We start from the raw sequence: 144,179 nt of genomic DNA, 5'->3' as shown, positions 1-144,179 counted from the left end.
CTGAGATCATTGATTAAAAGAAGAGCCACAGAGATCAATAACATTTCAACGGAAATATTTCAAGGTGCATTTCTTTATTTCTTTCAGTGTGAGTGTGTGTGTGTGTGTGTGTGTGTGTGTGTGTGTGTGTGTGTGTGTGTGTGTGTGTGTGTGTGTGTGTGTGTGTGTATCCATCCCATTGAGTAATGGCATTGTATAGATCAGGCTATCACTCCTAAAACAGTCTTAATAAGCATTGCATTGTGTCTAGTCTTGTTTGGAAAATGGGATAAGTGTTTTTAGAGCATTCATGCTTACTATTCCATCTAGGTGATATAAGGAGTATTAGACCCAAATACTACTATATGTCTCTCTCTCTCTCTCTGCTGTTCACCATTAGTTTGGTGTTGATTTGATTTTGTGCGTCTGACTCGACTGTCAGTCAAACTCCAGACTAATTTAACTCATTGGACCTCAGGCAGGCTTGAAAGTAGCAGCATGAGCAAGAAAGTTTAGGAAAAGTATTTGTTTTATAAATTGTAAGTGTGCATGTGTGGGGTAAATGTGTGTAAATTAGAGTCAGCACAAGCACACAAGTGTGTACACGTAAATAGGAGATCTTTTTACAGGGCAGATCTGCTTTACAGTGAAATGATGCAATGTTTAAACAGTAAGCAAGAATGTGTGAGCGTGTATGCATGTGCGTATAATCATATACAGTGGGGGAAAAAAGTATTTAGTCAGTCACCAATTGTGCAAGTTCTCCCACTTAAAAAGATGATTAAAAAGATTTTTCCCCACTGTCTACTCATATAGTACCAAAATTCAAGCTTTTTTCCTGTCATGTGCTGAAGGTGCAATGATATTCTTGCTTGCATGTTGTTTCTAACAGACTTCAACAATATAACACAGCAGCAATACAAAGCAATACATGAAGGCTACAAAACAGGATTAAAATACACCCAAACATGTTTGACATGGCAACCATAGTCAATAAAGTCCAGCCACTTTGCTTATTCAGTTAGAATAGTATATGTAAATGAATGATAGAGCAATGCAGCACATTCTAGCAGTCCAACAACAGAAATCACCACTGTATTTGAAGTGCCTACTGCAGTTTGCAATATCGATACAAGTTAAAGTGAACAATTCACTCAAGTTTTGTATATTTTAGAACTAACAGGGTTTGACCAAAAAGCTTTACATTGTTTAATTTCTAACTTACATACAACAAGACAATAAATAGAAATGTACAGGTACATAAAGAAGCTATCTAGTCTGTAGAGCTGTGCTTCAGTACCTCCCACTCATCATAGTGTTTACTTGTTTTACTATCTCATTAGTCCTATATGTGTATGCGTATGTGTGTAGTTCCTATTTTGTTTGCACATTTGCAAAGTTTGCTTTTGGGGTCTGCATGTTTATTGTTCTCTGTAATTCTGAGCCATATCCTTGTGTACTCCTCACAGACTCCTATTGCTTTCTGCCTCATTGGTTCCCATTTCCTTGTTAATTTTTTCTTCATTTCTTAGTTTTCTACACTATAAAAAAGATGGTTCTTCAAGGGCTCTTTAGTAAAAGGAATGTTTCTAACCATGAGTTCTGTATAGAGGCTTTTCATGTTTGAATGGTTCTCTGCATGTTGAAATCGTTCTTCAGATTGATGTAGATCATGTTATATATGGTTCTGTACAGAGGTTTTTTGAAAATGGTTCTATATAGCACCAAAAAGTGTTCTGTTATTGTTATGACATCAAGCTTGCAACAATAGCAGAGCACTTTTTGGTGCTATATAGAACCATATGCAATACATTCTCCACCAGTCCTATCAAGCATTCCACTGTAAAGAACCATTTAAGCACAAAATGGTTCTATATAGAACTCATGGATACTAAAGAACCCTTGAAGAACCATCTTTTTTTTTAGATTTTCATACTTCCTTGTTTTCTTGTTTTTCAGTTCCTAGTTCCTTGCTTTCTTTTAATTCCATGTCTTCCAGCATTTCCTACTTCCTTGTTGTCCTTGCTTTCCAATTCCTACAAAATTTTTCCTCTGTGTTTGTCATTTTTTTTTATGGTTCCTCGTTAATGAAAATGAACTGTTTCTCAGATTTGAAAATTTTGGAATTACAGCCTGTGTTTTGACTCCCTCTATGAACCATGACTATGATGGCTGGAGTGATCCTGACCAAAGGACTATGCTTACATCCAGGCAGTGAGCTCCACAGTCATTAAGCCCTTCAAATCCCAGTCATATTATTTATTTATTAATCACAAAGGTTCATTAATATGCTGTAAAAATTACAGTAAGTTTCTGTACATTTGGACTTACAGTGGAACTGCACTTTATTGCCTCAGCTCTTTCTATCCAGCTAATAAACAGAGAAATTCTAAGACTGCTTTGAAAATGTGGACTGTAAAAAGCTTTATTTATAGTAGTGAAACAATTCATTAACAATACCTCTAATTTAATACATTTGAAATAGACTTGAATAAAAGCTTGATTAAAAAGTTTACACATATTTCATGCGGCAACAAGAGCCATCCTAGTTATAACATATTTCCCCCATTTTTATATATTTACATTGACTACAGATCATAGACTATAATAAGGTGATCAAACAGATATTGTATTTATGGTGCAGTATATGTAGACATTCTATACATGAGCTGTTAGCTGTACTGGGAAAGATAATAAAGATAAGCATTATTATTTTGATGATGGTGACTATAATGATGTTGTTCGGCATATGAGCTGTTGCTCCACTCTTAGTGGGTGAGCAGTAAAGACAGTAAAGATAAACGGTTAAGTGCTTATTGAACATAACGATCAGTCGTGTAAATGCTGAGTGGGTTAATGAAGCGGGAGAGAGAGAGAGAGAGAGGGGAGGGGTAGAAGGAGAGAGATGACAGTGTGTATGTAATATGACAAGCGGAGAATCTTTAATATGAATTACAGCGCTGTGTGTTTGCACTGCCTGCCTGCAATTTCCCATGCATATTTGATGAGAGCTCATGCTTTAATGATCAAGGTAATTTAGACACATTTCCAATCTCACCCCAACATGACTTGCTGATGCTCGGTGCATGATGCGTGGGGGAGGGCAGGGGTAGGGGTTTGGTTTTCCAGGTCTGTCCAACCTGTCAGCTGTAAATGACCTTACTGACCTTCATGTCCAAACCTCAGGTCAGAAATCATGCATTTGTTACACCCACCTACATGACAATAAAGTGTATTATTACAAGTTGGTAAGGGTGGTTGTAACATATATGTGAATAGAATGTGTTGTAATATTTTTTCTAAATATCTCTTGTTCTTTCTGTGTTAACTAGCCAGCTAATGCCAACATCTTTTTTACATGTTTTGTATTTTATAAACATCTAAAAGTTTAAACATACTGAATCTAGCATCTAAACATATTTAAATCTACAGTGCGTTCTTTATATTGTATGAAAATTAAGAATTAATATTCATATTCACATGGAGTGATTCCAAACTTTTGAATGGTACTGTTTTAAAGGTCAATCAGAATTCTACAGGTCCAGTCCTCAGTGGCCACAGCAGATTCTACATCAGATATCTAGGAGTGTAAAGCTGGAGCAGAGAAAATGGCAGTGCTGAAGCTGAAACTGGCTGAGGTCACTTCGTTTCTCTCTCCCTCTCCATCCTTGTCTGGCTGTCCCGGTTACCTTGACTATTTCCATCACCAGCTTATGGCAAATGATTGAGGAGACTCAAGCGTGAAGACAAATTGAAATATTAATCTCATACATACAATAAAGCCCCCACCATGTTTATTATCCTAATTATAATCCTTCGGTTCCTTTATCACAGAGACGGTGACAAATTAAGTGCCTTTGTCAGCTTAATTAATGAAAAGGGTGAGGACGTGAGAGAGACGGAGAAGGAGAAGACGAGAGAGAGAGAGAGAGCAAGAGAGAGAGAGAGAGAGAGAGAGAGAGAGAGAGAGAGAGAGAGAGAGAGAGGAATGAAGACAATTAAAGACAAACATTGAATTTAGCGGATGTCTTTTCTCTCTTTGCTGTAATGGAAAATAATTATAGCTCCTAACATGACAGTGTCAAAGGAATGAAGATGTCACACTCTCTCTTTCTCTCTCTCTCTTGCTGAAAGATCTTTGAAGCCTCTATCATTTAAGAGAGGAGGAGAGCATGATAATTGGTCACTGCAGAATTTTAATGCTGTTGATGGTGACTTGAAAAGATTAATAACTACAGCCTCTCCTCTCCTCTCCTCTCCTCTCCTCTCCTCTTGTCTCTTTTCCAATTCCCTTTCCTTTTTTTCCTGCTACAGGCTGTTCTTTCTCCCTGAAATGTACAGTGTGATAGGTGGAACTGTTCTGCGGAAGTACACCAGCCAATACTATTTCATATAAACAAAGTTTTGCTTTCACCATCTTCTCTCTGTCTGTCCCTCTCTCTCCCCCTCTCTCTGTCCCTCTCTCTCTCTCTCTCGCTCTCTCTCTCTCCAACAAAAGTTTAATTTCCTGTCTTGTCAGAAGCAGCCACAGTTAATTAAACCTTCGGTCCTGTTTAACACAGATTAATTATTAATCTTCCAATTTTAAGAGAATGGAATGCACTTTTATACTGGTTTCATTTCTCTTTCTGTCTTAACACACACACACACACACACACACACACACACACACACACACACACACACACACACACACACACACACACACATTCTCGCTCTCTCTCTCTCCTTCTGCTAGCACTGGAGTTCAAATATCTGTGTGACAGTGAGCACTTTCTAGGTTTTTTTCCTCTTTTCTTTATAAGAAAGCTAACAAGCTAAAGCAGGTCAGATTCATAATATCCCCTTATGAAGTGCCCGAGACCCTTCCCTTGTGAAATGATAAGGTTTTAATGTTTCATATTAATTAAATCAGTGTGGAGTGTACTGGATGGTGTATGAGTGGCTCTTTTTCTGTGATACTGAATATCTCTCCATCCTGAAGTGCTTTCAGTGTAGTGATCAGTCAGAGAGGAGCTCACTGTTTGAAGTGTTCACACACACACACCAGCTTACTGTAATGTTCACTGCTATTAGAAGAAACACTACTTTCACACACGTCATGGTGAATTATTATGCAGCTGTGGGGCATAGGCAGTTTCCTCTAACAGCTCGCTCTCTACTCAGCTCTGACTCCCACTTCTCCCTGCTCTCACACACATATCACCAAGATGGACTAGCCTTGCCTTTACAATGAGAGTGCTTATCAGCATAACCCTGTGAACAAATGCTGAAGAACTAATATGTGTCAAAACATTTCTTGCATGCTACAGTATGTGAAGAGAAAGAGAGAGGTAGACAGACAAATAAATACAGAGAGAGAGAGAGAGAGAGAGAGTGTGAGAGAGAGAAAGAGAGAGAGAGTGAGAGAGTGTGAGAGAGAGAGTGAGAGAGTGTGAGAGAGAGAGAGAGTGTGTGAGAGAGAGAAAGAGAGAGTGAGAGAGTGTGAGAGAGAGAGAGATAGAGAGAGAGAGAGAGAGAGAGAGAAAGAGAGAGAGAGCCTGCTGTCCTTTACATTGTGCAAACTTTTCATGATGAATGTAGAAACAGAAATTATTTAAAATTAACTGGCATATATCACAATTGTTTTCCATTGCTTCCTGTGTAGTTTCCATTTCAGAGATTAAAGATGGTCTTGTGACAGTGACAATACAGTTATGTGCAAATGTTTGGGCACCACTGGACAAACTACATGTTTTGTTGATCTTCAAAGTCAAAATAAGTTCACACATCATCTACAGAGAACACACCTCTGCACATTATAATGCATAACTTCTGTCTATTTCTATCTATCTATCACTTCTTTTACACATGATTGTTTCCAAGACCAGCTCTTTCACAGACCTCTCCTGGGTGTTGTGTGGTTTAGGTGATTTGTTTGGTTTTGATCCTTAAAAACACAAAGAACTTTGAGACTCTCAGATGAAACTTTTTAGGAACTGTGCACCCTTAAAAAAATAGGTCCTTCAAGGGTTCTTTCTTAAAGGGAATGGTTATATATAATCCATGAAAATTCAAAGTTTTCATGGAAAACACTAAATGCTGAATCAGAATCAGAATCAAGCTTTATTGGCCAGGTATGCTTACACATACAAGGAATTTGGTTTTGGTTTGGCAACAGAAATTATTCAGAAAGTCTGATTTGATGGAGAACCTCTTGTATTTCTTAAAGAACCTTTCTAAAATGGTTTGATATAACATGAAGTTGTTCCACTATTGTTATTAGTCAAAGACCCCCTTTTTAATACAACAGTGAAGGAAATGATTATGTTGTCCAGGGGTTTTTAATTAAAATTCAGTAAGGTCCAGTTAGAGAAAATGTCCTCAAGCAAAGATCCAGAACATCATAATGTCTAACCTCATGATTCAGTGCCATATACTGTAAACTGAAGTGGATGAGTAGTGTCACGTGTGATATTTACAACATATATGATTGGTCTGTGAGTTTCCTCGCCACTAAAGCTACCGTAAAAGCTAGAAAAGCTTTGCTGAATTGGACCACCCCGTCAAAATGAAACAATTCTCTATAGTTTATCAGTTATAGGTTCAGGTCCGCGTAAGACAGCGTCTGGGTCTGAACTCGAACTGCGTACCACCTATCAGTGACCTCTGATGTAGACATCAGTGACATTCCAGTGCATATATTCACTTGAAATGTACATGCAGTATGTCTTCTGACTTTGTACTTATAAATAGGAACAAAAACAGATGAAATGTATGGGAAAAGCATGTTCAGATAGCACAACTGAATAATATCAATACATTGTTGCAAAGTTGTTGTTGACGATTACAGCCCTGAGATGTCTATAGATATAATAAATGCTTTTTGCAGCACTGTGGTTTCAATTTGGCCTATTGCTCTTCTCAGCTTCTCGCTCAGGGTCGCAGGAGGGTGCTGGAGCCTAACCCAGCGGTCATCAGGCAGAAGGCAGGATACACCCTGGACAGGTTGCCAGTCCATCGCAGGGCAGACAGACACAGACAGTCACTCACACACAGGGGCAATTTAGCTTGTCCAATTGGCCTGGCTGCATGTCTTTGGACTGTGGGAAGAAACCCACACAGACATAGGGAGAACACGCAAACACAGAGAGGACAGGAATCGAACCCAGGCCCTCCTCGCTGTGAGGCGACAGCGCTACCCACCGCACCACTGTCCCGTGCAGTTTCAAAAGTGTCTAAATCCTTGTTTCTCCTCACTGTATACACAACTATTTTTCAAGAGTGTATCAAGAGTGTAGAAACTGTGTTGTTCCAGGGATAACTCTGATTTTGATAACCTCACTCTCTCTTTCTCTCACTCAGTACAGGTACTGAACTCAGTATAACCTGTGTGAAATTACTGCTCATGGAAAAACCCTTGAGCAGTAATTTCGCACAGGCTATATTGAGGTTTTCTCCAGGAAAAGAACAGGCTGGCCAAACATGTCCTAGGAGCTTTCACCTGTTCTTCACTCTTCACACCTTCAGCACCAGCAGAGCTGCATCAGAAAGTGTCCCATTAGACTTCAGACACACCAACACTATCCCATCACACTTCATATACCAACACTGCTTCTAATGGAGATGGAGCTGCATTAATAATTACTATTTCATTGCTGTCAGATGAAAATTATACAACTCAAGCATGGTATGTCTACAAGGGGAAGACTCTTATCTTTTAATCTAAGTTGACGCAAAGAGATTTTAAGTAATTTGAGCCATTACTATTCGTATTTTCATCAAAAACGTTTTGCACAATTTAAAGAACAGCTGGTGTTTCCAAATTATGCCAGAAAAGGAAAAGTAACATATAGATACAACATTTCATTCTATTTCCAAATCATAGAACATATGTTTAGCTCATCTGTTCTCTACAACACCATATGATACCACACTGGAATTATATAAGGCGCCCTGGGGACACTGGGACAGTCCAGTTCCTTTTCAGTGACATCCTTCAGAAATGAAATCCTTATCTTTCATGCCACAGACAGATAACTTCAGCAGTAACAGATCTTTAAGCTATTTACTTTTTCCTCCTCAGGGCTAATGCACATGGAATTAAACATTCAATATCCATTATGTTTCTGAATGTTAGGAAGACTTTTCACATGTCAGTGTAGTCTCAGATTTAATGACTTTATGGATTCATTAGGTTGCAGCAGTGGTTTAATCTAATCGAGAAATGTCATTATGGAGGTGTCAATTTTAGAAGCAAGATAAATCTGAAAGGCTGTAGTTAAATTAACAAGGTAAATTCAATGTAATTCTGCAGTGTGAGAAACAAATATATTTTTCAACCTTACTGCACTATATATAATCTATAAGACAGACAGGTCAATCAATAGATACACACATCAAATTATGTATGAAAACTGACATGAGACCGTCTCAAACAAACACAAATGATATTTTGTCCAGTGTGGGACAGTAAATAATAATAATAAAAAAAATCACATCAGAAAAATATGGAACATTGTTTCTGAATAACTACAGCATTACCACCTGTTAACGTCAATTTCATTAATATACTTATTTAAAACCAAAATACTGACATTTGAAAGTAGCCAAGAAAGCAAAAGAAAATTGAATTCTTACTTTTCATTTTAAAATTGGTGTGGACACATGGAACAAACAGACAACATCTACTTTGTCTTTGTTTACTAAGGGTGACTTAGTTGTAACACCGTGTAATAACTAACCCCGCAGTATGGAGGCTGTATTTGAGCACTTGCTGTAAGCCTATCATCTGTTTCAAAATGGTGCTACATTGATGGCATCAAGACGACGATTAAAACTTGGACATTGTGATTTACATAACTATAGTTATGTAAACTAAAAAAAAAGTGTTGAAAAAATGACTTACATTCTCGGAAAACACTCTTTGGCACAGATCTCTTTAAAACACTGGTGAATCGCACTGAATTTTGGCGGGAGACTGTTACGCTTGACTTTTGTCCAATAGTTCAGAGGACAGCAATAAAAGCGGTAGTTGATAGGCTGAGTCGTGTGTCAATCAAGCTGTTGACATGCGCACAAACGCCTCCTCAACATTGTTAACAATCTCAAATTTGAGAGCGCGCTGTTCGGTGAGGCTAGGCAGCCATAGCTAGTTTGGCCACGAAAAAGAGAAGATGCGGTTTCAGTAGCAGATGGACAGCAACATACTCTTGGTTAAGACCGTTGGATGGCGAAGCAGAGAGAGCTTTTTGCATTTTATGTAAAAGCAGTTTTTCTGTCGGGCATGGCGGAGAATATGATGTGAAGTGATGTGATGAGTCTCACAGAAAAAGAGCACAATAACAAGAAACATGCAAATCCATGCAATCGTTTTTCATTAAACCAAATGACCCCCAGCTTGATAAAATTTCTGCAGCAGAAGTGACGAGCATTTATTTTAGCTTATTTACCTTATTTGCACTGAAATAGTTCAACTTTGTACAGGCTAGGCCTAATATTTTGCACTGAAATTGTTAAAACGTTATATAGGCTAGGCCTAATATTTTGCACTGGAATTGTTAAAACGTTATATAGGCTAGGCCTAATATTTTGCACTGAAATTGTTAAAACGTTATATAGGCTAGGCTTAATATTTTGCACTGAAATTGTTAAAACGTTATATAGGCTAGGCCTAATATTTTGCACTGGAATTGTTAAAACGTTATATAGGCTAGGCCTAATATTTTGCACTGAAATTGTTAAAACGTTGTGTAGGCTAGGCTTAATATTTTGCACTGAAATTGTTAAAACGTTATATAGGCTAGGCCTAATATTTTGCACTGAAATTGTTAAAACGTTGAATAGGCTAGGCCTAATATTTTGCACTGAAATTGTTAAAACGTTGTGTAGGCTAGGCCTAATATTTTGCACTGAAATTGTTAAAACGTTGTATAGGCTAGGCCTAATGTTTTGCACTGAAATTGTTAAAACGTTGTATAGGCTAGGCCTAATATTTTGCACTGAAATTGTTAAAACGTTGTATAGGCTAGGCCTAAAGTTTTGCACTGAAATTGTTAAAACGTTGTATAGGCTAGGCCTAATATTTTGCACTGAAATTGTTAAAACGTTGTGTAGGCTAGGCCTAATATTTTGCACTGAAATTGTTAAAACGTTGTATAGGCTAGGCCTAATATTTTGCACTGAAATTGTTAAAACGTTGTGTAGGCTAGGCCTAATATTTTGCACTGAAATTGTTAAAACGTTGTATAGGCTAGGCCTAATATTTTGTTGAACTTAAATAGGCAAGGCCTGTTATTTTTTTGTGCCTTGTATTTTAGGTTGAATTTGATAAAAAAACTGAGACCATACTTTTAGTTGCATAATGCCTGGTCCTTTGGACAGTTGACTAATTTGATAGTCCTAATAAAGACAAGATGTTGCAAAATTAGTGTTTTGTCTTGTATCTGCCTATGTCTTAAACCGTAGCAACTTTGGGCTATCTTTTGGGTCAGGTAGTGTCTTTTGGTCGGTGGGGTTGAAAGGCAAGAATAAATGTTTCTTGGTAAATTAGATAGACATTATATCTTAAACTTGGTACTTGTCCCACATTTTGTCTGCCTGGACGTGGTCACCCTAATAACAACATAAAAAGTCTGTGTTAAATCGTGCTTCACATTAGGTTGTTCCCTGCATGCCCCTACACAGATCCAATCACTGATGTTATCAGTTTGATGGGAAACAAACTTTTGCCATTGCTTGTTCTCCACAACATGACAACAATGAGCCTTTCAGCGCAAAATATGGCCTCTGGACTGAGAAGCAGAATTTCTTTAATGGTTATTCAGAGCTTTCTTATAATAAAAGGTGTGACGACCCCTTTTGTGCCCTCTGCTAGCTGAACAGTGACAGGTAAGGCCAGTGGGTGGAGTTGGAGCTTTACTTGGCTACACCTGTGGGCAATTGGGAGAGGAGCTATAAGAAGGGCTTGAGAGTTGTGTTTAGGGCCACATGTTGAGAGGACATCTTGTCCTGTGGTCTCCCTCTCTTTGTGTCCTTTTCTCTCTCTCACTTTTTCATAGGACCTCCCTGGGAACTGAGAACACTGGTAGGTATCACAAGTTGGGGGTGCCAAAATTTTAAGCAGCATATATGTGATGTGACCGATGATGTCACGCAAACATGATTTTCCTTCTTACCTTAGATTTTTTCATTTCTATTGTCTAAATTCTAAATCATATCAAACAGAACATGTCAAAGTGCTTTAACTAGGAAAAAGAAACAGAAGGCAATATATAAACACAACTGGCGCATCCATACACATCCTCTCTCTACTCTCTCCTCCTGGACAAAGTTTATGCAAATTATCTGAGCAGCAACCAATCAGAATGTAGACGTGAGGCATAGTAAATGACTGTGCCACAGCCACAGTCACACAGAGAGATTTAACACTGGAACTGTTATAAAAACTGAACTTTATACTCTATGCTGTAGCAGAAGATTATATTCTATGCTGTGATCTGTGCTCTGCAAGACCATATAAGGAAAGATGTGCAGACATTAATGCTCTATGAGATCATGTAAAAAAAAAAAAAAAAGGATAAAAATATGTATGAGCATTAGAACGAGATGTGCGCACAAAACTAAGAAGAGCTGCACCAGTTCTCGGTAAACTGGATTTGTCGCTTCTCAAATTAATTACCGAGAACTGGTGCAGTTAACACTGAAGGAAACAGGACACTGCCTGCTCAGCTATAAGTATCTCGTTCATACGTCTGTTCTTGGAGCATTTGCATCTAGACTATGTTTTGTGTGTAACTGCTCCCTTGCTGCAAGAATAAAAGACTTCAAAGACAACCAGTGATCCCAGGCTGTTTTTTAAACAGAGAATTTTTCTTACAGGAACGCATACAGAGCTGGAGATAACAGTTGATTTAATGCATTACTATGTTTACTGACTCTTTTTAGGTCTAAAAACAGTGTTATGCTGCTTTGGGGCTCAGAACTGACCTAAAACTCTGCATAGACTTTTCCTCTTTGCACCTCAACCTGCATGAGTTTCAGGGATATGCCCCCCAAAACAGTGCAAGAATCAAGTTCTCAATGACTACAACTGAACAGCCTCGGCAAGATTTAGATTGTCTTCACACTTGTCCTGATAGTGGGGCGTCACAACTGCACTGCTACCATTTTAGCATCCGACATTAAGTTCATCTAGCAGTGCTGTGGCTGTTTGTAATGAGATAAAGTCATAAAAGATCCAGCAAAGGCAGTAAAGCACAATTTTTTCTGGATTACTTTTTTAATCTAAATTTTAAAGCACATAAACTGATATATGTGAGTGTTTTGAAATGATTTTTGTTTAAATTTGTTGCAGCAAACAAAAGCTAAAATCTAAATGGCTGAGATTTCCTGCTCCATTACTGATGGCCCTTCCCAAACAACACACTACCACACTAAGTAGTGTGTAACAATAGCACATATACCATTAATCAGCATCAGAATCAGAATCCTTTATTGATCCCAGAGGGAAATTGCAGTTGTTACAGTTGCAACCATTTATGTAAAAGAATAAACACTTTAATAATTTAAAACAAAGATAAAGAGAAATTTGCAATATGTACACAAGATTTAAGTTCTTATGAATACAGTAAAGTGGTGGTGACTGTGATAATAAATATTAAACATATAGAATAAAGCAGTTCAAATTATTGTCCCTCTGAGTTATTGCACAAAATTATTATTATTACACATCTGAACAGTACAGCTTGGTATTGAGTTTTGCACAGATGAACCACACGTTGTAAATAACACTGAGGGAGGATTTATAGAGTTTGATGGCCACAAGTAAGAATGACTTCCAGTGGAGCTCTGTGGTGCATTTCAATAGAATGGGTCTCACACTGAATGAGCTCCTGTGTCTCATCACTGTGTCGTAGAGTGGGTGGGAGCCATTGTCCATAATGGCCTGCAGCTTAGACAGTGTCCTCCTCTCCGGCACAGCCGTCAGTGAGTCCAGCTCCACACCCACAACATCACCGGCCTTGCGGATCAGTTTTTTGAGTCTGTTGGCATCTGCCACCCTCAGCCTGCTTCCCCAGCATGCAACAGCATAGAGGATAGCACTCGCCACCACAGACTCAGAAGATCCTGAGCATAGTCCGGCAGATGTTGAAGGACCTCAGGCGCCTCAGAAATAGAGACGACTTTGACCCTTCCTGTAGAGGGTGTCTGTGTTCTTAGCCCAGTCCAGTTTATTGTCAATATACACACCCAGCTACATCCAACTATTGCAGAGTCATCAGAAAACTTCTGAAGGTGGCAAGTCTCTGTGCAGTAGCTGAAGTCTGTGGTGTAGAGGGTGAAGAGGAAGGGAGAGAGGACAGTACCTTGTGGAACTCCAGTGTTGCTGACCACTCTGTCTGACACACAAGCTACAGGACTACATACTGTGGTCTGGCAGTCAGGTAGTCAACAATCCAGGTGCACTGGATTAGAAGTGCACTCTTTAATACAGTAAGTGAAGTAGAGAACTATGTGATTTGAGACATGATGTTAGATCAGTCAGTGAGACGTGTTCATCAGCTGCTCTGCTGTACTGGTTGTTAGCTGATCAGTAAACCCCTCCATGCTAAGGTTTATCGTATTTGTTGACTAATGATGCATTTATTGAGCTGGTGTTGGCTTTGTATTCGCCAACTTTCCTAATTTGTTCTATGTTTAAGGCACCTCAGTGTAACTGCAGCACAATTTAAGGTGGAATGGAAAATTCAAATAAGAAGCTGTTGAATAAGAAGCTGACTGAAGCTTCACACTTATGTATGTGTTTATTATAAGAGCTTTGGCAGCTTTGGTAGCTACTTTTATTAGAGAACTCCAGACCACCGATTTTAAAAGGACCAGAGACCAGTGTGGGCCAGTTCTGGGCTCAAAAAGAGCTTTCACACTTGCCCAAATGTACCAAACTCGCAGAGCAAGCAGACCTGGGTCCAGAAAAAGGCTCTAGTGTGAAGATGCCCTTAAAGTAGGGCTGGGTGATAAAATGATAGTGATAATTATCATGATCCTTTCCTTGACAGAGCGATAAGAAAGGTAAATAAACCATTCTCACACTTCCACGTTCTAGCAACAGCCCTGGTGAAGTTTTCTACTGCAAGAAAGCGACACTACTCTGCCGTTGGCAGGAGAGGGCGCACTTCCAAGTTTTATGACATGATTAGAAAGGGAGGGGCAATAATACTGTAGGAATGTTGATGAATGTGGATTTTGTATTTTGTATCTGAAAATGTGTTTGTATTGAAATAATATTCCTTAATAAAGTTTGCTATAAAAAGCAAAACGAGTCACCAAACATACTTTAGCAACGGCTGAAATGTGGAGTTATACATTAACTGTTTGAGTGGAGCGACCGGCGATCTGTTTTCCTGTAACCAAGTGTGAGTGATGAGATTGTCAACTCACCTCTTTCCTTATGTCCTGGCAAGCTTTAGCAGTGTTAAATCACATATGATCCTCTCAAATAAAGCGCTGTTACATCTCTCAAAAAGTCATATTTAAGTATTAGTGCATTCCCAAGCAACGAAAATGAAGGAAAGAAGTGGGTTCATGCGAGTTACAGAACTGATTTAAATGAAAATAAACTGAGGAAGCTAAGAGGCATTAGAAAGTGGGACAGCATCTTCCCAGGCTAGCTGTTTTTAGCAGCTGGCTAGCTTGAGGCAGTGCTCCATCACTTGCACAACACAGCGAATTGATGACACTGTAGATCAAACAAGACACAAAAACACGGCTTTCAGTTTAAACATATCTAAAAGGAGGACTCTGGTGTTTGATATACTGCAGTTCACCCTCAAACTACTGAAGAGAGATCTTAACATCTGCTAGTGGGCGTCTGAATTCTGTGATATGCTCTGACATAGATGTGATCCATCACTGACCTGCTGAGCCAGCTAATGTTTGCTGTTCATACTAATTTGACGTTGTTGAGAAACTAAACAGTTTAGCACTGTCGTTGGCCTCTTTGGTTAGCATTTATAACTGGATAGCCGAGCACTCATCATCAGACAGCTAAAAATAATGTTTTCTTTATAAGAAAGTATGACAATTATAAAAAGTGTGGCTGTGCTTTTCCAGCTGGTAAAATCAGAAACTTTCTCCCACTCTCCCATGACAGATTTGTAAAATGTTCCACTGTTTGTTGAGTGTTTGTCATGTTCCTACCATAAAAGATAGTTTAAAACAGCAATTAAATACTCGGGAGCAAAAATCAGCCTTCAAACTTAAAAATAATGATTTTACATTTATCGCAATATGCATTGATATCGAACGATATGAATTTTGTTTATTGTGATAACATTTTTGGCCTATCACCCAGCTCTACTTTAAATACTATTCAGCTCCTGGAGATAGAGCATTTGCCTATGCAGTCAATGACATAGGCCCCAACTCCACACATTCACTGTACCTCATCACACCTTAACCAAATGAATGGATTTCTCAGACAGGTCAGCCAGCTCAATCAGGCACCATTATGAAAGATTTATTCTTGCATGAAATTCAGTTAAACTATGAAATTAACTTTCTGAGCAACCATTTACAAAACTGATAAATGATGAGACCAGTGTTATTCTCAGTTCTGAAGAAATTAGCACCATATTTGCAGAAACAGCAATTATGAAAATAAAGATAAACCAGATAATGTATGTTTTTAGATGGAGTGTAAAAGAAAAGAGAAAAAAAATGATCAAAATATGCATCTTCATCCTGTTTGTTGTCCTGAGATGTGGGGGGGGGGCTTTATGACATAATTTGATTATGTATTCAGGAAACAAATGTGGCCTAAGCAAGCCCTTGACAAATGCATTTCTTAACTCAGAAAACAGACATTTGCTACCAACTCAGTACAACACTGTTCATCCTCTGTTATTTCCCTGTCTTTTTAGAGCAAGTCTGAGGAAGACTAGTTCTTTAGACTGCACTCCTAACCGATAAGGTTAGGAGTGCAGTCTAAAGAACTAGTCTTCCTCAGACTTGCTCTAAAAAGACAGGGAAATAAAATTCTTGCTTTATGCAGATGGTCTGTCTATCACTACCCAACCTGAAAGTAGTACAAGGAGCTGCTGGGAGAAGAACAGTCAGAACTGAGCCCTGACAGTATCTTTGAAAATAAACCCATAGAATTTTCTTGCACAGCTTATTCAGCTACTTAAAGAGTATGAAACAGTACACTTATCATGTATCTCGGCTCATCATTAGGGAGTTTTAGATGGCAGTGAATGCACTTACAGAGAAAAACTCAACAGGTAATATGCAGCGTTAACACAAAGAGAAAACTGTAACAATATATTGCTGCTGTAGCACAAAAACACAGTTTCAGACAAGTACAATATTAAAAATGAAGTGGTTTTAACTTAAAAAAAAATGCCTTGAATTGGTGAGTCAACTGAACTTCTAATAGCAAGTAAACATAACAATCTGGTTCATACAGATATCTTAATGTCTGTTAAAGTACAATAATCTTAGTAATGTAAGACAACCAGGTTATTTACTTTTTAAAGTTAAACATCACGTCATTTTTCAAACTGAGAAGTTTAGTCAAATGTAATTTAATGAAAAATGTATAATCTGCAAAGTATTTACAGTGGATCATCAACTTATCGCTGTTGTCAGAACAAAACCTTGCATCTCCAAAATGGTAACTTTTCAGGAGATGTAAAAAAACACTTAACTAAGCATAACTAACCCCAAGAACCCTAACCCAAATCTCAACCCAGGTCATGCTAAACCTAACCCTGGTCCATAACTTTAACTCCATTGAGCAACAACTTAGTTTCAGCAGTTTGTTGGTTAACTGGAACATTTGTAAATAATCTATAGAGGACTGTCCAAATAAAACTGAGCCTGAAGAAATCATCCACTGCTGATATACAAATTTGGTTAAACAGTTGACTGTGTAATATTACCCACTGTACTACTTGGACAAAAGGCTGCAGAAATGGAACATGCATCCTATAAAAACATTACAGGCATAATTTTGTATAAAGGTTCTGAAAACCCAAAGACAAAATGAAGGCAATACTGAAGTGAGCTGTGTAATACATCATTAATGTTGTTTTTATTGCTCCCAAATAACTTCAACTGTGATGTCAATAATTAAAACCATCTTTGTTGTACTTTGGCTATTTTGCAATACAGTAAAACCAATTAAACAATACTGGGCCGAACTGAGAGAGTGAGAGAGAGAGAGAGAGAGAGAGAGAGAGAGAGAGAGAGAGAGAGAGGTGGGGTGAGGGGAGATGCAGCATTTTGTTATTGCAAAATAATCTACAGAATTCAATAAATCCACTCAAATGGAAAGAAAAACTGCATAAACGGATGAAATTTAATTTCAGTCTCCATCTCTCCCTACAGAGCATATCTCAGTATTTCAGCGGGGGGTTGGAGTTTGTATAGATTTATTATTATTGTACAGGTCTCTGTGCAGTTCCTTTACAAATCACAGCTCTTCCTTCACACCTCTCTCTCATTTTTCCTTCTCTCACCTCCCACTTGCTCTTTATTTTCTTCTCATTCTTCTCCAGGCCTGGAGATTTGGTTCCATCTCTTGGGCTTCTCCTAGGTCATCTGGAGGGCACCTAGGATGGTCAGCTGTAGTGTGAATGAACAATGTGCATTTGAATTAGTTTGTGTCTACCTGTACTCTTGACGGGCCCATATTGGTGAAAAACGTTTGATGTTGCATGGAAGGAAACACACACACACACACACACACACACACACACACACACACACACACACACACACACACACAATATAATTATATAATGTGTGTGTGTGTGTGTGTGTGTGTGTATGTATATATACACACATCTGTTTTGAATTGTTTCTGCAATGTCACTACAGCAGTTTTGCCCCATGTATTTGCACTGAAGTGTTTCAGCCTAGACTTTTTGGAATGATACCCAATACAGGTCAGCCAATCAGAACAGAGATCATTTACATATTAGCTTTACTTAAAGGCACAGTAACAAAAATTCTAGATACAGAGAGGTTGGAAATGATGCGAAAAGTGAACTGTGACTGGTTTTAATTCATAGACAAATGTCAAAAAGTATACAAAAAATAAAAAAATCAAGAAAAAATAAAGATCTGGAAGTAAATATGTCACAAAAGGGTTCCTTGCTGAAGAACCATTCCCTAAAAAATCTTCTGATGGCTGGTTCTTTAAAGGGAGATGTGCGAATGTGAAGAACATCTTTACGACCACATTACGGAAAGGTTCTTCACCAATTAAAGGTTTTACTAAGAGCCATACATCAAGCCAAGAACCATTCAGGAACCTTTACACAGAAAAGTTTGTGCTCACTTTTAGAATGGACTTTCTTGGCCCCATATTTCCCCTTTTATTCTTTGCAATGTTCTGTACATGTCTGGAAATTGCACACAAAGCTCAGTTTTATTCCTCTGAGGATCTAGAGCTATAAACAGACAGTGGAAAGTGAAGGAGAGAGAGGGAGTTTGATGGTTTGCCTAAGCTCCTTCCCTCTCCATGGATGAACAGCTGAGCCCAATTACCTGTAGAGGCAGCCATTTCACTTAGTTGTCAGGGAGGGAGAGAATGTGAAAGAATGAAAGAGCGAGGTTTCAGTGAGGGTCTGAATCCTCTTTTATGTGAAGAGGAAAGGAGGAACATTTACTCAGCTACAGGGGTCACTCTGAGCTTCAACAGGCAAGAAAAAAAAGGGTTCTGGGCCCCATATGCAGAATAATAATACATTTCACTGAAGCATGTCCTTAAAGCGATGGTTTGATGTACTTTTCTCTACAAAAACAGTGTGCACAAAATTCAGGCTTTAGGGGCTGAAACTACTGTTAGCCATGCAATATACATTTGTCCAGTTTTATAGATGAAAGACACACAGACAAGTCTGTAATAGATGACTTATCAACTGACCTAACCATGCTCTGCTCACAGACCTGTTCTTTAATAGCAGCTGTTTCCTGGTTTGACAAGCTTTACAGAATGTTGGCAAAAATCCCTTGTAACCTACTAACCTCAAGCTCTCTGCTTATATTATGCTACTGAACTGAACTATGCTGTAGGAGCTAACTGAAACTAAGCAGATTGGAAAAACAATGTATTCATCCTAATAGTTTCACTTTTCACATGCATTCAAAATAAACATCAATTGAAGTTAATTATGTAACTGAGCTGTTTCTGATGAGGTTCAATGGGATTTTCAAGTTCTGTCAAACTTGTCCAGCTTTATAGCAGTCGATAAAAAAAAAAAAGTGCAAAGAAGTGTGAATGTACTGTTAAGAAGACAGTTTGCACAATGCTTGAAGTTGCTATAAGCTTCTGTAGACCCTTTTCACACTTCTGTATTTGATGCAGTGGAAGTCGTGATAGCAGGGAAAACATTACAGCAGTGGCGCACTTTACAAATGAGAATGCAGACTTCTTTGGAATGTCTCTGATGTAGAGGATTCACTTATTTTTACGTTCTTATTAAGGTACTAACCTTCTCTGTTTCATTTGGTGGAGCAGATTTCATTTTCAGGGAAGCTCAAGATAAACAAGGCCTACAAGGTTTTCTTTGAGAATTATGACAAGGTTACTCAACAATGTCAGCATATGGGCAGTAATACTGTATAACTAATGCTAAAGTTTACTGTGGAAAAGCTGGATCACTGGCTCATCTACCTAACATTAGATGACTAAGGCATTGCCACTGTTTTTATGTTATTTATAAATAATGTCACATTCTCTCCTGCTCACAGACAGCTTTTCACCGTCTATAAATTGGTGCCACTCGCCCATCCAGTGCAGAAACATCAAGGTCAGTAGCTAACTTTGACTGTAGGCCTTGTCAAGATTGCTCTTCTCCCTGAAAACGAAACTTCTCTACTAAACAAGCAACATCTTTCATGGTACACAAATCAAAATATATCTTAATAAAGTAAGTTTTCCTCTTTTCCTGACTGTGTCAAATACAGAACACACAGAAACAAAATAAGCAAATGTCAGACACCAAATATGTCTTGTCTGACTGATTATATTTGGGGTGAGGATAACTCCCTGTAAATTTATGTCCAACAAGCATTGATCAACATTTGAAACAGGGCCAGAGTGACATGAAATCTTGGCTTTATAGCAACCTGTACCTGTTTAAACATTACTAATTTTCCTTCTCTTGTACTTAATGTAATGCCAGCTTGGACTGATGTAATTGTTTGTTGTGCCCGTGCCTTTCACTGTCGGTGACCCTCAAAGGAGCAGATATCCTCTCGCAAGCATTTGCATACCAACCTGAGGGAGATCTCTGGTGGTCATGGTGCGCGGAACACAAAATGGAAACACAAAAGGCATGATTTGTTTTTGACTCTAGTGGCCCTCTCAGGCTTCTTTATCTGAGCAGCCATGCACAGCTCCACTGGCACATGCTCCAGTATTATCTCTGAGAGAGAGAGAGAGAGAGAGAGAGAGAGAGAGAGAGAGAGAGAGAGAGAGAGAGAGATAGAGACAGAGAGGGAGAGAGAGAGAGAGAGAGAGAGAGAGAGAGAGAGAGACAGAGACAGAGAGGGAGAGAGAGCAAACCTTTTTACACCTGGGTCCAGTATATGTGCCAGCAATATTGCAGAATCCATATTTCAGCATGTAACAAGGTCAAAGGGTTTAGAGAGAGACAGAGAGAAAGATCAAAATAAAGAGACAGCTGTACCACTTTTGCAGACATCTTTCTCGAAATTCTGGTCTGAAGTGATTTGACACCCAAGACAGACAGTGGTTAAACTATTTTTTTTTTGGTAAATGCAACTAAGGGTGGAAGAATCATTCAATATTGTCAGGAGGGATAGCCAGGGCTGCACTAGGATGAAAAATTGCCCCTGGATATTTTGGCTGGGGATGCCAAATTCAGGGCTCTGTGTCTGAAAGCAAGCATCATTAGCTATGTTTACATGCACGCTGAAGTCCAACTGAGCTCTGATCTTTATTAGTTTAAGGGACTGGCCCAAGTAAAGACTTTCACATGAGTAGAAGATTCATAGTTACGTTTGCATGCACTCTGGCATAGTCGCCCTTCACACTGTTAGAAGTAAAGGTACTGTGCAAGTACACTTTTCATCATCAAGGTACAAACAATGTAAATGTTCCCTCAAAGGCAAAACCGTGGTTTTAAGGTCCAATTGTGGACCTTAAGTAATTTTTTTCCCAGGTGAAAAGCACATATTTGTACCCTTTCATAACCTAACGTTTTAAAACAGAACAATAAAATAAAAGGCCTGGAGTTGAGACGGGGTGTGTAGAGTCACTTCAGAAAATACAATTTCGAAAATAAAATTTCAATAGATTATGGTACAACTGTGTTCTCTGACTACAGGCACTGACATATACCCTTGAGGGGTAACACATTAATAACACATGATAATACTTGAACCATTCTATATAACATTGACATAACGTCACAGCATATGACATCAGTCATGACATGGTTATGTCAATGTTAGCGAGAAATAAAGCAAAATACATTCAAATTTATTTTAGTTTAGGGAAGGATCTTTTTATGTTATGTTTTATATGTAAGTTATGCCATTTCACACCACGGTCAGACAAACAAACTATAAAAACAGATCCTCAGGAAGTCACAGAGACATGTGGTCAAATATTACTCCAATCGTAATCGCTTATTACTTGCGATCTTGCCTTCATTAATGATGAGCAGAGATGTCTGCAGGGTGGCTGTGATTAGGCAGATTAACCACAAGAGGAAATGAGTTCTTCTTATTGATCTCTGTCGTGACAGGAGTGGGCTCATGTCAATAAGCCTCATGCACAGCCCTGCTGGGGAACGATTTGCTGTTGCTGTAAAAACAGGAGACAAATGTAGTTGGAAACTGAACATAAGCATAAAAGACTAGCACTCGTTTCACAGCACTCTGTGGACCTACGACCAATAATGTAGACTTTCACTGAATTTTAAATACACTTAGAAGCGCATGTAAATATTTTATAGCATAATTTAAATTTTAAGAATGTGAAAATCTCTTATAATGTGCCTGTTAGTCACTGCAATCCATATTTTGCACATTCTTTATTATTATGGAAAGTTCATAAAGAATGATAAGTCTAGTTAAGCTCTTCTTCTGAACCTTTAGAAGTTAGCAGACTGAATATTTTGGAAAGCTCCCCACTGTTAACATCTAACAGTTCAGCTGGGCACAGCACTGCTCGACTTAATGCAGCTCTGTAGGTGTTAACTCGACCCTGCAGTGCTCGGAATTGGCTTAAGTTTTCCACAAGAATGATGGCCTTTTCACAATAGTCTCAAAATGTTGGTAAAACTGCAGCAAAGTGGACACGTGCATTAAAATTCACATAGATGCAGTTTTAGAATAGATGAGGCTTAAGGTCTGAGGAAAGAGCCATCAAGCATTACGTTAACTATATAATACTGATAACTTTAGATTTTACATTAAGTGAATTTAATGTGGACAAAGAAAGTTTGGGGATGGTTTAAGATTAGGATTAGATTTTTGTTTGAATTTAAGGTTAGGCTAATTTAGTTAAGGTTAAGCTTAGTTTAAGTTAAGGTTGTGGGTGGTTTTAGAATAGGATTAGGTTTTTGGATGGTTTGGGATTAGGTTTTGGGTTTAAATTAAGGTTAGGGATCAGATTTAGATTTTAGGTTGAAGTTAAAGGAACAGGTCGGCGAAAAATCAGATTAAAATGATGCGCCACTGATGCTGGTCGCAGCCGATCAGCCGAGACCCGCTCGATGTCCGATGTGCTTCACTAGTGTATAGCGGGAGATGCTAAGCTAACATTGCTAACAAACGCTGAACTCTACACTCATACACTTTACACTCACGCTGCAAACATAACTATATCACTCAAAACGCACCAGGTGTTCATCTATTACTCACAGACACACTGATTCAGAATGTGTTATCACTTATTTTAGTCGGTAAAAACAAAAATAAACGGCGCGGCAGCCATCAAGAGTAACCGGAACCACTTTCGCCTCAGCACAATATATCACTCCGCGCAGGTCGACCAAAGGCGGAGCTTCGTGAATTCGTAAACACGTAGCACAGCGGAAGGTAACTTGGCGGAGGAGGAGAGAAGCTAAGCGTTTGCGCTTTTAAGATCAAAACAATGTCTGTGTAGTATAGTTGATGTTAATGAGCTATCGCGAGAACGAGAACGAGACAGACATGGCAGCTAGAACAAAGACAGAACGTGTGTTAATAAAGTAAGCATAAAAACTAAAGTAAAGGACTGTTTATTGACAACACAACAGTCTGTTTACAATTTTGACCACCACATTTTCAGCCGTAGATGTTCCAATCTAAAGTATGCACACGAAGAAGCACGTCAGCAGGACGCTGGGCCCACCAGTGCCTCACCGGACGTCCCGCCGCTCCTCTGTGCGAGCTGTGTAAACTTGCTGGGTGATGGACACCGAGGTGGGGTGTCTGCTGAGAGCAGGGGGAGCTACTGATGCCAGCGCTTAAACAAATCAACATTAAAAGGTAAAAACAATGTTCTTTCAGCAGTCAAACTGCATAAAGCAACATTTGTCAAGCAACTTAGCTGCACATGGCAGGGCAGTAACAGAAAGGCAACAAAGCTTACCTTGAATTCACTTCTCATTCGTAAACATTTACATGAAACAACTGCAGATTTCATAACATCTCGTTCCCAGACTTCACTGTGATCCTCAGGTGAAAAACAATCACTGCGTACTCTGAGAGTTTGATGCCTTCAGTGCTGCAGCATCCGATTCAGGTCCCCCTCAGATTCATGTCCCGCTTCACAAGTTAAACCTTCAGGCGTGCGCGCTCGCCCAGCGGAGACCAACGTTAGGCATTTTAGGTAGCTTTGGGTTTAGGTGTTGAGCTGAAGTGAAGGTTAGAGTTATGTTAGCTGTTAAGTTTAGTTATTGAAGGTACAGGTAGCCTTAGGGCATTGGATTAGGCTTAATAGGTAATAGTTGAATTTAAGGTTAGGGCTTAGGTTTGTTAGGGTTGCCAGGTGTCTGGTTTTGGACTGGAGAGTCTGGTTTTGAGCTTTGCTGTCAGGTGCCTGATTGGTACTGCTGACTGGACATTGATGCGTCCAGTTGAGTGTCAGTCTCGGGGCTTTTAGTTTGTTGATGTAGATGCAATGCAAGTTAGGGTTTGTCAGTGCATCATACACTGATCTGTGTTAGAGAGATCAGAGATCTGTAAACTATAACGAAGAAAAAACCCTAATACTGAAACTTTTTGGGGCTCAAACGTAAAGTGATATGATGAGTCCAGTGGTATGAGCAGGACGTCCCTCCCAAAGTTGAAATTAAAAGCCTTTAATACCGTGTGAAGGGTCCACACTCAAAATCTATTTTTTTAGAGAATCAATTTTGTAAAGAAGTATTTTTAGGGAATCAGAAGTGGTTCTTCTGTGGCAGGGGTGTTCAGTCTTACCTGCAAAGGGCTGGTGTGGCTGCAGGTTTTCATCTCGCACAAGCACAAGCACACATGATCAGTTGCTTGAAGACCAACTGAGTGTTTTGTGGATAAGGCTGGATGCCCATGTTGGCACCTTTGTTTCTAAGTGTGAGTCAATACCCCCTAACTAGTGCCTGAGTGTACTTTCATAAGGCACACACCATGCCCTAAAAACGTGTGTTCTCCTACCCTTTCACCTCACATCAGTTTCTTACTAAAACAGTTAACTGACTTAGGAACAGATGAGCGTATCGATTAGTTCTGCACAGTGGTGTTCTAAAGCATCTACCAAAACAAAGACACTTGTGTTCCTAATGTACGTGAGTGATGCCCCAGAGCAAATATCTCCTTCTGTTTTATAACTGTCCTCTAAACTCAAAGACCTCCAATAGAGATTCATGGATGGACTCCTATTATTGTTATTTCTGTTTTTTAGCTGATTGATTTGGCCCTTTGGCAGTACAGTAGGATTGACAAGCCAGGTCAGTGTACCGTAATAGGCAAAGCTCTTAGTCACTGCTTAGTAAAAACAGAGCGTCACTTACCCCAAACACTTTCAGCTTGTGGAGAAGGTCCAACCTATAAATGCTTATACCTTCCTAATGCCCAAAATGGCTGTGTCATCAGAGAACTCTGAATGTAGGTGTTATCTGTATTATTAGAAATTTGAATAGGGAATAAACAGTGCTGGTGGCCTGATGCACCCCTGCAGGGCCTCAGTACTGATGGTTAATGAATTCAGTGCAGCTCTGTTTGCTCTCACCTCTCAGATGTATTTCATAAGAATTAGTTGTTACTACCTGATGAGAAAATGATTTACCTTCATATCTGTCAGTGTCTCTAAAAGAACAAGCAGCTGCGTTAAACACTGATCTAAGTTTGACGAATAGCACCGTCACAAAGGCAGAGGAAGTCTCTGTACCTGTACTGTGTGTGCTATTGTATTAATCAAAGTTAGTGCTGTGATTGGTGCCTCTATGGGACAATAGCATAGCACTGTGTATGGGATATTGTAGTTTTTGTAAGAATATCCTTATTTAAGTGTGTTATGAATTTCAAATGAAAATTATAGAGTGAGTTTCTTTTTAGGGCAGATCAGGTGTGAGCTAGGGTTAGCACAGTGGCAAGTTTAACATCGCCATTTCCAACCTGCTTAGCTTTGGTTAGCTACAACCACAGTTCGGTTAAGATTGGGTTGCCAAATCATGCAACAAACATGGTAATAAATTAACAGCTCAAGTATAAGTAAAAGTAAGCTTCCAAGAACAACTTGAGTAGAAGTATAAAGTACCAGGTCAAAAAGTGCCAAAGTACTGTTTAACTTATTAGTACATCCAGCAACTGTCAGCTGGCAACCATAGTTTAAGTGCTATTCTTCTGTCATTTAGTCTAAAGGCCTTTTTTTCTGGAGTGAACTCTGAATCTTGCCTCCTAATTCTAACCAAGACAGTACCAAACCATGGATACACAGATGTAGCCATCATTAAAACATCCTAAATGTAGATGATTTATTACGTATATTGACAGCACAGCAGGTTAAAAAGTAACAGGCTAATGTTATTCCACTTCTTTTGTATTTTGCTGGATTTTCCAGACTCTAACCTGAATCATTAAACACACACACATATAAAATGTAATACTGATCTTTAATAGGAAGCAAATGTACCCAAATTCATAATAAAGCATACAGAGCAGCCATGCAGAGGGCAGTACCATAGTGAAGAGTGACTGAGGTGGTTTAGTCACAATTTTAGGAAGAATAATCAAAACAAATAACTATTAAAAATTATTTACCTTGTATAGGTTAACCTTGTAAAAAAAAAAAAAACAGAAACAGCTGAAAATGTTTTTTTTCATCCAACATTCTTCAAAAATATGTTTTTTGTTTCATTTCTACTCCCTATTTATTGCAACCTTAATACTGAAGAATATTTATGAAGAGGTTAATTTTAGGATGAGCTGCATACGCCGTTGCCTAAGTGAAGTGTGTGAAGTGCCGTCAGGCATCTAAAGGGCACATTTTGAACTGAGTTTGTGTTTCCAGATGTTGGTGAACAGCACTGGCATGGCCTAGACACAAGTACTTGATTAGGCTTTCAGGATAGTGCTCTGACTCCAGAGCTGAAAATAAGCAAAGAAATGCTGCGGAGTTTCAAGATGTTTCTTGGATTCCACATGGTGTCAATATAGACAGGCTTCCCATGCTCAACGAGACAGCTCAGACCAGTATGAACTTGGACCTGTGCTGGTTTTTCTAGTAGGATTATTAATAAATAATAAGCCTCAGAAATGCCTTGTATTCCCTTGAGATGATCACAATGTTACGTTTGAAATAATGTGAAGATGAGAAACTCCATGTACGAGTATTTCGTCTCCATGCTAGTCTAGGCTAGTTTATGCTGCTCTGGTGCTGGTTTAGCTGGTTATTCGACAAGGTCTTGCTGACTAACCAGCAACCAGCATCCAAAACACAACTCATGCTGATTTTGACAGTGATCATTGTAACGGTTTCTGTTGATGCTGATCAGCATACCGGCATCCAAAACACAACTTATGCTAGTTCTGCTGCTGACCAGTCTGTGCTGTTTTTTTTCTTCCCTAGCAGGATTATTAACAAATACTAAGTTTCAGAAATGCCTTGTACTCTCTTGAGCAGATCAAGACGTTACATTTGAAGTATTGTGAAGAATTTGAAGAATTGGCTCTGAGCATTTTGACTGAGAGTCATCAGTCAAGAGTTGGTCCTCATCAGTCAAGAGTTGGTCCTCATCAGTCAAGAGTTGGTCCTCACTTCTAGACATGAAGAAGTCAACTTTTTCTTTCAGCTCTCTCCAACGTATGGAGCATTTCTATTGGTCCATTTGTCATGACATTTTTGTAAAGGACAGCTGCTGTGATCCAAAATGGAGATTTCTGGACATCGACCATATTCTATACCAGTACATGATTATGAAAACGTTACTGCCCTGGAGCAGCACGGGGGCGCAATGGGTAGCGCTGTCGTCTCACAGCAAGGAGGGCCTTGGTTTGATTCCCCTTTCATGTGGAGTTTGCATGTACTCCCCGTATCTGCATGGGTGTCTTCCGGTTTCCTCCCACAATCCAAAAACATGCACTCAGACCAATTGGACATGCTAAATTGCCCCTAGGTGTATATGTCTGTGTGTCTGCCCTGCAATGGACTGGTGATCTGTCCAGGGTGTATCCTGCCTTCCACCCAATGACTACTGGAATAGGCTCCCATTTCCCCCTGCGACCCAGAACGAGAAGCGGCTTAGAATATTGTGTGTGTGTGTGTGTGTGAGAGAGAGAGAGAGAGAGAGAGAGTTACTGCCTTTCTGTGGTTAAAACAACATAGTACAGCACAACATTACTGTAATTTCTTGTTAGGCTGAATAGTATTTTTGCTCTACAATGCTTGTCCAATCTTGCCACAGTTGCTGTTAAAGAGTACATTTGTGGGAAGAATGTGGAAAATCCAGTTGTGCCTCCTGACGATCCTTAAGATTCTCCACCACACAAGATCTCTCTCTCTCTGTAGTGGGGAGTACAGACTGTTCTTCTCACTCATCTCAGCAGGAATATTATTTTTGATTTGTTCTTCTGGCAGAAGTTTGATTAGTATTTATCTCTCCTGTACTCTCTTCTGCCTCTATTCATTGTGCAGAAGGTTGTTAGAAATCCAGAAGCCCTCTGCTCTCCTCTGTTCTGGCAAGTTCATAGATTTGCATATAAAGAGGTCCTAGTCTCTGCTTAAAGCGCACTTATGATCACAATATTCATGATGAGCCCATTGTAACAGCCTGGACACTCACAGACTATAGATGGGTCATAATGACTGGACAGTTACTTTGTTACTTTTCTTGAACGAGAATTCCTAGTAACACTTTATTGTTCCTCTCTGTTAGTCCACTGCAGATGTTTTGAGTTTATTTTGACAAAACCGTTTAAGTTTAGAAAGAGAGAGAGAGGAAGAGACTGTTCACAAGGCCTTTAGCATCATAGCAACACCTGGCAAGAGAAGCTATAATGCATTATGCATGTGACTTTTCCAGCACAGTGAGTGAGTGAACGAGGTGGAGGATAGACAGTGGGCCAGAGAAACCGGGGGAACTTGTGAATGGAATATTGGAACAAAGGATGATGGGCAAGTGGGGGAATGGAAGACAATGGGCCAGACTTTCTTCACATTACATTTCATATTCAGAGAGACAGTCTTCAAAAATGGACCAAACTTTGCATGGAGCACTGACACAAGTTTCCTACCTCATTACCCATATCTCCTTCCCTGCTACTTCCAAGAGTTAGGGCAGGAAAGAGTGCTCACACAGCTGCACTAACATCTAACCAACAGTCGGCCAACGTCTTGCCACAATGTCAGGGCTCATTAAAGTGAGAGTACACACTGCTAAAGCCTGGTCCTGAGTCTCCACACGAGCTTCTCCCTCAGACAGGTCTCGTTTGTTTTGAGCAGAGGAAAGGACCTGAGTGAGTAGAATGGCAGAATGCTGGAGATCCTTTTCTGTAGAGTTTAGTTTCAGCCCTAAAAGTGAACTGCAGAGTTCCAATTTCTAACCAAGCATTTATATGTGACCCATTTAATTATTAGAGCCTAGTAAGGAATCTGCGACCTGCTCGGCAGTCTTGACATCTGTAAACATCTGTAAACTCTTTTCGTTCACCTGACATTTTACCAACTGTCATCTTAAGTTCTTCATATAAGCCTTGATTTGTGGTTTTATCTCAGCCAGTTTCAAAAGCATGCAAACAATGATTCAATCTATCTATCTATAGATGAGGGGGGGGGGGGACCTTAGTTGGCTAAGGGAAAGATACCTGGGAAAAGGTAAATTTACTTACTTATTTGTATGTACAACAAAAGGTCCCACTGAGGCTAAAGGTTTAGGGTTTTAGAAGAAGGCCTTTAAAAGTGAAGGTGGTTATTAAATTTAATGCGTGTCCTAGTGCTCTTCTGTTCTTAAACACCTGGTCCATTTAATTAGCTCATTAAGGAGGCCTTCTGTGGAAGTTATTTGTTAGAGGACAAAGACTGTCAATAGGGGTAGACTACATGTTATGATTAGTATTACTACTAGTTTCTCAAGTTGACGATGGCAGTGATAAAATACAGTTTGTATTAAAATAGTTTGTTTTGGAACAAAGAAAATGTATTGATACTTTATTCTAGCCTTTTAAATGTGGCATTACTCTTTTGCTTCCACATTTTGTGGCTTCCAAATTGTCAGGGAAGCTGGATATTGAGATAGATATTGTGTGTTATATACAGTATCTTGTGATGTGTATGTAAACAGTGCAGAAGTAGATGCAGCCCATGAGACAAGAGCATGTGTAATGCATATTGACTTCCTGCTCTGCAGGGCAGAGGCTAATCATTCTGTCAGAATGCATGTTCTCCCACTCCATTCACCTCTTTCCTTCATCAACTCTTGTTTGTTTATTCTAGTTTTCTCATTGGTTTCGGGGGTGAGAGGCAGCTGATCTCTCCCACAGAGTATTTCTCTCTCACTGTCTTCATTTCTCTGTTCACTACAACTTTACGTTCTCATTAACGCAAATAAACACAGCTGTGTAACTGTAAGACAGATCATGGTGGGTATCTAATTCAGTGCATGCGTGTGTTATTGACATGGAGTGTCATTTGTGATTCTGCATGACCTCTAACCTGACCTTGTGCTCCTTTTGTTCTTTTAAAGCGACTTGTGGCTTGAATTCTTCACCCATTCATATACAGTCACACAGAAATGTACACTGTACTATACAGGAATATTGGCAAACATCACTGCCTGACAGTCATAATTAAAAAAGATCACAGTAGAAGGGTGGGGCAGTGAAATTTGCATAAAGCTGTCAATCATAATTCAAATGCTTGACGGTTTAATGGGACCATTTGGCTTTGAGTGATGCCTGTATGGTCCAATCAGATTTGATTAGTGAACCTGTTGAAGCCATTAATAGTCACTGAATCACACATGACTGGAGCTTTGGGCTTCATCAGTACAGCATTATGAATATGGATTTTTGCAAGGATATATGCACTCACCTAATCATTTTATATGTCAGATCATTTTGTCATGATGTTAACAAAATATAGAATTTTAGTCTTGTACTAAACTAATGTAGCAGACCTGTGTGTCTCTTTTAAGATCCCCCATTAGGCCATATCTTTTAATACCATGCATTAATTTATTTAAATAAAAATCTTTTTCAAAATGTAACAAAAATAAGACTGAAAAGAATAGAATATGCAAAATTTGAAGTAATCACAGTATAACATGGATGAGTCTGATAGCATTTCCTCTCCTCTATAAATGAGTAAGAAACTTCTAAAATTGCTCAACAGATTTATTGCATATCATTTGAAGGAAGCTGAGAATCTGGAAAAAAGAAATGCTTGATGTCTCCAGAATGATGTACAGAGCTGTTACAGGGGCTATAATGAAATGAACGCAGAATGGAATGCGCTGATCTGAGTGGAACAGAAACAGCAGTGCTGCTGGAGTTTTTAAACACCTCATTGTCACTGCTGGACTGAGAATAGTCCACCAACCAAAAATGTCCAGCCAACAGCGTCCTGTAGGCAGCATCCTGTGACCACTGATGAAGGACTATAGGATGACCAACACAAACTGTGCAGCAGCCGATGAGCTATCTTCTCTGACTTTACATCTACAAGGTGGACTGACAAGGTAGGAGTGTCTAAAAGAGTGGACAGGGAGTGGATGATGTTGACAGAATTCAGGAAATGTTCCATTCTCTAACAACAAAGATGGAAACACATCTTCATCTAACAACCTTGCACTTAATGTTCTGTCACTGAAGAAAGGTCCCACAATACACTCCATCATAGCATAATTTTAAGTGAGGCAACCGTGTTACACGGATCAGTCCAGCAAAAGTCTGTGTACGACCAGTATCGACCTCACCATTCACAAAGCAATTGGCTTCATCTCTGAAAGGGAAAATGAGGGGTTATCTGTAGTTGCTATGTCACCCGTTGTATCCCATGGTCTGGGTCATCTTTGATTAAGCATTGCAACCTCTGAATTTTGTAAGTGTGCCATTTATGAGGAGACAGAATTTGCTGAACTGAGGCACGGCTAACCTCACATTCCAGAGACAGATGATAGGTTCTATGGTTTGGGCTCTTGCTGAATTAGGCCAGATCAACAGCTGCTGTTGCTACATCCGTAGTGGTTATTGGTCATCCAACTTTTGGTTTATTGGCGAAAGAACCTGTTTTTATGGTGAAATTCTCTACCACTTTGATGTGTCACACAACTACCTTCCTATTTGTAAAACTGAAGTTGAATCCAAGCTGGCTACCACTTGGTGACATGGCCTAACAGGTTTCCCCTTCCTCTACAGCTTGTATGTGAAATTGAATCACCATCTGCCAAACTGTTTTCATTTTATATGGGTGTTTCGATATTTTAGTTATGACAATAAAGATGGTTCAATATAGCATAGTATACAACATATTATCTGTAAATATGACAAACTATTTCACAATGCAAAGATCCCTTTAAGCATGCAAATGGTGCCTCTGTACATGGCTCAGTATAAGAACTGTCTTTTTTAAGAGTATGTATACAGTACTTTGCAAATGTTTTAGACATCTGAGAAAGATACATTTAAAAAGCTGTTTATCTGGGCATTAAGCATGTATTTGCTCAGAAAAACCTTAAAATAAAGAGCAATTAATAAATGACATGAATACAATATGTAGTGATTTGTGTGTTCATTTAACCCCTTCTGAACCCATCGTCGAGGAAGTCCAGATGACCGTTCTCTCTCTACCCCTCTGTCTCTGTGCATCCTACTGAGACCAGCATGAGAGAGATAGAGAATTCACACAAGAAACATCATACATAACGGGCCTCACCAACTGTTCTTAAGAATAGATTTCTCCTTAATAACCAGTTACACAATTTTCATGAATATTCTGACTTTCACCAATGTTTACTTATATGGGATTAGTTCTTAAGTAAGAATGGAATCTATACACACTTGAGCTGAAAGGTGCAAACAATTCTGTGCTTTAAGAACATGTCATTGATCTGACGTAGTTTTCTTAGGAGCTTTCTCAAGAACAACCTTAAGAAAACACACACACACACACACACACACACACATATATATATAGGTAAATGAGGTCCGCTATCCAAAATTCAGAGTGATTGCATTAATGAAAGAGAAAATTGACTTTGAGAGCACATGTGAATTGATGAATTGATTAGACATGGCTGTGTGTAGTTTCCCAGAGATACATGAAGCTGTGCAGGTTTATAGTGTGTGGTTAAGATCTCATGCTGTCATGTACTGCATGGTGAGTCTCAGCTCTTTTGCAGCTACATAGCCTTGACATCAAGTCGAGTTCAGAACAGGTCCTTGGTTTGCTCTGCTCATTTATGCGGACACGTACACACTGATAAGATCTGCTGGGTTCTTAATGAGGCTGTCCAGGTTTTAGTATGACGCCACTGCTGGCAGATAGTAAGCATCATCGTTATCAGGGCATTAGTTTTATGTAAAACAGTAACAGCCTCTTTCACAAACATCCCCAGCTGGCACACCTTACTGCTCGCTAAACTCTCACGATCACATCAGGTTTCTTATACATTTTGCTGAAGTAACTCTCGAGATGAATACTATTATTTGAGCGAGTAGGATGGTTTCACATGTTGAAGGGGAATTCCATTCATATTTTAAAATTTCTGCATTCTTAAATGGTTAAGATGTTGACCGAATCATACGGAGTGGTATGATGGAAAGCACTCTGTTCTAGTTCTCTTGTTCACAGTGGTGGTGATAGAAAGCATACGTCTGAAGTGTTTTATGCCTCTAAATGTAACCTTACTTAAAACAATATGACATGAAATGATTGTAGAAATGCTCAATGATGCTGGAGACATTGTTTTACTATAACTTTGTGATGAGGCTTTGGTCCTAAACATCTTTTTAAAACACATTAATGATAGAGATATACACTCTCAGAAAGAAAATATACACAACTGTCACTGGGGCAGCACCCCTCGTGTCACTGGGGTGGTACCCTCAAACATACATCTCATTACCTTTAGTCAGAGACCATAATTGTGTCACAGTCCATTGAAAGTGTATGTTCTAAGTTGTGCTGAATCCACACACCCCGTCTCATCTCCAGGCTTTTTATTGTATTGTTGTTTTAAAACATTAGATTATGTACACATATGTACTTTTCACCTGGGAAACACTTATTTAAGGAACACAACTGGACCTTCAAAGCACTATTGTACCTTTGAGGCTACATTTACAATGTTTGTACCTTGATTAACTTCAAAGAAATCGATTTTTTTCAGATTTACTACTGTTTTACAATCAGTAACATTACATGCAAACTTTAGACCAGGCCACAGGTGATTTTAATAAATAGTGGTTATATTTGTGTTGTAGATCTATGGTTTCATACGACCCACCACTAGAATACCTTTGTTTACATCTCAGTTATTGAATTTTGGAGAAAATGTGAAAAACCAGAGGAATTCCTCTTCAAATGGATATGAACATGCTGCAGGGCGTCTGAGATGAATAGATATTTAAAAATATATATTTTATGCCGAAATGCCTTTATTTTTTAATCTGTGCAGCGTGTTTTAAGACAAATTACCCCCCAAAGAAAAATGTTATCATAATCAACGTTACATATAAAGACAGGTAGGTTCACTGGTGTTTTGGGTAATGAATAAAACGGATATATTTGTGCTGTAGACATTGTAACCGCTGAGTCAGCAAGTTTCTCCACAATGAACCGTTTTCCATCAAATCGCTCTCAATGACTTTGTTTACATCACAGTGACTGAATCACGCTCAGATTTTGTGGAATTCCCCTTTAGTGAAAGTTTTAGCTAATTAATTAAGACAGCAACCGGCTGCTTCATCCTCCTGTAATAGTTCTGTATGTCTAACTGAGATAATAGGAAACCAGTGCACGCGCTTCACGCGCGCTCCCGCGTGGTCCCCTCTCCCCTTTGTGTTGCGTGTCGATTTGATCCTGCATGCGTGTGTGCGCACGTGCAAGTGTGTGCATGTGCGCGCGCGCCTGCGTTCGTGATCGTGTCGCGAGCGTTTCCGTCTCGGCACAACTTTCTTCTCCTACTTGTTGCGCGCGCCTCCGTGTTCTTCTGCCTGCGCTCGACTCCCCGCGCGCCGATCTCCCCCGATGTCTGACGAACAGCCCGAGAGGGACCTGAGAGCGCGCGAGCAACTCCCTGCCTCCGCGTCCCCGCCTCTCGCGCCCGGGCCAACCGGAGACCCTTCCTCACACCTTCTCCGGCTCCACCTCTGTGCTCCGGCGCGGCGAGCGTCAGCGCCGCTCTCGCACAGCGCGCACGCACCCTGCGGCTGCGGACACGCGCCCAGCTTCCCCTGGCGCCTCGTGGACGCGGGCTCTCTGTTCCGCCCGAGGCAGAGCGCCCCAAAGCGCGGGGACGCGCCTCAGCACCACGGACAGCGCTGCTCCAGCGGCCATGAGAACCACGAGAACCACTACACAGAGCACGGAGTAGACCCCCGGCCCCAACGCGCGCAGCCGCACACGTAAGTCCTGCTCTTGAATGCGATTACAAGACGAAAAGCTGCGCGAGATCACACGATTAGAGAGTTAATTGGAGTGACCGCGGTGTGGCACGCGACGGACGGCGGCGTGATGACTGACCGAGAGGAATCTCAGTGTGAATAACTGAGAAGAACCCACTCTCTCTCTTTTAACAATTACCTAATCAAATAATAACCAAATGATAAGAATAATTAATTGGAATGAAAAATAATTATGGTCTAAAGTAAAATGATCCATTCATTTACTTTATAAATTACTAGAAATTGATAAGTAGTATGTCCACTGCTACTACTACAGTCTTTATTCTAAAGAACTCTCTCTTTCTCTCTCTCTCTCTCTCTCTCTCTCTCTCTCTCTCTGTCTCTCTCTGTCTCTCTCTCTCTCTCCATAGAATTAAAGTAGAAAAATAATTCTGAAGTAAATAAATGTTTATGTAATTTATGAACATTTGTTTTAAATGGTTAAGTGCTACCACTACAGGTACTGTTAGAGTAGCGACTACTTGTACATACTGCTACTAGTGATGAACAAACGATAAGGGGAGAGGTTTAAAAATGCCCCCTCAGCCGTTATATGGCAGCCTTACCCTTACTTCATTCTACTGGTTAAAGTTCAGTCTGTTTCACCGTGCTGTTTATTTATTTATTTCCCAGTTGATTGATTCACCGACTGACTGGCTGACTGATTGACTCCACTCCTTCAAAATCACGACTTATATCATCGCTCTGATTCTGTGGGCAGGAAATAATTGGCAGTTCCGTTTCCTCTCTGAGGTAGGGGTAAATGGCTTGTCGGAGCCTATGTGTAGACCGCCACTGAGCATAGGCTACAGCAGGTCAGAGCCTTATCGCAGCTCACAGTAAGGAAAGTGCTTCACATGCTCGACTACAGACCTCTAGAGCAAAGCTTTGTACACGTCATAGCTGTGTACGGGTGTGAAGTGCGTGTGTTTTTGCTGCTAGTAACTGTGAGTACCTCTATGCAAATACGCATTGAATGTGCTTCATTCACATGTCAGCATGATCTTTAAAATCAAACATATTGAAAGGTATTTGTTCTCCTTTGCTACTGTAACAGCTTCTACTCTTCTGGGAAGGCTTTACACCAGATATTGGAACATTTGCTGTGAGGATTTGATTGCATTTAGCCACAAGAGCATGGATGAGGTCAGGCGCTGATGTTAGATGAATTACGAATGGCTCTCCAACTTGTCCCAGAGGTATTGGATAGAACTCCATCACTTTTGAGAACACAGTTCCACTGCTCCGCAGCCCACTGCTGTGGTGGTGTGATACCCCTTTTAGCCAACATTTGGTAAGGGTGGCCTTAGGCCCATGTGCACATGCTCCAGAGTATTCCATTCTATTTCCTGTGGATATTATACAAGCTGTTTGTGCTATAGTAAATGCGCATGCCAGCAATGGATGCACCTTAACATAGCTTTTGGATGTATTTATTTTACTCATGTGGAAATGATGTAGACATTTGAATGGCGTTTACACAAATGCATTATTTTTTAATGGGTATGGCCTTTCAGTTTGTTTGACCGCTGCTCTTGGGCCATCACAGAAATGGGGGAATTTGGACAGGACCTCAAACCCTTTATAGACTCTGAGACTTAGCCCCTCGCCTGAGATCTGACTATATCCCATTTCTCATTCAACCTCTCAGCCTGCCTACTTTGACGATTCCGGCTGGCTCTCCTCCGATAATGATCCAGCTGGCCTCTCACTGAATGGCCTCTGATTAAAACCGATGAGTGAAACACGGCTAGTGACCCGGGGCCTCGCTCATTGCCTCTCCTTATTATTGGGGCCAGGTTTGAGAGGCTACTAAGTTCATTCTGTGGTTATTTTAGTAGTTTTTCTAGGCTGCTGCTGTCACTGTGAAATGTCCAGGGGCTATGTGACAGTTTTTTGGCACATTGTACAGTCCTGTCACTCAGTAGATGGTATTTTGTGGGTTTTGTAAGTAAATCAAAAGATCGTGAGTGAGATGTCTGGGGAGAAGGTAGAAGTTGAGAACGATCTGGGGCGATTAAGAATGATAAACACCACTGAAAAATAAATAAATAAATAAATTATTGAATGGCATACTTCACAAAGCTTGCCGGTTTGTTCTGAATCCATCCCACATACTTGCATTTCAACTATTTCAGCTGCGTAATTCAAATGACAAGTGATATGTGGGCCAACAAATGGACCTGGGACAAAGTAGCCATACATACATTCTCCACAGACAAAAATGGTGTAGACCAGGGATTTGTCCAGGTGCTAACGAGGAACTGCAAAATGACAACACGTCCTCAGTTCTATGCTGCTTTCATGTGGTGTTAGTATGATCTGAAACAGGAAAACTTAATGAGGAAAACTCATTAAAAAACATTTTAACTAAGTGAGTTTAGATTTCAGCTAAGTGTTCCTGCAGATTTGAACAGGCAGATGTCCCTCTCAGTAGGACTGAGTTATGGCCTTAAGCACTCATGCATCATCTAAACCGTTGCTATGTGCAAAAAGCATTTTGACAGTGTTTTTTTACACTGCAAAGCAAACTGACTTTCTGAACTTGTGCTTGTGGCACTGTTAATGGGAAAGTACAAGTTTCTCAGAAGAACACAAGAAGTCTCCTTGACCACCTCACTGTACCCACAGACATAGACGGTCTGCTTTCTTAAGACAAACATGTATTATTACTACTCTCCAGTACTACAGTAATGGAGAGGTATGCAAATGAATGATCAGATGTGAGATTGGAGAGAGAGAGAGCTCTCTCTGCTCCCTTGCAAAGGTTCAGTCCACACTCAAAAAGGTAGCAAGCCATGCATGTCACTAGGGTGGTGCCCTTAAGTTGCTAGGATGGTTCACCTCAATTATACCACATTGTGTTGGAAGTATTTTTTTTAAGCTACATTAAATTACCTATCCTGACTGCAGGCTTTTCCTGTTTAAAACAGTTATGAAAATGTAAATATGTCCTTTTCCCCAGGAAAATTGAATGTAGTTTACCTTTAAAATTTGTGGTTTGATGTGAAATGGTTTATTGTAAAGAAACCTGTACATTTTGATTTCTTTACAGTGGTGCTGATGGGAACCAGGGGTCACAATGTCCACAACACAAATATAGCCATTTTATTTACTATTCAGAAAGACCCTCGCACATCTTCTCAGTTTCACATGTGATGTTGATGAGAGTAAAGTTGTGGTAAATGCCAAGGAAATATGTTTTCTTTGGAGACTATTTTGCCTAATGACCCCCTATATCACTGTCACATCCCTCTGCCATGAACAGATATAATAAAAGAAGTTTTAGGCAAAACATTCTCAAAACTATTGTAAAGCAATGTCTCAGGCATCAGACATCCTTCTCATCATCATTTCATGAATTGGCTTTCTGTGGAGTTTAAGAGGCAGAAACATCTGGTTTCTATCATCAAAACTGTCAACTATTCTCATTTGCTTTCTCTAGAATGGAGCACATCACTAAATGACTAAGTATTAATGATTAAATCATACAGAAATTCTTTTAGGGCTGTTTTGTACCTTTAAGGGTAGATTTATGTTGTACTGTGTGGGACTCATTTGTACCTGTACAGTTCCTTTTTTCTTGGTGTAGTAGGTGTGAACACAATATGTCAAAATGACTCAAATTGCGCTTTTACCCACAAACCTTCCCTTGCCCATGTTTGTTTTGTGTGTGTGTGTGTGTGTGTCCTGCTGTGAATCACTGGGTCTTAAGGCTCAGTGTGAGATGTAGCATTTCTGGGGCAGAATGACCAAAAGTGCACAATAGAGCACATCTTACCATTATATGTTTGACCCACTAAGTTTTGCAGTTTTTGGGGGGATTTTGAGGCTTTTTCTGTTCTGCACAGCACTCTGAAATATGACTATTGCTTCATGCAAGCTAATGCTGCATGCTGAATTGACATCGGAAATCTGGCAACTTAAACAAAATATTCCAAACAAACTATTGTGACAAGATTTGTCAGTTGTGGTAGATAAGTTATGTGAATAGTAACAGTCTGAGTAGCTGGATTGGGTATATAATAATGTAGAAGATTAACAGTGGGCTTACTTTCATGCATTGTCATTTAATTGCACAGGATTGTTAGCTTGCAAGTAGCATGGTCTTAGCATTGTGCTTGTCTTGACTACTAAGCAACATCATAATCTAGAGGATCCAGTGAAACTCATGGGAAAAATATACACATGAAAAAAACCTGTCACCTTTAGAATATCTTTGTTTAACACATGACAGCAATCTTTAAAAATGCCATTCATTTTTCTCATAGAGAAGAACAGCTTAGATCCAGAGTTCTGACTATGGGCAAGATGCAGACTATAGAATGCCGCAGGACCTCAGAGGCCTATTATACACTCGTCTTTTTATGCAGTTCTTGGTTTAGACAGTTCTGGGAAAACGTTGAATTGGTGTTGTAGCTATCACTGCTATTAAAGGAGACACAGCTTTTGCATGAGTTGTGGTGCTTTATTCTCCAGCTGTTGTTGGCCACTGCTACGCTATACATAAGCAGAGTGGTTACTAACAGTTCGTTTGCTACTTAGCTTAGGTCTCGTCTCTCACTCTCTTGTCCTGCTCTTGCACACTCTGCAGAGGTTGGTTCCCCTCCACAATAAGTCCTAAGCAAACAAACCAAGTGCAATAAAGACTAGAGAATGCCTGACCTAAAACTAACATGTAAAAGCATTTCTTGAACACACGGCTGTGTTCTTTTAACTGTGAAATGGTTCTTTCCACATTTTTTTTAAAAAAGGGTATTTAAACAACCATCCATTGAAAGGTTCTTTAGGGGAAGGGGTTCTGCTAAAGGTGCACACGTGTCTGCTCCCTGCTGCATCTGCTGAAAGCACAACTGGCATCACCTCTCTTAACGACCCTGTCAAGACTGCCCCCCCCTCTCTCTCGTGATTGTAATTCCAGCAGGCTCTTCTGTTCTGTGATGACCAATACTGCCTGACTGTTGTGAGAGAGAGAGAGAGAGCGAGAGAGAGAGAGAGCGAGAGAGAGAGAGAGAGAGAGAGAGACAGCTTGAGAGGTGAGGTCAACAAGGACAAAGCAGAATATGCATAGTCATTACTCTTCTTCATATGTTTGGTGTGGTGTGTGTGTTTGGGTGTGTGTGTGTGTGTGTGTGTAGTGTTCATTGAACTCCATGATCATTTCTACAGAATTATAACTCAGTGGAAGAAACACAGATAACCCAAAAGCGTAAGAATAGAAAATAAAACAATCATTACAAAGCTACTTGCAATTTGACTGGGGAGCATTAGTAATATATAGATGACTGTTATGTCTGAGTGCATATTTGGATTAATTCATAAAAGACAGGGCCATAAGAGCAGGCTCTCAGTCCTCCAACAGCCAGATGCATAAACACACACACTCACACACATACAGATTTATGCTGCTGTTCGCCTTCACTCAGCGTGACACCCACTCACCAGTCCCATGCCCTTTCATGTCCCTCAGGGAACATGCGCTGCCTGAATGGGTTCCATTTTCACCCAGTCCCCCCTGTTCGTTTGATCTCTCTGGATCTTTAATCATCTGTGTGCTTTTCTCTCCTTTCTCTTTTCATCCCTTGCTTCTCTTCTTCCACTCTGCTGAACAGAGAGATGGACTGTAGGTACAGAACTAAGATGGTGGCTGTGCGAGACCACCCCAGAACCATGTAGCAGTGCTTCTCTGTTTTCAGCTTTTCATAATTGCTTTGTTTTTCTCACAAGTTTTCACTGCCTCAAAACAATTGACCCCAGTTTGACCCCAGTTGCATTCAGGGTTGAACAAGTCTGATAGAAAATTAGACAGTAAATTGGTTTTGCATTGCTAGCTTAAGCTCTATTTATCTCTGTTTTTGTTGTCACAGCTTTACTGATGCAAAGTTAAATCAGGACATATTTGTGCTTTGTGTTTATGCTGTAATGGGGAAGTGTTGTCAGAGAACATCAGCCATGTTACAGTCACTAGTGGTGTAGACTATCACCTAACTCAGTGGTCACTAATAGGCAGAGCGGACCCACACGCTGTCCTATGCAGACCTTAACCTTTAACCGATAAACTATGGAGAAATGCGTAATTTTAACGAGGTGGTCCTGTTTTAATCAGCGTAGCTTTTCTAGCCTTTATGGGTTTAGTAGCCTGGGAACCTCACAGACCAATCACATGTGTTGTAAAAATCACATGTGATGCTTCTCAGCCAGTCAGATCTGAGCATAACGATGAGCACTGAGACTCGAGTGAGTGATGCATACACAGGAGGGACGAGGTGAAAAACAGCAGTCAGAGAAGAAAGTGAGTCAGAGGGAGGTTATTTCACATGGTGTGATCTACGAGGAGAAACTGAACTAAACTAAAAAGAGAAAACTCACCCTAAATGGTGTTGAAATATTACTGAATTGTACTGAATTGTATTTGATTTGCCATTCAGTTGTTGACCACATGCGATGTTGCTATATTGAGTTTACAGTATATAGCACTTAATCATGATGCAACTTACACATTATGATATTCTGGACCTTTGCTTGAGGACATTTTTTCTAACTGGACCTTATTGGATTTTGATTAAAGAGCCCTGAACTTACTTATGTTTCCTAAAACAGCAATTTGCTAATGGATAACTTGGAAGCTAACAAATAACTTGGAAGAGAATATATTTTCTTAATTTCCGAAGTTCAGACAACCATGCCGGCACGTTAAGTCTAAAACTAGAGAAAGGCTTTGTGTGAAATCATGGCAGTTACATGCTACAAAATGGAATTTTGGAATGGCTGACGTTTGGGGAAAGACCACACCTGAAGCTCCTACATCCTATAAATACTCTTCCTTCACTCCTTCTTTTGACTCCCAGACTGCACCGGCCAACTGTTCAGATGATGGTCTTCTCAAGCATACCATGGCTACATATGGACTAAAATACAAGATCTCAGACAAGCTCATGAACCATTGGCATCCATCTAACCTGGAGTTTTGGGAGTCAGCCTTCTAAAAACCTGTAGAGGCCACTCAGAACTCCAGCTCAAGTTCCCCTCCTGTCATCATTTCCCAGTACTCAAGGCGTGGTCTGTATTCGCAAAATGAAATTATGGAATAACTGAAGTTTGGGGAAGACCACACTTGAAACACCCCCCTCTCACTCCCTATATCTTATGAATACTCTTCCTTCACTCCTTCTTCTCTTGATGAAATTTCACAAACCATCACCTTGTGGTGTGCTTGCTCAACTGAACAGAGGAGCAGTGGCCACTTTGAACTCTGGCCCAAGTTCCTCGGAGTTCCCCTTCTCTCATCAGTTCTCTCTACTTAAGGTGTAGTCTGCATTCACAAACTCATTTTGGGAAGCTAAGTTTCTCTTAGTATTTCTCTGAGTATTTCATTGCATCCACCTGAAGTGCTTTTTTCTTGATCACTTGGTGCTGCCTTATTTTCATTTTTGTCATTGCTGTCTATTGTCATGTAAATGTGATGCACTGCATGCTGTGTCAAATAGCACCACTTTGAATTTGAACAGGCAAATCTTTGCCCAGTCTGTGAGACTTGTTAGCTGACCAGGCAACTGATTTAACTATAAATTGCTTCAAACACAGACTTGGTTGTAATCCGTAAACCTTCGTATTTCTCATGTTTTTTTTTTTTTAATGCATGGGTTTATATATATATATATATATATATTTGCCCACAGTAACTATTACCAGTCAGTCTACAGGGAATTCTCCTGTTTCTCCTAATTAACAAATCCACCATTGCCCCCCCCCCCCCCCCCCCCCCCCCCCACACACACACACACACACACACACACACACAGGAAAATAAATATAATTTGAAATTATTGATACATTCTGAATTAACGTAGTTTCAGAAATACTGAGTACTCTGGGGTTTCTGTGAAGATTGCTCAACTTGACAACAGCAGCTATGAAATAACACATTTGTGGTATGGATAGGATGATCAGGTCAATCAATAAATTGCACCACAAATATATTACCTTTGCAAAATGCAGAAACATTTCAATAACCATCCTAAGACCAAGAAACTTCTCCAAAGCAGAAATTACCTCAACACACTCATGCGCTGTAGAGCACAATGCCAGGCTGGGTTTAGCCCACGATCAGTGCTCTTCTGGTGTTTGTTTGCCGTTGTCAGCCTGGTAAATATGAAATTAGATCATCAGAATTAAATTGAATAAGCCGAAATGTCCTGGGGCAAATCAGACGTTAGCAAATAGCTCTTCATGCCAAACCTTGTGAGAGGAATGCTAAAACATTCCTCAGTTCAAGCTTTATGAAACAAGCTTTTCATAATACTTTAGCTACTTGGCCTGGTAGCTAGCTGTCAGCTGTATTAATAATAAGGTGCATATATGAATCAAGTGGCTGAAGGAATCTAGTAAAGGCTTTGATCTATGGCTGATTCCGTTTTTTGCTTCTAAGATGTTTAAAAGGGCTAGGATCCTTGTTTTTGCAATGACACCTCAACATACCTGTAGTAATGCCTCTGTCTACCTTTCCTTTATGATCAGTGCAGATATCTCCTAACATCTGAGCTGACTGTAAAAATAACATTTGTCAGGGGAGAAAGTTTTGAAAATTGTGATGTTGCAAATCACTTGTTATTGCAAAGTATAAAAAGCAAGTAACTGGCATGAGTATTGACAACAAAGGAGGCACTTGTGCAGTTAAAACAAATAAGCAACAAGAACAAGAAAGGAGACTATCTATTCATATCTGTTTAGAATGAATGACCTGTTCATTCTAAATATTCATATTTAGATACATCCCTAAGGGATTCATAAATCAGGATACATACAATTAATATAAGTTTTTTAAAACAAATTTAAAATAACGTATCAGTGCAACTGTTTTGCAGGTCTGTAGTTAATCACTAAAAGTATTTCTTTTTCTCTAATGTGAAATGCTGAATGACAGTCACATCTAATTTGCAAGCCCAGGAAATCAGCAGATTTTCCCCAAACACACCTGGTTCAACTAATCTATTAACTGCCAAGTTTACTGCCCAGTATGGTGGGTTTGTTTGAGTAGGGGGTTTACCAAACTGTGCTGGACATTAGCCCTCCTGGACTGGAGTTGAAGGCCCCTGTCATACAGTTTATGCCTTATACACTATGTAAAATCTTTTATAAACTAAAATACGCAAACATGCAGAATAGTGAGTTTAATGTGTGATCCAAATCATTGGGTATACTAGATGACTACTGAATTGCTAGGCTATTATTATGCATGAACTCCACAGATATATTGGCCCACTATCCTCCTACGAGTGTTACATGTTTAATGCCATGCTGGGTCTTAAATATCACTTAAAGGCCACAAATAAGTGCATCAGACCAAACTGACAACTGTAAACAAACAAACAAACTAAATGTCAAAACATGATGTTAAGTATAGCGTCTCTTTCCATACGTGTTTCTCCTGTAATGATTTCACTAATATGGACAACTTTTTTAAAGTCTGTGGCACATGTTGCTCTATTCATCCCAGTAGTCTGCGGCATGATCCGTCCTCATTTGAGAACATCAGTTCTAAGTTGTAAAAGTAATGCGCACGAAAGCTGAAGTGTGATGGACTCATATGAGGATGTGGGGTCACAGGAGGCTAAAGCCACTGACCATGTTATGTGCAGTCAGATCTAATTCCATGATATGGTAACAATATAATTATGAATAGATGATGAAGTGAAAGCAGATTAATCTGTGTATGTCTGTCTCATTACATTAGCTTATCTGAAACATTAGTTACAGCATATTATGCAACATTGCACAACATGCTTGCTCTTGTCAAAAGGGTTCTATATAGCAACAGAATCAAGGTTAGCAGTGCCCTTTCTGGTGCTGCAGTCATGTGCAAAAGTTTGGGTGCATCTGATCAAATCACGATTTGTTGATATGTGAAAATAATTGATCACGTTCTCTGCAGAGAACAGGTCTTGACATTTTAATACATAATTATTGTTCATTTGCTGAATTTAACATATTAAGGGGAAAAACAACAAAGTTGTGGTACATTTTAATATTTTACATATAATTTATTCAATATACTAAATTCAGCAAATACACACACATTGTACCCTAAAATTACAATTGGGCTGAATGATGGTTAAAAACGTACATAAAACAGCCTGAAAACTGGTTTTGAAACATTTTGAAAGAGTGCAATTTTGAAAGTGCAATTTAAAGTACAGTATGCACTATTAAATGTTGCCTTCACTTATTTTTAAGTGGGGACATTTAACCTAATAACAAAGCTTGTGAGCTGCCAGTCGGGCTCACTACATTTAGCATTTAGGCCTGCAAAATACTGATGTGCTGGATTCAAGGAGAAGTAGCCTGGAGGTGAGTTTATAGAAAATAATCCAATTTTAAGCACACTCCCAATATTGGTCAGAAAAATGGAATTGGAATATTTTCCTCAAATCATTCAACCCTGGTTGTCACAGCTCTATAAATAATGCTTTTACTAAAGGATTCTTGAAGAACTCTTTTAAAGTGTTTTTTTAAAGTGCTACTGTTTTTTGTACGTATACATACTTATACTAATACAGTATGTTCAGATGCTAAATGGAATAATATTCAGACATATCCAGCTTTTAAGCTTAAAAGAAGCAAGACGTATAAACCTTTTCAGCTTACTTTTGCTTCTAGTCTCTCATGAATTAGTGTAAAAATGAAGAATGCTGTTTTCCTGCAGGTGGAAGACCTCGTTTGGTGGAGTTTTGGCAAATAGGTCACACTCTTTTGTGGATGGGGAAATGTAATTTACAGGCTAGAAACACACATCCCTGACAGTTTGAGGTTTATTGACGGGCATATTGTGTGTGCGTGTGTGTGTGTGTGTGTTTCAGAGACTTGTATTGAGTGAATGGATTTTCCTGTGTTTTTGTTCACCCCCTGAGGATTCAGACAGAAGGCCGTGTGATCGGGGGAGAGCTGAACCAGCCCGAGAAGGTCACATATGCCTTTCTTAAAGCAGAGTTGAGAAACTAAAAACCACTCATATATAAATATCACTGATTTTTCACTGTGTATTTTGATGAAACTGTAAAAACTTGAGCTGTCAACTACGTCTTAATACTTTTTTGATATCAACACATATATTTCTCTCTCTCCTGATTTTTTTTTCATATACTGAAATACATTAGTATAAAAAGTGTTGAAAATTGCTACACTTTTTAGTTAAGTGTACTTAATTGCTTAATTAAGCGTACTGTTACTCTCATGATAATTTACAATAATATAATACAATAAGCATTAATAATACATTTAAACGAATCATTAATAAAGCAAGTTTTGCGTTACGTGATTAGGTGATTATAGGGTTCTTAATTTAGTTGTTTGTTTTTTTTTAACAGATTGTAAAAAACAGTAGTTTAGAATCCCTGAAAGGCAGTGCATAGTTTGTTATTGTTTAACTAAATTTTTTATTTTATTTATTTTTTTTACTTTTGTTTAAAAAAATCTGATTGCTTGGTAATTTTAGCATCAGCCCTCAGTCCATTATTTAAATTACATAACTAACAGGCACTTACAATAAAACATATACACAGTGACTTTTAAGTTTAATAAACAGCTAGAACGCTTGTTATTCTGAAACAATAAAGTAAAAAGACGATTATAAAAGAGCATATGGCCTGTTTCTCTGAGATTAGTTAGGCAGTTACTGAACTGCTTGTAGGCTTATTCAGGGTGGAAGCTGTGAAAAGCAGAGCTGTTTTGGGAGGCATATTTGGCAGCTCGTATTAATACTGTTTTTTATACTCCAGTTAAATAATGCATGAAGATGTCAAGTTCAGCAAAGTATTTCCATTACCTTCCATCTCTGGGGAAATTTTAGTTCTGTTACACTTTAAACACTTTAAACACTCCTGGTGCACCTATACAGAGATCAAGATCTCATACCATTAAACACAACGATATACCTTATAACATGGTCATTTAAGTACTCTGCTTACATGGGAACTGCCCTTGTTTCTCTTAGCTGTGATGCAGGCTGACAATCTGAACATCTTGTGTACAACCTTGTTATAATTTTAGCGATGTCAGTCCCATGCTGTCCTACATGGGCTATGAGAGCAGTGACTCACTAGCTTGGGAACCCTACTGCCAGGTGTAGGTTTAGCCCCTTTATAGCACCTGCATGTCAGGGGTGTTTCCCATACAACGATGGAGAACTAACATGATACAGTGTATCATTAAACTATCATCTGAAGTACAACAGGTTTCCCAGAACTGTCTTGTGAGCTTGACAATGGAGTTGTGTGTATATATATATATATATATATATATATATATATATATGTAATTATTGAAGAGTTGATGCCTGCTGGGACAGATTGGTGGGGCCTTGATTACAACCACTTCAGTGTCTGAGCACAGGGGTTCACAAACCCAGTTCTGGCGGCTTCACACTATGCACATTTTCTGCTTCTTCTTGTTTAGCACACCTGATTCACCTCTCTAAATAATTAACAAGCTACTCATTTGCTGGATAAGATGTTTAAAGTAGGGAAAACACAAAAGTATGCAGAACTTGTAGTTGCCAGGAATGAGATTGGGAACTTCGCTGTAACAGAAGCACTGGAGTGACTTTGCTATCAGTAGCTGAGACATCTTTTCACAGCTTACTGTTTTTTCACATACACAAAAAAGCAAGTGATGTGAATGTATTACCAAATAAAGTCATTTTTCATGGAACTGCAGTTAACCTTCAGCCATTCTGTGGATCCATGCTTGACAGATCACCCTTGAATGTAGCAACTCAGGCCAACATTACATCCTATCTACAGCTGCAAGATATTCACTTTCCCAAATGGATTTACTAAGCACTGTTTTATCTAGCCTTGGCTGTTTCAGGCCTAGATATTCTCTGCCCACAACCTACATTGCTGCAGTTTTTTGAAAATATTTTTTCTCAGAAGGCAATGGTGAATTCCACATTACACACATGTACATGAACTTCTAACTCATTAATGGTTCACGTCCATCCCAGATTTGCTTACTTTATGTAACCATTGCCCTCAAACAGAGGTGATTTCTACACTTCCCATGACAGGCATGTCAGTTCAAAGCTTTGCCCTTAGGCAAAAGTTATTTTTTGGCCACATAATAGGAGGGTGCTGGTGGCTTAGGGCCAGTTGAAAGCAACAAGCATGAACATTCTGCCCTATTAAGATGATGGGCTCTGCTGTGTTCCCAGAAGGAGTCAGGTCCTGGTGGACAAATTGCTGTCCTAAAGACTGATTGTGAATCAGCAGCAGAAGTTCCTTACCTTGACAGATGAGACTATCCAGTTCATAGGTCTGTTTCTGGACTAATGTTCCATGGCGGCATCACTGTCTTCTACATGCACAGAAGTCATTCTCTGCCTCTTTTTCCTTATTAGGCTAGATAGTCGATTGGCATCACACACACTGCTGCATTTATTGGGTGCATGAACTGATGCTACCACAGCTATTCCTCCTGGGCCTGATGTTCCAGATGTGGCTGCGAGGCTTACATCTGGATCCTGTAAAGCACAAACACATCATGGTGGGAATCACACATCAATGCATGACAGCCCAAGCTCCCTGGGGGCAAAGGTATTTTCGCTTTGACAAAATGCCTTTGGGATCCCTTGCGCAGGAAAATGGACATAGTCAACTGGGGCAGTTTGGCATCAATATGGAATCAAAGGCCATGAAGCACATCCATCTGTTGGAGCTGCATTCTGTTCATCTGGCTCTTCAGGGGAGTGCCAAGTGCGCCTATAGATGGCTTGGTACACAAACAGCATGGTTTTGGTGCCCTTATTTGCCAATGGAAACTCAAATTTGTGCCTGGGGCTCTTTTTTTTAATCAATTTCATCATACCTACTGGGCCTTTATGGGTTGATATGCATTGCTGGTTAGGCCATCTGCTTTTCCTTTTCCTATTGTTCCCCTTATTTGGAATTTTTAGACAGCAGCCGCTGTATTCTACTGCCTAGACTGCCTAGCTGCATTTTCCATTGCTGAAGCCCTATCAGAGGGCTAATCATAGTAGCTCCAGCTCACTGTGTTCTAGGACAATGTTCCCATGGTATAATAGTTCTTAAAATTTATGCGACATTTGTGCTTATCACAAGGGTATGGAAGGATTATTCTTAGGTGTACACAAAATAGTCACAGCCTTTAGAAATCTGCTGTAGGATTTTTTGGTTAGCCCTTATGTGGCCATCATTACAAAATTTTACCAAGGACTATATACCCTGGCCTAAGAGGCATTTTCTGTCTGTGAGTCCACTATGGTTGCCATGGAGTCTGACATTATTGCATATAAGCCAAAGTTTCTCTATGCTTCCATCCAATGCATTATACTTTTCCTATCATTGAACATCAGCACAAAATGTATTGTCTGACGTTTATTTAACTTCAGTATTTAAGCCAGCCAAATTACTTACTTTATGTTAATACAATTCAACATGTTTTACATAGAAAATTAAATATAAAACCAGAACTGGTGCAACCAGCACACATTATCATCAAAAGATGGTGAGTACAATCTTTTTAATGCCAAAGTCACCTGCAGGTAGGAGTCCAAGCCAATTCCCTGACCCTGTTGGCACTTTTAATTTGCACAGCATATCATCCCAGTTTTGTTACTTGTGGTCTTGGCAGTGGTGGTTTAAATGTGGCTGAGATGTGGTCTCTAATGGCTGTAAGCATGCTGGGTTCCAGCAACCGCATCTTGCCCTCTCCTCTATATCATTCTAAGTGGTATGTGAGCAGTAAGTAATTGCCAGATGCAGTCTGGGTTTGGGCCATTTCAGATTTGATATCTGGGAACACATCTGTGGTCAGTAGGAATGACAAAGAACACTAGATATGAATATAACCGTAAGGTCTGTGAGCTCTGGATTCAAATGAATTTAGCGTAGAGGACATCTCTTCTCTAAAAACCTAAATTACTGTTTGTGTAGCACAGTATGATATGGTGTGTTTTAGTATGTCTTAATGCATGCACAGGTGCACTAGGAATATTGACTATTTTACATAACTGTGGTCTGGAGTTTATAGACACATGGTAACATTTGCAAGTTGCATTTAATAGATGACAAAGCTGCAATTTGTGCATGTGTGTCTAAGTTATAAGAACACGTTTACTGAAAATCAAAGCTAAATTAACTCCAGTTACTCTAATAGTTTAGCCTTAGGTCCTCATATGTATGGGTTTCATGTTATATTTGCTGTTACTGTCCATCTGACACTTTTTTCTTTTTTCCTTGAGGCCAGAGATCATGCATCGCAGACACACCACCCTGCGAGAGAAGGGGCGTCGCCAGGCCATTCGAGGCCCCGCTTACATGTTTAACGAGCGTGGGACCAGTCTAACCACCGAGGAGGAGCGTTTCCTTGATGCTGCAGAGTATGGAAACATCCCTGTTGTTCGTAAGATGCTAGAAGAGTCTAAAACCCTTAACTTTAACTGTGTAGACTACATGGGCCAGAATGCATTGCAGCTAGCTGTTGGAAATGAGCACCTAGAAGTTACAGAGCTGCTCCTGAAGAAAGAAGGGCTTGCAAGAGTGGGTGATGCTCTTTTACTAGCAATTAGCAAAGGCTATGTACGAATTGTTGAAGCCATCTTGGCTCACCCAGCCTTTGCAGGAGGACTGAGACTAACATTAAGTCCTTTGGAGCAAGAACTGAGAGACGATGACTTTTATGCATACGATGAGGACGGGACGCGCTTTTCCCAAGACGTAACGCCAGTGATTCTGGCCGCACACTGTCAGGAGTACGAGATTGTACACATCCTGCTGATGAAGGGCGCCAGAATTGAGCGGCCACACGACTATTTCTGCAAATGCAGTGAGTGCACAGAAAAACAGCGCCGTGATTCCTTCAGCCATTCACGCTCACGAATGAACGCATATAAAGGGCTCGCTAGCGCCGCCTACCTGTCTCTCTCGAGTGAAGACCCTGTACTCACTGCTCTGGAGCTCAGCAATGAGCTGGCACGACTTGCTAACATAGAGACAGAGTTTAAGGTAAGCACTTATTTATAATGTGTTTTTTATTTCTTAGTCATTCAAGTGGAACCTGGATTTCAAAAATGAAATTTAGCACTAACTCTGTACTGTAGTACATCCAGTCTGATGAAGCATGTTTGGTGTCCAAACTGTCTCTTTAGTATAGAACCTGAGCTACCAGTTCTACTGGTGAAGATTTTGGCATGTGTTTGTGAAAAAGGTTTGGGTGATTACTGATTTCCAAGATTTGTTAGCACCATTAGCCTGGGAGCTCCAGTTCTAAATGAAAGAAGCAAAATCTGGACACCAAACATGCCTTGGCTGATTGACTGCATTGGAAGTAAATAGAAAATCATGTAAAGGCTCCAGTTAATGCCAGATAGAATAACATTAGTAATATGCACTCATTCAAATTACCAAATGCTGCCAAACAAGGCAGTAATTATATTGCCTTGTAAAAGGTACTTTTAAAATATTTCATTTTAATTCTGCTTCTAATCATGCTATTACCAAAATTGTTACAGTAGTGTGGCTTTGAGTAAAGGACCTCTTTTGAGCTGTGCTGTATTAGTTAGCTTTGCCTTCTAGTTGGCAAAAAAGAGATGCTGTTGTCTATTATCAGCTTTTGGGGTTACATTAGAATGAGGTTGATTAAAACAAGACAGCTATTAGTAAGGGCACTCTGAATTGAGCAAATTATAGAAGGTATTTTACTCCAGAATTATTATTTAATTATTATTTTTTAGATTTGTGAAACTATGGGTTTTGCAGATATGTACATTATTCAGATGATGAATGTTATCAGTAATTATTCAAATTAGAGCACCCCCAGTGTGAGTAGGGAATAAGGGATGGAACTTTTTGTTTTTGATCAGAATTAAAGTAACTAAAATTAGAATGAAATAAGTCATTGTGCCTGTAGAATGAAACAATTCTGATTGGCTGCTTTGTATTGAGCATGATTAAAAAAAAGTAGTCTTGACTGAAACACTCTTTATAACTTCAACATGAAAGGTCTGGCCTCCTGTAGGCTGAAAAGGTGGGTATACTGTATGTTAATGGGTTTTGTGACATCACAAAACCAGTGACTGTTAAATGGACTGTTTTTGTAGGTTCATTTCTATATATAGGCAGCATGAACTGGTGCATTTTGAAATTTTAACAATGTTTGCATACAATGTCCAACTGTTTTATTTGAAAGATTGCAGAAAATTGTTTTACTACAATATGGGCCTTTAGAAGAATAATTTGCATAATCAACATTTGTATAATAACATCTACGCATGATATTTTTTAACTAACATAAAAACTATGTTTTAGCTGATGACTAGAAGAGTGGAGGGGGGGTAGCAATAGAAAGCATACCTTGGGTAGAAGGCAGATGGGAGCAGAGGGGAGAGGAGGAGAGGAGAGTCAGACTGACAGGAGAGGAATGGAGGGGAGAGAAAACAGAGAACAGGAGGAGAAGTGACGAATTGGAAGAAGAATCAGGAGATGAAAAGCAGCCGTGGCAGTGGTGTGTGTATGTTAGGGCTCAGATGGCAGTGTGTGCATTCTGTAGAGTTGTAAATTAAAGAGTCTCTCCTGCAGGAGCTTGTGTAATTAGCTACCACTTGTCTCGCCACAGCTGTGTGTATGGGCATGTATGTGTGTGTCTGTGTAGGGGTGGGAGGGAGTCTGTTTCCAAGGTAAGCTGAGGTAAAGCAGTCTGGCAATCGAAACGGGTGGAAACGGAGTATGCTCACAGCTGCCTCTCCACACATGGTGATTACAAATGTACTGCACAACTCTAATCCATGGAAAAGTCACACTCTTCTGATCAGCCTTCAGTTAGAGTCTTTAGATCTCGCACAGGCTGCATTTAAACAGCCAGGAAAACTTTGTCAAAAATAGTTTTTTTGTTTATTTGGTTGTAGATGCCACTCCGAATGGAAAGAACAGTTATTTGATGCTTCACTGTTTACTGTTTGTTGAATTCTCATGTTAAAGCTCCCATGTCCTACATTTTCCTTGTATATTATTCTTCCCCCTAAGGTCCACTTACAATGCGTGTGTGGATTTATATACCAAAAACATACTTCAGGTGCTGCTGTAGGCAGAAGAGGTGGATATGTATTTAAATGCATTGGTTTTTGTGATATCACAAAAACCATTCATTTGAAATGAGATGTTCTTGTAGATTATATGGACTGGGAAGTAAGTGCTACATTTTGAAATTTTGAAGAATAAACAGTGTTTACAAACACCCTTTTTTATTTTATTCATTTAAATTTCCTCATTTGTGCTTTACTTGTGATTTTACTATGTATAGAAATGCTTTGAATTACAATTTGGTATGAAATGTGCTATTTTAAAAAACTGCCTTGCTCAGATACATGACTGTTCTAAAGTTTGAAATCATATATTTTCAACCAATTTGTTGAATACACATAAACTCATTTGTATAAATGGTTAAAAAAATGAAGTGTTATACGTGCCCAGAAAGATAAACAGAGCTGCTGCTGATTCCACAATGGCTAAGAAAGCTGTGTAGCCTTAAGTTATAGTATATTTAACATTTCAGAATCTCAGGCAGATGATTTATCAAGAATGGTAAATAGATAACTACAGTATTACTTAGTTTTTGATGTTCCCAAAAAAATGGAAACATTGAAATCTTAAAATACCCTCAGGGGTTTACCTTCTAGTATTTCAGTCTACACTCTACAAATTATTATTGAATAAAGTAACAGTTACTATTAATATGACAAGTGATTCCAAACTTTTGAATAGTAGGATATGTATACGCGCTATATGCACGTCATAGAGGTTGTGATATAAATCCACTAATTGGCGCTGTGGGCAGTCAGACTAGTTGAGGACAGTGCCTAACAATGCAGTGGTAAGTGAAAAGGCAGGAGAAGAGAATCCATTTTTCTGCTAAACACAAAGCCTGAAGTACTTCATTAGTGTGGAAATACTACACAAACTGAAAATTCCACTGGAAGCTGCATAAGACTTTGCTGAAATACAAGCTCACAATCCAGACTGGGTGATAGGAAACTGTGGTAGGAAAGAGCCTTTTGAATGACATGCAAAACATCCAATAGCTGACATATATGTGACATGCGCAACAAAGATAAACCTGGAGTGATGCTAAATGCACAAAGATATCTCGTTTAGTTGCCATCTACAGTTTCAAGCGCAGTTCTGGAATACCATTTTCAGATGTCCCCTAGTTAAGCACCTAGGCCTGTACCTCACTCTAAAAGGATTACTGGTGAGTAGAGATACAACTTTGTGCTACCGGCACTTAGTTCAATAAACAATGGTTTGTTTCCTGTCAGACGGGACTATTGTCTCTGTGAGAAAAATCTTTTTCTTATGTTGCGTCTCTAATCACAACAGCATCTACCCCTAATAACAATCTACTAATGAAATATTTTTCACAGATATCCAACACATTTTTTTTCTAATGTGGTCTATAGATTGTTTTTGAGTGGCTCATTGCCTAGTAAAAATGAAGGTGTGCTGCCCCTAGTCAGTTATGAATAACCAACATTTGGGAAAGGGAGATTCATGCTAAAACTCTTAGGACTTAAATATCACTGAATATTCCTGTTTGTCTTTAAATCTTAATGAGACTGTCATCAGATCTCATGTTTAAAAGGTTTAACAGGATGTTACTGAGATAACATCATGGATCACAGGCTTCTGTGGAAATTTCTGCCTGCTGACCAGATGCCACAGAGATGGAGGTGAATGGAGGCCCCCGTTGCTTAATCTGATATTCTGAGATGTTTAAAATGGTTATTATTAAATGAACCTTGGGCATATTAGATCATGGGTTTTACTTTTAATATTTTAGCATTTTCATATTTATTTTTTGTCAGTTTGTTTACTCTTTGCCTCAGGAACTTTTCACTATTACTGCTTGTCCTGATTTTTAAATATTTTTATCTCTTACAAATTCTGCTGTAATTAGACACGGAGATGGGTTGGAGTGTACCGGAACAGTGTTCTGGGAGTAAAAAACAGGACAGAACAGCTCAGATTTCACATTCTAGGTAATGCAGTTTTTTTATAGGTAAAACTGCATATAGCTGTTTTCTAAAGTAAAGTAATTATTAATCCTGAACTAAATAGTCTACTTCAATATTGAAATACATAAACTGAACGGGCAGTGGATGATTTAAGATTCCGAGCTAAGTAGATCGCATCTTATATGAGTAAAATAGTGATTGTTTTGACAAGTGCTTGACGTCCTTGTACTCTGCCTCGATTAAATGCTTGTTTGGTAGTTACAAATAATCCTGCTGTTCATTTAACCCCTTAACATTTCAGGCATATTACATACTAAGGCTTATTATTCAGTAACTACAAGGAGTTTAATGCAAAATAATGGAGCTTTTCTTAGGTTATAGAAGTAGGTTTCTTAGAAAAAGCTGTCATGTCTGTTTACATGCTTCTCACATTATCATTATAGATCCTCAGCAAAGGCTGCCGTCCATCTCAGTGACTTAAATACTGTTCCAGAGGGCAGCATCAGTGCTGTTGCCATTGACGATGGGGTTGGTTGCTGTGGGCGACGTGTATCCTGGTGTTATGTGAGGTGTGCTGATGGAATGCCCTGGTTTAGCACTCATACCCAGAGTTGTAATTGAATGAGGCCAGTTGTGTGTTCTGAAATAGTCTCATCATTCTAACTAGTAGAGCCTGTACTGTTAGGAAATGAAATTTCATTTCACAATGGAGTATATTCAGTTTGATAGCACCCAAGGGTGAAATGGATGTTGGAGGAGGACATGGCTGTTAATCCAGTTAGGGAGGAGTAGGTAAGATATGAGAGGTGAAGTTTTAAGTTTAAGTTTAAGTGTTTGTGCCATCTCTCATTAGGTTACTGTATGACATAGCTAATAAACCTTTTTCACAGTAGGTAAGAAATGCAATTTCTACCTGCTTTGGTTATCCCTCAAATTATGGATTTTTTTTTCTTAATAATGTTGAAGGGGTTTATTTTCATTATTGAAATGTGCATGATATATAAAATTGACCTGCAAGCAAACTGGAATTTCATCTTTGTAGGTGAGCAAGCAAGTCAACATTAAAAGGCAAGATTTTAATCTGGCAAAACAGACATCCCAAAAATTTCTACAGCCCTGTCTCTGTGGCGGCAGTTGACAGTGCTGCTTCTGAAGTTTGTCGATGTTGGATCTCTGAACCTTCTAAAAACCTCTGACTTAGACTATGCCTCACACTTCATTGGTGCTACAGTCCTGCATCAAACGAGTACATTTGAAGTTCCATTGTCCCCGTCATCCTCAGTCATGAGGACTAGTGGAACATGCTATTTGGAACATCAAAGTGAGACTGTCAAAAACGCAGCAAGACAGCACACCATGTACAGATGCACTGCTAATCATGCTATGCAGTATAAGAGCAGCACAACTGAGAGGACGCAGTGTGGTCCCTCGATAGTGTGTGTTCATTGCCAATTCACAGCATCTGTGCAGAGTATTAGAGCTCAGATTTGAAGGACCATATCAGATCCTGTTAGTTATGGACTATGCAGTGAAATTGAAAGCCAAGCCCATGTCTCAGGACACACCAGAGCTGAAGTGGCCATAAGAAACTTTTTATTAATTCCAAGAACTTGTATTTTGGCTTAAACTATGTTGACGTTTTCAATTTTCTAAAGGAAATGCAAAGCCTAAGAGTTAAGAGCTTAAAAGGTTGAGTCATACCATGTAACTACATTTCAGAATGACTAACTGGGAATCCTGACATCAGTCTCAGGAAAATGCTGTGGCATGACCTGCAACATTCAAGCAAGACATCCTGAAAATACATGCATAAATTGAAACATGTTGTATGGAGGGTGGGGCCAAAATAACCTTGTTACCATTTTTCAGATCTGGTCACCATCTTCATTGATATTCTCATTGGTGTCAGATATACATAGACAGGCATATGACCTGGAGAAGAGAGCCTGAGATTTTGATGTCTAGGTAACATCTAGGGAAGCTCACCGTTGTCAGTGGCAGTCCTCACTCTTTTATTCTGTGTTTTTTTTTCTTTTTTATCTTCCAGTGCCAAAGACATGCATCTCTGACTGCCTAGTAATCCTCAGTCTATCAGTCTGTCTCTCACTATTATGACAGATTTACACTACTTGCATTAATTACATTAAGCGTCAACCTTATAATAAAAAATTAAAAAATAATAATGGTAATAATAATCATCTGCCATCATCATGATGCTTAATTTAAACTATAACTTTGCTACCTCTAAGGCTATATCATATACGCTACCTTTTAAAAGTTTGGATTCACTACTTATGCTAAATAATTGCTGTTCATTTCTTGAATAATAAATAAAACAGGGTAGATATAAATAGTAAAAGCCATTTAAAGGTGTATTATTCTGTATTTCAAGTTTTATGGGGAACAGCAAGAGGTTATTAAATTATTAATAAAATATTGTTAATAGGCTACCTATTACCTTGGATTTTAATTTCTTAATAAATTTGGATTTATTTTTTGTTTAAAACATGTATCTACATTCTGAATGTGGTACAGCGTTCCCATTGATCAGGTATAAAATCATCTACAGCTCTATTCATCATTCTGGACACTGCTAACATTCCTTAATTTATTCATAAGAATCTATGAAGAATCTATGAAGCTGCATTAGCATAGCAAACTGTCACTGGAACAGTATCTCTTATGTCACTGAGGTGGTACCCTCAAAGGTACATCTCAGTACCTTTAGTCAGGGAATATAACTGTACCATAATCTATTGAAATTATATTTTCTAAGGGGTATTAACTCCATGCACCCCGTCTCGTCTCCAGGCTTTTTATTTTATTGTTCTGTTTTAAAACATTCAATTATAAAAAGCAACAAATATGAACTTTTTGCCTGGGAAACACTTATTTAAAGTTAACAATTGGACCATAAAACCACTGTTATACCTTTCAGGGTACATTTACACTGTTTGTACCTTAATCAATGAAAAATGTACCTCCACTGTACCTTTATGTCTAACCGTGTGCTTGCAACAAGAGGGATTTTGGATTTCAAACTTTTGAACAGCAGTGCTTTACTTGCTACTGGATTAAATGTTGACACACTTTAATACAACCAAAACACATTTACACTTTACACGTAGCAGCTCAGTTATTCTGTTCCAAAATGTGAGTGTTAATGTAACATCCAGTGGCCTCTGTTATGCAAGAACATAAAGTTTGTAAGCACAGTGCTAAAAGCAGGGGTGAGACTCAGGGTTCAGAGTTCTTTCATTCTTGTCTAAGAGCACCATAAAAGAATTAAACAGCAGTGTGTGTGTTCTGGTAGAATAGTCCCTTTTACAAGGGCACAGATTCGAGCAGGCACTCATGCCCAGCTGCGAGATAGTAGATTTATGGAGTGAGAACACATTTCAGGACTTTCAGGATCTCTCTCTCTCTCTCTCTCTCTCTCTCTCTCTCAGAGCTGTCATTGGCTGCAGTGTGTGTGTGTGTGTGTGTGTGTGCGTGTGTGTGTGCGTGTGTTTAATTAGCAGATATAGTTCACTTCTTCACTCAGTTACATTGATGTCCTTTACACAATGTTGTGATAGTGGCAAACATGTTGGATTAGCTGAGTATCGTTTGTCTGTGTGTGTGTGTGTGTGTGTGTGTGTGTGTGTGTGTGTGTGTGTGTGTGTGTGTGTTTGTGGAGGGGGGGGCTTAAAATATCCACACACACACACACACACACACACACACACACACACACAGACACACACACACACACAAACCTCCTGTTGGACCTTACTCATGGCAGTGTGTGACAGGGGCATCGTTCATGAGCTTGACATTTTCATCCCCAGTAATCCATCACACTGTAGCCAATGACAGCTCTGAGAGAGAGAGAGAGAGAGAGAGAGAGAGAGACTATAGATTCAAAATTATGTGTGCATAAGGTGACACTGAAAAGAGCCTTATCAGTCTGTCAATAAATCAATGCACAAAATCAATATGTACATCATTTTGCCATAATCACAAACTAAGATTTATGCAAAGGTTTTCTGGTGACGACAGCCCTGTCCTAATTGGCCTGTCCACACTCTGCTCACAGATGCAGCCTTTCATAGCAACTGTTGCTAAGTTTTACTGAACATTGACAAAAATCCTATTCACCTTAATGGGAAATTGTAGCACACTGTGTTTGTTCAGTCGTTGCATATCATTGGATTTCCAGTTTAAAATGCTTCCTGCTGAGCTCAGCTCTGTTGCTGTAACTGATTGAAACTAGGCAGGTTGGTTTTGAGAAGGATGAATTTGCCACCATGCTTATGATGCTATCTTTAAGGATTATTGGTTTCTTTCCCAGATTTTGCACACTTCTGGAGTACACAGTGACCCTTTCCAACAACAAACCGTTTTAGACAACAGAATGAATTGTCATTTAGATGTACACATACATTTACAGCTTAATGCTTGTAGATTTACAGGATCTCAGTGAGAGTATGCACTAAGCACAATCTTGCTGCTTTGGTCTGCAGTTGCATCATCAATAAATACAAGAGAACTAGTTCTAATGGTGGCTACACGTACCCAAACCATATCACTGCCTCCACATGTCCACTTGTGGTAAACCCACTGTATTTACGTTGGTCTTCTCTTAATCTTTGACTTTGACACAGAGCTCAGGGTGTTCTTAATCTTAAACTGTTATGAAGGGGTCGGTCATCTATCACAGTTGTTTCCATGATTGTCTGGGCCTTTCTGGTATTACCACTGTGTTCTTTCTTCTTAAGAATTTACCAAATAGTTTATTTGAACACACTTATGTCTCTGATTGGTTTGTTTTGATATTACAGCCTAATGATGGCTACTGCACTGGCACTAACAGCTGTCCAGACATCATATTGAAAGTTAACAGCAGCAGACCTTAAATTCAAGTGCTACACTTACTTGTAAGTTTAATGAGGGGAATAGCACACATCTAGCCATCAGCTGTGCAGCCAATTGTCCTATTATGTTTGAGCCCCTGAAAATGGGGCGGTGGGGGGCTTTGTATGAAAATGGTTGTAACATTTACTCAATTGTTCACTTGATTTAGCTATAAAACCCCTCATATTTAAGTTGAAAGCTGCACTTTGAGCTCCAGTGTGCTGTGGTAGATAGCTAAAATAACATTTGTCAGTGTCCAAATATTCATGGATCTGACAAAATCTCAACTTGCTTTGCACAAGAACATAAGTAAAAGATAAAATGCAGTAATCTAAATGAAGTAACAGCGCAATTACCAATAACATTGGAAAAAAAACAAAGCACTAGGCATATGCTAGCCAAAACAGACGTGTTTCTAATCTGGATTTAAGCACACCAATCGAAGTCACCTTCCCAATAATGACTTGAATGCTACTGCAAAGTTTAGGAGCTGTATAAGAAAACAGTCTTTCACCAGCTGACCTGCAATCATCTTCCTAGTCTGCAGTAAGCTTGCCTCTGCTGATCAAAGAGGTTGTCCAGGATGTCCTGGAGCTAGATCATTAGAGGCTTTAAATGTCAAAAGCAAGATCTTGTAGTCAATGCTGAACTTAATGAGAAGCCAGTGTAAACCAAATAAGGCTTAAAGACTTGGGTGATACACTGTGTGCCAAAAACAAAAAACAGGGCAGCCTGAGAATTCAGATACTTTAAGGTGCACCATTTACTGACTGAGGTATTTAATTTTGCACACTTTTATAATCCTCATAGAAAACATTGAGTAACGTAATGGGATTTTCTGGAGAAGCTGCGCATGAGAATAAGGTGCTCAATGCCAGGTGTTGAGTAGAAGGGATATATGGGCTGTGGAACAGTGGAACTGCATTCTCTACACACTGAAAAAATGATGGGTCTTCAAGGGTTCTTTAGTAAAGACAGTGGTTTGATATAGAACCATAAACACTCAAAGAATTCTTTGCATGAGTAAAGGGTTCATTGTGTCATAGAAGGTTCAGATTTATGGAGAATGTGTTGAATATGGTTCTATATGGAAAAATGTCAAGCTTGTAGTTAAATAAGAACTTTTTTGGTGCCATAAAGGACCCTTTTCCAAAAGGTTCATTATAAACCCATATTCAATACGCTCTCCATCAATCTAAAGCAAAAAACCCTTTAATTGTACAAAGGGTTCTTTGAATGTTCATGGTTCTGTATAGAACCATTTTCTTTACTGAAGAATCCTTGAAGAACCATCATTTTTAGTCGTGTAGAGTGACGTAGCTCCATCCAGTACCCTTGGGATGAGCTGGAGTGAAGTTTGTGATTCAGAGCTAATTATCCAGTCAGAGCTAATCATCAGTACCTGATCTGCTCTTGTGGCTAAATGCAATCAAATCCTCTCAGCAATGTTTCATCTCGTATAAAACCTTCTCAGAAGAAGGGCTGTTACTACAACATGTGTGACAAATTCCATATTAATACCCTTGATTTCAGCAGAAATGTTGGATGAGCAGGTGTCTTCAGACATTTACACACATAATGTATGTTCTGACTATGTGTGTATTATCAGTAATGAGCTGTGCAGGGTGTTACGCAACCTCTGAAAACCTGTTTTGATATTTCTCCTGTATATGGAAACAAATAAAGTAAATACATATGTATTACCTTGTTGCCTACCATTAGGTCTGAAAGCTCAGTGTGAGGTGCAGCATTTCTGTGTGTCAGAATGACCTGAACTGCACACACGCGCTACACTGAATATAGTCAACACACTATACCTAATGTGCTGCTTGTGTGTGTATGTGTGTTGTGGTCTAGAGGGAATCTGCTGTTGGAATAGTTTAATAGTGGACTGTATTTCTGAACATTAGGCCTAAAAGTTCTGCACAGGCAGCAGCATTTCTTAGCATATAAAGTGTCAGAGTGACCTGAACTGCCCAATAAACCACATGCTTTACTGCTAGTGAGTGCTGCTCTTGGAGAGCGATGTGATAATTGCATAAGCAAAAGCACGAATAGGAATTTTTCATTATTTCATAGCAACGGTTGCAAAGTTAGACAAGCTTTGCAGAACATTAGAAAGGATCCCATTCAGCCTAATCAAACAGCTATAATCTTAATTTGCTTCCAGTTTAAACTAGTACACTACAGAGATAGACTATGTTGTTGTAGCTACACAAAACTGAACAAGTTGTATATAAAAACCTATTCTCTCTGTTCTAACAGTGTGACCTTTCAAATTCAGCGAAATAAAAATGATTTGAAATTCATATCAAACTGTTAATGTAGGTATATGGTTGAAAGTGAATTATGAGGTACAAATTTGCATTCAGTTGAACTGGATTTTTGCAACAGTTGCTGTGAGAGAAACACAGGACAGGTCAAATGAGCCCTTTCCAGCAGTACCACTGTCACATGAAAGTAGCATCATTTTCATTTTGGTGTCCAGATGCAAAAGATGTTGGTACAACATGTTCTCAGAATAACAATCTTTTATTCACCAAGTACAAGATGTACAAGGAAGTTTCAAGAGATTTTCAGTGTTTAAAAACATCTCTGCCTCTCTGAGCTAAACGCTTTATCTAACAGCTCTGCTAACTAGAGAGGAACGTGTGGGAGATGAATGTGCAGTGGAGCTAAAACAGGGGGTGAGATTTTAATCTTGTAACGAGGTTGACGTGACAGTATGAGGGTTCAGACTGGAATGAACCAGAATCGCTCCACTTAGTTTCACACTGAAAATCCAGACATCGTCAGGGAACTTCAGTTTGCTAGAGGTGAGACTGAAGCTGTGAGATACAGCCGGAGACTTCAGCCACCGTGCTCAACTAGAGAGAGAGAGAGAGAGAGAGAGAGAGAGAGAGAGAGAGAGAGAGAGAGAGAGAGAGAGAGAGAGAGAGAGAGAGAGAGAGAGAGGAAAATCTGATGAGACTTTTGTTTGAAAGTTCTGTGAAAGCACAACAAAGATGAAATGACACACTATCAGCAAAGAAGACAGACACACACACTCCTTATTTTATTTGTAAAGGAACAGATTAAAGGATAAAAGCACCAAACTACTCTCTCACTCTCACTCTCTCTCTCTCACTCTCTCTCTCTCTCTCTCTCTCTCTCTCTCTCTGTCTCTCTCTGTGTTCTGTTTCTCTTCCTTCCATTTTCTCTCTTTTCTCTGTCCTTTCTTTTTTGTTTTTCTTTCTTATTATTTTTTTCTGTTTTTTCTTTACCCCCTTTTCTTTATATCCATCTCTCCTTTCTTTATCTCTTTATTTCTTTCTCCTTTTCTTTTTATCTCTTTTTCTTTATCTTTCCCTTCTTTTTCTCTTTTCTCTCTCTCATTCTCTCACTTCATCTCTGTTCTTCTATATTTGGATGTTTTACCTAATTCTGTTTAGGTAATACAGTTGAGGCCTTAAAATATTAAAATACCACCTGCAGATCACACTCACGAGGCGGTTTCCTCCATAATGAGTGCTGCTGTCCTCCATTCAATTACATGTGTAATAATAATGAGTACTGTTTCAATCTATTATATCTGAATAATTCATATAGACTGAATTTGCGGTTAGCCTGCGAGACCCATAGGATTCCTTTTGACATCAGTTCTGTGACGCATCATCAGCCAGCTGCTTTGAAAGACCCAGGTGTCTCCCTCACAGACTGTATAAATTCATCCTCACCATTGTGCATCAGTCAGCTTCACGACATGCTTTAGCTCCAGCTTTGGCACCAGTCTAATGACTCTGGAAGCTCATTATGACATTCTTTATAAACGGAGTGCGCAGTGTATTGAATAAGTGCTGCAAGGATGGAGAAAGAGCACTCGGGGGTCTTTGCAGTCTTTTCACTTAAATTGTTTCTGCTGCTGAGCACATTAGTGTGTTATATAAGGTTGCAAAGGTTGAGTAAATCTCTTGATACACCTAGGAAGAGGGTTGATATTAGTAGAATATAACTATGAAATGTCCTTTTCTGTTTAGCAGTGGCCATTTGAACAATGCTGTGTGTGTGTGTAACTTTGATGTGAAACGAAGATCAAAGCAGGTGATATCATACTTGTACTGAACCTGAAGTGGTGGATAGCCACCATTCAGAATACACTGCAGTGCACACTGTACAACATTGTTATTATATTAGTATCATCTCAGTAACAGCCTCCTGTCTGGGATGACCCTGGCTGTATACTTGTACACCTGATTTTTAACAACAGTCTATCCAGCTTTGGTTTGGTTTGGGTGGATTTTTTTAGGTAGCCTATAAAATGACCAATTAACTGGTCCTTTTAAATGCCACTTTTGTTGCATATGTATCAGTTCAGTAACGTCCATGAGATTGAAACATTCATCTGAACGTAAGTTTATAACTGCCGTTAAAGATTTCAGTCTTTGGTTGAGTCTTTGGACCTAATTAAAGTCAAGTCAGAATCAAGCACTTTTCCTCATGTCCAGTTAGCATTCGACATATATACAGGATGAAGCTGAACAGAAGGAGAAGGTAAACACCAAGTTTTCTTGGACCTACAAGACTAATGTAGCTAACAAGCAGGCACGTATACAGATGAGCCCCTGCTCTATTGCCCTCACACTGTACAAGTACCCTATTAGTCAGCATGTGTAAAAGTTGTCTTATATGGCCATTCTTCAATGTCTGTTTCAGTGTGACTCAATCTTTGTCCCGGGAATAGAGCTTGTTGATCAACTCAGGTTCCACAAGTTTTACCACTATTGCGTATCCCACTTGATGCAGTAGGCGCTCAGCAACCCCAACCCGTCATGGATGCATATATTACCACTGTACTGGTAATCTGATCATCTCAAGAAAGTGTCACGCTGTGTATTTAACATTACAGCCTGTTATGCTGGACATAAATAGTTAAGTGGTGTATCTAGCATATTTTGGCTAGTTTAGGATTGGAAACTCCTATATTCAAGCAATGTTTGGTTTCCACTGAAAAATGTTTACACTACCAATGTCTGTGGTGATGTGGAGTAATTAAAGGTTATTTCAATGTTCATATAGTCCTTTTTACTCTTGATCCTATACCCCCAAACATGTTTGTGCATAGGCCTGCTAATAACTAATAAAACCACACAGGTAATCTTTTGTCACTCTGTTAACCCCCCCCATTTCTCTCTCTCTCTCTTTCTCGATTTCTCTGCAGAATGACTACCGTAAGCTATCCATGCAGTGTAAAGACTTTGTAGTGGGGGTTCTTGACCTGTGTCGGGACACAGAGGAGGTGGAGGCCATTTTGAACGGTGATGTGGACCAGATCCCGCCCACAGAGCACCAGCGGCCCTGCCTCAGCCGTGTCAAACTCGCCATCAAATATGAGGTCAAGAAGGTCAGATAGCAGCAGCAGCAGTGAGGGCAGCTGCACACTTCCTGCTGTCCAGCAAAGCTGTGTTTGTTTACAGGATGTTTCCACTGGCCACAGTAGGAGAGTGAACCTCGCTTAAAGCAAAACCAAATGATTCTACATCCTATTGGGAACCTCTGAATGTAGAACAAGCTCAATAGTCTAATCCTACAATACATTCTGAGTCTGAAACCTTCATCACACTCCCAAACTGATTCTAGTGCCCTCTTGGCTTTTCTAGAGTAACTTAGTCTGCTGTAGTCATTCTGTAATTCAGAGTCTAAACAAATATAGCAGCTGGGTGTGTCCTGATCCATTCTGAAGTCTGCCATTTCAGCCTATCCAAGGATATTTTAATAGATTAGAATCATCTGTAATTAAATGCTTATCCTTATTGAAGGCTGTTTGGTGCATTGTGCTCTGTTTAGAGATGATCTATGTGGATGCATAACTTGCAGCAGTGAGGCATGTTTTGAGAATTTAATGAGTGGTTTAAATATTTGCGGTACAGAACTGTTTTAAAAACAGAAAATGAAAACAGCCCAGCGGCCTCTTAATATCTGCAATTACTGCTGGCTAAACTTTTATAATCAAAATACAAAAGTTTGGGGACCCTTGGTCAGGCGATATGTTTTGCTGAATTAGTATTTAGATTTTTTTTGGTCCCTCAATACGTTAAATTTAGCAAATTAACATTATTTGTACAGTTAGCAGAAAAAGCCATTTTTATGTTCGTTTCCTGTACAGGATGCATTAATATATCACTGCTGTCCAAAATAATTACTTAATTAATATACATCTCCAAAATTGTAACTTCACAGGAGAAGGCAAAATGTTTTTTTTACTTTTAAAGTAAGTCAATGTAATGAGATTTTTTTCCCCCCAAGTAATTTTGCTAACTTCAACTTTACTTAAATAGTGAAGTTTGACGCTATGTAATCTGAAAAATTACAAACACCAGGTTGGTCTCAGTGTTGAGGGCCTCACTTTGGGATTAGAGACATAAACCCTGGCAATTTCCTTGCCATTCAGCAATCCTTATGCTGGATGAAAGAGACTCTAGCTGTTCCAGAGGTCAAAAGTCAAGTAATTCTGTGGCCTGTGCTATTAGCCATGCAATAATTGTCTTGAAAGCTTTTTGACAGCTGCCTTTCATAAAGCGGTTGCTGTCTATGGTGCTGAATCGCCTTTGTCCTGAAACAAGATGCTGCTTCATGACATTTTGTGTGTGTGATGACTTTAGTCTTTATCTGGCTCTGTGTCTGTAAGGCTGGCTGTCTGTCATTTCTTGCACATTGCAAATATCAGGCTTCTTTTTGGAATTGAATTGTAATCCCTTGAACTTCTTCTGTCCACTCTTTCACTTCAAGTAAATGTCAAACCGACATGCATAAACACACGAATATACTTCCCACAAAGAAAACGGCACCGGCAGAGTGTTAATTATTGGTACCAGGCATCCTCCTGAACAGTGTTTATCTCTCTGTGCATGTGTGTGAGAGAGAGAGACTGTGATGTGAATGCTAAGTGCTTTACTATTCCAAAAGAGAGTGGCAAGATGGTCAGCAATGCTGTCATTATCATCAGCACCAATCAGAGCAGACAATTTGGGTGCAGGGCTGTTACCATGGCAACCAGGTGCATGGTTGGTTCAGGTAGACCTTATAGGTCATGCAGCCATTTAGCACCCTGGGTTAAATAGGTCACACACACAATGTGACAAAAATATGTACACGCATCTATATGTGTGCAAGGACAAAGTCAAAGATCAACACAGTGTCTAAGTGTGCATTCAGACTTGGCTGATTTGGTTTGATTAAAACCACCCTTGATGTGACTGCTCTGTTAGTGCAGTTCAGTAGAGCAACAAGAACACTGCCATCTGAACTCATGTGCACTCCAAATAAGCGAGCCAAGACCCCCTGAACAGGTCGGTCTCATTTTGCTTCAAAATAAGGATAAGGCGCCTGTGAAGTCGATATAAAATACTTGTATATACTTTGTATTTTAAAATAATATGTACATTTGATTGCCACATAGATTATATTATGCACTAAGCTGCCAAGGTTTCTCAGTTCTGCTTTGTTCTGGAGCAACAGAACTGAACTAGGAGTATAAGCACACCCTAAAGGTCACTATATATAGTATATCATGGCACAGACATGGTGTACATCACATATGTCAAACACAAGAAAATACATTTGTGTCCACACAATTATTTTAATTTTCAAATAATAAATTTAAATAATGCCCATTTCAACCCCTCCTCAACAACGATCTATGGGACAGCACCACAAAAAAAGTGTGATAGTTTAATATTTATCTGCAGATAATGTAGTCTATTGTTTTATGTAAAATCATTTGGTTTTATTTAAAATTATTTTTTAATTGTTCGAGTATTCATTGCCTGTTTTTTGCCATTGTTGTTTTGGCATATTTTGAACAAACAGTGGCCAGTTGGTGTCTTGGCAAAATGTTAAGTACAAGTAAAACACCATGAAACACACAGCTGGCCCATAGATTTGCTCTCCTTTTTTAATTCAGCCCTTTTAGTGAATGCATTTGACATGCCTGGTATAAATAATGATTAGCATTGGGCCATTGACCTATAAGTGTGTTTTTATAGTTTTATAATTTATAGCTATAAATGTATTTTTTCCTAAGCACAGGGAAATGAATGATGAAAATTTGTTTTGGATGAAATACTATTTTATTTAACAAATACAATATTTGTTTAGCAAAATACAGTACTGAAAATATCAGAGACTATCCTTCATTTATTTAATGTCTACTTAACATGGCCATTAAGTACAAGCTTTTCCTTTGGAGGTGGGGAGAAATATCACTATAGCTTTCCTTTAAATAAATTACAGCAAGCCTTCAGAAATGACTGGAAGTTGTAATAAAGGGAATGGGATAGACTTACTGAATACTGAAACCTTTTAGATGAAAAGTTAATAACTTCAGGCGTTTTGGCTGAAAATGAAATAACTGAAGTCTCTGACTTTTGCATACTGTTTGTGCAGAAAGAAAAAGAAAGAATGAAAGAATTAAACTCATTTGAGTGCAATTTCTAAATGGAGCTAAGATTGGATTTGGAGTCAGGCAGTGAGAAAATTATGACCACAGTAGCACAGATCAGTAACCAGTACTCATTCTCTACTGATAGTTATTATTGTAAGACTGTATGTATGTGTGTGTGTTTGTACGCACAGCAGTGGAGGGTTCCATCTCACCCCTTCACTGGTGAAATAATGTAGATTCAATAATAATGTACTCTGCAGGTGCCAGGAGATTCACTTGCACACACGTTTAACTATCTCACACACACACACACACACACACACACACACACTGTCTCAAAGATTGGGCTCACACAAATACATTTTCACAAAAAAAAAATCAATATGTGTTTGACTCTAAAGGTGAAGGAGCTTCACTGTGAACTCTGTAAGTAAGTTGTCTTCACTGTGGTGTGAATGGAATTATATTCTCTCTCTCTCTCTCTCTCTCTCTCTCTCTAGTTTGTAGCTCACCCAAACTGCCAGCAGCAGTTGTTAACTATCTGGTATGAGAATCTGTCTGGTCTGAGGCAGCAGTCTATAGGGGTGAAGTGTCTGACTGTGCTGGGAGTGACTGTAGGGCTGCCTTTCCTCGCCATAGCGTACTGGATCACGCCCTGCAGCAAGGTAACATTCACATATACATACATAACTATCTATAAGTAATATTACGAGTTTAGAGTTCTACAAATCTGGAACTTGAATCTGTTGTCCAGCTTTGTGTTTTACAATCACAGATATTTAATTAAACTGTTGTAGCTGATTGGCCACCTAGTGTCATACCTAGAAGTGACTGCAAAATTCACAACCAGAAACAGGCTTCGAACAGGTCCAGTTGTGAAGACCTTTGTCCTGTATGTGTTTGTGAGCTGTGTTGGTACCTATATGTAATAACATATCACATGTATGTACACAACAAGGCCAAAAGTATTTGGACAGTTATCACATTCGTACATTTCAAAAACATTATCATTAGTATGGACTTTGTGCCCCATCTGCTACTATAACAGCCTCTACTCTTCTGGGAAGGCTTTCACTAGATTTGGAACATGTTGCTTAATGGAAACAAGAATTTGTTTCCTTTAAGCGACAGGAGCAGTAGTGAGGTCCAGCACTTATATGCTGTAATACAGCTTGGCCTGCAGTTGCTGTTCCGATTCATTCCAAAAGTGTTGGGAGTTGAGATCAGGGCTGTGTGCATAGGCCAGTCAAGTTCTTCCACATCAAACTTCTCAAGTTATTTCTTTAGGCACCTCACTTTGTACATAGCGCCATTGTCATGCTGAAATAGTAGACCTCAAATTTGGAAGCACACAGTCCTTTAGAGCAGGGGTGTTTAACTTTGAGACTTTGAGACTAACATGGTTAGTCAAACATACCAGATTTATGTCTGTTAATTCCCAAACTGTGCTATCGTCCAGGACAAGAGTCGAAGACCCCTGCTCTGGAATGTGATTGAATGCTGTAGCTTTTCCCTTAACTGGAACAAACCCTAACCCATGATCATGAACAGTACTAGGACGTTATCTCTCCTCTCCCAAACTTTACAGTTGGTATTGTGCATGTAGACAGACAGTGTCCTCCTGCAATCCACCAAATACAGATTTGTCTGTCAGACTGCCAAATTGTGAAGAATGACTGTAATCTCTGCATATCTAATCATCACACACACATATATATTTATAATAAACCCATATACGGTATATCTGTAATTACCCCTTTTGCACATTTTTATATAACATATTTTAAACAATGAGCAAAGGTAATCTGAGGTACTGTGGGCTGTGTCATATGTATCTATGTGTGTGTGTGTGTGTGTGTGTTCTCTATATTCTCTGAGTGTGAATCTGTCACACATCTCATTATAGCATCTTCCTACATTGACAGAGACCATTAAAAAGAGGCAGAAATTCAGAGAGAGAGAGAGAGAGAGGGAAAGAGCGAAAGAAAGCGATGACAAGTTTCGTGAGAGAAATATGTTCTGGTGACGTTTCAGAAGAAAGAGCAAAGCAGGTAGATCAGTGAAAAGTACACCACTGAAAAGAGATCAAATGCCTGCAAGATTTCCAAAACTGTACTGTAGACACAGGAACAATGCTTGTCTCTGGTGAACATGGTGAGAAAAACAACACTAACTGATTAAGCTTCACTGCTGTTCTTCTGTCAGTGATGACAGAAGTCGAGATGTTCCAAAAGCCTGCTGATTACATAAACATCCAGCAAACAGTTCTGCTCAGATCAAGGCAGGGGTTGGGGGTAAAACATAGCTGGCTTTATTGATTGACTTGTTTACATGTGGAGATGACAAATAAATGGTTGATTACTTGCCAGGGGCAATTAGCAGTGAGGAGATTATAGATTGCATATGAGTTAGAGTTTGCCTGTGTGTTCCTGGGGTAACAGCAGTGTTGAGACATATAGGGTTCAATTCAGCCTCCCCTCACTTATCCACACTCTCTGATCCTGAATTCATAGACATTTTTGTTGCTATTGTAGAAGGGATGGTTTATTTCTGTGTCTATATTTGTGTATGAGTGGGTTTTGTTTCAGCAGTGCTATTTTCATTTTTTGAATATGCTGCATTTGCATGGTTCACAGGGACTCCCCTTTTCTATCATTATGTTAACATTCTTGTCAAAAACCTTTTTGATTTTTAACATAAAACATTTTATTAAAAACAGTTTATTTTATTTTTCAGCATCAGTAAAAAGCAGAAACAAAAAATGATACAGAATCATTGATAACTAAATATAATATCAGTATTTTAAGTATTTAATGTGTTCAGCCTTTGCCTTTATGGCTTCAATTCTTTTCAGGAGACTTGCCTTGAACACTGAATAATTTTGACTGAAATTCAAACAAACAGAAGGATTTCTGATGTTTGCATAGTCTTTTGAATTTTGATAGGGACAAATTAAATGAATTATTTATAGAGACAACTGGCTTTTTGAGGACTGTTTATATAGAATATACAGCGTGTTGTTGGAACAATATTTTATTGTATGAATATGTTGCATTTTTTAAATTGCTAACTGAAAATGCATTTTGCCAGTTGCATGCTTAAACATACACAGTGCACTTCAGAATGTCTTTCCTTCAGTTTTGCTTCCACATTCCTTTGTTTTACCTCCTTTCGACCACCTATACATCTATTCATTCACTCATTCATCCTTTCATCCATCCACCTACCCATCCACCCATCTGTCCATGCATCCATCTACTTACCCTTCTAATCCATCCACCCATTCATCCATTCAGCCTGCATCTGTTTTGTTTACTGTTTCTATTGACTGCTCTCTTTCCTTTAGCTGGGTCAGATTCTGCGGAGCCCCTTTATGAAGTTTGTTGCCCATGCCGTGTCCTTCACACTTTTTCTGGGACTGCTGGTTCTGAACGCATCAGACCGCTTTGAGGGAGTGAAGAACCTTCCCAATGAGACCATTACTGACCACCCTCGCCAGGTGTTCCGGGTGAAGACAACCCAGTTCTCTTGGACAGAGCTCCTCATCATGAAATGGGTGCTGGGTAAGCACTGATGCATGCTGGCAGAAGGTGGGGGTGGGTATGAGGGTCTGTGGAATTTGAGTGCAGTTGGTTGGGAGTTACTCTGTTCATTTGATCAGTGTTCTGTTCACTATTGCAGTAGGTCAGGTCTCTCACTGTTGATTACTAATCAATCTTTCAAGATAATACATATAAATATTTCTCCATTCTGCCACATTTGTTTGACACCTTTGTGATTGAAACCCTAACAACATCTGGAATTAATGCTGCTGTTGCTGGCACTGCTGCATTTAGCTTGTTAATGAATTTTCAAATATGCCACACCTGACCACACAATACTTGTTGGTAATCAAATTGTAATGCATATGAAGTTACTAACTACAGTACAGTTGTGGAAATGGTGAATGCTTTGGTTTTAGCTACAACTCCAGCAGTAGATCATGTGTTACTGGGTTTTCATAAGTTTAGATGTTAGGAAAAGCTCATGAGACAATAAATCTCTTCTTTTGAGAATTAATCAGAATGATGGAGGGGAGCAGCTTCCATAGAAAAGAGGTCAATTAATACCATAATCAATTCCACATCTAGCACCTGACTCAGAAGCCCTAAGGACAACAGCTCCACTCCTGTGCGTATCAAACCTCAAACCTTGCATGGTGATATAACAGCAAAGAAGAATTTTGCAAAAGAACCAAATAGACTGATCGAACAAGACTGCAGTAAGCAGTTTTCAACATTGTCTCTATTTGCTGGATCAGAATCATAATAGACATATAACAGAATTTATTCAGCTATTGCATGACTGAATGTTTGAAATATGTGAGTATATAATGCAAAGACAGAGATGGGGACTTGAGACAGTGAACCAAACTAGAGTGGCCCTTGAGTAGTATGTTGACTGATTTATGTCTTGACTCAAACTTGCCCTTAATTGACTTGTGACTCGCCTTGAAGAATTGTTTCAATTCTGACCCCCAGCCTTATTAATAAACCCTTATATAGATTTGCCTGTCAGTTTTACTATTGTCAAGTAAAATGTTGTTGCTAAAATACCATTTTTCTGAAGCTTGCAGTGGCTTTAGGTTCGGTACAGCTTCACAGAATAAGCCTTACATTGTAGAAATAACCTTCAGACTGAAGGAACCACTACAGACAGTAAGGCTCAATCCCATTCCCCTTGCCCCTATCGCTTAGTCTTCCCCCTCCGTTTTGTGCGTTCATGTCTAGGGGTAGGGTCATCCTGATTGTTGTTGAGATGGAGGGGTAGGGTGAAGTGTTAGGGCTCTTCAATCAGGCCCTTCAAACAGAGATTTTTCAGGCTCATTATGAACGGAGGGTTATGAGAAAATTCCCAGAATGCCCTGCGAATCATCGGCAAGATCTAAGTATTTCTCTGTTAAAAAGCCGTTGTATTGTAAGAACCATTGTAAGCGTTTGGTGCAGCAGTTTCATTCTGGTACCTGAAGTTGCTGCACCATTTAAGGTGGAACGGGAAATCGATCATGAAGCTGGCGGTTAAAAAGCTAAGTTCAGCTTCATATCACTGAAGAATTCTTGGTGGCGATAATAATTAATTGCCCCCCTCTTTGAAGGCGCATGATGCCCTAAATGTATTGAAGCAGTGAGGAGCTGAACTTCACCCTCCTCTGCTGTCACTGCAGACCGACAGGTTCGCCTACAGAGTAGCACTAGTAGCTGTTAATGAAGTGATGCAGTTTTTTGTTTGTGCTGGTTTTATTTGGTGACTCGTTTAATTGATTGATGTGTAAAACTGAAGCTGTGAATAAATCGCGAGTGCCCGTGCTTTTCAGTCTCCTTCGGATAAACAGCAAATGTCAGTGTGATATACCATTATTCCTATAGTATGGAGACAAAGCAGGAAAACACATCCTGACTATTTTTTCAAGGCTATTTTAATTATGATTCACCTGTCCTGTCATGTGACACACAAGTGAGATCACCACAGCTGGAGGCTGTGGAACTGATGACGTATCCGGTTCTTAAAGGGTTGTCCCATTTCAGTTTCAAGAGGGAGGGTTACCCTCAAAAACAAGGGGTAGGGGTAAAAATAAGAAATGGGATTGGGCCTAAGTGCAGTGTTTAAAAGCGAGAGGCGAAACAACTTCAGATAGTTGGCTAGCATGTAGAGTGGATGTCAAATATGCCACTGAGTGTAATAGCTAAATTAGCAGAAGTTAATTAATATAGTCGGCTAATATATGAGCCGATTACAGATCACAATCCTTTAAAGCTTAACAAAGTTTCAGCTAGACTAGTAATTGTTCTAGCTGGCTCACGTATGTAGCCATGGTATGAAACCTATGCTACATGAATTGTTTTCATGTTTTCACTTCCTTTAAACACTGATTTAACTACATGTAGTGCTTCATTTCTGTTTTTCAGACTGAAGGCTTGTATGAAAGGGCTGCTATTAAAGCTATTTAGATCCCGACATCAATGCGATGTCTGCAGCTACAACTGAGACCACCCCCCATCTATTAAAAAACCCACTCACCCTACTGTGATGGTATCACCAAAACCGGTCCCGTCTTTGAAGACCATTCTTTTTTTTTTTTGCTTTCATTATTTTTCTTTGACTATATAATATACATTTCTTCTTTTCTAAGTTAATAAAACGCAATGAGGTTATAGTCTTAGGATGGAAAGCATACATATTCCCTGTGCAACATAAGGCTTCTAACAAACACAGAAGCTGCAGATGGTGGGGAATGTTAGGAAATGTGAAAGAACACACTGAAAGCTGTTCTAGTGTGTGATTTCCCTGAAGGTGTTCAGGTGGGGTAGAGCCAGGCAGAAAAACAACAGTAAATTAGAGAAAATAGCGGTCTGCTTGCACATATATGCATTATGTGCTGAAGTAAATGAATGCTGAACACATTTTAACACATCACTCATCTGAGTCTGGTCAATTCAGTAGGTGGTTACTGCTGAGGGATAGAATGCAAACAAGAGATTTTAAAAAGGGAACAGAAGATGAAGAGCTTTCCATTGCTTACTGCATCTGTGCTCTGACTTCTCTTCATTCTGTCCAGCTGCTCCTTCACCAATTTTGTCCTGTTAATGTGTGTGTGTGTGTGTGTGTATGTGTGTGTGTGTGTGTGTGTGTGTGTGTGTTTGTGTTTACTGGTAATGACTCTATTCCATTCGTACTAAGGCATTCTCTAAGAGAATATGAGCTCTGTGTGTGTGATTCTCATTCCAGAACATTTTGTGCCTGTAAGTGTAATTGCAGTAGAGATGATTGCAGTGCTTGCAGCTCCCTGTGTGTGTGTGTGTGTGTGTGTGTGTGTGGTGCATCTCAACTTTAGATTTTGTGAAGTGCTTTGAGCTATAACTCAGTCTGAACACCTGAGGTCAAATGACATGTTTTGTGTTTAGATTTTTTTTAAGTAAATATTAAAGTGAAAGTTAATCTCATCCTCTACAGAGAACACACTTAAAAGAATCTTTTTTTCTGCATGTTTTGATGCTCAATTTATTTATTTGCTAAGTTTAACACTTTGGAAAAAATTAATTATAAAATGTGCTATACCTTATGCACAGGTCACAGTGCCATTACTTTTGAACATTTTTATATATTTTAGTTTTCAAAAATGTGTTCAATTGAACAAATGCGTAATGCAGTAATTGTGCATTAAAATGTGTAGAAGTATTTTCTGCAGAGGATGTGTTAATTATTTCTACTCAGAATATCAACAAAACATGCCGTTTGACTGGGGTGCACAAACGTTTGCATACAACTGTATGTACAGACCTGTGCAAATGTCAGAGACCACCCTTTATTTTAATTTACAGTCAAACTGGCCTTTAAGCACACGTTGTTCATTTTGAGTATCAGGGAACAGAAGCAGGAAACATTTAACAATGTAATATTTTTACTTATTACTAATTACTAATGTCATATTTAAATTGCATAGAAAGATCAACAATGATATATGAGAATTTTCAATATTTAGTGTGTCCAAACTTTGGTTATCACTTCTGTTCTTTTCAGTTCACAAAGAAATGTGCAGGGTTATTTTTCCACACCCCTGAAGATCAGTCTTAGAAGTTGGTTTGATTTTCCACCTCTCACAATGCACACAGTCCCAAACACCTTCATTGTTCTGAGAACACCAGCACCTTCTTTGTTTGAACTTTGTTTTTGCAAATTCAGTTTTTTCATTAATTTCCCATTGACTTTCCCTTTCATTGTGCAAGTGAATTATTGCACATCTTATCACCTTAAAAATGTCTCCTAAAAATGAATAGCATTTAAATGACTGTTTTGACTGAAAATGATATAAATAAGAGTCTCTGACTGAATAGCTAAATATGAATGGACTAAAAGAACTTTGCATAAACAAACCATTCAGGTTTACATTATCAGATGTTAAGTTATGAGTATCGATTTTCCTTCTCATATGAAGTTATTGTTCAGAATATAAGCGGTTTCCATATGACAGGAGTCTTCTGTCTGTAATCTTTTATATAGCACATATTGTGTATGTGTGAATAGCACTTTTTTCTCTCTCTCGCATACACACACACACACACACACTCTCTCTCAGGTATGATCTGGTCGGAGTGTAAGGAGATTTGGTCTGATGGCCCGCGGGAGTATGTCATGCATCTCTGGAATGTTCTGGACTTTGGCATGCTGTCCATCTTTGTGGCATCCTTCACAGCTCGTCTTATGGCCTTTCTGAAGGCTTCGAAAGCTCAGCTTTACATCGACCTCCATGTGCCCAATCATGACATCAGCAACGCCTCCTTGCCTGCTGATGTCGCCTACTTCACATATGGTGAGTGATTCACTGACATACTGTCTGTTTACAGTACATACAGTACAGGCGTAAAAACTCCAAATTACAGTCATTTACTGATAACAAGCGCTCCAGTAATATACTGTCAGTTGATAGTGTTTCTACTGTATTCCATAATTACAGTAATTTATCGCAAATTCTTCAGAAAGTTACTGTTTGTTTATTCCAGCATGTTTCAAAACACATCGCTGCAAACTAAAATTCTGCTGAAACATGAACAGGAAACAGTCCTCCTCCTTTAAATACAACCTAATTTCTCAAGCTTTGCTTGAACATCTATGATGTACATGCCTTAAACATCCAGCTGCTTTTTACATTTTATGATGTATAGACCAGTAGAAATGCTCCAAAATGATGTCCAATAAAATCATTATTATGTTAATATACCATTATGTCCTGAACATTTTTTGCTTCTCCTATGAAGCTCCCATTTAAGACAAAGTTTTGTTTCCTTTTTGTGCTGGATTGCTGACAGTGTGGCCTTCACGACCATGACCTAAATGTAACCTTTCATGAACTGATCTATTATCCATACGAGAATATAAAGTCTTTTAATTTATCTGAGATTCTGTGGTCTATTGTCTGTGATTCAGAGTCCAGTGTCCAGTGTCAGGGACAGTAGCGCACATGATCAGCCTCACAACCTGATATATGTATGGTGCACTAGGTGTATCTATCAGTATCTCTGAATTGCCTGTCTGTGTCCAGTGTATGACTATTATACTAAGCAGCAGTTGCAGCTAGTCTCATGATGAATACAGTACAGCTTAAATCCCAGAGAGCAGCATCAGTTTAGGACTAATGTTCCACACCGTGACACAGGTTGCTCCTCTGTATGTGTCGTTATCAATGCTGCTATCTACTGGTGTACACTGGTAATGACATGGATGACCGCTCTACTACAGAACAACCAAAAAGTAGAAAAGGGCATAGAGAGAGTAAGAGGAAGAAAAGAGGAAGAAACAAGAGAGAGATGGGAGATGTAGAAAGAGAGGGAGAAGAAGAAGAAAGTATAGATTGAATGAGACAGATGGGGATATTGAAAGACAAGAAGAGGCAGAGAGAGAGAGAGAGAGAGAGAGATTAGTGAGAGACAGGAAGGAGAGAGAGAGAGAGAGAGAGAGAGAGAGAGAGGTTGAGAGAGAGTGTGTAGTTTGGTGCTTTTATCCTTTAATCTGTTCCTTTACAAATAAAATATGTGTGTCTGTCTTCTTTGCTGATAGTGTGTCATTTGATCTTTGTTGTGCTTTCACAGAACTTTCAAACAAAAGTCTCATCACAGCTGAACACTTAATAAAATCAGACATTTCAGTTTGAGGAGATACGTTACAGCCACACACAGCGATGCTTTAGCTCCTGTTCAGCTCAGATTCAGTTTCATGTATTGTGCTCAGTAATGTAACAGATGTTTAGACTATCCAGTTAACATACTTTGTCTTTCTTCCAATTCTCTCTCTTCCTCTCTCAGCCAGAAATAAGTGGAGGCCGTCTGATCCGCAGATTATCTCAGAGGGTCTGTATGCCATTGCGGTGGTCCTAAGTTTTTCTCGCATCGCTTACATCCTCCCAGCCAATGAGAGCTTCGGGCCACTGCAGATTTCACTGGGTCGCACTGTTAAAGACATCTTCAAATTCATGGTCATCTTCATCATGGTCTTCGTCGCCTTCATGATTGGCATGTTCAACCTGTACTCTTACTACTTAGGAGCCAAGTACAACCCCGCCTTCACAACGTAAGTACAGCGTGTTTTATTAGTCTTACACACACGCACACACTAAAGGTAATGATTCCAATACATATCGAAAAAGCAGAGGTGCTGATACACCCCTCTGTATTTTCTGAGGGTCTCGCATCTTTGTTGAAAACCACTGTCACTTATCGAACATACACATCTGAGTGCAGCTTATTGAAGTGGGCTAGAAGGGGGAGGGGCTAATGTTGTGCATGCACTCACGCTCAAATGACTGGGCTTTTATAAATCAATTAGAAATTCTAAGAATTGATTTTTGTGGGGTTTATTTCATTAGAGGGCTGGTGCAGCAAGCAATGAAAAACCTCTGTTGGAGAACCTTTCTTAATCTAGGCAGTTCATTCTGTGTAATGTAAATAGAACACTGTAGAATCAAATCACTTTTAACACACAAACGTTTGAAAATTAAATTGAGTCTTGACCTCAGAACTGAAAATCATGTGGATCTTAATATGAGCTGCCAAATTTGATTCCCAAAATTGCCCCAACCCTACTTGTGCACACTAAAACAGGCTATCTCTGGCAAGGTTTTACAGTGTTTTGCTGTTTAAAAATGGTGTGCTGGATAAAAAAATAACTGGTATTTTACACGTTTGTCATACACTAACAGTATTTACTGTCAGTATATTGCTGTTGTTGGAAGAAAACCTTGTGTCTCCAAAATGATAACTTTATAAGAGAAGGAAAAAAACACTTTATTTTTAATGTAAGTCAATGGAACCAGACTTTTAGTCATTTGGGGCCATTTCTATTAGTCCATTCATCATGAAATTTACCTAGAATGTAAAGGGTAACAAGTATTTTCAAATTATTTCAAAAACTGAAAAATGTCAAAAATGGAGATACGAGGATTGACGATCATACCTGACAGAGAACATCATCCACTCTCACTAAAGTTCTTCTAGCTACTGCTGCTACTCTGACCTCTGTTGCAGAACTGCTTGACATACATGAAATGCATGATAGTGAACAAAATCTACTGGTACCAATTTAGAATAAATCTACCCTCAGAAAAGGTTTACATGGTTTAAAGTGAGTTTATTAATAGTTATTAAATAGGTTGTAAAGACCTTAAAATCATTAATAAGCATTCACAACACATAAATAAGAAGGGTAGCAGTGACCTTTAATCTGCCTAATATTGAACCACTTTCCTACAGTTAAACCTCAGATGTTGATGTTTACTGATCTTATTTTGTGTTCTTCATCAATTTGCATTAAAACTGTTAACATCACCACATATTCATATGCGTCAACTGTAACAGCTCATTATTGTCCTTTTTAATGTGGTATAACTGCGTATTAATGATTAAGTGTTTATGACCTAATAAGCATATAAACATTATCCTGGCCCGTGCACAGTGATTTCTTGGGTGGGATAAAGGTTCAAAAGGGAAAAAAAGTCACCATGAACAAGAATTAAATTAATTTTTAATTTACTGTATTGAAATTGCTATCACTAAGAAAGACAAAACTAAACATCATGTTTTACCAAAGGCAGCCAAAAGCACTGACTGTATCATCTAATTATGGAATTGAACCTTGGTTGTCAGCACACAGAACTGCAGTGTGACTCACTATGCTATTTAATATCGACATAGTACTGGGTTATAACTCCATTTAGAGCTTCTCAGAGTCTTGTATAAATCTGTTTTTTACAGTAATGAAAACTTGGTGTGCCAGGTTAAATCCCTTTGTTGCCAACATTACCTGACTCTTTCTTAGAGGTATTATCAGTTTTTATCAGCGGGATTTCAGATGCTGTGGTGATGCATCTGAGGAAAACTACAGGCGGTCAGTACTGCACCAGGGGGCGCCCAAGTGTGGTGAATCTTGAAGAACCAAAGCTGAGCTCTTTTCTCAGGGTGAGACTGAGCCTCATCTCACTTAAGCAGACCTTGAAAAATAAATATACAGCTATTATACACACCAACCAGGAGCGCACTTGTGTGAGACACTGAGGGACAGTGTGAGCGAAAAGGGGCAGACTTAAGCCCCCCTGAGGTCTATCTCTGCATATACCTGACATTAACATAGGAAGACAAGGCACATAATCCAGGAACTCCTTATTTTTGCTGTATAGAAAAATGTCATGCTAAGACACCACTTTATAATATTGAATAAAATTTTGAATTTTGTATTACATTACACCCTCAGCACACACAAACACACACACATACACACACACACACACACACACGTGTGTCTTTCTTTGCCACGTACATGCACACAAATATATTATTCCCTGATGCCAGCCATTGTTCCTAAATGTCACTGTTACACTGCCGTGCACCCTCATGCACATATAAATAGGGCACACATAAATATTAACATCCACTGACATTTCTGATAGGACCATATGTAATCTGTCATTTTAGGGTCCTGCTGTCACAAAACCTGCATTTAAGGTGCTGTCAGTGGGTCTCCATTATTTAAACTCCCTTTCTTGCTCTCCCTCTGTCTGAACCTCCTTCTCTTTCCCTCCCCTCTTCTCTTCTCTCATGGCTGTCGTCTCTTGTTGAAGAACAGTGCTCTGCATTGCAGTAAGGCTTATTGATATTCTCTCTGCAGATATAACAGAGATAGCTGAGAATCGTTTGATTGTAATCTTTCCCAAATTGCTCTGCAAATTGATTCTAGAAACTGAATAGACCTGTGCGAGGCTCCACTGAATAGTCACCTGCTCTGATTAGCACAGTTATTAGCCATCTTTGTTCTCAAAATTGGACTCCTCATAATGGTTTGAACATATCTGGCCCTTTTGTAGGTTAACTTGTCTAGGAAGAGTTTTACTTCTTAAATTCTGACCATTATTTGAAAAGAAGCTGCAGAAATGATATCAACTGGCCAGCCTCTACCATCTAAGAGTAAATAGTGAGGATTCTATCTGATTTTCACAGGTTGCATCAAAACCCCAGTGAAGGTAAATCTTTCTAATTAGGTTAACTTTTCTCCTGTGGGCACAATATACAATATGTATGAAGTATGCGCTATGAATAACTTTCCAGCAACCAATAAATTGACAGTTGACCAGAGCTTAATTTGTGCCAGACCAAGCTAGATCTGGAGCTGGATCTTCCAGATTAGCTCTGGTAACTATTTTCATGGAACCAGCACTGCATTCACATTTTAAAGATATTCATATATTCAAATGAGATAATTTACTGGCTCATTTGAATTGAATAAGCCATTCAGGCTTCCAGTCCATGTGCAGCAGTTGTGGTCTTGATGAGGATTTTTTTCCCTTTTTTCCCCCTTTTTTTACGCATTTTTCAAACTTTTTTGACTTTGAAGTTTTGTCTCATTCCGAGTTTGAAGCACTAAGCAAATGCTTCAGAACAACAGTGGTTGGTGTAGTGTAGTGGTTAACACCTCTGCCTTCTACGCTGTAGACTAGGGTTCAGTCCTCCACCTGGGTAAGCACCCTACACTATACCAATAAGAGTCCTTGGGCAAGATTCCTAAAACTACCTTCGCCTACTTGTGTAAAATGATCAAATTGTAAGTCACTCTGGATAAGAGCGTCAGCCAAAATGCCGTAAATGTAAACAACAGCAAATTGTTAAGCTAGAATTTTCATTGGTTTGTATTTTAATTCACTATTTAAACAACACCTTTTTATCTGCCTCAATTGTGTATTTGGCCAGTAATGTTCCAGTAGTATGCTGTAGCTCCGGGAAATCATCAGTCCCTCTGGTACATTTTGCGCTACTGACGCTTTACCAGCACTAGTTGTCTTACTGACTTCATTTCTATTCTGTAGGGAGTCGAGACCTAAAGTTACCACTCAGCACCTTCTCTTGTACTATGTTCAGTTTTAACCTCGGCTGTTGTTTCGCTGTTCTTATAATGTACTGTGCGATTAACTGTGCCTACTGGCTTTAACTTAGGATTTAATTATGAGCAAAGCACTTTTTGGAGGATCTCAACTCACCTGGGTGCATGAGTGGCTGACAGCTGTCCACCAGCAGTGTGTTGCACTTTGCTTCAGTGTCTATTCTAAATTTTACATCCTGAGACAAAATCACTGTCCAAAGAAATCACATCTCCAAAATGTAAACTTTACAGGAGACAGAAAAACCACTCTTTACTTTTAGGGTAAATTAATGTAAAAAGATTTTATTCCAAGTGTTTAGTAGAAGCATTTCTATTGCGATAATTGTCATTTTATTTTACACATTATAGAATAGAATTCACAACCATTTGTCACTGTGTTTGCTCACTGTGAAATTAGACCTCTGCATTTAACCCATCCCTGCAGTGAAACACCCACATACATGCACACTAGTGAACACACACACTAGGGGGCAGTGAGCAGCCCCCGGGGAGCAATTGGGGGTTAGGTGCCTTGCTCAAGGGCACTTCAGTCATGGACTGTCAGCCAAGGGGATCGAACTGGCAACCTTCTGATCACAAGGCTGGTTCCCTAACCTTCAGCCCACGACTGTCCCCTCCAGAACAGATGCCAAATTCAAATGATGTAAAAATATAAAAATTGACCAAAATGGAGATACGTGATTTTCTTTGGACAGCGACAGTATCCTCTGCCTGTGTCACAGTTATGTCCAGAATTTCATCATCTATGGAATGTTGCACTGCTTCAACACTCAACATTTATTGAACGTTTGCGATAGACCACTGCCCAGTTATTTGGTTTGTGACAGTATGAAGACACAGAGGCTTTGACAGGACATTTTTCTTGACTCCATTTGTGTTCCAGGCATTTACCACAGCTTAGGCACTTTTTTGTCTGACTTCCTGAAGCCATACTTGGATGTGTGGAATTCGGCTGCTTTAGAGTGTGTGGTTGTTCAGGAGCAGTTAATGTGCTTCATTCTCACAGATACAGCAAACGTTTGCTTTTGTGGCATTTCAGACTGCTTCAGAATTTCTGCTGTAGTGCCAGGTCTTCACCTTTATCCAGTAGCTTTTCCAACACTCGCTTTTCTCAGACCCTTGTAATAATAGCGTCTATCAGCATGTCATCTGGGTCAACATACTCACAGACCATGAGCGAGAGTAACAAATCTTTCACAAAGTGGTCAAATCTTTCACTCACTCCTGCTTTTCTGAAACAATGTCTGGCTATACTTTTGTGTTTGACAAACATGGCATGGCCATGGCACCGTGCAAAACTTTGATACTAATCTGCCAAATCCCAGTTGTTTTTTGGGTGTTCAAACTGAAAAATAACAATTATTCCTCAATGTTCTGTTCTTGACAGACTTCTGACACCATGTAAAATCATGGAAAATACAGCTAGGATTGAAGAAGCTTTCATATCATAGACATGCAAGCAAGCCATGTAACTGTTTAATACACACAGTCAAACAACAAGTTGGAGAAATGGCAATGAATGTTTGCTTTCTTGCTCCTTTATGAACAAGTTTACTTTTTGTTTTGAAAATCAGACACATCCATTAAAATGTATTCCATCAACATTATTAAAGGAAAAAATGCATGGTGGAACTAAAGGACTCCCAAAATAGGTGGATACTGCATTCTTTTTATGGCTGCTGTGAACAATGTTAAGGTATCACCACAAAAAGCTGGATAATGCTTTTTTGTGAGCCATGAATGCTGTGGGGTCTACTACATGAGCTGCATATGTAGAGCCCATTTCACTGCCCCTGCTCACTCTGTTGCTTTTAGTTCTGCTTGAGTGGCATAACAGGCTGGAAGTCCCGGACAGAGGAAAGGACATTAGATCATTTGGATCACATCCAGACAGGTCTTACATAGGTCTAAATTTAGACTGGATGTTTGCTGAATATGTCCAACACTCAAGTATAATATAATACAAGCATTTTTAATTATTTTTCACTTTGTTGCCAGGGACTTTAAGGTCTGATACATTGTGTAGCAGCTATGGTTCTCGGCAAGATGGCGCCTGTGTTTGGCTGTGCTGCTGCCATAACTCGCTTGTCTCTGTCTTATTTGTTTGTTGTGTTTTGCCTAATTCTGCCACTGCTCCTGTCTGTTCGTGATGTATCGGCTGCTCTGGTCTATGATCGACAAATGTTGTTACAAATGAAAAAATCAATGAACCGTTTGTTAATAGCTGGGAACTATACATTTTCCCCCCCTGTTGTTTACTCGTCATCTCATGGCTTACCACTGCAGTGCGATTGGAGAGGAAACTTAGTCATCAGCCAAGAAGCACGTTAGGAGGAGGCGAGGAACTAGGGCAGGTTTCCAAGTTAAACGTTGGAAGCAGGCTTTTGCCACTAACATCTTGAACTGCATTCCTACGACCATAAAGCCTATGCGGTTCTGTCCTGGGCTTAAAGGTGGAAGAGTCTATTGCTGCATGGCTCCGGTGCAGCCCAGCCAGATCATCTTACCTGCGGGTAGTGTTCCCCAGCGCTCACTGTGATTTGGTGGGTCTGCAGCTACTGTGCCTGCGCCTTTGTTATGGTCGAGATCGCAGTGGTTCGCGAGCGATCCGCTTGATCACACACACCTCTAAAGCTTCCTGTGTCGATACAGCGGCTTCTTCAATCAAAATGTGCTTGATAAATGCTCGCTCTGTTTTGGCTTTCTTGTTTTTGACTGAAACTTGGCAACGAAATATGGAAATTATCCATTTAAATGAACTGTGCCCTAGGGATTGTTCATTTGCTGGGACTCTTCGTTTGTCAGGCTGCGGTGGAGGTCTTGCTGTGCTTTGGTACAATCGGTTTTCTTGTCAGTTGAGGAGCCTTTTACTACTTTTGAATTATAACTGTCAAAAGCTGGTAGGCTAAAGCCATTTTTCTTCTGTTTTAATATATCGACCTCCTGGTCCAGCTGGTCAGTTTTTAACCAAGTTTACCGACCTTCTTTCTTCTCTTATAAAGCTGGAAAAAGTGTTATTACTTGGAGATTTTAACTTGCATATTGATGACGACACTGATCATGTGGCTGTTGAATTTCTTAACATTACTGAATCTTTTAATTTTAAGCAATTTGTCTTAAGTGCCACTCACACAGGTGATCATACATTGGACCTTGTTTTTCTCTGGGATTAGATATTGATCATATTCATTGTGAGGATCTTTTGATCAGTGATCATAAATGTATTTTTTTGATCTTTCTGTAAATGCTGACCCTGTGTGCTTTAAAAAAATGTCGTACTCTCGTGTCATTACGCAGCGTACAGTTGACCAGTTCTCAGCATGTTATTGTTGTGATCTAAATGTAAACTGATGATGATGTTGAGTACTTAACGCAGTCTTTTAATGAGCATTGCTCTATGTTGATGGATAAAGTGGCACCTTTAAAGGTCAGGACAACGGCTATCTGTAATACTTCTCCATGGATGATGGATGGTGTCCACTGTCTGAGACATCATCTTCATTTTTAAAAGTTTTACCAATTATTGGTCCTGCAGTATTAGCTATTATAAATTCTTCATTGTCTACAGGATGTGTTCCTTCTTACTTTAAGCATGCTACTGTTTTGCCAATAGTTTCGACCTATATCTAAAATCCCATTCTTCTCAAAAAACTTAGAAAAAAATGTGGTAAATCTACTCACTGCTGCATTGGAGAGTCATAATATTTATGATAAGTTTCAGTCTTGGTTTCGGAAACAGCACTCTACAGAGACTGCTCTCTTGAGGATTTCAAATGATATTTCAATGTGTTCTGATGTAGGTGATTGTTCTATGTTAATACTACTCGATCTTAGCTCTGTGTTTGATACAGTAGACAAACTATAATTTGATTGAGGTTACGTGATTGGGTGGGCATATCGTGCACTGCATTAGATTGGTTTATATCTTATCTTACTGAGAGAAGTTTTACTGTGACTATTGGAGAATTTGTCTCTGATTCCTCTCCAGTGTAGTGCAGTGTTCTGCAGGGTTCAATTCTGGGGCCCCTGTTATTATCCTTATACTTGTTACCTTTGAGACAGATTATAAAAAGTTTTAATATTGCTTATCATTTATTTGCTGATGATATTCAGCTTTACATTTCATTTAAACCCACTGAGGTTTATAGATTATTTAGGCTTCTAGACTGTTTAAATGCTATCAGGGATTGGACAAAGAATAATTTCTTGCAGCTAAATGTTGATAAGACAGAGGTTTTGATTGTTGCTCCAGAAAAAGGTTATCTCCATGATCAAACAAAGTCTTGGGACTCTTTCCTCTGCCTCCCACTTCTGCTTGTGTAATTTAGGGGTTATATTTGATCAATCCTTGTCGATCGACACCCATATTAGGCAGCTTACCAGGTCTTGCTTTTTTCATTTAAGAAATATAAGCAAACTGAGATCGGTAGTTTCAAATGCTGAGCTACAAATGCTTATACATGCCTTTATTTCATCTTATAATGCTCTTTTCTCTTCGCTTAGTATGCTTGCTCTTGGTCATTTGCAGGCTATTCAGAACGCTGCTGCAAGACTACTTACAAGGTCATATAGAAGATCCCACATATAACCCCCTACTAAAATCTCTTCATTGGCTTCCTGTTGCACATAGGATCCAGTTTAAGTTCTTACTCTCACTTACAGAGCACTGCATGGGCAAGCTCCTGCATATGTGGCTGATTTACATACACCCACATTTATCAGCTCGCTCTCTCAGGTCTAACAATCTAAGATTATTGTCTGTGCCACATACTTGCTTAAAGACTCATGGTAATCAAGCATTTGTGGTTATAGCTCCTAGATTATGGAATGCTCTGCCTGCTCTTTTAAGGTCTGTCGATTCTATCGATTCTTTAAAAAAACAACTGAAGACTTATCTTTTTAAACAGGCATTTGGGTAATTGGTCTGTATTAGGTTTCTATCCTATGTGTATTTGTTTTGTGTTTGTTTGTCTTTTGTTTAACGTTGTGATCTTTGAAAAGAACTGTAATATCCACCTCTAGAAGATTCTCCTTCTTCTTCTCAAACACCTCAAACTCCTCCTAAGATCACATTAGAGTTTTCGAGTCTAATATGTTCCCCACAGACTGGTCCAGGGTCAGCTCTGTGGCAGCTGTGGTTCATGCACTATTGAAACACCAAATGAAGCAGTTAATGATGTGATGCCCACCACTAGAAGATTCTCTTAAGTTATAACTCCTCCTAATTGAGGTTCTCCTCCCAAGATGGATTAAAGTGTTCAAGCCTAGAACGTTCCCTACGGGCTGATCCTGGGTTAGCTTTACGTCAAATGTGGTTCAGGGGCAAGTCAGCCCATTTGGGGGCCCTAAGTGACAGCCTACTTGGGGACCCCTGTCATAATATGTTCTATGTGGGAATGAATAATTAAAAAAAAAAGGGATAAAAGAAATAAAATAATAAAAGAATAGAAAACTATATACAGGAGAAAACATTCAACTGTAAAATGAAGTACTAAATATAAATATAAAATAAATAGACATGCTACATGCTCACAGTGCATGTTGGCACAAGGGCCCTTTGTGACTGCTTATACAGCTTATAGCTAGAAATGGCTATGTGTGCTGCTTAAACAGTGAATTAGTTCATTCATAAAGAACAAAATATACCAATGAACAATTCCTTTCAGAATGAATCTTTTAAATAAACTATAATATCCACCACTTGAAAACTCTCTTAAACTCCTTCCGAGATGCATTAAGTGTTCAGGCCTAACACAGTCGCCATAAGCTGGTCCAGGGTTAGTGCTGTAGCAGCTTGCTGGGTTCAAGTGTTTCTTTGGAGGCTCCATTTAGCAGCAGAGCGTTCAGTCCTAATTACGTTTTTCGTCTCGTCGCCAGCAGCTTTGTTCTTTGCGAGGTGAAATTAGCCAGCTGATTAAAGTCTGGATTCACCAGCCGTATCAATCTCTCCGATCAACTGACCGCCAAATCGGCCTAGGAAACCCTGCTTGCGTCGCCATGGCTACGCTCCAGTATATTTAGTTAACAGCCTTTCCAGCAGTGAGCTGAGAAACGCAGGAAGCTACAGCAAAGTGTTCAATCTGTGAGAGAGGAGTGTGAGAGGAGCCATTGATTTCAGCCGGTTTCCTTCAGCTCTCTCAAGCCTTTTTATTTTTTGGACTCGCTTCTTTGGACACGGCGAATCGGGCAGCAAATTCCGTCAATTGATTGCTTTCCAGGCAGCCGTCAACAGTATAATTTAATCTGAAATGCTCAAGTCCAGTTTGTTTTTCCTTCCAGGTTGTGCATTGTGACGGTGAACAGCAGGCTATGCAAATTTGAAACATCTGTCTCAGGCAGATGTGAGCAGCTTTGGGGTTTGAAACTTTTGTCAGAGAGTATTTGATCCCACCACTCCTGGGTTGATGTATAGTGATGTACAATGATAACAGAATCATATTAGAATCAGCAGATATTTGCTAGACAAAAAAATGGCATCAGACAGATGTTGAGATTCAGCCAGCATCTTTTATATTTTTACTCTAGAAATTCAGAATGTTTAGATGATGCTGACTCTGCGTTGTAATATTAATTTTAGAAATATAAGTGAGATATTTCTCTGTAATTGTAATCCAACTGGATCTAGCCTCAATTTCTACCTTTTATACATGTTTACATATCTTCATTGGCAGATATATACATGAAAAATATTGGATATCAGCATTGGCCCATAATTGGCATATTGGTGCACAAAAATTCTCTTACTGATGTCTCTTGATGTGGGGACCATAACCTGGTCTGTTTATATTCTTTAAGAGAGACATATATATATATATATATATATATATATATACACTGCTGTGAAAAAGTATTTGCCCCCTTCCCTATTCTTTCTATTTTTGTATATTTGTCATGCTTGAATGTTTCAGATCATCAAACTACTTTTAATATTGGACAAAAACAACCCAATTAAATACAAAATGCTGTTTTTAAATGATAATTTATTCACTGAAAAAAATATTGTTCCATCCTACCTGCCCCTATGTAAAATAGAAATCGCCCACTTAGGTACTACATGAATTAGTTAACCAAATTCAGTAGACTGTTGGGTTCAATTTCCCTAGATACACCCAGGCATGATTAATGCTGAACCTCTTGTATCTAAACCTTACTGGCCTGTCTGGCAATGTGAATCATGCTAGAAGGTCTCAGGAAGCAGTGCATGATGCCACGATCTAAAGAGATTCAAATACAGATGTGAAACAAAATCATAGAAATTTGCCAGTCTGGAAAGAGTAACAAAGATATTACTAAGGCTCTGGGACTTCAGTTAAACATGGTGAGAGTCATTATCCACAAATGAAGAAAACTTGGAACAGCGGTGAACCTTCCCAGGAGTGTCTGTCCTACAAAAATTTCACCAACATCACATCGACAACTCATCCAGGAGGACACAAAAGGACCCAGACGAACATCTAAAGAACTGTAGGCCTTACTGGTCTCTGTTAAGGCTGGTGTACACATCAAAAAAACACTGGACAAATATGGCATTGATGGGAGAGTTGCAAGACACAAACCACTGCTGACCAAAATATAATGCAAAAGCTCGTTTTGCATTTGCCAAAACCTCTAAATGATTCCCAAGACTTTTGGGATAATATTCTGTGGACTGATGAGTCAAAGGTGGAACTTTCTGGAAGACATGGGTCCCATTACATCTGGTGCAAAGCTAACAGCTCATTCCAGCATAAGAACATGGTGGTGGTAGTGTGATGGTCTGGAGCTGCTTTGCTTCTGCAGGACCTGGATGACTTGTCATAACTGATGGAACCATGTATTCTGCTCTCTATCAGAAAATCTTGAAGGAGAATCTTCGCCTATCGATTTATGACCTAGAGCTCAATCGCGGTTGGGTTATGCAACAGGACAATGATCAAAAGCACACATCCAAGTCCACTTCTAAATGGTTTAAATTAAACAAAATTAAGGTCTGGAGTCACCAAGTCACCAGGCGACCAGAGTCTTTTCTGTGTGGAGTTTGCATGTTCTCCCCGTGTCTGCCTGGGTTTCCTCCGGGTACTCCGCTTTCCTCCCACAGTCCAAAGGACATGCTGTCAGGCCAAGTGGACATGCTAAATTTTCCCTAAGTGTGATTGTGTCTGTCTGTCTGTCTGTCTGCCCTGCAATGGACTGGTGACCTGTCCAGGCTGCCTTCCACCCAATGACAGCTGGCATAGGCACCAGCACCCCACCATGACCCTGAAGGATAAGCGGTTTAGATGGGGTGTGTGTGTGTGTGTGTGTGTGTGTGTGTGTGTGTGTGCGTGTGTGTGTGTGTGTGTGTGTGAGAGATTGAATCATCAAATCAAAGTCTTGACTTAAATCTCTTTGAGATGCTGTTTCAAGACCTTAAACACAGAGTTTATGCTTGAAAAAATCTTATTTACCTCAACTAATTGTGAAAATTATCATGGGATGTAGAAGATGTGGCCACAAAGTTGTTCCTCAATGAAACTGAGCAAACTATGTATCAAAGCTATGAAACGGAGTCTCTTTAATCATCTTTAGGGAAGTGAAGCTGTAAGGGTCTTCAGTAGCAGCAGAGGGCAGTGTGGTATCTATATACACAGTGCCAATGTGCTCTTATAAAAAGGAAACAGAATGCTACCGAACTGAGCCAACAGAGGTGTTGATTGGGACTGTGGCACGAACACAAGCACAGTCACAGGTGTCCATAGACATAATCAGACATTATTATGTGTATGGATATGACTGTAGCTTATGTTATGTTGAAAGCAAAATACATTGTTGTTTTGTAGAATTGTATGAAAGTTTGGGTCTTGGTGATGTTGCAGTGTGTGCAGAGTAAGTGTTTATGTATGTTTGGGAGTAGACTGGTATCTCACTGCGATCTCTGGGTTTGTTTTGACGGCTAAGTGTGGCAGCCATGTCTCAAGTGTGTGTATGCTGGGGGCAGGTAGAGGTGATAATGATCTCCCCTGGGCCAGAGAGAGAGTGGAGGGGGCAAGACAGAGAGAGAGAGAGAGAGAGAGAGAGAGAGAGAGAGAGAGAGAGAGAGAGAGAGAGATTAATATGTGCACTGGATTGTTGAAGATGGTTGGAGGGACCAAACACCTGAAGGACGGCAAACACACACACAATCACTCCCTCACTCCCTCCTGATAGAGGAGTCTATCAGTCACGCTGACACCTGTCATGATAGATGAGAAGAGAAAGGCAGGATGTGTAGAAGCTAAGTGGAAGGATGGAGTGATGGAGATGTAACTGCTGAAATCAGAGCTAACTCAAAGGTTCAAGAAAAAATCAACAAAGTCAGGTTACCTAATGAGTGAGAGAGAGTGGGTACGAGGTGGAATGGATAGAGAAGATAAAAAATGATGGTGGAGGAGAGATTTGTCTGGGGAGCAATTATGTGAGAGAGAAAGGTAGAAAAAGAAGAGAGAGGGGCAAAGATGGGGGAGAGAGAGAGATAGAGCATAAAGTGAGGACAGTGTAGTAGAAAGTGGAGGACGAGAAATAGGAAGTGAGAGGGAAAGACAGAATGGGAAATGTTTTGGGCTAGAAATGATAGCAGTGATGGAGGGAGGAGGAGAGGGATTGAGAGAGAAGGAGGCAAAGGCAAAATGTAAGAAAAGAGGCAGAAAGTAGAAAAAAGGGGAGGAAAAGAGAGAAGAGGTAAGAGGTGCAAAGAAAGAAAGAAAGACAGATAGAAAGACAGCGAGAGGGAGAGAGAGCTGTAAAAAGAGAGCGAGAGGGGGCAGAGATGGAGAGAGGGGGTGTTGAGCTGGAAATGATGGAGTGAGTGAGAGAGAGAGAGCAGAAGAATGAAAGGATAGACTGGGTGAAGCAGCACTGCAGGCAATATTTTTAGGAATTGATAGAACAAAGGATGGATGGAGAGGAAATGCAGGCTGGAGGAGAAAAAAATGACCCCAAACTGAGACAGGAAAATAAAACACTAGTTGGTGGGAGTCCACACACACACACACACACACACATTCCCAGTCACAGGACAAGAGCTGTGTGTAAAGGCAGCTGAGTTAATTCTCCGTGTAAGACGGCTCTCACATTGCTTTTTTTTTTAATTGTGTGTGTGTCTCAAATATTCACTGCAAGGTGTTTTTTCTATAGAACCTATAAAGAATGCTTAAAGAGCATTTAAAGGTTTCCCCTCAGAGCCTGCTGACAAATCAGGGATTCTGCCTACGTACACACATGTACACACACACACACACAGAGCGTGATGATCATCAGTATTCACAGTCTGCTCAGAACCCCTCTAGACCTCTCTGACAGTCAACAACCATAAGAATAAGATTCTCTCTGCCAAATGATGATGGGGGGGGGGTGAGAGAGAGAGAGAGAGAGAGAGAGAGAGAGAGAGAGAGAGAGAGAGAGAGAGAGAGAGAGAGAGAGAGAGAAAGAAAGAAAGTAAGAGGTGTGAGAAAGAGAGCAGCAGGTTGTAAGGGGGAAAGAAAAAAGAGGTAGGGGTAGAGAGAATGCAGGAAGTACAGAGAGAGAGAAAGAGAGACAGAGACAGGAGGTAGAGAGAGAGAGAGAGAGAGAGAGAGAGATAATGAAAAAATAAGAGGGGTAAGAGGGGGAGGGAGAGAGGGGGAGCAGGAGGTAGAGAGAGACAATGAGAGAGAAAAAGAGGCAGGAGGTGTAGAGAGAGATAATGAAAAAATAAGAGGGGGAGGGAGAGAAGACGAGAGAATTAAAAAGTAAGGGGTGAAGAGAGAGAGAGAGCAGCAGAATGTAAGGGAGGAAGATAGAAAGAAAAAGAGGCAGGAGGTAGAGAGAAAGAGAAAGCAGTAGAGAAAGAGACAATGAGAGAGGAAAAAGAGGCAGGAATGAAGGATGAAGCAGGAGGTGGAGGGGTTAAAGTTAAACAATAGACAAAGTGAAAGTCTGTGAGAGAGAAGAGGCAGGAGGTAGAGACCGAGAAGAAGAAGCAAGAGGTGGAGAGGGACAGAGAATGGGGTCTTCAGGTTGGATGATGGAGGGAATTGCTAATGGCGGGTGAGAGAGAACAGGCAGTCAAGCAGCAGCAGAGCTGATGCACAATGGAAATGAGAGTAAATGAGTAAGAGGCTTAGAAGGAGTGGAGAGAGATAGGACAAAATAAAGACAACAAGGAAAAAGAAAAGGTAATCGAGAGAGGGAGAGAGGGAAGAGGGAAGACGTGAAGGATGATTGCAGTATAGACATTTGAAAGCAGAGTGAGGAGAAGGGCAATAAGGTAAGATGGTAATGAGGTATCACTGTTAGACAGGCGCAGGATTAGAAAAAGGGCCGCATTATTTCAGATATGGTGTGTGTATGAGAGAGAGAGAGAGAGAGAGAGAGAGAGAGAGAGAGAGAGAGAGAGAGAGTTGTCATGCCCAGCCTGTGTGGGTGAGTATAGGTACCGATGCCAGCTATCAGCCTAGAACCTGGGCAAGTGTTAAAAAAGAGGCAGAGAGAGAGAGAGCATGTATGTATGTGTTTTTTCTGGGGGAAGTAGAAAATAAGTAGGTGACAGAATGGAGGAATTGAGGGCTGCTGAAAAGCAGACGCAGCAAGAGAGAAAAACACGGTGAAAGAGGAAAGATAAGGCAGAGGAAGGAAAAATCAGAGCTTTAAAAGAGGGAGAAAATGAGTTTGGTGTGAGCATTGAAAAGACGTTAATGTGTTTGGAAAGATAGACATGGGAAAAGAAAAGGAGCGAGAATGATTGATAGAGGTAGAGAAAGCTAGGTAGAGAGAGAGGGAGAAGTATAGGGCGAGATATGGAGAGGTAGACACAGGAGAGAGAGAGAGAGAGAGAGAGAGAGAGAGATTGTGTGAGGTTTCACTGAATTCAATTTAATATGAATGACTTTATTGCCATGACTGATTCCTATCAGATGACAGCAATGATCATAATAATGAACAGTAATTACATCAGTTATAATGAAATGGTTATCATTTCTAACAACACTGTACAGTTTAATGTATCCCTGCCTTTAATACACCTTGATTCAGCTCATCGGTTTTGCAATCAAGTCTTTTGTAAGGTGAGCCAGTGAGCTAAAACACTGACTAAACAGCTCATGCAGGAATAATGAGAAAATAATTGATAATAATAAGACTGCAATGACAAATTTGAAGCTGTATGTAGTTGTTTTGAAAATAGATTTCAGGTGTCCAGCATCTTGTAAAGCTACAGCACTGCTGCTGCTTGCTGACTCACCTACCCGAGGCCTTGATGTTACCTGATACAGTGAATTAGGTGTAAATGCTGAGGCAAAACAGCAGCCATAGCCAAACAGCAGACTTTCTAATGTGATTTTCACTTTTAATTAATGTGATTTCTCTGTGCTGTTGTTACATTTATTTCATTTTCAGAACACGATCTAACTAAATTTACACTGATGAACCAAAACATTGACAAAGTGTAATATGCTGGTGGTCCTGCACATGCCTCTAAAACAACTCTGACCTGCTGAGGCATGGACAAGACCTCTGAAGGCTAACTGTGGTATCTGGAGCCTATCCCAGCAGTCATTGGGTGGAGGGCAGGAAACACCCTAGATAGGTCAGCAGTCCATCACAGGGCAGACAGACAGACAGACACCTGGGGCAATTTTGCATGTTCAGGTGACTGCAGGTCGTTGGACTGTGGAAGGAAACCCATACAGACACAGGGAGAACATACAAACTCCACAAGCTCTTCAGAGTCGAACCCAGGCCCTTCTTGCTGTGATGCCACATCTGAATCGTATGTCAAAAATAGAATGCCATCAGTATGCCATGCAATAAGTATATTATATTATACTAGGTATAATATAATATAAAAGGCTTTGAATGCATCACCATCATTGAATAGGGTAAGAAAGGTTAAAAGGCAGGGTTAGATCACATTGTGCAGTGTTGTGGCTCTTGACTACCCAAGAGCTGAATAGATTGTTCAGTATGTTAATAAGGGGCATTATTCACTGCCCTACAGTCTGTGACAAGATGTTAAGTACTTGCATGTAGTTATTGGATATAAAGGATGACTCGATTCAGTTTGAGTGGACAAGGCCAAGCCTTCTCAATCTCACCAGAATTAATCAGGAATGTGACAGGTCCCGCCCTTAAGATGTGACTGACCAATCCTAGCTTGGTAGCTGTTGGAGGTTACACGTGTTCCCCTTGGTTTTAAGAGCCTCCAGTTGAAGGGCATCATGGAAACCTGATTTAAGATGCTTGTAGAATCTGACAGCCCTTTTTCTGGAGATTTATGATTAGCGACAGTCGACCTGATCCTGCTCTGTGTGGTTTTGTCAGAGGTTCTTTTGAACATTTAAAGGTGCTGCACAGTCACATCTCTGAATAAATGTTTCAGAATGTGTGAAGGGGCAAATGAGGCAGTGGGCCGTATGAATTTTAATGAGACCACCGCAGTCCTCAACAGCAGTGGAACATTTTTATAGAATTTCCAGGAACTGAACAAAACCTGTTTTTTCAGACTGAGATGGTTTTGGGGGAGAAATTGAAAAAGAATTCAAGCTTTCATGCACAGATGCTTTCAAAAAAGAGTTTAGAGCTATTGTGTGGACTTTATTTTATGAAGGCTCAGAACACAGTTTCTATTGGATTCTTGTCTTTTGGTCCAGTAGCTTGTTCTGGTGTAGCACAGGTGCTGAGAAAATTTTACATCAATTATTTGAGTGTTTGGGTCTATTGAATCCTTGTTGTATGTGTGTTATTTTGCCTTTGCAAGAGCTATATTTGGAAATGGCTTTAAAAGAAAAAGATATCTCAGCAAGTCAAAAGTACTTAAATATAGACAAAATTTATCATCATTTATTTATAAGAATTACAAAATTGTTCCAGACATTTTTATGATTTTATGTGATTTCATTAAGTGATGTTATCTTACCGTATTCACAAGTGATTTTGCATGTTTAATATCAGGAACATCTGGGGACAGCTATGAGGAATTTTGGGCTAAATGTTGATTGGAACAAAAACTGATTAATGTGTGAAATATTTAAACCAATCCAATGCCCCATGGAGGCAGAGCTCAAACTTGGGGGCAATGTTGCACTCGTCAACATTGTCCAACAAACAAGTCTGTCATTATCCCGTGGATGTCAGATAAGTTAGGATGGCTGAAAAGTCCCCCCAAAAACTCCAGATAAACATAGATTTGTGATGTACAAGACCATTGACCTTTGTGTTTTAAACAACAGGTTTATACAGCTGTTCAGGATTGCCAAACTGAACTTATATACATATATGAACTCAAGCCAGGGGTGCAACTACATACTTTCTGAGGTGGATGCAAACATATTATCGCCCCCCCCCCAAAAAAAACCCCGCCCCTTAACTTAAAGTGACTGAAAAAAATTAAAATTAAAATCAAATATTTAAGCAGGCAAGCTAAAATAAGGAACTTTATAAACAGAATACAAATTAAATGGTAAGAGCAAAAAACAAGCAATGAGGATTTAATTAAGAAGAAATAAAATAATTCAGAATAAATTGATAAGTGGACAGGCTAAAATGTAACGCAATAAAATAGAGATTAATAATTAGAATAATAAAATATAAGCGCAAAGAAAGAGGGTTAAAACACCAAGTTTATATAAAAAAGTAAATTATGGAAATAAAATAAACAGTAAAACAGAAGACAGAATAAATAAAAGGAAGAAATAAATGAAATAAAAAGGTAAAAGGCGAAAAGTATGGAATAAAATAAATAAAAAGGTAAAAGGGAAAATTAAATAAATAAAAGGACAAAATAAATAAAAATGTAAAGGAAGACTCAACTAAAACAGTTACAGGCTGAATGTGTCTGAATGTGGCTAGAAACTAAGAATTTAATATGATTTAGTGACACCAGCGAGCTGAGCTTTAGACCAGGCTACCACGGTTAGGATATTAACTAGAATGTTGACTAGCTAGGTTAGCTAGCTAAACAGGCTACTATAAAGAGCTATGGCTTGACTAATGTCACTCGTTTTGAAGTTAAACCGAGAAAATAACCAGTTTGGGGTTAATCAGGTCGTAGCTGGAGAACCAAGTTTAGCTTTAACGTTAGCTCGCTGCCTCACTGCTGTCATTCATCTGGCTGGCTGGGTAATATTAATATGGCTAGCCTTAGCTAGCACAGTAACATACATCTTAAACTGAAAAGGCGATCTTTTCTGATTGTGTGAATCTATTCACGGTGAAGTACGGGATCTTTGGGGAAACTATGGAAGGTTTGACCTCTATTAGATTCCTTTATTTTTGAATAAGTGCATTTGGGAACGCAGCAGTGAGGCAGCTTTGCTAGAACCCAGTGGTACTTTCGTACCCTACAGTCTCGTTTTGGTAGACAAAGGTGACGTAGGTGAATAAAGCGTATAAACTGACCAACCTGCTGTCTTTCAACCACTTTGAGAAGCTTTTCTTCATCCCTACAACATCTTTTTCTCTCTCCCTCTTCCGTTCCCTATGGGGCGCGTTCTCAAGCACCTGTGTTTGGGAGCAAATGACAGGAGGGTAGGGGACGGAGTGGATGGGCGCCTGATTAGTGCTGTGCTGTTTTTTGATGTGTATTATCATACTTGAACAAACAGCTCTTACAGAAAATGCAGACTAGAAATAATTTTCCGGCATCGTTTTGGCGCCCCTCTAGTGCAGCACCCATATGCGCCGCATACGCTGCATACCCCCTTTTTACGCCACTGACTCAAGCCATCTGTTTTCTTCTAAGTTACAGTCTTTAAACTAAGTATTACAAGTTTTATAAAACTAAATCAAACAGTTTTCCAGAACCAATCATTTTAAAGCATGTATTAGCTAGCAATAGAAATTAATTAGTTAGCTTCTTTTGCTTCTGGTATCAATTGAATACAAGTTAAATGAGCGCAGACTACAGGAATTTGGAGGCCTGATTTCAAGGTGTTAATGGTGGATTTTAACCACAGTCCAACACCAAAAGTTGTCTCCAGATATGTGTTCTCATTATGAGATCACATGTGGCCTTGCAAGACTGAAATGCTTCTAGAAATAATGTTTGAAGAAGGTGAAATTACCTGTCAGTTCAGTAAGATCATTTTACTTCTGACCACTACCATTTTACAAGAAGAGTACGTTTATAAATCATTTAAAATCATGTATTAATGGTTATTAAACATTAAAATCATTAATAAGCAGTTATAACACATCAGTAAATAGCACAAATAGAAATTAAATCAGTCACCCGTTGCTTGTCACATAGTAAGCAGATGCAAGTGTATTTTATACTATACAATCTTTAAAAAATTTAACTCTTACTTCTGCATTATTGAGCATGGCAGCTGTCCTGCACATTGTGTGAAAATCACATGATGAATAGACTTAATAGAAATCCCCAATAACTGCCTGGAGTAAAATATCTTTCCATTAACTTACATTGAAAGTAAAGAATGTTTTTGTCTGCTATTGTAAAGTTTCTATTTTTAGGTGTTTTACTTTGGACAGCAATAAAGTGTTCAAAGACCATTTAAGATGCCATTAAACATCAAACCAAACAGGAAAATCTTAAATCTCTGATTCATCAACTGTAAAACTGAAAACCACATGATGGTCTGGGAGCAGGAGTGATAACACAAAGCATACCACAGATACTGTGGGTGGTTTAGTCAGGACAGAGATATCTGAGAGTGGGCGAGCAGTAAACCAGTAAAGGAAGTGTCACGACTGTGTCACGCCTGGAATACTGCCCTAAAGGAGATGCCACCCAACCCCAAGGATCATAGTACCACCTGCATGCCTGGTGTACATTAACACTTGGCAGTTTTATGTCTGTTCTTAGCAATCATGAGGATGATGGCAGATAATATGCTGAAAATAGTAAAGTGTTTAGTATGTGAATTTAACAACTTTATATTGTAATATAGGCCAAATGATCATTTCTGACTATAACACATCCTATTGGTGGTTAAAGGGTAGTACCTTATTACCAAATACATGGTAATGCTGACCAGTATAATACTGACTGAGAGAGAAAGCAAAGGGTAGACAAGTAACCTTCAAGTTCTGAGGTTATAATTGCTCAAGGATGATTTTTTAAATGTTAATTAATAACCATTACTGAACTAATTTTAAACCCTTTATGAAGGGAGTCACTGTAAAGTGGTGCTGGATCTTATAGTATGTGGAAAATGTCGAGGTTAATCTTAGAATATTGTTTCATTTCATAGTGAGAAATTTGCTACATTGACTATCATTAATATGCTTTACATTTTTGCATGTATTATATGTTCCATAGTCATGTTTTGGAGTGAGAAAGTCTCAAGGAGCAGAATTGAATGTAGACATTGTTCTAACACCTGCTATTTGGGACAGACAGAAACATTTCCTCCTTTTCCTCAATGCTTTTCTCTTTCTTTCATTGTCTCACAGAGGTGACAACTACTGATTGTCATCTTTTTCATATGGCCTAACTGCACCTTTGGGTAGTCTGCAGAAATATCGATTTTTTCAGCTGCTAGAAATGAAAGTAGCAGCTATTTGCAGTCACATAACCACAGCACATCACCGCACTGTCAATTGTCTGACTTGCTACCTAAGCAGCCTCATATTGAAGTAATTGGAGACTAGAATAGATCTTTTCTCCTGGGTAAAAACACAGCTATGGTTTTTCCTTCCATTTTTCTGTGTGCAGCTGTGTGAGCAGCATATCAGACATGCTGTATGTCATTTGATTTCATTTCCTAATTTTCTAATTTTCTGCTGCAGAGAAGAGCGCAACATATTGCCCCATCCTCTGGACCACCCAAATGCGTAGTGCAGCTATATTTAAGTTTAGAGAAGCAGAGGCATTCTGCAGAAAAATAAATAATACCAGGAAAGGAAGAAAAACGACTGTGCAGAAAAAGTGCAGGATGCGGAACAGCAGAGGACTAGATTAGAGCGTTCCTCTGAATGTGTGTACGTGGATTACCATGTAGAGAAGCTGTGCAGTTTGAGCAATAAATCTTCTGTGTCACATAAGCCAAAACTCCTCATAGGGCAATAATCACTCAAAACATTTTACAGTTAGCATACGCACCAAGACACATAACAAATTGGCAAACATAAGATCAGTCAGACAGCATTAGGTTTTCTCATATTAAACCACCTTTAAAAGGCCAAACCTCAAGAGAAGTGATATCACCTCATCACCATGGTTACTGCTCTGATGGACAGCTAATCTTCATTTAATATTTAAACACACTTCAGCATGCCTGAGGAAGAGGAAGAGAGAGATTTAAATGCAAGTTAAAGGGAAGTGCTAGTGGACATAGTGGACCGAGTGAATGCTAGCTTGTGCCATAGTCACGGATTTGTGAAGCTTTGTTTATATCACATATAAAGCATAACCAGGGATCCTTGATGCTTCATTTGTCAGGTTCAGCAGTGATTTAATGATATAATCATTAGGTCAAATGAAATTTCTGCTAACGTTCTGTAAAGCTTATCCAACCTGGAAACAGTTGCTATGACAGAACTAGGGTTGCCATCCATGCAAGATTTTCCAGAATCCAAGTATTTTCATGTGTTATCATTTCTTGTATTCTTTTTATCCAAAGACTGGGTTGGAGTGGCCTTCATAATGGGAGACTGCCTTCATTATGGGGACCATTGTTCTAGAAAGGTGTGCTGTTGGTGGTGCGTTTAGCAGGGTTGAGTCTGGGAAGGATTACTGCCTAGGCCAGTTGGACCCCTACTCACGGGCCTCTGACTGCTAGGGTCTTCAGAGAGTTTCAGACCATTAAGCCTGAGGTGTCTCAGGGGCCAAGCCACTGCAGATGCAAAATTGTGTGAACGCATAGTCGCTGAATATGTGAAATAAAATAAAACATAATATATTAAATGTGCCACAACTTTTCCACAAGCACATGTTTTATGTTTATGTCTTATGTTATAACCTTGATTCATTCCTAGGTTGAGTACAAACAGAATAATTAGCATTACATCATTCGACTACATAAAGGTAACTGTATTCTGCCACAGTTATAGAAAAAGACAGTAAAATTGCAGGTGCACTCTAAAAAAAATATTTTTATTACCAGCAAGATTGCATGCAAACTGCATAATATCTATAGAAATTTTAGTAAGAATTTTATCTACAGCATTTCCCAAAGATATTTGAATGAGATGTTTACACTAGCTTTTCACATATAGCAGCAAACTAAGTAAACTATGTTATTCTCATTTGTTGCTGCATAAAATTATAGTTTTGATGTTGTTAACTTTAATTTCAATGCTAAAGTAAGTTCCAAAACATTGTTTAACATGATATGCATTTGTTATTGAGCTCAGTTAACTAATTTATTCTATAGTGATTACTTGTTTCTCTGTGTTTTCATCTCAGTGTGCCAGAAATTTTCATTTTCTTGTCAAAATATTTTTTTCCACGGTAGCTGTGCTTTTACACTCCAAAAACTGATGCTGTGCAAGTATGTTATCACTTAGATTTGGACATTTCACTACATGTGACATGTTTGTATGAGGCATGTCTCTTCTTTCTCTCCTCACCTTATGTGAATACCTGATATGCAAATGGAACTCACAGCACACAAAGCACAGATAATAGTTACTTATATTATTTTATCTCATAAAACAATGCAGTTTACGGTTTGCCTTGTGTTTTGTTCAGTCCTGGTTAAAAAGGCTGTTTTTTTTTGTCTGTTGGTTCTTGAAATTAGAGGTCTGCTTATGGATGCCTCCAAAACCCCCCTTAAGCAAAGTCAGTACTGCTGCCATTTTGTCATTCTGGAATCTCCTGCTTGTGGCTTTAAAATGGAAGGAAAGAGAGAGCTGGGGAGAGAGAGTTAAAGGGCAAGAATGAGATCATTTATTAGAGAGAAAGTGAGAAAGGAATGGGAAAACGAAATGTAGGCCTTTAGGCAAAGCCCTTCAGCTCACTGAGCTCTTATTCAATATTCTCTTTTTCTCTTTTCCTTTTTAATAATCTGATAGCTTATGGCAATTTAATACACATCATCTGAAGCATAGAATAAACTGCCTGAGGTGGGGGTTAGGGTGGATGGGACCGCATTCCCTGAAGTGAGTTAGCATTAAGGTAGAGTATGTGCAACTTTTAATTTTTAGAACAATATCTTGTAAAATTTCTGATATTTTGGCGTCTTACAAGCCTGTGCATGAACATAATGCTCATGTCACCTATAGCTACCTGCAAAATGCATCACTGTGGAATTGAAGTTTATGCATGTGTGTGAGAGGGAGAGAGAGAGTGAGAGAGAGAGAGAGAGAGAGAGAGAGAGAGAGAGAGTGAGTGAGAGAGAGAGAGAGAGAGTGAGAGAGAGAGAGAGAGAGAGAGAGAGAGAGAGAGAGAGAGAGAGAGAGAGAGAGAGAGAGAGAGAGAGTGCAGGCCATAGGTGTTTGTAACTGGAGCAGGGCACTAGCACATACATCAGGCAGACAGATGGATCACTCCGCCCTGCTGAAGAGATGAGAGGAGAGGAGGAGAGAGACAGGAAGATGATAACGTTTATCTCCTCATCAAATTAACACACACAAAGAGAGATGGGGAAACAGAGAGAAAGAGAGAGAGATTAATTGGATTTTGAATTTCAGCTCAGCTTATCCTGTAGGAAGCTGTCAAGAGAGAAGTCTGGATGTGTGTGTATGTGTGTATGTTTGTGTGTGTGTCTGTGTGTGTAGACTTTTTCTTCATACCGCAGCAACTCAAGTGAAGAGCCAAAGCCTTATAGGGTTTTCTGAAAGGTTTCTGAGCAGGGCATTTGATGTTAAAATATTCTTAAGGTTACAGTTTCTCATCATTTTAATCACTTCAAATCTGTGTGTGTGTGTATTAACAGTGTGTGCATGCTGCTTAGAGGTAGGACAAGCTTTACAGGACAGCAAAAACCCATTCAGCCTAATCAGAAGCTGTAGTGCACCCCATCTCCACTCACAAGTGGACTCGCTTTCATTTGAATACGGACTTGACTTGGACTCCTTTAGACTAGACTCTTGGCTCAATCTTGACCAGTCCTGGTCTTGGACACAACAAAGGTGGTCTTGACTACGGCTCTACACTACATTCATCACGGCGTCTGTCGTTCATGGGACTACCACTTGTTCAGAAACTTCTCCAGATGTTCACTTCACCTTCCTCTAAAGCAGCAGTTCCCAAGCTTTTTTAGCATAAGATCCCCTTGTGGATAGAAAGTGTCATTGCACCATTACATTAATCGCAAATGCCAAGTGTCATTGTCCCCATACAAAAAAGTCATAATATCATATAAGGAAACATTAAAGATTGTCAATTAATGACTTAGCAAGTAAGATGAAGAAAGCTTTATCCTTATCCTGATCGACAGTGCTGAGCAAATATCTTGAAAAATACTGTCAGTCTGGCTGCGTATGTATGTTTTTGGTAATAAAATATACATTATAAACTTCTTTAGAAACCTTATTGATACTGTAGCATCTTGGTGAAGAAGGAGACACAAACAAGGCCGAGATTTCTGCTAAGAGAAGCATACTTTATGTACACCAGTAGAAAAAAAACATACAAACTCAAGGGGCAGCTCACCCTCTGCCATAAACCTCCACTCTGTGTGGACTAACCCACAGCTCAACACAAACACAAATGACACACAAACATGCACTTTAAACTAAAGAACAACAGCTCTAACGACATCAAACAACAACATTTAAAGTCCCTTTGACGGAGGGGCTTGGGGCTTGTGGCATAGATCTGCATATCTTGCCTCTAGAGCCCCTTCTGTGAACTGAAGCAAGTGGCAGCTGCCACAATATATTATGCGATGGTTAGAAGAACATTTTGATTTGGCTCCAGCTATTGTGTAAATTTGTTACATTCCATACCTAGTCTACCTGATTTATCTTAGAGAAGATTTGATTAGGGATATGATGGCTTCTATAAATACTGGGCTGCCTCAGCGTGGAGTTTGGTTAAGCTGGAGCTGACAGACATAATTGCATGACCAGGTTCAATCAATAGGCTCATCTATTTTTCCCTTTTTGCTGTTCGGTGCATTTAAACACATTCACTTAAAACATATTATATTTCCCTGTGTCTTTTTGACGAAGGAGTTGTAATGTAGATGTAGTTGAAAATGTAAGGTAAGCAGTAAAGGCAACAAAACAAATAAACCCAACAGGAATGCTGTTTGCCTCAGTGCACAGGGCAGCAGATTAGCCCGTCCAGGCAGTCCCTTCTCTGTATGTACAACAGCAGAAGGATGCACTGCTACGGGTTTGTATTTACTTAAAATCTTATATGCACTTGGGGTGAACAACTGTATCGAATATTGTGTCTGATGTGTACCAGTTTTGTTGACTGTTCACAAATCAAATAATAAGTGAAAGGACAAAGAATAAGTCAAAGAATGTTGGAGATGGAGCTGCCGGGTAGAAGGAGAAGAGGTAGACCTCAGAGAAGGTTTATGGATGTAGTGAAGGTGGACATGGAGATGGTTGGTGTGAAAGTAAAGGAGGCAATGGATAGGGCAAGATGGAGGCAGATGAGCCGCTGTGGCGACCCCTAAAGGGAGCAGCCGAAAGAAGAAGAAGACACCATACATACCCAGCACCTCTTCACCCCCTCTGTTCCTTTCACCAACATGTCCATTGAAGTCTGCACCAATCACTAATCTCTCCTCTCTAGGGACACCATCTACCACTTCATCCATCATACTCCAAAATTCCTCTTTCTCCTCTAACTGACAACCAACCTGTGGTGCATAAGGACGGACCACATTCAAAATTACACCATCAACTTCCAACTTCAGGCTCATGATCCTGTCTGACACTCTCTTTACATCCAGAACACTTTTCACAAGCTGTTCCTTTAGGATTGTCCCTGCTCCATTTCTCTTCCTCTCTACACCATGATAGAACAGTTTGAATCCACCTCCAATGTTCCTGGCCTTGCTTCCTTTCCATCTGGTCTCCTGGACACACAGAATATCTACCTTCCTTCTCTCCATCATGTCTGCAAGCTCTCTGCATTTACCAGTCATTGTACCTATGTTCAGACTCCCTACTCTAACCTCCACACTCCTGCCTTTCCTTATCTCTCGCTGCCTTCTAACCTGCCTTCCTCCTCTCCTCTTTGATGGTCTTCGACCTACAGTAGTCCAATTTCCACCGGCACCCTGCTGATCAACAGTACCGGAGGCGGTCATTGTTAACCCGACCGATCCGGGCCTCGACCGATCCGGTATGGCAATCATATTTGTGATCTGCATGATAGTTTTGGCACAAGTTTTATGCCGGATGCCCTTCCTGACGCAACCCTCACCATTTATCCAGGCTTGGGACCGGCACCAGAAGTACACAAAGTACACCCCTAATGGCTGGTTTAGAATCAGTTAGCTTTGCTAGTGTCAAATAGATATATTTTTATTTAGAATATGTATATATTGCTGCTGTCTGAACAAAACCTTGTATCTCCATTTTTTTGTCAGTTTTTTAAATAATTTTTAAGCACCTGTTAGCCTTTGCATTGTATGCAAATTTTATGATGAATGTACTAAAAGAAACCCAAATGACATGAGCCCAAAATGACATGGAAAAATGTCTTTTTCCATTGACTTACAGGAAAAGTAAAGTATATTTTCCTTCTGGAGATATGAAGTTTTGATCTGACAGCGACGATATTTATGTATAACATTATACTTTTCCTCAGTAAAGTGCTTGCTGCATACTTAATGAGTGATCAAGCAATTTCTAATCAAAATCTAAAAAAAAAAAAATGCATGTATAAATAAAATTGAATTGGCCATAAAATTTCATGATTCATGCACCCCTAGTTAATTCCATTAATGTTTATTTGTATTTATTCTCATGCTGTTTTGTGCTGGTGTTTTTTAAGCAAATCAACACGCATTGCGCAGCAACTTGAATTGCCTTCATGTATGCAGTGTGCTATATAAATAAACTTCCATTGCTTCGCCTAAATGTCATTTGGTCAGGTGGCCTAAGATTTTTGCCAGTAATTTAAATTATTTCCTCATGATGCAACCTTACAATATAACAAATAAATCACTGTCTCACTCAGTTGCCTTGCTTCTTCATCTTCTTCATCCACAGTGCCACCTGGTACTTCCCATTTTCCTGTCTGATGAAGGCCTTTCAGTCCTCTTACAGGGTATTCTGATTATCTCTAACAACACAAAAGCTCTTACCATTGCTCATGTCATCTATTCTAGCTCAGTCATCACATTCAGCATGACAAACGAAGAGACTTTCTTTGCTACACTTAACCAACTTCTCACACCGTTAAACAGTTTTTACTCACTATCACGTCTAACCTTTGCTATTCCTTTTTCTTCTTTTTCCCAGTCGAAAATAGAAAAGAATTCACCTACTTGCCCACTACAGCTTATGGCCTTTTCGTAAAATGTCTTCAGCCAAGTCAGTCCAGTGTACATCTCTCTTATTCACTTCCATACTTGGCCTTCTCCCCACTATTCTCCTCAAATCTTGTCTGCCATCCCTCACAGTTTTCTTCACTAACATTATGAATTCATCTCTGTCCTCCAGCAGGACTCTGCAGTCTCTCAAAATGTCAGCCGTCATTCGCATTTTCAAGAAATCCAGTAGGGCCCCACCTGACTTTAAAATGACACACCAACCTCACACTTTCCTGCTGCATCTAAACGCTTCAGCCTTCAATTGATTCCCAGCTCAAATCTTACTACATTAGACAACACTAAAATGTCTCCAGGCAAAATGAGAAATGATCTCCTTCTGAAATGGAACCTAGCCTGTTTCCCGTTCTTAACATTTTGGGACTTTTTGTCTCAGGTCACATTGAATAAATTGAAATGTATCACTAGTTTATACCTCACGAGAAAACAATTTGTGTCACAAAGCAGTCTAAAATCCAGTCTGATCTCTTTATTCATGGTGTTCCCCAAGGGTTGGTTCTTTTATTTCTTTCTTTTATAAAACCATTTTATTTTCATGAACTTTCCATTTCCAGTTGTAATGATACAACTTTACATTTCCAGTTTGTCAACATTCACTTTCCTACCTTCCTACATGTTTTTCATGTCAAGTCAAGAAGCTTTTATTGTCATTCCATCTATGTACAAGCACACAGTGGAGTGAAATTACGTTCCCCTAGGAACAACACGGTGCAACATGGAACAAAAGGGTACAAAGTGCAAACGTGCAGACATCGTGTGCAAACATAAATTAAACTAGAAACAATAAATACGATAAATTAAACATTAGACACAGTAAACAGACAGGACAGTGCAGCAGTGACACAGCACTCATTCTGGACATGAGGTAGTGGAATAAGGTGCAGAGATATTTAACATGCTGTGATTTGTGAGTCACGCAGTCAGATGACAGACATAAACACAGCAGTTACTGAGGTAGAAAAACTTGAGTAAAACGGTGGAAATACTGTGTAGCAGCAATGTTCCAGATAGTGCAAGTGGAGCATCAAAAGAGTTGTGTGTGTACAGTATGTGTGTGGGGGTTGGGCAGGGGTTAGCTCAGTCCTTGTGAGTTAACCTCTTAACGGTAATTAATGTTTGCCAGTGTTTATGAATAATTATAGGGTCAATATCGACACCCAATATGTCATATGAAAGCTTAGAACCTCTGCTTGCCAGCTATCTAGCCAGTTTAGCTGTATTTCCTTTCAGAAAATAACCATTTTGGGCGAAATATACCTTGTTAGCAAAAGTTTTATTAAAAAATAAGCTTAATATTTTTTATATTTGCGGTTTTTATAAATCCATATTTGATCCAATGTGGGCATGTTATACATCGTTCAAACCGTCTGGCGGAATACGACGCGATGATCCGTTTTACTGTACGACGGTAGGGTTTCCGAATTAGAGCCAAAAGAGTGTGGCATTTCAAACAGGAGATTTTTTTTTGCGAAACCTCAGCAGCCGTGCGTAACGACCCCTGCCGGTCGGAGGAACACCTCACACGCCATCAGCTTACAGTTTCTCTTACCTCTCCTTCTTGGCTTCAAAATGACACCACACCCGTGTATTTCCGGTAACGCGTTCGGTAGTAATCCTCTTTTTTGTGCAAAGAGTGCTTGAAAAAAACAGAAGGCAAAAATCTTTTATGTCTAATTTAAACCCAAATTAAAATATGATCTCTTTGTCCTATCGATTTCAAACAAACGAGATTCTCCCCTTTCCAACGACACGTCACTCAAACCTGTCGACCAACCAGGTGCCACGTTAGGCGGAGGCGCAACAGGGGAGGCGGGATATAACCCGGAAGATTAGCGTCAAGTGCGTTTTATTTGGCTTTTATAATACAGTTAAAATTGTTGTTATAACAAAATTTTGTCAAATAATGTAAAGAAATACACCATAGGATGTTGCCATCAAGAGTAGGTAATACATAAACACTTTTTTTCCTGCAAAAATTGTTAGAAAATTCGTTTTTTTCAATTTGGAGTGGTTGTGGTCCTTTGGAGATTTCCAAAGGGACACTTGGAGAAATGTACACAGACATGTATGTACACTGTCTACTCTAGACTGAATAACTTCTGATCAGTGAGGGTAATCAGTTTAAAATTATACATGGTAAAAATTTGACCCCAAGGGGCAAAATATGGAACTACAAAAACATTTCATGGACATGACCTCTTCAGTTTATGGTCCCTAAAATCTAAAACAAAAAAAGAAATTTTGAAAGGTGCCTTGTTTTTTTTCCTATTTTTACCATATTTTGGCCATTATAGTTTAATTTCAATAATTTCAAGTGTTTTCAATTAATTTTGTAAAGGCTTTTGAGTAATAATACTTCTTAAAATTGCCTCTGGATTATATAATATTTGAGTAAAAAGCATTAATATTTGGGTATGTCATTTCAGGCGAAAATTGGCAAAAATAGGCTTGGAGTTTAAGAGGTTAAAAAACCTAATTGGTTGAGGAATAAAGTTGTTGCAGAGTTTGGCAGTGGTGGCACAGATGCTCTGGTACCTTCTGCCAGACAGCATCAGTGAAAAAAGTCCATGTGAGGGATTGATGGGGTCGTCAACAATGCTGGTGGCTTTCTGAATAGAAAGTGTGGTGTAGATGTCCATGATGGAGGGGAGAGAGACTTCAATGATCTTTTGCTGTCCTGACTATAAGCTATAGGGTCTTGCGGTCAGAGGTGGTGCAATTCCCAAACCAGGCGCTGATGCTGCTCAGGATGATCTCCACAGTGGCCCCCGTAGAACGTGGTGAGGATGGGAGGGGGGAGATGAGCCTTCTTCTGTCTCTGCAGGAAGTAAAGGCGCTGTTGGGCTCTCTTGGCTATGGAGTTGGTGTTGAGGGACCAGGTGAAGTTCTCTGTGATGTGGACACCGAGGAACTTGGTGCTCCTGATGATTTCCACAGCAGAGCCAGTGATATTAAGTGGGGGGTGGTCACCTCGCACTCTTTGGAAGTCAACAACCAATCCTGACTAACTGAGGTCTCTCAGTCAGGAAATCCAGGACCCAGTTACAGAGGGAGGCGTTCAGGCCTAGCAGGCTCAGTTTTCCAATCAGCTGCTGAGGGATGATGGTGTTGAATGCTGAACTGAAGTCTATGAACAGCATTCTGACATAGGTGTCTTTATTGTCCAGGTGTGTGAGAGCTAGATGGAGTGTGGTGGAGATGGCATCGTCTTTTGAGCTATTGGTCTTTAATGTGCCTCATGACAAGCCTCTTGAAGCACTTCATGATGATAAGAGTGAGTGCAATGGGATGGCAGTCACTGAGGCAGGACACTGGAGATGTCTTTGGCACAGGGATAATGATGGTAGACTTGAAGCACTTTGGAATGACTGCAGTACTCAGAGAGATGTTGAATATGTCTGTGTGAACATCAGCCACCTGTTTGGTGCATTCTCTGAGCACTCTGCCTGGTATGCTGTCAGATCCTGCTGCTTTTCGTGGGTTGACACTGTGTAGAGTTCTCCACACATCAGCTGTGGACAGACACAGTACCTGTTCACTTGGAGGAGGTGTGGTTTTCCTTGCCGTCGTGCTGTTCTATACTCCAAGCATAGAAGCTTCACTGTCACAAGCAGGTGTCTTGTAGTTGGTGATGGCCTGGATGCCCTGCCACATGCGCCATGTGTCAGCAGTGTTTTGAAAATGATTGTGGATTTTCTATGAGTAGGCTTGCATAGCCTCTTTGATGGCCTGGGAAAACTTGGCTCTTTGTCCCTTGACTTGAAAGCCTTGTCGTGGGTTCTCAGCAGCATGCTCACCTCTGCAGTCATTCATGGTTTCTGGTAGGGGTGAGTTGTGACAAGTTTAGTGACAATAACGTCATGATTGCACTGATGTAGCCAGTCACTGATTCTGTATACTCTTCCAGGTTGACGGAGTCACTGGAGGTTGCTGCTTCTCTGAACATCTCCCAGTCAATGTGCTCAAAACAGTCCTGAATAGCAGAGATAGCTCCTGGCGGCCTGGTTCTAACTTGCTTCTGGTCTGGTTTGGCAAATGTGATGAGCAGTCTGTATGCTGGAATGAGCATCACAGAGATGTGGTCTGAGTAGCCATAGTGGGGGCGCAGCTCAGCCCTGTGATGGAGATGTTTGTGTAAACAAAATCCAGCACATTAGCCCCCCCTGGGTTGCAAAGTTCACATACTGGTGACATTTGGGAAGTACTGACTTCAGATTAGTGTGGTTGAAATCTCCAACAACAATAAACAGTTCATCTGGGTGCGTGTTTTGGAGATCGCTGATAGCGCTGTACAGCTCATTCATTGTGGTGTTAGCATTAGCACTGGGAGCTATATACACCGCTACTATGTACAGCATAGTCAGCTCTCTTGGCACATAAAAAGGCCTGGCTCTGACAATCGCAAACTCCACCAGCGGTGAACAGTGACTAAAACAGTGCCGCGTTTTTACACCATTCAGTGTTGATGTAAACAAACAGTCCCTCACCTCGAGTCTTACCGCACAACAGGCTGTCAAGCTGAACGGCTAAGTCCGGAGTGGAGCTCGTCATCCATTTCTCCATAAAAACGAAAACACAGCATTCTCTGAACTCACGGTGGGTAGCCCACTGAATCTGGAGGTAGTCTGGTTTATTCTCCAAGGAACAAATGTTTAAGAGAAGAAGCGATGGAAGAGCTGGTTGTCTGGGGTTAGCCATTAGCTTAGTGCCTCACTTCCGCCTTCTTGCTTTTGCCAGCAGGCTCACCTTCTCATTCTTGACTACACTAAAACTTAGTTTCTTCCCATTGGATCAAAATCAGTTCTCTACATCACTCTTTTAAAGGTGCTATAGAATGCCTTTATTCACTATGTTAAAATGTTCTCTGATGTCAATGTAAATGGTATATGAGTTTGCTCAGGGTAAAAAAGATGCGGTTGTACATGCTCATTTAAACCCCTGTGGTTTGGCCCTGGAGTGAAACAAGCTGTTTTCCCTTTTATGGTGCGCTCATGAATAATTTGTTGAGCTCTGCTCTGATTAGCTGGTTTACGGCAAGGCACCACGATGGCTCACATGGAAGCAACATGTCAAAATGGACACAGGCACGAAAATAAAATGTACCTCTATATAAATAAGCTAGGTCATCCTACTGTTTAGTTAGCGTTGCTACAGAAAGTAAATTAAAGTTGTTAGCTCACTATGAAACATTCCATTTGAGAAGATCTGGCTTCATCCATCAGAAGGTGGATAGCCCACAATCATACAGCATGGCTAGCTATTTACAGGTCGCTGTTGGGAGTTGTGATGCTTGTAAAGTTGGAACTGCCCTTCTTTTCAGTGTCAAGCGCTGTGTGAAGCCTGCTGGATGTTGTCCAAGGTTTGTGAAACTTGTCTGGAGTGAAATGTGCAGAGCAAAGTAACAACTTTGAATCAAAATTGCCTTGTTAAATATGTAGGAGCTAAACTTAGCTTCCTATTGTTTTGTGAATTTTCCATTCTGCCTTAAATGGTGCTGCCGTTACATGCTGGCACTGTATATTATGGTGCCTGTATAAGCTGTAGCGTTTAAGGTTGAACATCACCTTGTTTAAAGTGCTGACACCCCCTTCACACCCTCCATTTACATTTCTGCATGCAATCTGCCATTTTCATTGCTGTTGTTCCGTTGCCTTTGTTAAATTCTTCACAATCCTGCTGGGCTAGAATGTGGGCTGGTGTATATAAATTCTGGGGGTGTAAATACTATTAAAGTCAAGAATATTACATAACAGTTTAGGATTTTGAAATATTTTGCATGTGTAGGATTTGTGTTTGAAGGAGGACTCAAAAGTGTTTAAGGTTCACAGTATGTCAGTTCCACACATTGAACACTCCTTATTGAACACTCCTTATTGTTTTCCATTCTTTGATTTTCCATCATTTTTTTCTCTGTCCTTCATCACGAGTCAAGAGCCTTGGTGTCATCCTGGGCAGTACATTCTCTCGAGTGTGGGCAGTACATTCTCTCGAGTGTCTCTCCTTGGATAGAGTACCATATTAAGTTCCTCATTCACACTACCTGTTTTCACCTTTCTATAATCTCAAGGTGCTATTTACCTCCTGCTTCCAGTCCTTTTATTAATCTAGTCTTATTCTCTTATCCTTGTGCTGTATTTTAACTTGCTTTTCTGTTGTCTTCTTTTTACCAAACTGTCAGTCTAATTTATCAGCTGTTTGAGTCCTTTATGTTTTTATATTATAGTTAATGTTTCTAGTGCTGCACTGCTATAGTCTGATGTGTACATATACATTCTGTTGAATATGTACTTGAGATTTGGAAAGGTACATTCAAATAAAATTATTATCATGAACATTTCTATCCTCTGCTTCCATAATGGAGCATGTCCTAAACCTTCATTACATCATCAGCACCATAAGGCCTGTAACATGTTTGATGAATTAAAGTATGATGAAATACAGTTTTTATATTGTTTTCATTTATGTTGGAAGCAATTGTGTCAGTGACTATCAGGCATCATACATCCACTCAGAAAGCTTCTTTTCAGGTTGATGCAGATCTACGGGCATGTTTGTTCCAACCGGTAAAGAGATAATGAGAAAAGACACACAAAGCTTGTGACCAACATTTTACACTCGTAGCCACACATTAACACCTTAAAATCTCAGGTATATCACATAGTAAGGCTTATTATTCAGTAATTATTGAATAGTATTATTCAGTACAGGGACTTCAGTGCAAATTGAGACTGAACGAGCTATTCCTAGGTTTTAGAAGTGTAACCTAAGAATGCTCTTAAGTTGTAATGTGAAGTGCCTAATGACCATATGTGTTTGTTTGCGTGTGAAATGTATGCATTTTTGGGCTCGCCAGTGATCCTTGGCCATTTAAGGGGTTAAGAGATGAGTGGTTCTATAAAGTCTAGTCTAACTTCATTTGTTTGGTTAACTAGCCGGCTATGTGTTACTGCAATAAAATTATTACACAGCTAATGTCAATGTCATTACAATGACATTCCATTAACAATGACTTAATATTAAGCTACAAAGTTCAACACATGTCATACAGTGACACTCTTGTAAATAAGACAGTGGAAATAAATATTTTAACTAAATTATTTTCAAATTCTGTCAGTCACCATCACTTACTGTTTCCTTTCAGTGATGGTGCTACCCTTGTAATGAAAAGCGGTTTAATCAAGTATATTCTAATTGATTTCCTCATACCTTTAATGTTTGAAAATCGACTCTTTGAGTTGTTGTTGTGAAACAGTCACCAACCCAGTGGCTGGGCAACCCAGTGTCTACCCTTAAAAGACCCAGTACCATGGATTTAAACCAACAAAGTGACCCAACAAGTTAAACCCAGTGTTTAGGTAGAAAAAAAAAAAAAACATTGGAGGGGAAAATGCTCCCATTAATAGCAGCAGTGTCCACTTACTCTAAAGATTAACCAGATCTGTGTAGGAGTTTAGCATGTGATGCATAGACTTACACAGAGTTGAACAACCAATGTTGTTTTTATAGTATAAAAATCTATATGTCACATCATTACTAGGCTAAAAAAAAAAAAAAAAAAAAAAAAAAAAAAAAAATATATATATATATATATATATATATATATATATATATATATATATATATATATATAAACAAAGCAAAAGCATTCAACATTTATTTGATGTGTAAATTATTATTAGACATAACAGATCAGGTGTGGCTGTGTATCTGCTGAGCTGCAATTCTTGCAAAAACACTCATCTCCAGCAAGATGGCAAAAAATGTTGAATGTATGCTCATGTATTTAAAAAATCATGTACAGCTTCATACAAATACAACAAATACAAACACTGTAGTGATCTAGATACAATATCAGAATTACTTAAACCACAGTGTAACGGGGAGCGAGGAGGTGGACGCATATGCAGAGATAAGTGAGATTTATTAAGGGCAAATCCAAAATCAGGATTGAGACAGTCCAGGATCATAGAGCCAACATGGATTGCATGAGTTAGACATGACGAGAAACACAAACAAATTCTAATCGCCAAACAACAAACAAAGATTCAAACAGTTCTGCCAACATACAAACAAACAGCATGATCAAACAAAGACCAGTAACCAGACCAGGGAAAACACAGGGCTTAAATACAAGGGTAACAAGGGACAGGTGCAAACACAGGTGGAGACAATCAGGGGTGGAGTCTTGAAATGAGGGGGCTGGACTAAAAACCAAAACAAATACACATGGACTGGACTAGGAGGGGCCAATCGTGACAGTGCCCCCCTCCCCAAAGGCATACAACTCCGAGGTGTGCCAAAAAAATAAATAAAAATAAAAAACAGACACCAAGGACCCAAAAACAGACAGAACTAAACAAAGACAGAACACGGAAGACAAGAAACAGGGAACGGAACAGGCACAGGAACAGGCGCAGGACACGGAACAGGACCAGAAGGCACAGAAACAGAAATGGAACAGAAGCCAAAGGCACAGAAGCGGGAACACGAGTGGAAGCCAAAGGCACAGCAACGGAAACAGGCACAGGAGCAGAAATGCGGGAACAAGGAACAGAAGACAGCACCAGACACAGGAACAGACGAAACACGAACAGAACAAGGACGAAACACGGAGGGAGAACAAGGAAGCACACCACAAAACGATGCAGAACGAGAGACGAACAGAAACCACAGGACGAGGAAAACAAGAACAGACCACAGACCACACAAACGACAAGGGAACAGGAACCAAGACCGACACAGGTACAGAAACAGGCACACAAACAGAAACTGGGATAGGAACGAAAGGAGACACAGGAAGAGGAACCACAACAGGAACAGGAATAGGCACAGACATGACAGAAGGGAACAAGACAAAACCAGGAACCGACAAGGGCAAAAATGAAGGAACAGACAAAACAGGGGACACAGAAGCAACAGAAGGCCCATGGGGAACAGACACAGGCGAGGGTGGGATGGGCAGGAACAAAGGGGCTGCAACGTCCACGGGGGCAGGCGGGCCTGCAACGACGTCCACGGGGGCAGGTGGCCCTGCAACGACATCCATAGAGACTGGCGGCGGGTCTGGAGGCGCGGCGACGGGTGGCGGGTCCGGAGGCTCAGGCGTGCTGCAGGGTGCGGCCACAGGATCAGGAATGCCGTGGGGTGCGGCCACGGGATCAGGAACTCGGGCTGGGGACAGCTGCTCCAACCTGGAGGAACAAACAGACAGGGGACCCACTCGGCCATTGCCAAGGCTCACTAGAGCGATAAGCAGCTCGCAGTGGCGCTTGCGAACAAGCCGAGTACCAACATACGGGTTTTCTGAATGTTCCATCTGTCTCACCATTTCTTGCGCTCCAGGTCGCTCCTCCCTGCAGCGTTGCTCAAGACGGGCAGACCCAGGGCGCTTACCTGAGCTCTCGTCGTCCAACTCGAAGATGGGATGGTTCTTTGTTTTTCTTTGGGACCGACGAGACACTCGTGTACCCTCAACGCCAGGGGATTTGCTGTCTCCGGCTTGGTGGCGTTGGGACATGTCGAACTCGGGCTGCTTAGAGACAGCCGGAGTTTCGTCCCAACGGAACAACCACATACCGGAGTCTCACTTACTCGCTGCTTCCTTTGGTGACTGGTCTTTCTGTAACGGGGAGCGAGGAGGCGGATGCATATGCGGAAATAAGCAAGATTTATTAAGGGCAAATCCAAAATCAGGGTCGAGACAGTCCAGGGTTATAGAGCCAACACGGATTGCATGAGAGATAGACATGATGAGAAACACAAACAAATTCTAATCACCAAACAAGAAATGAAGATTCAAAAAATTCTGCCAACATACATCAAACAAACAGCACGATCAAACAAAGACCAGAAACCAGACCGGGGAAAACACAGGACTTAAATACAAGGGTAACAAGGGACAGGTGCAAACACAGGTGGAGACAATCAGGGGTGGAGTCTTGAAACGAGGGAGCTGGACTAAAAACCAAAACAAATACACATGGACTGAACTGGGAGGGCCCAATCGTGACACAGAGTCATTCAGCAAATGTGCTGAGATTAGATTCAGGGGAGAGAAAATAAGGTGGGGGGGGGGCATCTTTCCCCCAAGTTACCTTGAAATTTAGTATCAGATTGTTAAGGCAGTTGCTGTTCATAGCAGTATGTACTGTTCAGAGTTCTGACCCTTACACACTACACGCTGCTACCACACACATTACAGTGGAGTCATCCCTGTATGTCTAACACACACACAGCCATCCACACACACACACACACCCACACACCACACAACCCTTCTGTTTCAGTCTTCTTCAATATTTATCTGTGAGAATGAAACCTCTCTCTCTCTCTCTCTCTCTCTCTCTGTATGTCCCCTTTGTTAGTATAACTTCAGAGTTCGCAAACAAAGCCAGAAAAGGAGAGGGAAGGAGGGAGGGAGGGAGGAGGGAGAGAGAAAGAGACAAAGATGGAGGAAAGCCCCCTCAGTCAGTTTTGCTTTCCCTCCAGGAAAGATTTTTAAATGTGTTGCTGTGGAGTGACTGCTCACTGAGAGGATTTGAATGACTCTTATTAGTGTATGTGCACAGGCAGTCAACCCCCCCACACACATACAAACAAGTGAGATTTGCCATTCACACAGCTCACTCAGTGATGATTAATCCAGCAAGCATTAAAGCAGTGTCTAAATGACTCCCTGAGAGTGATGATGATTGATGATTTGTAAAATGTCAGCATGTGGCTTCTCAAGGCTTAAGTGCTACAGCAGGTGTTACACATTCTGTGAGCGTGGAGTGTAACACCAGTCCTGCCTTTTCTTTACAAAAGAGAAGTGTGGTGATTAAAAGCCGCGCAGTTGTGTTTTTAATGGACACTTATGGTAGTGGTATGTGTTGAAATGGTTATTAAGATGTCTGTGTCAGGAAAATAAAACAAAAAAACAGAAACTACATATTAAACTGACAATTACTTGAACAACTAAATACAATATCAAATATTTCAATGTTTGATGTGTCCACTCTTTGCCTTTAACACAGCTCCCATTCATTTTGAGAGACTTGCTTTCAGTGATGTTAAGGTCTGCACTCCATTGTTGCGTCCATTGTTCTGAGAACATCGTAGCTAATTTCCTCTTTCTTGTCTATTTCCTTTTCTCAGTGAGGACTTTTAAGCTACACATCCTTTCAGACTCATAGTGTTGTCTTCTTTTAGTGGAAGGATGGAAAGAAACACCTGTGGATGTTTTCAGATTTGAAGCTTGAAACTTGATTTTCTCCTCTCTCTCTCAAAGAAGAAAGCTTTAATTGCTGTTTATTTGATAAGGTTTTGGTTACTAGGAGTTCCATTTTCTCTACATGTTTTAGTACACTTTTTGAATTCAAGCTTTGGAAATTTGTGGTTTTCATTTTTTTTAATTTGCCTTATGCAAGTGGAGTAACTTGCATACTGCATTATTTAAGTGTGTGTGTGTGTGTGTTTATTTAGGGTGGAGGAGAGTTTTAAGACCCTGTTCTGGTCCATTTTTGGCCTGTCGGAGGTGATATCGGTGGTGCTGAAGTATGACCACAAGTTCATTGAGAACATTGGCTATGTGCTGTATGGAGTGTATAACGTCACTATGGTAGTGGTGCTGCTCAACATGCTTATAGCTATGATCAACAGCTCCTACCAGGAAATCGAGGTGAGCAATTATTCACTCTTTACTAATGTCAGATGCTGTTCATTAAAATGTAGTAACATATACTAATACACACTTAACAGATCCCTGTTAATTACTTACAGATTAAATAGCAGGTGGTGTCTGATTTTGTATTATATGTGGTTCTAACAGTCATAGCCACAGTATAATTGCTCATGCTTCTTTCCATTTCTCTCCCTTCCTCTCTTCATCCCCCTCTCTTGCTCTCATTCCATCTCTTTTTATCTGACCTCCCAATATCTTTTTCCTTCTCTCTCTCTCTCTTTCTCGCTCGCTCTCTCTCTCTATAGGAGGATGCTGATGTGGAGTGGAAATTTGCTCGTGCCAAGTTATGGTTGTCCTATTTTGATGAGGGTCGCACGCTGCCTGCCCCCTTTAATTTGGTGCCCAGTCCAAAGTCCTTCTACTATCTGGCCCTGCGCACCAAAGCCTGCCTCGTACGCCTCTGCAAGGCCAAAAGTCATCGCCATGACAATGAAGTGGAGATGGGCATGCTCAACTCACGACAAAAGGTCTGAAAAAACAAAATGATGAGCCAGTGCTAAAAGTAGACGTCTATAGTTACAGAAACAGATACTGCCTATGTGTTCATATGTGTTTATCTAATGTTCCATCTGAAAAGGACAACACAGTTTGAACTAATTTGGTAGGAAGGTTCATGTATCCATGTAATATATATGGGACCTTTCATGGGTAAGTAATAAGTAGAGGTATTTACATTAGAAGTGTATGTCCAAAGGTTTGTAGGTATCAGATAGGGAGTTTGCTCCCCTTTTCTGCATTAATAACCTCAGCCCATCTAGAAAAGCTTTACACTAGATGTCGGAACATTGCGATGAGGATTTGATTGCATTCAGCCACAAGAGGTCAAGGTACTGATGTTAGATGAGTAGTTGGATCCCACTGCAACAAAGTATTGCATGAATTTCCATCACTTCAGAGAACACTGTTGCTTCAAGGCTTGAGATCTTTATACTTCTCTAGCTAACGCTTGGGAATAGTCATGGTGACCTTCAGTTCATATGCAACTGGCTGAGAGCATCTGTTCCTTTGGAGATTATACCAGTTGTGTTTACATATGTAGCAGTTGGGGGCTGTGTACAAGCGGCCTACATGCCATATGCATGTGCATTGATTGCATTGGCTGTTTTCTCTCCTCATCACAGCCCAGATGTGAAAGCTTCCTCTGATTGTGTCAGGAGCTCTCAATCTTTTTTTTCCCCTTTTTTCACTACTTTTCCAAGTTGCCACCATTCGGCTCAAAGCTCATCATACACCAGAGCAGTTTACTCAATCAAACTGCCTCTTCACAGCTGCTGAGCTAGCCCCAGTATTTGTAATTCTCTAAAATAATACTGGCTCCTTATCTTATTGTTTTGTTGTGGGACATTTTCTATTCAGTTATTCGTACTGAAATTGTTTTCAGTAAAAGTTGTGACTGAACCGTCTCTCTCAGAGCAGAACGCAGTCTGCAGAACTCTGCATGGAGAATGCTGTGCAGACAGAGACAAACCTAGCTGTGCTGAAAGGAAAAACAGTGGTGGTTCTTTGTAATGCTTGTTCTCTTGTTGAATTATAATGCTCGTTTTGTCTTTCATTCAGCCGGATCGATACCGAGCTCACTCGAGAAACAGAGAGGAGTACACACTGAGGAAACCCATCAAAAACCCCACCCGCTACCAGGTACACACAGAAAGGGAGAGAGTGAGAGCGAAAATGGGAGTCAGCAAGAAAGAGAGAGGATGAGAGAGATGCTAAATGAGACAAGCAGACAGATAAAAGAGGGAGTAACAAGATGAGCAGAAAGATAACACACGGAAAACATAATCTGAAGGATAGAGGGAAATGAAGCTCGCTGTGTGTCGGACAGACAGAAAGATATTTAGATTCATACACTTACAGGCTGCTTTATTAGTCACACTAAACTTGATGTTAATTCAAGACTATAGCTCATTTTTATGCACAGTTTATAGTATTCATCCTCATGGACTTTATCAGTTGTTGACTTTGATCATAGGACCACTATTGACTGGATACATTAACTGTTAGAATATTCAGTTATTGTAAACCTACAAAATGCATCTATATACTAGGTGTTCCTGATAAAAGGGCCAATGCATCTAAGTACAAGTTAGATTTAAATGAAAGTACCGAATGACCTGGCAACTCAGTGGATGGATGGATGGATGTATGGATGGATGGATGGATGGATGGATATACAGACATAGACAGACAGAGGTAGATAGACGTGTCTATCACCCTTATCCAATGTAAGAGCACATATAAAAGTGGCTCAGGTCAGATTTGAAGCGATCAGAATTGCTGTTTGTAAGATAGATAGATAGATAGATAGATAGATAGATAGATAGATAGATAGATAGATAGATAGATAGATAGATAGATAGATAGATAGATAGATAGATAGATAGATAGATAGATAGATAGATAGATAGATAGATAGACAGACAGACAGACAGACACACAGACAGACACACAGACAGACAACAAGTCAAACAGCCCCATCCTGAGCTGGTAAAACTGCAGCAGGTTGGTTTGTGTGTGCAGTTTAAAATTCTGCTGAATTTCTCTCTCTTGCACTCTGATACTAATATTTAATGAGTTCTGAAGGGGCTGTCAGAATGTGATGGTAATTCAGTGATGAAGAAGCTCATCCACAGCTGCAGAAACATGTTTAAATGTGTAACATTAAATGTCAGATTCTCAAAGGCTCTCACATTCACTGTGATCTGTAATTAAACAGAAAAAATGTCCATTAAATCTGAAGAAAAGGTCATATACTCAGAAAGTTTTTGTGTTTAGTTATTCTTTCTAGATATTCCTTTATGTCTCTTATTTACGATGTTGCTGTGTGAATCTCATCCAAACAGGGACTAGCTGTAGAGAGTGACTGTCTTTTGAAAAAGTGTATGTGGATGGTTTTGTGTGTGTGTGTGTGTGTGTGTGTGTGTGTGTTGCTGCAATAAAGCTCTGTTTAGCTTTTATATCTTGTAGTGTCATCCTATATCAGGCAACTGACGATGAAAAAAGTACAAGAATGGAAGTTTACAGAACATTAAGCAGTGCATCGTCCCTTTTTCCTCTCTCTCTCTCTCTCTCTCTCTCACACAGAAGATTATGAAGCGTCTCATAAAAAGATACGTTCTGAAGGCGCAGGTCGACAGGGAGAATGATGAAGTCAATGAAGGTAAAAATCTAATATGCTTAAATGATTATTACATTTACCAGCATATTGAGTGTCTGACTGGGGTGTGTGTGTGTGTGTGTGTGTAGAGCTGAAAGTTTAATCATTTTTATATTGAAATCGCAATTTGAAATGGCGTAGTCTTCAAATTGCCAGAGTTCCCATTTTAATTATTGCCTACATAAGGTTTAAGTGATACAGAGATGTTGTGAACGACCTCAGGCTCAGCACTGAGTGCAAACTCCTTCTATTCCGGTTTTATTAGATCTTAGTGCAGCTTTTCATACTGTTGACAACAAGATTCTAATCCAACTTCTTGAATTCTGGATCAGCCTCTCAGACACGGTTTTAAAATGGTTTACATCGTATTTAGGTAATAGACAATTAATGGTTTCAATTAGAAATTATTCATCAAAAAGATTTGGCATTTCTTGTAGAGTCCTTCAAGGTTCTGTTTTAGGGCATTTGCTTTTCTATTTGTACATTACCTCTAGGTGATGTCATTAGGAAACATAATATCAATTCTCATAGCTATGCTGATGACACCCAGTTATACATTTCCATTCCTTCTGATGATTAAGACTCTGTAGACAGACTAACCAGCTGTGTGTCGTGTATTTCTTAGCTGATGTCACAAAAACTTCTACAATTAAATCATAAAAAACAGAAATGCCGATTGTTGTACAAAACTCAGAGAAAGCTGCTTTATGAGAAACTTGGTTATTTAGCTTCATATACCAAACATGAGATATGAAACCTGGGTGTGATCTTAGACTCTGAGCTCTGTTTTATCCTGCATGTAAACACAGTCACTAAAGCAGCTTTGTATCATTTGAGAAATATTGCTAAAGTTCAGCCTTTTCTATCTCAGAGCGATACAGAGAAACCTGTTCATGCATTTGTTACAATTGAGTTGATTAGTGTAATGGACTTCCTAAGAAAACAGTTCATTTTCTACAACTCGCACAAAATGCATCAGCATGAATCCTAACAAAAAAGAGAGATCACATCACTCCTGTTTCAAACAAACTGCACTGGCTACCTGTTTCATTTAGGGCAGATGTTAAAGTTCTGTTGCTAATTTTTACAGCTCTATCTGACCTTAAAGCTTAAAGCACTGCTTACATCACAAAGTCTGTTTATGTTCCAGCATGTGATCTTAAAATACAGAAAACATGGAGAGACTCGTTCAGTCATTATTCTTCTTAACTGTGGAACTCAATGCCACTTTTATTAGACAGTGAAGCTCAGTGCTCACTTTTAAGAAGCATCTAAAAATGTATCTCATTATCTTAGCATTTAATTAAAACCCTACATCTTTTGTTTTTTGTAATTTGATCTGAGTCATTTTCTTAAATGTTTCTAAGTTAGTGCTTACAGTTTCTTGTATTACTGCTCTGCTTTACCACCAGTCAGTAAAGCATGGTGAGCTGCCATATATATATATATATATATATATATATATATATATATATATATATATATATATATATATATATATATCACCGTTGTTATAGTAACTATACAGGAGATGCAAAAAACATACTTTACTTTTAATGTAAGTCAATGGAACCAGACATTTTTCCAAGTCATTTTGGGTAATTTTTTTGATCCATTTATCATGAAATTTGCATAAAAAGTAAAGGACAACAGGAATTTTAAAATGGTCAAAAACTGAAAAACAGAACAAAGATGGAGATGCAAGGTTTTGTTCAGACAGCAGTGATATATATATAGTATCTCACAAACATATCTTCAAATATTTAATCTTTTCGTGGGACAACATTATAGAAATGAAACTTGGCTATAACTTAAAGTAGTCAGTGTACAGCTTGTATAGCAGTGTAGATTTACTGTCCTCTGAAAATAACTCAACACACAGCTATTAATGTCTAAATAGCTGGTAACACAAGTGAGTACATCTCACAGTGAACATGTCCAAATTCTGCCCAATTGTGTCGCTGTCCCTCCCTGGTGTCATGTGACTCATTAGTTACAAGGTTCCAGGTGTGAATGGGGAGCAGGGCTGTTAAATTTGGTGTTTTGGGTCCAATTCTCTCATACTGGCCACTGGATATTCAACATGGCACCTCATAGCAAAGAACTCTGAGGATGGGAGAAATAGAATTGTTGGGAGGTCAGCCTGTCAGTACTCAGACCATACGCCGCACAATGCATCAAATCGGTCTACATGGCCGTCGTCCCAGAAGGAAGCCACTTCTGAAGCTGACACTCAAGAAAGCCCGCAAACAGTTTGCTGAAGACAAGCAGTCCAAGAATATGGATCACTGGAACCATGTCCTGTGGTCTGACGAGATCAAGATAAACTTGTCTGGCTCAGATAGTGTCCAGCATGTGTGGCGGCGCCTTGGTGAGGAGTACCAAGATAACTGTCTCTTGCCTACAGTCAAGTATTGGTGGTGGTAGCATCATGGTCTGGGGCTGCATGAGTGCTGCCGGCACTGGGAAGCTGTGGTTAATTGAGGTTCCATGAATTCCAACATGTACTGTGACATTCTGAAGCAGAGCATTAGCCCCTCCCTTCAGAAACTGCGCCGCATGGCAGTTTTCCAACGGTAAAGGTGGTGGACTGGCCAAACCCTAAACCCAAGTACGCACCTGTGGAGTATCCTCAAAATGAAAGTGGAGGAGTGCAAAGTGTCTAACATCCACCAGCTCCATGATGTCATCATGGAGTAGTGGAAGAGGATTCCAGTAGCAATCTGTGCTCTGGTGAATTCTATGCCCAAGAGGTGTGGCATACGCCTGGCCCCCAGGCCCCGACAATGACAGCTGAGAGAGCCGGCAGGAAGGACGCTGGGGAGAGAGCCGCAAGTGTGGAGGGGCGGAGCGCAAAGCCCGAGCTCCCCGGATGGACGCGAGGCACAAGAGTGACAGCGGAAGGAGGAGGACGAGGATGCGGACGCTGGTGCCAACCATGAGAGGCACCAGAGCAAGGACCGAGTCCCGAGCTCCTCCGCCCGGGCCCTGCACCCTGTTACGCAGCAAGGCCACTACGTTCGACCCAGGCGGCTGAGTTGCCAGCTGGGGGCGATAACCGGAACACAGAGCGGCGAGCTCTTATTCCCTGGCGTCCTCGCCAAGGTTCGTCGCCGCAGAGTGTTCGGGCCCCGCCTTCCTGCCGGCTCTCTCGGCCGTCATTGTCGGGGCCCGGGGGGCAGGCGCATGCCACAAGGCAGTGTTAGATAATAATGGTTTTCACACAAAATATTGACACTTTGAGCACAGTTTGTGTACTCACTTGTGTTTCCAGCTATTTAGACATTAATGGCTGTGTTGAGTTATTTTCAGTGGACAGTAAATTTATACTGCTATACACGCTGTACACTGCCTACTTTAAGATTTTATTATTTATTTTGTTATTATAGATTTTAGAAATAAGATTTATTTCTATAATGTTGTCCCATGAAAAAAAGAAAAAAATATATACATACATATATATATAACCCATCCATGCAGTGAAATGCCCACATACATGCACACTAGTGAACACACACACACTAGGGGGTTAGTGAGCAGCCCTATCCACAGGCCCCGGGGAGCAATTGGGGATTAGGTGCCTTGCTCTAGGGCACTTCAGTCAGGGACTGTCAGCCAAAGGGATCGAACCGGCAACCTTCCAGTCACAAGGCTGGTTCCCTAACCTCCAGCCCACGACTGCCCCACTTTGTGTGTATGTGTGTGTGTATTCGCACGCACGCACGCACACTCACTGTATATTCTGTATTAAGTGGGGAAATGTAACCTGATAATACAGATATTGTGAACTGGCTGTAGATGGGTTAGACCAATCATAAGCAACCAAACATCTACATGATGCCTACATGACAACACAACCACAACTAACTGGCCATCTGGTGCAAAACGTTTAGTGTTAAGCCTTAAGCCAGAGACAGACAGACAGACATGTTTGTATTGTAGACATTGGGATGGTTACTATCACTAGCACAGGAAAGAAATCTGTGGAATTCCCATCTCTTTTAAGACAATGCTGTTTAAATCACAGTCACAATATCAATTTGAAAAATCTCAGTTATATATTTTTCACAAATTGTTCAGCCCAGTATTAGTATGTGTGCATGTATTTGTGCTCATGGGTGTCCATGCCTGGGTGTGCGTCATTTTGTTTAAACGTGCAGGATATAAACAGGATAAAGTGAGCAGGTCGTGTGAAATGTGTGTGCACATGCCTAAATGCAGAAGCAAATTATTTAGTGCTGACACTGATGTCTGTGATGAAGATGAAGTACCACCATGAAGAAGATGTAGAACCACCAGCTGTGTGTGCATGTGAGCGAGAGAGGCTGTGTATTTGTGTGGATCTGCATGCAAACATGCTGCAGAATATTATGTTATTTTCTATCAAATAAAAGCTAACATGGTGTACATTTAAATATTATTAATTAGATTGTTTTTTTTTTATTTTACGCTTTATTTATTTATTTTGAGACCAAGATTTTATTAAATGATAAATCATAGTATAAGTATCTAATTAGAGTAGTTTTTGTCAGGCTTTCTGCCTTGTGGTTTGATCATCACTTCTGAAATATGAAGCATTATGGGTGTTAACTTCATTCTCAGTGCTTTAGAGCTTTCTCAGACATTTCAGAGTCATCTGCAGTCATATACAGCTCTATTCATTATTCTGGTCGCATCTGAAATACCTTTTTTTTACAGCTTTTTTTTCAGCTTTTCATCTTCCTACTAATCATTTGAAACCTGTGAAGTCACAAAGGACTGTCATATTAGACTCATGTTGTACATTCATCTGCCATGAAATAGTTTTTATTTTATTGAAAACATTGAATTCAATCTATTTTACATAGTGATATACAGTACAGAACAGTAGTGTACAATGGCCTAAAATGTGGTAAAAATACAGTTTTACTGTGAAATATATTATTTATCTAATATGAAATGAAGCAAAAAAAAATCATTTTTTTATTACTCCAAAATGTGTAAACACTGCATATCAACCTCTGGCCTTTGCTGTTTGTTACAATATACTCTATGTGTGCTTGTGTTGCAGGTGAGCTGAAGGAGATAAAGCAGGATATTTCCAGCCTGCGATATGAGCTCCTAGAGGAGAAATCTCAGGCCACGGGAGAACTTGCCAACCTCATTCAACAACTCAGCGACAAGTTTGGCAAAAACACCAAAAAACAGCCCTAAGAGAAGAGGAGAAAAGAGAAAGAAAGAAGAAGAAGAGAAAGGAATACAATGGAAAGGGAGTGGGGTACATTTTTTAAAATAAAGCTGCTGAAATGGGTTATTTGGTGCAATGACATGAAGAACCACGTTCAGACAATTTCAGCTGAAACCTTTTATGTTTATGGATTTTAGCAGATGCTTTTATCTATATCTTTTATCTTTTATCTATGCTTTTATCTTATAAAACTTTTACAAAGCATATCCTAGCTTATACAATTATATTAGAGTCATCAATACAGTTAGGATATTGCCAAAACAATGATGCACTAAATGGCCAAAATTGTGTTGTCATCTGACCATCACACCTGTATGAGCTTATTGGACATACAATTCCAGTAGTATGGATATAAATACAGAGTTGCCTCCCATTTGCAGTCATAGTAGCCTCCACTCTTCTGGGAAGTCTTTCAACAAGATTTTGGAGCATGTCTATGGGTTTGTACTCATTCAGTCGAAAGAGCAGTGGTGATGGCCGACGCTGAAGTTGAATGAGAAGTCCTGGCTCACAATCAACATTCCAGTTCATCCCAGAGATGATCAGTGGGGTTGAAGTCAGGACTCTGTGCAGGCCACTGGAGTCCCTCCACACCAAACTCATCAAACCATGTCTTTATGCCTGTTAGATAGTGAAATGTGATTCATCACTTCTGGGGACACATTTCCACTGCGGCGGCATGCTTTCCACCACTCCAGCCAATGCTTGGCATTGCACATAAAGTGGCATCCTATAACAGTCACGTTTAAAGCCAGTGAACTTCTCAGTACAACTTATTTTACTGCCAGTGTTTGTCTGTGGAGTTTGCATGACTATGTGTGTGATTTTGCGCACCTTGTAGCAGTGAGTGTAGCTAAAACACTTGAATTCAATAATAAGGAAGGCTACTTTTGGCCATATTGTGTACATAATAGATAGAAAAATACAGACATTAAATCCTCAACTGAAAGGTTGTTTAGTAATCCATAAGTGGTTCTTCTATAGCTTTGCACCAAATATTGTTTTCTGACACCCATTTATTTTTAAAAATGCAAGGCAGAGAGAGAGAGAGAGGGAGAGATAGCGTGAGAAAGATAAAAGGAGAATAAAAGAAAGGAAGGTAGAGTAGTTTGCCAGGGGGAAAAGTGTGATAAAGTGTGGAGGTGAGTGTGATTAAGAATACAATGAAGGCTTTTCTCAACTGCTTTGACAGAATTCTGAACTGCTGTCTAATTTTGTAAAACATGCTCTTTTCCATTATACATAAAATCCATTAGTCAGTTGTGACAAGCAACTGTCTTTTCTGTTCTCCCCTTTTCTTTTGATGAATCATATACAAACTACTGACAATATTGAGGTGAATGAGTGGAAAAGAAGCCAGATATACAACCCCAATTCCAATGAAGTTGTGACATTGTGTAAAACAGAAATAAAAACAGAATACGATAATTTGCAAATCCTTTTCAACCTATATTCAATTGAATACACTACAAAGACAAGATATTTAATGTTCAAACGCATAAACTTTATTGTTTTTTTCCAAATATTCACTCATTTTGAATTTGATGCCTGCAACATGTTCCAAAGAAGTTGGGACAGGGGCATGTTTACCACTGTGTTACATCACCTTTCCTTTTAACAACACTCAATAAGCATTTGGGAACTGAGGACACTAATTGTTGAAGCTTTGTAGGTGGAATTCTTTCCCATTCTTGCTTGATGTACAACTTCAGTTGCTCAACAGTCCGGGGCCTCCGTTGTCGTATTTTGCGCTTCATAATGTGCCACACATTTTCAATGGGAAACAGGTCTGGACTGCAGGCAGGCCAGTCTAGTACCCTCACTCTTTTACTACGAAGCCATGCTGTTGTAACACGTGCAGAATGTGGCTTGGCAGTGTCTTGCTGAAATAAGCAGGATGTCCCTGAAAAAGCCGTCGACTCGTCAGACCACAGGACACTTTTCCACTTTGCATCAGTCCATCTCAGATGAGCTCGGGCCCAGAGAAGCCGCAGGTGTTTCTAGGTGTTGTTGATATATGGCTTTCGCTTTGCATGGCAGAGTTTTAACTTGCACTTGTAGATGGAGCGACGAACTGTGTTCACTGACAGTGGTTTTCTGAAGTGTTCCTGAGCCCATGTGGTAATATCCGTTACAGAATGATGTCGGTTTTTAATGCAGTGCCGCCTGAGGGATCGAAGGTCATGGGCATTCAGTGTTGGTTTTCTGCCTTGCCGCATACTTGCAGAGATTTCTCCAGATTCTCTGAAACGTTTGATGATATTATGGACTGTAGATGATGAAATCCCTAAATTCCTTGTAATTACACGTTGAGAAACTTAAACTGTTGGACTATGTGGTGAACCTCGCCCCATCCTTGCTTATGAACGACTGAGCCTTTCATGGATGCTCCCTTTATATCCAGTCATGACACTCACCTGTTTCCAATTAACCTGTTCATCTGTGGAATGTTCCAAACAGGTGTTTTTTGAGCATTCCTCAACTTTCCCAGTCTTTTGTTGCCCCTGTCCCAACTTCTTTGGAACGTGTTGCAGGCATCAAATTCAAAATGAGTGAATATTTGCAAAAAACAATCAAGTTTATCCGTTTGAACATTAAATATCTTGTCTTTGTAGTGTATTCAATTGAATATAGGTTGAAAAAGGATTTGCAAATCATCATATTCTGTTTTTATTTATGTTTTAAACTACATTGGGGTTGTACGAAGTAAAATTAAATCTCTTTTCTTCATACTTTAACTTCTCAGTAAAATTGTTTAAAGTATGTGCAAGTTGTAATATTTCAACTTGCACTGATGAAGACTGATAGCATTACTTTGATCTAGTGATTGATGATGTACTGTTATAGATATTGGGATTGGCTATAATGTATAAGTAGTAATGTCTCGTATTTGGTGAGACCTTCTTTGAACAGCAAAATGAGCTTTCAGTTCTACACCAATGGTCTTTTTTTTTTACATTTTAATGAGATATTTTGGAGGATTTTCCATGCAGACTAGGTTAATAATGCTGAAAATGTGAGCTCTGTTTCTGAATCATGTTAAAGCAATTGAGAAAAGCCCTGTGAGCTGGAGGAGAGAGCGATGACAGTAGAAAAGATTATCCCTGGTTCAGGGTTACAGTGCAGAGAAAGGAATCCTGTCTGCACACTGAGAACATGGAGAGGAGAAAAAAAGAGACTTGTGCTCTCCTCATGTCCCTAGATACACTAAATTCTCTGCTAGAACACTAAATACCGTCAGTGCTGAGTAGATTTTTGGATGTAGAGTAAGTCTGCTCCTGTAGTACAGAGGACTTTCAATGGACAATCATTACTTAGCACACTATTACAGTTTAGGATTAAGCTTAAAAATGAACTGTGAACTTTTATAGTTCCACATATACTGAACATTGAAAGCAAGTACAAATTCAAATCTTATCAATTTGTGTATTAATTTATTTTTAACCCAAATTTTACACAGTTTTTCTCCCCAATGTAGTCATAGCCAGTCTCATCTGCTTGATAGAATTCCCTTAATCACATGATACTACCAAGCTGGGTGGGTGAAGACTACCTGTGCTTCCTCCAAGACATGTGAAGTGCCACTGCTGCTAAACCAGAATCAACAGCTCAACATGCATGGAAGAGAGGACTAGCTGTCGGCTCTGGTCCATCACTTAATGGAAGCATGTATTGGCTGCCATTAAAATAAGGGATTTGGCAGGGTGGTGGGGTGGTGTAGGGTAGTTTAGTGGTGGGGGATTGTATATATGTATTAGTATCACACTGAAGGAGTTAAGGGTGGTACTCAGTCAGACTCCCAGATCTCTTGGACTCCTGGCAATGGATTGCTATAACATCACTGGGGCTCAAACATATCATATCCCAGTGTTTGGTCAGTTGCATCATTTGGTTGCGCCTTAATTTTGATATCTAGTGCACTATTATCAGCATAGAAGGCCTACTACCCTGCACTCTCAAAAGGAAGGGTGCCAAAAAGGGTATAAAGAGATAAAGAGAAACTTTTTAAATGTTTTGTAAATCCATTCATCGTAAAAGTTCTATTCCTGTTGAAGTTTTTTCCCCTTCTCTAGAAACATGCATCCAAACCAAGAACCATTTACAAACCTTTATTTAGCACATTTAATGTGAAATAGGGCAGAATTTGGGATTCAGTCTGTGTCTCTTGATTCCACTCCATTCAGTTAAGATACTCTCTAGCTTCTAAACACTTTCTGTAAGTGACATGCATGAAAATGACCCCTCAGCAAGGAAAAAGAGGTGTGAACTGCAGTGGGATTCATATGGAATGCCCTACAGCAGTAATGCACATTGAATACATTGTGCAGAGGATAACAAGCTACTAGACCTAAAAAGTAGGACAGGAAAAGGTGTCATTTATAATATAGTGCTTTATTAGGTCTGAGGCTATAAAATGGACATTTGACTGACTTACCCTGTTCTATCATAATCATAAATTCTATAAAATACCACATTCAAAGGTGGTCAGAGACGGCACTTGACCACAATCCGCAAAAGTGTAAATGGAATACATTTCTATTTCCACATATCACTACGTAAGTGGAAATGCATCATTGACGTAAGTAATTGAAACAGCTGCTAGATGAATGCTGTGTCCATATAGCTGAGTTAAGCTTCCTTTCTTAGCCATCTTCCTGATTTTCCCTGATCTGTAGACCTTAGTCTCACTAAATATGTTGGCAGGACTGACTAGCATAAACATTTACATGACTTTCAGATCAGGCAATATAATGAAAGGAGATAGAAAAAAGAGGTTTTATTGAAAAAATTGAATGCAGACAAAGCCTTCTTCTTTGCCAGTGCAGATTTTCATTGCCTGTTGTAATTAGTTTCTTTCAGTATTTGGCAGCATATACTTCCAGCAACCGGTGAGAAACTACACAAGAAAAAATGTGTATTGACATGATTTCAATATGTACATTAGTAAATTAAGGAAATGAATTAAGTACTTACACATAGTAATTGTGTTTATCTATTTCATTCGGGTGGATCAAGTATATTTAAAGCAACCTATAACAAACGTACAATGGAAACAACATATGTGTTGTACTTTGATGGGGAAAAGAAAATTTGGATTTCATTTGGTGACACTGGAGACACAGGTGTAAACAGAATCCTGCCAATGTCCAGATACAATCCAGACATGAAAGACATGATAATGGAAGGTGTGAACAGCCTCTATGTGAACTACTTAACGAGACAACTGAAAATGGATGAAAATGTTAGTAAGTGAGAAAATAGGTAAGATATAATCAGTAGAAGTAAAAATACAGAAAGCATATCATGAAAAAGTAAAAGTTTCTTTGCATCAAGAAATGATTCTTTAGACTGATGGAAAATGTCTTGTGTAAGGTCCTATATGGAACCTTTTTGAAAAGGGTTCTACAGAAGAATGCTGAAGCTATATTGTTGCAAGGTCAAGCTTGTAACAATAGAAGAACCCTTTTTGGTGCTTTGCATTGGGAAAGGGTTCTTCAGATTGGTGGAAAATATGATGAAAAGGGTTCTACATAAAAGGGGTTTTCTACTGTCACAAGCTTGACATTTATTGATATAGCACCAAACGACATTTTTCTATAGTGTTTTAGCTTTGAGTGGTCAAGGTTCTTCAATCGAACCCTTTTCAAAAAGATTATATATAGAATGCAAAGAACCCTTTAATCATGCAGAGGGTTCTTTTAGTTTTCATGGTTCTATATAGAACTATTTTCCTTACTGAAGAACCTTTAGAAGAACCATCATTTTTAAGAGTGTACATGCTGATTTCTCTGCTTACAGTTCCTGGGAAATGCTCAAAAAAATGTGTAAATGAAAGGTACAGATTTGTATGTTGCATTGTGGTCAGTGCACTGCAGTCTGAAAACAACAACAACAAGATAAACGGGTCATTTCTACTGTGCTGTACAGTTTTGTAGACTCAATTTCGTCCCAAATTAAAGAGATCAGAGGTTATTATAGCATCGCTTGGGCTGACTGCACATTGATATTGTAATGGGAGGGATGTTTAAATGCAGGCAGCCAGCGGAACGAGGGGAAGTAGCTATTATCATTATTACCTGGACTGTGTCATGTGATCACCACACAGGAGTTAATATTGGGCTTGAGGGCAAAGTGAGTTTAAAAGGCCAGAGTGTTCATGTTTATTGGGTCCTTATAAAAGGGCTGTGACCTTTGAGCAGGATCACATTCAGACACCACAAACAGAGCCTCCGGAGTGAGGAGGCAGAGGAGAGGAAGGAGGCATATGAAGAGGAGAGAACAGTACACAGGGAGACTGCAGACGTGCATTGCATTCTGGGACATTATCTCTTGGGACATTATCTCCCCGAAGAATCCTTTTCCAGGCTAGAGACATCATCTTATAAGAAGCGTGGGCGGGGTGCGAAGGAAAAAAGAGAAAAGCACTGTGACATCACTGGGGTTTTGTAGACTGTAGAAGAGGAATAATTTACTTTACCACTGTTTCCTCAAAGTCTTTAACTGTCATTGTAACTGGTCCTCCACTCTTATCTGTAACAGGCTGTCTAATTAACTCATTTCAACAGGACACAAAACCTTACAGGCACTCCTATGATGCTCAAAGACTATCTCAGCATTTTACTGCAGATTATATTTCTAGAAAGTGTCTTAACCAAACAACTTTAGCCATAGACAGGTGTGTGTGTGTGTGTGTGTGTGTGTGTGTGTGTGTGTGTGTGTTTATGTGCGATTACTGGCATTCATTGTTAAGATGAGCAAAAAAGAAACATTATCACCTTGATTTGCCTTGAAATACATGAAACACATTATCTTACAGTTCAGTGTTTAATTTTCAAAGACAAAACATATACATATATAAAAACCTCAAAAATACCTCTTAATTATTGGCATCTCTGCATTTAGTGCTTTGTGTATCCTTTCTTTATCAAGATAACAGCACTCTCTGAGTCATGCTGGATGAGGGGGAAGAATACATAAAACAATCTGAGACCATTTCTCTGCCTAAAACATCTTCAAAGTTCTTGGCCCTTGGACAGCCCACAAGATTTCAGATAGGTCAGGGCACTGGGGTGGCCACTGCAAAAGCTAGATTCGGTGGTTACCAAGGCATTTTTAAGTGGATTTGGAGGTATGTTTTGATGCACTGTGCTACTGCAAGATACAACCACAAACTGGTTTTAGCCTCCAAAGATCGGTTGCACCAACAGGTCTTAACAAAGATGGTTTTAACTGCTAAGACCAATTTTCTGAAGGGACTTTACACCAGTTGCATGTGAGACTACATGTAACAGTGGTGGTTCCTAAGTGGTGGTTCCTAAGTAACCTGGGTTACTAAGCAAAACTGCTGCATGTGTAAACATCCATGGCGCGTCTATCTGTTGATGTATTACTTTATCACACAAGATGGTTACCAAGCACACAGAAGAATCAGAGAAAAGGGCATTTCTGAGCCTAAAAATGAAACAGCTATACACTTTGGTGTTAACTAGGGTATTAAAATGTAGGGAAAAGTTTGATGGCCAACAGCTCTTGCTAAACGCTGTCGCTCTGAGTGAAGTGATGTTTCTGCATAGTAGCATTAGCTGATCACATAGTGATGATATACAAAGATTAGAATTTAGGGTAGTTAGTTTATAAGCAATGCTGTATGTGCAGCAATGCTGTGACAAGCAAAGTACCAGTGTGCATAAAGCAGTTATAATAGCCTAGAAAAGGTCTAGAATTTGACTTTATGCCTGATCCGAGCAAGAAGTGTAAGTTACATCTTAGTGAAAATTCAGCTTATGACCATTTGGTGCAGTGATTTTAAAGTTATGACCAACTTAGAAAGTTATGACCAGTTTAGCTTACGACCAGTTGTAAGCCCTGTTGGTGCAACCAGCCCAGGATTTTGATATAAAATCTCCTGGTATTTGATGAGGTCCACAATGCCACATATCATAAGAGGACTTCCAGGGCCTGTTAGAGCCCCACATTATCAGTCCACCATCCATTTAAGAAAGATAACGGTCATTTCATTTGTGTATTTGTTTGCAATGTATGTATTTACACCTCAATGAAACAGGACCTCATTGAAAAAGACTTTCTAAAAAAGTGCAGACACACTGTATGTGAATCAAATTTGTTCAGAAGCATTTCCAGGGATGCCAGTAGTTGTGACATTTGTTCCTAATGAAAAAGACTTTTTTTTCCCTTTAAATGATTCCCTCATTGAACAGAAATAGCTCTCTTACATTTGCCAATCAAGCTGTTAAATGTTTTTTTAAGTGCTTTTTCATCTCTACTGAGGGTGCCATTAATTCTGAAAGGCAGTATGTGTGATATGTGCTCACATGCACGTAAACATCTGTAGCTGCTTTCAAAGTGGGAAATCATATTTGAATATAAAACACTGTTTTGAGCAAACACTATGGTGAAAAGAAACTGGTGTTCAGTATTTTTCACTTGCATGGAAATAAAATTTAATTAAGAAACACATTGTAATATTTTCAATGCTGAATTAAATAGTCTGAAAAAGATGGGATTTGGTGCATATTTTTAGATAGTGTACCTAAATAAAATCTCTTATAATTGTTCATTCTTGGTCATTTTCAACTATCGTTAACTGTTGTGTGTGTATGTGTGTGTGTGTTGGGTGGGGATGTTGATGCTTTGCTGTGTAACATGCCAAATGGCTCAAAATCAGCCTGTATCTCTGCTGCATTCTGGCAGAATATAATGTTGCAAGGTAAATTTGGAGCAGTAGCAAACTGATTGTTCCCTCTTGACAGTCCTGGTGGTTTTCTGCTTGGCAAGCTGAGTGTTGGGGGATGGTGGTGTTTGCTTTACAGGACATGGTCATTATGACCACTCAAGTCATGTGTCATCTTTTTTGTGACATAGTGTGTTTTGACGATGACAGCGCAGACTCCATGGCAGCTTTGTAGTTCCATTAGTCTCACAGTAGAACATGCTCAGCACTATCAGAAAACACTTGGCCACCCCAGGCACCTTTGACAGGTTATTTTGCGCTCTTGATGGGACTGTCATTGGCCTGTCATTACAGCCATGTCAGATAATGTCAAAAATAAAGCCATGGGGATTGTGACTGATGGAATTAGAGATGGTCTCTCATGACATCTCCCTCATGTACACTCTGCTGCGGAGAGTGATTTCCCTAGTGGTTTCTAATGGCAGGGGAAAATCACACAGCTTTCTTAATAAAGGAAACAATTCACCTCAAGTTTTATTGATCCACTGAGGAGATATTTTCTAATAATTGGGGATCCAAGCACCGAATATGCTGGAGCCCCATTTTTTTTTCAGATTTATTTTCTTCTCATTTTTATTATTCATGATTATTGGAAGAGATGACCAAGCAATCCAATGGTGCTCTAATGGTACACTCTCGACCCATCGAAATATTTGACTGATTCAAATGCTGAAAGCTCATTCATCTGTTTCATCTATCGTTCCATACTTCTCCCCATGACAACATCATCTTCCATTGGATTCTATTCCCTGTTGAGTCATTTCTTTGGACGATGTGTCCTGTTCTGCAATGGTAGCAAACCAAGCAAGACCTAACATCTGGTCTTCACTCGCTCTCTCTTTATCTCTCTCTCACATCACACATGCACATACACACAGACATCGTGATCCCAGGCAAGGACAACCACACAGACACAAACAGGGATAATAAACATTCATGATGTAATAAAACATGTACCATGTACATATTTGTTGTTGCTGTCATAAAAAAACTTATATTTCTCAAGTGGTTACTTTAAAAGAGAAGGAAAAATGTTAGAATTGTAATGTACAATGAACTGTAATGACAGTTTTCTTCCAGTCTAGTTTCTGCAAATACAGGCAGATAATACATAATACAATAATACAAATAATGAGCTATATAGAACATTTTTACATTTGAATTTGCTTCACAGGTCTTTGCTGCAACTCTATTCTGTTTGAGTAAGGACATTTTAACTGGTTCTGAGTACAACTGGCTAATAGCATACCCTGTTACCTTAGCTTTTTCAGACAACTGATCATATATTTGAACTTAACATGAATTTCACATTGTTTAACTTTAATTCAAAATACATTAGTGACAAGCTGTACAGTAAAGACATGCAGATGTTGAATGTGAAAATACACTGTGCAGAATTATTAGGCAAATGAGTATTTTGATCACATCATCCTTTTATACATGTTGTCCTACTCCAAGCTGTATAGGCTTAAAAGCCAACTAGTAAATCAGGTGAGGTGCATCTCTGTAATGAGAAGGGGTGTGGTCTAATGACATCAACAACCTATATAAGGTGTGCTTAATTATTAGGCAACTTCCTTTTGCTTTGGCAAAATGGGTCAGAAGAGAGATTTGACGGACTCTGAAAAGTCAAAAATTGTGAGATGTCTTGCAGAGGGATGCAGCAGTCTTGAAATTGCCAAACTTTTGAAGCATGATCACTGAACAATCAAGCGTTTCATGGCAAATAGCCAAAAGGGTCGAAAGAAGCGTGTTGAAAAAAAAGGCACAAAATAACTGCCCACGAATTGAGGAAAATCAAAATCAAGCGTGAAGCTGCCAAGATGCCATTTACCACCAGTTTTGCCATATTTCAGAGCCGCATCGTTACTGGAGTATCAAAAAGCACAAGGTGCGTGATACTCAGGGACATGGCCAAGGTAAGGAAGGCTGAAAAACGACCACCTTTGAACAAGAAACATAAGATAAAACGTAAAGACTGGGCCAAGAAATATCTTAAGACTGGTTTTTCTTGGACTGGTTTTATGGACTGATGAAATGAGTGACTCGTGATGGGCCAGATGGATGGGACCGAGGCTGGATCAGTAAAGGGCAGAGAGCTCCACTCCAACTCAGACGCCAGCAAGGTGGAGGTGGGGTACTGGTATGGGCTGGTATCATCAAAGATGAATTTGTGGGAATTTTTTGGGTTGAGGATGGAGTGAAGCTGAACTCCCAGACCTACTGCCAGTTTCTGGAAGACACCTTCTTCAAGCAGTGGTACAGGAAGAAGTCAGTATCGTTCAAGAAAAACATGATTTTCATGCAGGACAATGCTTCATCACATGCATCCAAATACTCCACAGTGTGGCTGGCCAGTAAAGGTCTAAAAGAAGAAAAAATAATGACATGGCCCCCCTTGTCATCTCATCTAAACCCCATAGAGAACCTGTGGTCCCTCATTAAATGTGAGATCTACAGGGAGGGAAAACAGTACACCTCTGTGAACAGTGTCTGGGATGCTGTGGTGGCTGCTGCACGCAATGTTGATCGTAAACAGATCAAGCACCTGACAGAATCTATGGATGGAAGGCTTTTGAGTGTCATCGTAAAGAAAGCTGGCTATATTGGTCACTGATTTGTTTTTGATTTTGTTTTTGAATGTCAGAAATGTTTATTTCTAAATTTTGTGTTGTTATACTGGTTTACCTGGTGAAAATAAACAAGTGAGATGGGAATATATTTGGTTTTTATTAAGTTGCCTAATAATTTGTGACGATTGGCTCCTCCCATTCCATGTGCGTTTGTTTTCGTTTTGTAACTCCGCCCTTGATTGTGTTCACCTGTCCCTCATTGTTCCGTGTATTTAAGCCCTGTGTTTGCCGGTCTTTGTTTGATGTCTCGGTCTCTGTTTGCTGGTTATTCCGGTTTATGTCATGTCTGTCCCCCAATCTGTCCGTGTTGGCTACATGAACCTGGACTGTCTCGACTATGACCCTGGATTTGCCCTTAATAAAAGTCGCTTACCTCCGCACATGCGTCCGCCTTATCGCTCCACGTTACATATTTCTGCTCAGTAATAGTTACCTGCACAAACCGATATCCTCCTAAGATAGCCAAATCTAAAAAACCCCACTCCAACTTTCAATAATATTAAGCTTTATTTATGAGTCTTTTGGGTTGATTGAGAACATAGTTGTTGTTCAATAATAAACAGAATCCTCTTAAATACAACTTGCCTAATAATTCTGCACACACTGTATACATGTAGTAACACAAATACTGTGTAGTGCAGCAAGATTGTTTAGTGCCTTGCAGGCCTTCAGAAATGGCCTAGTGAAAAAGAGTAACTTTTGTTCATTTTTATTTATTATAATAGTTTGTTGTATTTCAACTCTGCAAGTATTGTAATAATACTGTTATTACATTGTTTTAGCTGGCAAAAAAAGATTAATTTCTTGAAAAAAAAAACAATGAAAAAAGTTCCAGAACCAGAAACACAGGGGACAAATGAGAGGGCGGGGCTACAGACTACAGACAGGTGAGACGGATAACGAGAAGGCAGAACTAGGGAGGAGACAAATACCAGAACAACAGTAAAAGCACATGGAACAAGTATACAAAGGCTAAAACAGAGAAAGACCAAGACAGGGCAAGACAGGACCTAGAGAAAAGAAAGGGTGTTAAACACAGGGCAGTGCAATATAGTACATTTCAATAAGTGCAGTACAATACATTACAGTGAACACTTAACTCAGTGCTCATTTAAGTGCTGTATAAAGAAATGAATCTTATATGAAGTTTTAGTTGCATCACCGACTGTAAGTATGAGTGGTAGCCGAACCAATGCATTTCAAAACAACATTAGTTCTATACGGCTCTTTATTAAAAGAGTAAATATGAGAAATGAGAAAATATTTCAAATGACTGTGTTTAATCTAGAATGGGTGAAGAAAGCTTATGTAAATTGCTGTTAGCTCAGCACTAACATACTGCTGGAATTTCACAGGGGCAAAGGCAGAAATTAGCATTATTGTAGAGGTCTTTTTTGGCCTCATTTTGACCTTTATGGCCTGAACCGGTGACCCCTATCTGAACGTCTCTAAATGGTGTATTGAAGACACCACTATACGTCAAAGTAATGCTGTCACAATCAGATAGACACATGTGAATGTAATGATTGCAACCATTATGTGTACACATATACGGTACATCAGGTACAATGTGTGCACATAAAGCAGAGTGCATACAAACACAGTACACTGAATATTATACTGAAGTAAACATGTTCAATGTCACACCCATCCAGCCACTCTCTCTCACACACACACACACACACTCACACACACAATAACATAATCATGCATCCTCCGGCTGAGTCTCTTGATTTCTAATTGATTAAACAATGGCTCATTCTGCTCATCTAAACAAAGCAATATTGCTTGGCAGCCATCCATTAACTGCAAACAGCCTCAAACATAGAAATAGAACACTCAGTCTATTTCTACCGCGCCCTATAAAAAGCCCCGAATACGCAGTGTGAGTACTGTGAGAACTATTTCTGTAGTGCTTTCTGAATCTGAATGTTTCCACTAAATTCCACATAAAGAGCTGCACTTCCCTTGTAGGCTTAATAGCTGCATCTGAGTTAAGATTATTATACCACACCAGGGGTTTCACGCTTTCTTCCTGAGGACCCTCTTCCCCCTTAGTTGGATATTTTTCTTGCTTTATTCAACCTGATTGAACCCAGCAGCTAATTATCAAGCTCTTCGCGAGCTGAAGCAGGTGTGTATATGAGCAAGTAAAACGCTTAATTATGAAAATCAATGGGCGTCCAGGACTGGAGCTGTGAAGCACTTTACTGAGTTCTTCATAATCCTCCTCTTCTCTTCTCTTCTCTTCTCTTCTCTTCTCTTCTCTTCTCTTCTCTTCTCTTCTCTTCTCTTCTCTTCTTTTCTCTTCTCTTCTCTTCTCTTCTCTTCTTCTTTCTTTCTTTCTTTCTTTCTTTCTTTCTTTCTTTCTTTCTTTCTTTCCGCTGTGTCCTACCATCATCCACTTAAGCTTCTAGCCTTCTAGGTCCATGCAGAAGCCCCTGCGGAAATCCAGCCCAAGTTCTCTCTCTTCCCCTCAATCTCTCGGTCTGCCCTTGTAAGCTACCCACATACATTGAATCATCCTTTAATGGTTTCCAGTGGGCGGGGCCAGGCTTGGTGAGAAACAAAACATCCCTCCAGGTCTTCTGGAATGTATATCAGTGTCAACAAAAACATCTCATAACAATGACTGTATTTAACCTAGAATGGCGAAAGACAATTGTTTATATCAATTGCTGTTAGCTTAGCACTAAGATACTACCAGAAACCTTCAAATAAAGTAAATGAAATTTCTTTAACAAGCTTCAAAAGCTTTTGTTTCCAAATTTTGTTTCTGAAGGCCTGGATTTAGTTACTGTTCCAGGCTTATTATAGTTTTGAAATTGTATTTTGTTTGTTATTCTTTTTTATTGCTTTTCAATTTTATTTAGTTTTAAGAGTGTGTCAAAAGTTTTTGTTTATTTAGGAAACATTTATTTACTTTTTTAATATATTGGTAAATATTTGGAAATTTGAAAAGTGGGGCAATATTCCAAATTGGACAGCTTATTCCTTCTCCTGGGAATTTTAAGGTAGCAGGAATTCACATTGAAATAAACAGAAGTATATCACTTCCAGGCCATCTTTTCTTGCACTGAAACCACAAAAACCTAACTTGTGCTAGCACAACAGGGGTGGGAATCTTTAGGCACCTCACAATTTGATATGATCACAGGTCAGAGAGCTGTGATGCGATTATAAAACAATTATCGATGCATCTTGAAGCATCTTTTTTCTATACAGGATTTCTATTTTCCTAATGTCTGAGGACTCGGTAGTTTTAAAGCAAAGTATTTCTTAATGATCCATAATGTAAATGCATTACATTGTGGGGGGGTGGGGGTCTCTCTATAAAAAGTTGTGAAGATGAAGTTGCTTCTCTTTTGAATTTTCCTGTTCCACCTTAAATGGTGCCACATTTACATTTGGCGCCTCAGTCAGAATTTAAGGTGGACTGGAAAAATTTGAACAAGAAGCTGGAGAATAAGAAGCAACATCAGCCTCGTAGAACAGCCGAACGATGAGAGACATTTTACAATAAGCTGCTCTACTTCTGAGGAAAGGTTTTCTGGCGGAGACGGGAGGAAAGCCGCTATAACATTAGCTGAGCTAAAGCTTAAAGCAGAGCAAAGTGAATCTGTTTTCATTAATATTTTAGCCTATACTAAAGCATCAGCACGCACTGAGACATACTGGGCATTAAATGTTGTGGATCCCGAGGTGGTTTGGTTTTTGCTGAATGGACAAAATGGCTCTTCTTAAAATTTGGATTGTGACTCCTGACCTAACCTGGCTTTTAATGCAGAGGGTGCCGGTCCGATTTCTCGCTCATCCAGCTGTGTTGTTATGTGCCGCCACAGACTGTCTGGGCGCTGCACTTACCCACTTCCAAGTTCCGCTTTTTATGTTCCATCAACGTTATGTTATAAATTAAATATTTAGAAAATTGATTTTTGACATTAATAAAGAATTCAGAATCGTTCATGTCCGCATCTCAGTGCATCTAAGAATCCATTTTTTCCTGCACCCCTATAGCACAGTGTGTCTACATACAAAAAACAACACAAAAAACTCCCTGCACTCCTAAAATGGATGATAATTATAATATATAATAAATACAAGATCCACTGTTGAAGAGGCATGCTACAAATTTGCACAATGAGCCAAACAGAAGCAAGAAATTGAGATACACCTCTGTTTGTGCGTGAGCCAGTTCCCAGCTTTAAAACTCTAGCCCTAAATAACAGCATTGCAGAGCAGTCACTTGAGCAGAGAGTGAAGACAGATGGAAACAGCAGACTTTCTGTGTAAAGTTTCATCTGAAGTAAGTGAGTGATTAATGTCGACTGAATTGGAGTGAATTGCTGAGATGTGACTGAACATGAGATGCAATATGTAAAGCAATCTTATTTGCAGTATGTGGTTCTACATAATCAGTCAAAATAATACAGTGTATTGATTCCATACCACACAAGCCTTATTCAGTTATTAGATTAAGTAGACAAAGCTGACAAAGTCTGTATATCTGCATATTCAAATAACCACACTTATCCATAATTCCAGCAGTCCTAAACCAAGTTTGATGAAGAATAATGCTTGTGCAGGGAGATCGCCAAGGCTTCAGTAAGTAGTAGAAAGTTGCTGAGGACACAGCTGTGATGAGGTCAACTGTCAAATAAAAGTTCAGTTTGGATTAAACAAGGTTCTTGTGTGAAGTGCATGTCTGAAGAAGTTAGTGTGTGTGCATGGCCTCTCGTAAACATTAGACACAGCCTGCACTTCATCAGCCATAAACCTCCTCTGCCACTCGCTCTCACACTCTATCTACCCTCCTCTCTCTCTCTGTCTAATCCCATGTCTCTCTACCCCCATTGCCTCTTGTCACGTAGCTCATGTCGCACTCTCTCTCCCTCTCCTTGTTTGTTATAAGGACAAAGTGAACATATGGCTAAAGTCAGTCTGCCTTTAAACTCTCTAAAACAGATCAGGTGGAGAGCAGTGACAGCCTATGTTTACTTAACCTACATATTTCTACATATTTTATGACCTATCAAAAGGTTATTGCTATGTTAAGATGTTAAACACAATTTTGCCCAATTTTAGGGCAAAGCCTTTTTGATCACATTTTGAAAGCCCTGGATGCAGATTGAGCAGATTGAGATAAGTTTTGGGGATGTATTTACAGAAAAGGTTTGGATGACTAATGTCTTCTTGAAATTGTTAGCAATTTTAGCCATATAGCTGCAATGCTAAACTAAAAAAGCAGAATTTGGAAACCAAACTTTGCTTCTTTAGTTTGACTGTTTGACTAAATGTGGAATTACCATTTTTCTAGAGGAGTGTTAGATTTAGGGTGAGGCCTATTTTTAGAGATAGTATATATTGGGAATCAAATTCAAGCCAATACCAACAGAAAATGCCAGACTGGAAATCAGATGGAATAAAGAATAACTCATAACCAGCCCTGTAACAAATCTATGCTGAAACAGCTTACACTCACACTGTGTGAAGTGATGTGATGTTTATTGGTTCTTTGACAGCTGCTCTGCTCACAAATGTGCTCTTACATAGCAGTTGTTGCCAGTTGGACACACTTTATAGAATGTTATTATTCAATTTGATGAGAAGTTTACAAGGTTTTTTTATCAATTTATATACATTTAGAGTTTGTTATTCATTTCAAATGATCAAATTAATTTAAATGAACAGTTACATTGCCAGGCCAGATGGGGTGCAGTGTTTTTGTTCACTGGCTGTAGAATGTGTCGTACTGAAGAGCGCAGTGACTTTAAATGTGGCACTATTATAGGATGCCATCTTTAGTAAGTCAGTTCATGAAAGTTAGGCACTGATAGATCCGGTCAACTGTAAATGTTACTACTGTGTAACGGAAGCGCCAAGAAGCAACAGCAGCTCAGCCACAAAGCAGTAGACCTTGCAAAAGCAAGGCGACCGA

General features: G+C 39.6%; 1 protein-coding gene across 1 annotated transcript; it reads left to right on the top strand.

The window, feature by feature from the left end:
- Positions 1–34,565: 34,565 nt before the first annotated feature.
- On the top strand, positions 34,566–126,942 carry trpc7b (transient receptor potential cation channel, subfamily C, member 7b). Its single transcript, XM_017716920.2, has 12 exons — positions 34,566–35,022; positions 50,318–51,080; positions 65,178–65,360; positions 68,900–69,064; positions 71,746–71,962; positions 76,513–76,746; positions 78,236–78,500; positions 118,214–118,409; positions 118,718–118,939; positions 120,030–120,110; positions 121,557–121,632; positions 126,680–126,942. Exons 1-12 carry the CDS (start codon positions 34,646–34,648, stop codon positions 126,820–126,822), a joined length of 2,922 nt encoding a protein of 973 aa, XP_017572409.2. The 5' UTR covers positions 34,566–34,645; the 3' UTR covers positions 126,823–126,942.
- The last annotated feature ends 17,237 nt before the right edge of the window (positions 126,943–144,179 follow it).

The sequence above is a fragment of the Pygocentrus nattereri genome, chromosome 11, assembly GCF_015220715.1.
Source record: "Pygocentrus nattereri isolate fPygNat1 chromosome 11, fPygNat1.pri, whole genome shotgun sequence".
Lineage (NCBI taxonomy): Eukaryota > Metazoa > Chordata > Actinopteri > Characiformes > Serrasalmidae > Pygocentrus > Pygocentrus nattereri.
Note: the sequence above shows the minus strand (reverse complement) of the source record. Positions and strands in the feature narration are given on the sequence as shown.

Excerpts from the sequence above, each read along its gene's own strand:
- trpc7b (XM_017716920.2), top strand. The coding sequence starts at position 34,646 with ATGTCTGACGAACAGCCCGAGAGGGACCTGAGAGCGCGCGAGCAACTC. Across the intron at positions 69,065-71,745 it reads GGATCACGCCCTGCAGCAAG|CTGGGTCAGATTCTGCGGAG; the intron begins GTAACATTCACA and ends TCTTTCCTTTAG. Across the intron at positions 76,747-78,235 it reads TGTCGCCTACTTCACATATG|CCAGAAATAAGTGGAGGCCG; the intron begins GTGAGTGATTCA and ends TTCCTCTCTCAG.